Source organism: Podarcis muralis, chromosome 16, assembly GCF_964188315.1.
Source record: "Podarcis muralis chromosome 16, rPodMur119.hap1.1, whole genome shotgun sequence".
Taxonomy (NCBI): Eukaryota; Metazoa; Chordata; class Lepidosauria; order Squamata; family Lacertidae; genus Podarcis; species Podarcis muralis.
The window spans coordinates 8,329,840-8,471,461 of NC_135670.1; the positions used below are offsets into that span (position 1 = coordinate 8,329,840).

Sequence of the window (141,622 nt, forward strand, 5' to 3'; positions counted from 1 at the left end):
AAATTCTGGGTGGAACTGAACCTGCGGCCTTCTTGCATGCAAATCAAATGCTCTCCCACAAGGTGGGAGCCTCTACCGCTGGGTGGTCTGCACTGTTAATAAGCAATGTTTGCTTCTTGCAATGGATTGGAGTTCTCAGCTGATTTAAAAGCAGACTTATAGGCAGTAGCAATTATTAGCTTCCGCTGGATGTTTTTAAAAATAAAATAAAAATAAAGTTGGAATACTATACAGTGGTACCTTGGGTTACATACGCTTCAGGTTACATACGCTTCAGGTTACACACTCCGCTAACCTAGAAACAGTGCTTCAGGTTAAGAACTTTGCTTCAGGATAAGAACAGAAATCGTGCTCCGGCGGCGTGGAGGCAGCAGCAGGAGGCCCCATTAGCTAAAGTGGTGCTTCAGGTTAAGAACAGTTTCAGGTTAAGTACGGACCTCCGGAACAAATTAAGTACTTAACCTGAGGTACCACTGTACTCACTTCATGTGGGAGCAAACCCCGTTGTGCTCACGGGACATCATTTTGAGTGAGTATCTATAGGATTGCTGGATCCATCATTTCTCATTCTCATCTTGGCTAACGAGCCACGGCAGAAATATAGCCAATGAATAAAACGGAAATAAAGAAGTAAATCTTGCACCCAAACAACCACTTGGGAGCAGGCGAAGGCCACATCTCTCACTGGTGGTTCTAAGGCCTGCAATTTGCGGTGGGACACAGATTTAAGGCAGCAGCCCATTTTGTAATGGGCTATGTAACATCAGAGAGAGTTACGGCGCTGGCATCATCATCACCCTTGCCATGACATCATCTGCCTCCATAGCCCAGAGTGCCTATGGAAGAGCTGGTTCACACCAGGATGATGTCATACCAGGATGATGTCACTCCATTCCCCACGTGGGGTTTTTCATTCATTCATTTATCAAGTTATTTTGATCCCTGCCTTTTAGGGATCACAAGGCAGTTTACAAAACAGGAACCAGGCTTAAAACATGACAATATTTATTTTTTTAAAAAAACCCTAACGGAGCCCTATCAAAATTAGACAAGTTGACAATAAGATCAATGAAATGCTTGGTGGTGGTTTGAAAACCACAAGAAACAGGAGGGCAGTTCCAGAGAGGATGGGCCATCACTAAAAAAAATATTCTGTCCCTGGTACTCACCAGCTTTTGAGGTGGATATGGGAACCCACTGGGACGCGGGTGGCACTGTGGGTTAAACCACAGAGCCTAGGACTTGCTGATCAGAAAGTCGGTGGTTCGAATCCCCGCGATGGGGTGAGCCCCCGTTGCTCAGTCCCTGCTCCTGCCAACCTAGCAGTTCGAAAGCACGTCAAAGTGCAAGTAGATAAATAGGTACCACTCCGGCGGGAAGGTAAACGGCGTTTCCATGCGCTGCTCTGGTTCGCCAGAAGCGGCTTAGTCACGCTGGCCACATGACCCGGAAGCTGTATGCCGGCTCCCTCGGCCAATAAAGGAAGATGAGCGCCGCAACCCCAGAGTCGGTCACGACTGGACCTAATGGTCAGGGGTCCCTTTACCTTTATGGGAACCCAGACATGTTCCTAGATGTGCAGGTGGTCCTTCAAATAGCTGAGACCCAAACTGTTTTTATTTTACTTGAATGGGAGCCCAGAAATCAGGAGTTAACCTGAGTCAGTGAAGCAAGAGGCGAAATATGTAAGTCGGGTTTTGGCAGCAGTCTCAAAGGGGAGCCACGTGTAGAAAGCATTACAGTAGTGCAACCCAGACATGACCAACATGTGTGCAATTTGAGGAGAGGCCTCTTTTTTTCTAGACAAGGCTGGAGCTGGTGAAGCAGCCTAAGGTGACTGATGCTCTTTGTGGCCACCTCAACATCTCCGTGTATAGAGGTGGGTCAGGAAAACCAACAGTGACGGCTGAATGCTTCATGGGAGTGAAACTTCAGCCCAAAGCAGCATAATTTACTGTTTTATTACAAATACTACAGCTGCTGCTGCTGCTGCTGCTACTACAATGGTACTTCAGGTTACATACGCTTCAGGTTACATATGCTTCAGGTTACAGACTCCGCTAACCCAGAAATAGTGCTTCAGGTTAAGAACTTTGCTTCAGGATGAGAACAGAATTCGTGCTCCGGTGGTGCGGCGGCAGCAGGAGGCCCCATTAGCTAAAGTGGTGCTTCAGGTTAAGAACAGTTTCAGGTTAAGTACAGACCTCCGGAACGAACTAAGTACTTAACCTGAGGTACCACTGTACTAGTCAAATCTTACTTCAAGGAACTCAGAGCAGTCTCTGTGGTTCTCTTCCTATTTTATACTTCTAACAACCCTGTAAGGTAGATCAGGCTGACAAGGGCCTAATAATAATTTTAATATTTTTATTATTTATACCCAGCCCATCTGGCCGGGTTTTCCCAGCCACTCTGGGCAGCTCCCAACAGAGGACTAAAAACAGAATAAAGCTTCAAACATTAAAAACTTCCCTAAACAGGGCTGCCTTCAGATGTCTTCTAAAAGTCAAATGTTTATTTCCTTGACATCTGATGGGAGGGCGTTCCACAGGGCAGGTGCCACTACCAAGAAGGCCCTCTGCCTGGTTCCCTGTAACCAGTGGCGTAGCGTGGGGGGTGCCAGGGAGGCCGGCCGCACCGGGCGCAACATGGGCGGGGGGCGCGCTCGCACTAGCAGCTCTCTGCCCCTACTAAAATCCACGGGTTAGGGAGCCCGCGCTCGCTCGGCTTGGCGAGGAGGTCGCAGAAGGGGGAGAGCGAAGCCTTCTGCCACGGGCAAAAAAAGGAGAGGAAGCCGGGCGGGCTGGCTGGCTGGCGGGGGTCTGCCGCTGCTGCCGGGCTTTGACAGTTTGGCGAAGCGGAGGGAGAGGAGCTTTATGGTAATTGCGGCTCTCTCTCCACTGGCCGCCTGGGTAGTGAGCCAAGCCGAGCAGGGAGTCTGGCGAGGGCGCAGGAAGAGACATTCCCCCCTTTTTTCCACCTCGCCTGGTCAAAAAGGAGAGCGGAGTCTCGGCCAAGGTCCGAAAGAGACCCAATATGGAGGCCGGCTGGCCTAAATATTGGGAAATAATAGAAAAAATTGGAGACAACTGGAGGCTGCAGAGCTTTGAAAAACTAAAGAATAAGGTGCAAGATTGGCTCCACTATGCTCAAATTCAAGAGGTTTTTAAGTCAGATAGAAAAATAGGATTCCAGGTGGAAAAATCGAAATTAGAGACAGAACTGTTGGAACCTAAAACTAAGGTACTTTCGAGAATGTATAACTTGTTGCTTAAATGGAACACTCAGGATGAGACAGTGAAATCAGCCATGATAAAATGGGCTCAGGATATTGGGTACAACATTATGTTTGAAGACTGGGAAAGGTTATGGACCACTGGAATAAAATTCACGGCATGTAGTGCCCTGAAAGAAAACATTATGAAAATGATATATAGGTGGTACATGACCCCAGTCAAACTTGCTAAGATATATCATCTGTCTGATAACAAATGTTGGAAATGTAAGGAGGCTGAAGGGACATTCTTTCACCTCTGGTGGACCTGTCCAAAAGTGAAGGCCTTCTGGGAAATGATATATAATGAGTTAAAAAAGGTATTTAGGTATACCTTTCCCAAGAAACCAGAGGCCTTCCTACTGGGCATTGTCGGCCAGAAGGTGTTAAAGAAGGATAGAACATTTTTTATGTATGCAACTACAGCAGCAAGAATACTTATTGCAAAACACTGGAAGACACAAGATCTACCTACACTGGAAGAGTGGCAGATGCAACTGATGGACTACATGGAACTGGCTGAAATGACTGGCAGAATCCGAGACTTGGGAGAAGAGGCGATGGAGGAGGACTGGAAAAAATTTAAGGACTATTTACAAAAATACTATAAGTTGTACGAATGTTAAAAACTGCACGATTTGGAAGCTTTAGCTTCAGCGATTAGATCTTTGAAACAGAAAATTACGGTAAGTCAAAAGTAAGAAAAGGATGAGATTTAAAGTATTACTAAAGGTGATTAAAGGTACAAGTAACTGACAAAGAGTATTTTAAATTTAAAACATTTGAAAGGTATAAATTAAGATGTGAAAAAAGGTAATAATTTGCTGACATTTTTATGGTAAAGAATGCATGGTATGGGAGATGTGAGGAAGTCCGATTGGCTATGTAAAAATACTTCTGAAAGTGGAATTTTCTTTTTTCTTTATTTGTTTATCTTATGCTTTCTATGTGAACTTTATACTCTTGTTTGTGTATTTGAAAATGTAATAAAAAATATTTAAAAACAAAAACAAAAAGGAGAGCGGAGTCTCCTCAGGGTGCCCTCAGGCAGGGCAGGGCAAGGCAAGCAGAGCGAGGAGGAGAGAGAGGGGAAGGGGGGGGGGGAAGCAGCCAGGAAACGCCGTGGTGTGGAGGAGGAATCAATTAAGGAGAGAAAGCGAAAAGCCTTGGAGAAAGGGAAAAAAGGAAAGAAAAGAGGCAGCTCCAGGAGAGCGCGGGGGAAAGAGAAGCCTCGCTGCTGCTGCTTGGGAGAGTAAATTACTGTACTTGCCTTGCCCCGTGTTAGGGGGCGCAAATTACTTGCCTTGCCCTGGGTGCTGATAACCCACGCTACGCCGCTGCCTGTAACTTCACTTCTTGCAGGGAAGGAACTGCCAAAAGGCCCTCGGAGCTGGATCTCAGTGTCCAGGCTGAACAATGGGGGTGGAGACACTTATTCAGGTATCCTGGGGATTTGAACCCTGGGTTCCCTTGTCCTAGTCCAAGAGCCAGTGGTGGGGCTGCCATGTCAGACTAGGATCTGGGAGACCCAGGTTCAAATGCCGCCTCAGCCATGATGCTCACCCGGTGACCTTGGGCCAGTCACTGCCCCTTAGCCAAACCGACCTCACAGAGTTGTTGTGGGGAGGAGATGAGGAGAGAACCATGCATGTCACCTTGAGCTCTTTAGAGAAAAAGAAATAACAAATAAACTCCTTAACCACACCACAGATGGGGCTGGCAGGATGCAATGTCTAATGTGGAGAACCACTCTGGTGTATTTGAAGGTGCGGGGTGAGTTTAGACCTGGGTTCAAACCCCCACCCAGCCATGAAGCTCACTGGGTGAATTTGAGCCAGCCTAGCTTACCTCATAGGGACGCGGGTGGGTGGCGCTGTGGGTTAAACCACAGAGCCTAGGGCTTGCCGATCAGAAGGCTGGCAGTTCGAATCCCCGCGACAGGGTGAGCTCCCGTTGCTCGGTCCCTGCTCCTGCCAACCTAGCAGTTCGAAAGCACGTCAAAGTGCAAGTAGATAAATAGGTACCGCTCTGGCGGGAAGGTAAACGGTGTTTCTGTGTGCTGCTCTGGTTCGCCAGAAGCGGCTTAGTCATGCTGGCCACATGACCCGGAAGCTGTACGCCGGCTCCCTCGGCCAATAAAGCAAGATGAGCGCTGCAACCCCAGAGTCGGCCACGACTGGACCTAATGGTCAGGGGTCCCTTTACCTTTTTTTAGCTTACCTCACAGGGTTGTTGTGAAGCTAAAATGAGGCGTGTCTACACTACTCTGAGCACCTTGGGAGGAAAAGCGAGGCATGATTAAATGCAATTGTGAATGGTTTTAAGCTGTAGATTGTAAGTTGCTTAAAACTGAGTCAAAGTTGTTTTCCAAGTATTTTCAATGTGTGTTTTCATGTTGTAACCCGCCCTGAGGCCTGAGGGTGAACGGCAGGTCATTTAAATAAATAAATAAATAAATAAATAAATAAATAAATAAAATAATAATATGCCGGGAAAAGAGAAAAAGACCTTTATATCCCTCTATTACTTGGCTCATTTATCTTGTTTTCATGAAACCCTCTCAAAATGGCGGCCTGGCGACACGGCTGCCCTTCTCAAGAAGGCCGCCTCGCCAGTCCCTCTCTTCGTCTCACCGCGACCTTCCCATCATGGCGGCCCTCCCTCCGTCCCGCAATCCGCTTCCAACCAGGGGCACTTCCGTTCCCGCCCCGCCAAATCCCCTTTCCAAAATGGCGGCTGAGAGGCGCACCCCCCCCCCCTCCTCCAGAGCGTGGCGTCGTCGAAGAAAGAGCGCGCAGGCTGGGTGAAAGGTCGAGGAGGCCACGCCCCCTTTAGCTCGGCTTCCGCCCGTGCGGGGAAACCCCGGAGCGGATATAGCGCCCTCTCTTTCCGGTCTGGCTCCTTTTCGGCCGTAGCTGCCTCCACGCGAACATGCCTGTGAGTCCTTTGCTGGGTCTGGGCGCCAGCGGAGCGGCGAGGCCTTGGTGCCCCGTCCCTCCCCGGCTCCCTCCCTTCGGGCCCCGATGGGTTGGGGAAAGGGGGTCGCTCGTGGTCGTCGCCTTGGGCTTCCACCCCGCTCCAGGGGCCCCTTCGCCCTCCCTTCCCTTCCCTCACACCTCCCTGGTCGGGGATGGGAGGCTCAAAATGGCGGCCTGGGGAGGGAGGGGAGATATTTACTTCTCTGACTCCTCCCCTCCCTCCGCTTTTTAAAAATGTTCTCCGTTAATAAGAGATTTATATGAATAGTAACCTGGTTTTGAAGGGAAAGGAGGAGCAGAGCAGCTTGGGAGGCGGGTGCCAGCGAAACCACTTTTCCCAGCAGAGGGTCATCTGGTCTCGCTGCGTTATTTTGTTTAAAAGTGACCCTATTTGAGTCGGGGTGTGTGTGTGTGTGTGTGTGTGTGTGTGTGTGTGTGTGTGTGTGTTTTCCATTCAATCTCTTGATTCATCATTTTCATAAATTGCACTTGATGTAGCTTTATTTCTCTCAAGATCTCTTGCGACTTGGGTTTTGCTCTCAATTTCTTTTCACTTTCCTTTATTTTCTCCAAAATTTTATCCTCCTTCTCATTCTGGATTCTCTTTTTTAATGCATTCTGTTGTATCAAGAACTCTCTCATAACAGCTTTGCTGGCGTCCCAGATTACTCTTTTTTTACATATGTAGCATTTGTACCCTGCCTTATTCACCAATGAGCTCAAGGTGGCGTACATGATTCTCCCCCCCCCAAAAAAAATTTTTTTTAATGCCCCACAACAACCCTACGAGGTAGGTTAGGCTGAGAAGCAGTGTGTGAGCTTCAGGGATTTGAACTCTGGTCTCTCCCAGGTCCTATCCTGACACTCTGACCATACACCACAATAGCTCTCTACCTTGCAAAGTTTTCTCTTAATCCATGTCTATCTAGATAACATATTTATGGCTTTGGCGATTTCAAAAAGAAAGCAAGTTTGTGGAGACTATACTTCCGTGAAATCTTGCAACAGTCCTGGTTGGCTAATAGTCAGGCAGAGGGCAACGTTGGCCAGTGCCCTCAGTTGCAGGGGTTCTCTGAGGCCGCTTGATCATATTTGAACTGGGGTTTGAGCAACAACTGCTGCTAAACTGGCCCTCTAGAGGTGGTTGTCCTCCATGCCACCAAAGCACTGCTCATGGTTTGGGGTTATGGGAGTTCCAATAGATGGAGGGTCACTGGTTCCTCACCCACATAGTTGTTGTTGTTTGTATGCTATAAGCGTTCATGGCACTTGAAAACTACCAGAGGACCTTAAAATATAGTATTTGGGCCTTTGGAGTTCTTTCCCCTTTAATTGAATTATGAGTGCCTCCTGAAAACTTTCCTTTCAGCAGACCTTTTAAGCTGAGATCTTCCCCAGTCTGCATCTGTACTAGAATTGTTTTTAAAGATGTTTTTCTCACTTGTGTTCAGCCCTGAACTACTTTGGAAGGGTGGGGTATGAAATGAATAAATCCACCAATAATAAAATACTGTGCTTCAAGGAAAAGGGGGGGTTGAGGAAGGGGGTTAAGGGGGCAGTGCTACTTTTTTTTAGGTCTGGTAGGCATGGACCCCCTCAGCCAGGTTTTCCTAACCAAATCGCTAACATGAATATGTACACAGGTACTTTGTTAGGGGTTTGGGAGTTAAATGTGTTGTGGGGATTGAGAGGTTTGTTCTTCGTTCTAAAGTCCTTTGTTTATGGGCATTCCCTGCAGCTCGCAAAGGATCTCTTGCATCCCTCCCCTGAGGAGGAGAAGAGGAAACATAAGAAGAAGCGCCTGGTCCAGAGTCCCAACTCTTACTTCATGGATGTGAAATGTCCAGGTAGGGAGGAGTAGTGTGTTAAAACGAGGCTGGTCGTGTTTTTACGCCCTGCAACTTGTATATACAGTGGTACCTCTGTTTTTGAACGTAATCCATTCCGGAAGTCCATTTGAGTTCCGAAGTGTTCGAAAACTGAAAGCGGAAGCCTCAAAACGGAAATCTCACAACTGAAGGTGCGTTTCCTGTTTGACTTCTGAGGTGCGTTTCCAGGTTTTTGGCGTTTGAGTTCCAAAACATTCAACTACGGAGGCGTTTGAAAACCGAGGTACCGCTGTACTTGCTTTGGGCAAGGGGCTAGATCACGTATGCTGTCAGTCACATAGTTCTACATTTTTTCTCACACTCCATTGTAATTCGCTGCTTTGCATTGCTGGGAGTTCATATGGGGAGGGGGGGGAAAACCTTTGCCATTTGCTCAGGCATGTGAACTGGCAGAAGGTGTCTGTGTAGGAAATGAGGCCTCTTGTCTTGGGGTTACAAAAGAAGAAATGTCAGAGCACTAACAGTTACCTCAGAAATCGTTGCTCCTATGGTAGAATACCTGGCCTTGGAAAGGCTATACCCACATGTGTGATTCGGCAAGCAAGTAAAGAAAGTCATGGCCTTCATGCTGGTGGCACTGAGATGGGGCTTTCCCCTTTCCATCTTCAGGAAGATCTGCCTTACATCGAGTCAGATTATTGGTCCATCTAGCTTCGTGTTGTCAACACTGACTGGCAGCAGCTCTCCAGGGTTGCAGGCAGGGGACATTCCCAGCCTTTTCTGGAGATGCCAGGAATTGAACCTGGTACATGCTGTACATGAAGCAGATGCTCTGTCCAGTGAGCTACGGCCTTCCCAAATAGTTGGTAAAGACCTTACTTAAGCTAAGGTGTTTTGGTTATGTACAAATAGAAAAATTGGCATATGGAGCAACCAAATCACAGGTTTACCTGCATCTTGCAGTTTTAGCCCACTTAAAGGATTTGAGGCAATACAGGTGATTGAAAGGAGATGGGGTGGTGTAGGTTTGTCTCCAAGGTTGAAACAGTATTCTAGCATTTATCACATTTAGCACTTTTTCTGGTTAAATTTCCCAAATTTCTAGGCATTAAACATTTTGGAGAGGCTCCCTCTTCCATTTCTTTGAAGTGGATCCAAAGCGATTTTTTCTTTCCCCTTTCTCAGGTTGCTACAAAATCACCACCGTGTTCAGTCACGCTCAAACAGTGGTTCTGTGTGTCGGCTGTTCAACTGTGCTGTGCCAGCCCACTGGGGGAAAGGCAAGGTTGACAGAAGGTAAGCAGGGAGCTTAATTGGCTGTTTTTAAAGACCTGCTCTTAGAGCAAATCACTTCTGCCTTATCTCCTCTGTTCCTTTGCCATTTTCTATTGCGGCATTTAAGCAGTGTGTGTTTAATTGCACCCCTTCCCTGTTATTATGTAACCTTTCCCCCCTCTCTTCTGTAGAAGTGGATGGTTAAAGCTGCTTAGAGCAGGCGGAATCTGGAAATGGGTGGTTGGTTTTTTAACCTGCCCTAAGGCACTCTGCCGGTTTTCTTTTGCTTTTAAAATTCACAAGTTAGGTAACTATTATGTCAGGCTTTGTAACAAAACACACTGGGATTCAGATAACAAAAGGGAAGGTCTGGAGCTATCACTTTTTGCAGCAACCACTTTGGGTGTGGGGACATGCCTCCAGTAATTAAGATTTTGGGTATTATGGATAGAGTCTTAGGGGAGTGAAGGGTGGCTCTGTTTTTTGCTTTTAATCATGTGACATAATTGGAGTAGCCTTCTGTAAGACTTTCTTTAAACTAGCCATGATGAATTTTAAACTCTCCCGGATGGTGTGCTCAGGAGGTCGAGAAGTCACGTGTAATAAGAGCTGCTGTGTTTTCTTTTCTTTTTGTTCACTGTGTGGCCTTCCACCCCACCCTGTTTGCAGGATGCTCCTTCAGGCGAAAGCAGCACTAAATTAAGCAGATGTTTGTCCAGGATGGGTGGGGCTATGTGCACAGTCGTCGGCTCCGGTGCGGAGGATCTCAAGAGCATGGACGGTGGGAGTCCCGACACAAGTGAGATGTGAGCTGCAACTGTGTGGCTCTTGAGGATTTCAGCTGTTGCTGCTGCCTCTGGAATAAGGAGAGCAAAAGATGGCTTTCGCACTGTCCTTGTAGCCTCACCCATCTGACTCAATAAATTTTGGATATAAAGACAGAATCGTGTTTTCTCTAGTGTGTGTGTGTGTGTTGGGTGCTGGGAGTTGGTTGCCGAGTCCAAATGAGCTCAGCCAGTGTGGCTGCCTGAGATTCTCTGGATCTAGCTACAGGGTTAAAATAGATCAGATTCTACAGATTAATAGCTTTACCTTGTTGTAAAATGTGGAAATGGGCAGCACATAGCAGATGTGCAACAAAGCAGCTTCTGTGCATTCCACTGCCTGAAAGGGGCTTCTGTCCCAAGTAAAAAGGCCAAAGGGTCTTTAGAACAGATTGCCATGTTCTTTTCCAAGTTCTCCCAACCATGCCTGCCCTTCCTATTTAATGAAGACAGCTGCCACAAGTTTCCACCAGTTTACTTTTTAACACATGGCTTATAGGTGCCTCCGCGTCCAGCGATGGTCATCTTCGAACGCTCCAAAGCCAGGCCTGAGTCCTGTTCCTGACACTGGAATAGTGATTTTGCATGCTGGGTGGAGAGGAGAGGTATCCTGGAAATAAAAGGGGGGGAGAGAGAGAAAGAGCTGTTTGAAGCTACCTATAGATATGCTCAGAAATGGTTTGCCAGTTGGAAGACTACCCAGCTGCTGTGTGTGGCTGTTTGAATACCAAGCTGTGAAATGTCATGTTGACTGCTGCAAGAGAACCCTCTGGGTAACCAAGAAACCCAAAGATGACAAATCAGAGGTCTGATAAACCAGGCAATGCAAGGGCGGGCTCTGGAAATGTTTCGTCCAGAGTCCACATTCTGGTGACCTAACCACCCAAAGATAATTCCAAAGGTCACCCCACCACACCCTAAACATACTTTAGAATAAACAACATTTGATAGGAATGCAGGAAGTATTGGGGGGAAACTTCTTTTCAACTCACCTGTCTGTACCATGCCTGATGTGGGAACGTACACTACAGGGACTGCCTGTACTCTGTTCAGAAAGGCATTGTAGGCTGTGGGGGTCGAAGCATCACGTCAAGGTTAGTTCCACCTGTGCAAGGCACTCTGAGGGTCATCCAGCCCAATCCCCGGCCGTGCAAGAATCTCAACTAAAGTATCTGTGACCAATGGCCACCCAACCTCTGCTTAAAAACCTCCCAAGGAAGAGAGCCCACAACCACCTTAGCATGTCTTTGCTTCCCCCTGTGTGTGTATCTATGCAATCCTTCCCATCAAGCTGTGAGGCAGGCCAGTATTCCTGCAAGGGCAGGGTGGGGGGAGAAGAGCTGGGGCTGGAGGGCACAGCATGTGGGCTTGCCGGTTTCCCACTTGCTCTTTCAGAAAGGCCTGGGTTCCTCCAGGGTATATTGTGCCTGCCTTTGCAAATCCACTTACTGAGAAAGATGACCATGGTGGATGCTAAAACAGCGGAGATGGTGAAGAGGAGGACCTGGTAGGAGCCCACAAGCTGCTTGACAAGGCCTGCTTCAGCACACTGATCTAGGAGGAGAGACAAGACCTGTCTGCTCTGGGCTGGTGCAGGATATTATCCCCTGTGACCGTCCAGATGGAAGCACAGGCCTCCATTCATGGTTTGACTGCTCTGGTCCTTACCAAACAGATGCCTGTCTGGCAGTGCCCGCATTAACACAGCGGCCTTCTGGCCTGTAAGGGTGCAGGAGAGGTTGACGAAGACGGGTGCTGCCATCTGCTGGAGGGATGTGAGGTTGACCACGCTGACTGGGAAGACGACAAGCCCGGGCATGTCCACCAGATGGAAGGGGCGTCCCACTTGGATCACTGGGGAGCTGGGCTGGGCCTTGGCAGGAAGGACAGAGGGAAAGTTGAGTCGTTAGGAAAACAACAGAGCTGCAATCCAAAGGGGTCTGTTGCTCTGTCGCAGCAACAACAGTGGCTTGTAGCACCTTAAAAGACAGACCAGGATCTATGCAGGATTAGCTTTTGTGGGCTAGATCTGCCTTAAGTAGCCGCAAGGACCCTTATTCTCACTTGGCAAGGTGTCTCTCCATATTTTGCATTCTCCCTCAGAGGAGGAGGTTATTATAATACTGCTTGTCTACTGGAAAAAATCAAAGCTGGGATGGATCTGCTTGTCTCTAAGGTGCCCTGAGACTTAAGTCTTGCAAGCTCTGCACAATTTCCACCACTGAGCAACAGGTCTGTTTCCTTAATAGTCCAGGAATGACCAGCCTCCTGTTGTTTCAAATAAGGTGTACATGCTCCCAAACCAATGGCTTGTCTACAATGTCAGAGTTAGAGCCATAGAAACTGATCAGTGTGACTAACTTAAGCCCATTCATTTAAATATGCTTGCTCCGAGTAGAACTTAGCTGGATACCAGCCCATATATCACTGCTACAGGTTGAATCCACCTTCCCAATTTCTATCCTGCCGCTTCCTCCCCAAGGAGCTCATGGTGGCAAACAGAATTAAATATAAAACACCCTTTAAACAGAATTAAGAACATCTAGAAATGTTTTTGAAAGGGTCACATAAACTCCCGACTATTGATTTCAAGGTTGCTGGGAACAGTATATTTCAGCTACCAGATGCCTAGGTAATCAGGAGTGTTTTTAACTTCCTCCTGAACATTAAAAAGTGAGGTAGATTGACATGCCTCACCAGGGAGGGCCTTCTGTAAAGGGGGAGCCACCAGTAAGAAGGCCCTGCAATGGGTCAGGGCTAACTGGGCAGTTTCCTGCTGGCTTGTAGGGCCTGAGATGATTGAAATGATGCATGCAACTCCTTGCTCTTCATAACCATACACGTAGACCAGGCATGGGGAACCTTATCCCGAAATGGACCCCGTATTCAAAGGCTGGTTGTAATGTGGACCAATGCTATAAGCATCCCTTATACACCCAGCAGATGGCTGCAGTCTATGGGAGAGCCTCTCCTGCACGTCCCAGAGATCTCAGAAGCCAGTGCTGCAGTCATGTGGAGCAGGGCTTTTATGTGGCTGCCGCATCCTGAGCTTTTGACTTGCCTCTGTTTCTTCAGTCACTCGCCTCGCCCCCAGCACCACGATTTCCCTGCTCAGCTCTGTGCTGCTGAAGACCACTTCGGACTGGTTCATGTAAAAGGCAGGCAGAAAGGGCACCGAGAGCCTCTGTGTCCCCTCTGGGCTCTGATCGCTGAGGAGGGAGGCCGTCACGTGCACCGAGCCCCCAGCGGTGCTCAGCGCCAGCAGGTCTGCTTCCGGCTGGTCTTTCACGGTGATGATGCAGGCGTAGAGACCTTGAGTTTGGGAAGAGGGAAACCAGATTGGGAGCTGCCCTGTATTGACTCAGGATGCTGGTCCACCTTGCTCAACACCAGGCATGGGGAACCTTGGTCTGAACTACGATTCCCATCAGCCCCTGCAAGATTGGCTCAGTGGCCAGGGGTGATGGGAGTTGTAGTTCAGCAACATTTGGAGCACTACAGGGGTGTCCCCCGTCCCCCCCAGTCTACACTGAATAGCCGCAGTTCTCCAAGGTTTCAGACGGGGAACACTCACAGCCCTTCTTGGAGAAGCCGGGGATTGAATTTGGGACTTTCTGCAGATGTTCTACTCCTGGGCTGTGGCCCTTCCTTCTAAGGTTCCAGTCCTCAATGTTCTAAATACAGGGCTGATTGAAGTAGGAAATTAGGAAGCTGTCATACTGAATCTGTGACCATCTACATGCAAAGCACATGCAGAGCACTGAGCTATAGCATGCCTGGGAATGTTTTTAGCATACGATACATTCCTATGGGCAAAACAGAGTTAGAGGCGATGGCAGTGAGCTAGGATTGGGAAGTCCCTGGTGCAAATCTGGGGCATAAATTCTCACTACAGGGCCCTGGGTACGGTATTTTTCGCTCTGTAAGACGCACTAGACCATAAGACGCACCTAGTTTTTAGAGGAGGAAAACAAGAAAAGCCAGCAAGAGCCGCAGACACGCTCGCTCGGCGCGGCTCTTTAAAGATAGAGCGGCTCTTGCTGGCTTTTCTGGGAGGTGGGAGAAGGGACTGATGGGCTGCCCTCTGTCCCTTCTCCCACCTCCCTGAAAAGCCAGAGCAAGCTGCGTGGCCAGCAGAGCAAGAGCGATAGCTGCGCAGCGGCTTTTGCTCTGCTGGCTTCCCAGCAAAGCAGGATGAGGGACGGAAGGGCTCCCTTCCGTCCCTCATCCTGCTTCACTGGGAAAGCAGCGCAACGAGAGGCGCTGCGCAGCTCTCCCTCTTGCTGTGCTCGCTGCGCTGCCTGCATTCGCTCCATAAGACGCACACACATTTCCCCTTACTTTTTAGGAGGAAAAAAGTGCGTCTTATGGAGCGAAAACTACGGTAAGTAACTCTCAGTCTCCCATGACATCTGAAATATGGGGGGGGGGGATAATACTGATTGACTTTACAGTGGGGTGGGGAATCTTTGGTCCACCAGATGCTGCAGGACTCCAGCTGCCATCACTGTAACCCCTGATCACTGGCCATGCTTGCTGGCGATGATGGGAGCATCTGTAGGGCCGCAGCTTCCTCACCTCGCTGTTAGAGCTTATGGGACAGGGGTGGATGTGTGCAAGGCTGTTAAAGCTGAAAAGGATTTAAATGGCGAGATAAAAACATTGGCTGGGTTACTGTCAGAGGAGATGCCGTGCCTCTGACGCTTCCTCCGCTACCTTTATCAGTGTAGAACGCAGACCGGGCATGAAAGATCCTCTGCGCTGGGATGTCTGGGAAAATCATGCTGAACTCCACCTGACAGGTCAGGTGAGATTCTGGGGAAAGCAGGTCTGTGATGGTACGAAGCTGGACAGAACTGCAAGGACCTGAAGGGATAAAAGGAGACAAGGGTGTGATGATGGAATAAAGGGACATGATGCCCTGTGAATTGTCCTCAGGCTGCTGCTGGTGGTCAGGAAACAGAAGCTAGAACCATGCACAATTTGGCATGAAACCAGACATGGGGAGGATGAGCCCAATGGAAGGCAGCAAAAACCTAAAAATTGGAAAGGGGAGATCTGTTCTTTCTTTTTTTGCCTAAGCAGTACAGTGGTACCTCTGGTTACATACGCTTCAGGTTACAGACTCCGCTAACCCAGAAATAGTAAAAGGTAAAGGTAAAGGTACCCCTGCCCGTACAGGCCAGTCTTGACAGACTCTAGGGTTGTGCGCTCATCTCACTCTATAGGCCGGGGGCCAGCGCTGTCCGCAGACACTTCCGGGTCACGTGGCCAGCGTGACGAAGCTGCATCTGGCGAGCCAGTGCAGCACATGGAAACGCCGTTTACCTTCCCGCTATAAAGTGGTGCCTATTTATTTACTTGCACCCGGGGTGCTTTCGAACTGCTAGGTTGGCAGGTGTTGGGACCGAACGACGGGAGCGCACCCCGCCGTGGGGATTCGAACCGCCGACCATGCGATCGGCAAGTCCTAGGCGCTGAGGTTTTACCCACAGCGCCACCCGCGTCCCTAGTACTGTGGGTTAAAAACTTTGCTTCAGGATGAGAACAGAAATCGTGCTCCGGCAGCAGCGGGAGGCCCCATTAGCTAAAGTGGTGCTTCAGGTTAAGAACAGTTTCAGGTTAAGAACGGACCTCCGGAACGAATTAAGTACTTAACCCGAGGTACCACTGTACTGGAAAAGGAGGACAAGCCATGCCTTTGCTACGTTTCTGAAGTGGGAGGGGGAGCCCCAAGAGAGGAAGAGGCGTACAAAATTGTAACTAGCTAGAAAAGCTTTTCTCCCTCACCATACTAGAATTCGGGGGCCGTCCAATGAAGCTGAATGCTGGAAGATCAGGAAAGACAAAAGCAAGATCCTTTCCACACAGCGCACAGTTAAAACTATGGGAGTTGCTTCCACAAGGAGAAATGGCTGGACAGCTTCAACACAGGATGAGACAACGCCATGGAGGTTAATGGTGCCAACTGCTGCTGGCCGCGATGGTCGTGTTCCCCCTCCGCTGTCGGAGGAATTTGCTTATCCTGTAACAGGACATTTCTCTGGGCACCCAGCAAACCACCCCTTAAAGAGGGAAGAAACTGGCACCTTCAAAAGTGAGAATGAGTGGTGGCTGAGGGGACACGCGGCTTCCCCTCGCAACGTCACCTCTAATCCAGCCAGGGTGGACAGATTTATTTTTCTACTTAGACTGGGCATTTGCCCTTCCCAGTGTGCGCCCCATTAACAGTGGGTGGGGGCGAAGCGGCTGCGCTTTCCACCCTACCTCGGAGGGTTGTTTTAGTGCCGCTTGTGCTGACGAAAACCCGGAACTCGGAGGAGTTTGGAGTGTTGGTCAGGTACTGTTTGGGACCGAGGTGAAGGCTGAGTCTGGAGGAGCCGCCGATGACAACCTGGAAAGAGGAAAATGGTGACTGCAGGAGGGTTTTGGAAGCGGCTGTTTGCTAGCGGGAATTCACTGCCCAAGCAGGATGGGGTGGCTTGGGCCTAACTTTTGAGTTTTAAAAAGCAGCAGTTGGGCAGTGCATGTTGTCAACTCGAGTGGCAAATCAATGGTTTCTCAGTTTTTAAGTCCATGCTCCGAGAAGGTATTTTATTCCCTGAAATGACTCCGTTCCCTCTTCCCACGCTTACTCTCCTGGCTAGAAATTACTTCCATGATGCCTGCGTGCTGGTGCTGCCTTGTTTTTCTGGTCCTTAAGGTAAAGGTAAAGGGACCCCTGACCATTAGGTCCAGTCGTGGCCGACTCTGGGGTTGCAGCGCTCATCTCGCTTTATTGACCGAGGGAGCCGGCGTACAGCTTCCTGGTCATGTGGCCAGCATGACTAAGCCGCTTCTGGTGAACCAGAGCAGCGCATGGAAACGCTGTTTACCTTCCCGCTGGAGCGGTACCTCTTTATCTACTTGCACCTTGATATGCTTTTGAACAGCTAGGTTGGCAGGAGCAGGGACCGAGCAATGGGAGCTCACCCCGGTGTGGGGATTCGAACCGCCGACCTTCTGATCAGCAAGTCCTAGGCTCTGTGGTTTAACCCACAGCGCCACCCACGTCCTTACCTCTCGGTAAGTTTTCACTATCCCTGGGATATCGTGGAAGACGGTGGCTTTCCCAGCGTGCTTTGCGAAGGCCGCTCCGCTCAGCGTGTCCATCTCAAGGAGGTCGCTTGGAGTGATTTGCCATGTCCCGGGTTCCCCTAAAGAAAGGGAAAAAATGCTGTTGCATCTGTGTTCAAGGATACCGTGAGAAGAATAAGGCATGTTGGCCCAGTTGGTCAAGGCTCCAAGCTAATGCTTTATTTTTATTTTTTTAAAATAATTTTATATTAATTTTTGAACATATTAATTATCATAGATACCACAAAACTTCACGTCTTATACAATCTTTTTGGACTTCCATCAGCACCTCTGATGATCCACCATTTTTATCACTTCTTCTGCATTTCTTAAATTCATATTGTCTTTAATTATCTTAACTAACAATCCTCCTCATTATCCAGTTTTGCAATAATTCAAATTTTTCACCTCACAAAACTTCTTGTAAACCTACAAACCTGCTTTATTTTTTTATTCATCCATCCTAGAAAGAAATAAAAACACGAGGCAGAATATGAAGCAGCGAGCGGAGGCAGTGGAAGATGGATACGAGAAATTAAATAACTTTTACTCTCTCAAGGAAAACACTTCTTTGTATGCCTGGGGAAAGCAAACTAAAAGCCATGACACCAAAGGAAAAAAGGACTGGGAGGGAAGAGGAAAAGAAACTTGGACACTGTTTCTTAGGGAACAGTTCTATGCTGAGCACTGTATTTAATTTACTCTGGGATCGTCGAGTCTTCATTTTGTTTCAAAAGCAAATGGTGTTAATGGCCTGGAGTTGGAAGGGACCACAAGCGTCTAGTCCAAACCCTGCAATGCAGGAATCTTTCTCTCAACATGGGGCTTGAACCCGTGACCCTGAGATTAAGAGTCTCATGCTTTACCAACTAAAATGCAAGTAAGCGGTCCTCTAATATTTTAAATATGGGAAGCGGGTGGTGCTGTGGGTTAAACCACAGAGCCTAGGGCTTGCCAATGAGAAGGTGGGCGGTTCGAATCCCCAAGATGGGGTGAGCTCCCGTTGCTCAGTCCCTGCACCTGCCAACCTAGCAGTTCAAAAGCACACCAGCGCAAGTAGATAAATAGGTAGGAAGGTAAACGGCAGGAAGGTAAACGGCGTTTCCATGCTCTGCTCTGGTTCTCCAGAAGCGGCTTCATCATGCTGACCACATGACCCGGAAGCTGTACACCGGCTTCCTCGGCCAATAAAGCGAGATGAGCGCCGCAACCCCAGAGTCGGTCACGACTGGACCTAATGGTCAGGGGTCCCTTTACCTTTACCTTAATATTTTATACAGCGGATAAAAGCGAAAACAGTTGTCATCAAATGAGCTACAATAGCTTTAATTTCCCAATCCATGGGATGTAAAAAAATGTGTTCTATTATAGGAAAGATGGATGAAACCACCATGCGTTAATTTATAGGGCAATGTTTCTCACCACCACCAAATAAAAGGAAGATGCAAACTGACAAGTTACTCTGTGCTGGAAGCTAGGATCCCTGGATCACTTGCTACTGACAAGGATCCCTGATAGATTAGTCCTGGGCATCACAATTATTCTTTTGGCTTCCTCATGTGGGATCCCCTCACACATGGCTTTTCATGGTTGAAGCCACCACTGGAAGGACTGTCTTGACACTGTGTTAAGTGCTGCGTTGACTGAGATGGGTGCAGGCAGATTTCTCCTTCTTCAGATTGCGGACAAACCCACGGGACTGAAGGGTGCTTTATATTTAAGCCATTTTACGCACAAAGTCGCAAAGAATGCAGCTTGTATTTCTTCACTGAGAGCAGCCCCTTCCAAAATTCACACAGGGCCGTTTTGAGGGTCACCCAGGAGAGAGGGAGGGAGGGAGGGAGGGAGAGAGAGAGAGAGAGAGAGAGAGAGAGAGAGAGAGAGTGTCCAGGCTGGGTGTGTGTTTTTATAGGAGGGCCACAAGGGATGCTTGGCATTCCAGCCGATGCTCTCTGGGTTACTCTTTTGTCCTGAAGACGTGACCGAGGCTTAATTTGCGGTGCTTTGCTGAAGGCACAGCGGCCATAAAACAGCAGCCGATGAACCAGAGGCTGCCTCCATTATGCATCAAGGCCTTTTAAGAGCAGCAGTAAGAAAAGGAACACCCCCCCCCCCGCCTGGCTGCCCTGGCCCCATTGCGAAGCATAGATGGGAAAGCAGTAAAGAACTGTGGTGGGAATCATCAGTGGGGGAGCGGGACTGGGGGTGATGGGATGAGGCTTCTTTTGAGACGCAGCCAAGGGGACCCCTGCTAGGTTCCAGGCAGGGATGGGCTAATCCATCCATTTCAGTTCCTCTTTATTTTTCCAGTCTTGAAGTTCAGTTCCCCACAATTGGGAAAAAAGTCCTCATGCAAATCCACTATCATTTTAGTGCTAATTTCTCCTACTGATACACATTCTGTATGCAATTTTGCTGAAGGTACTCGTTTCTTTTGCAAAGCAACTTTCCCTGAAACAATGCAATTTAATAATAATAATAATAATAATAATTTATTATTTATACCCGGCCCATCTGGCTGGGTTTCCCCAGCCACTCTGGGTGGCTTCCAACCAAATATTAAAAACAATACAGCATCAGACATTAAAAACTTCCCTAAACAGGGCCACCTGCAGTTGTCTTTTAAAAGTAAAATAGTTGTTTATTGCCTTGACATCTGGTGGGGGGGGGGCTTTCCACAGGGCAGGTGCCACCACCAAGAAGGCCCTCTGCCTGGTTCCCTGCAACTTTGCTTCTCACAGCGAGGGAACTGCCAGAAGGCCCTCGGCGCTGGACCTCAGTGTCCGGGCTGGATGATGGGGGTGGAGACGCTCCTTTTGTTATTTTCACTAATATTATTTTCACTAATATACGCTACTAATTGCCTTTTTTGGACACCTCACCACACTGCAAGGTTTGGAAAAGTCAGATCCTGAAGGACGGCTGCTTTCTTTTCGGATCCCTGCGTTGTTTCAGAAAGGCTAGTGGACAAGCTGCAGTTTGTTAAGGCAGAGGTACAATCCCTGCACCCTGAAGAAACTACAGCGTCCCGGATTCTCCAGGACCGTTAAAGTGAGAGAAGAGTTCTGTGGGTGTGATTACAATGAAGCCCCACGCATGGGGATGGGGTCAGAAGCAGTTGTTCCAGGTCAAAGGGCAGACCTTTCAGCTAAGCGGAGCTCTGGCAGTTGGGAGAAGGCTGGTCCGTTTGACTGAGTGATGGGTTGTTATTTCTAAGGCGCTTTTCATTCAGATGAATCTCAATGTGGCTTACAAACAATAAACAACTATAACCACCTAACACCACAAAGACTGCATGAATCCTGTAAAATAATTAACAAACCATCAATGAAACGATCTATAAAAACCTACGAACGGCAACTAAAAATGAGCTAAAACTTCACCATTTCGGCCAAAGGCATATTATATGGTTAACAAATTAATCAAATTCCTGCTGAATTTCAGTTCCTTTTTCTTAAGAATGCAGGAAGAGCCCTTCTGGGTCAGGCCAGTGGCCCTTCTAGTCTAAGGTTACCAGATATTTTTTTTCCAATGAATCTGGGGACACTTTTCAACTTCAATGGATTTTGTATGGGGACTGATGTGTAAATCCGGGGACTGTCCCTGGGAAACGGGGACGTCTGGTAACCTTAATCTAGTCCAGCATCCCGTTCTCTCAGTGGCCAATCGGATGATCCAAAAGGAACCCCACAAGTAGGACCTGAACACAAGAGCAATGATCCATTCCTGGGGTTTCCAGTAACTGCTAGTTAAAAGCATTACTGACCGTCCTCATCCTCCCTGCATCATCCTCTGAGGCCCTTCTTCGTGTGCCTCCTCCGCAAGAGGTCAGGAGGGTGGCAACACTAGAACAGGGCCTTCTCTGCAGTGGCTCCCCGTCTGTGGAATGCTCTCCCCAGGGAAGTTCGCCCGGCGCCTTCATTATACACCTTTAGGCACCAGGCAAAAACGTTTCTTTTCAACCAGGCCTGACTTGATCTACATCCTATACCCTTTTTAAAAAATGCTGGCTGTTTTTAATTATTATTATTGGGTTGCTGGGTTTGTTTTGATTTTATGTATTTGATATTTTATGTGAACCGCCCTGAGACCTTCGGGTATAGGGCGGTATAGAAATTAAATACAGTGGTACCTCGGGTTAAGTACTTAATTCGTTCCAGAGGTCTGTTATTAACCTGAAACTGTTCTTAACCTGAAGCACCACTTTAGCTAATGGGGCCTCCTGCTGCTGCCGCGCCGCCGGAGCACGATTTCTGTTCTCATCCTGAGGCAAAGTTCTTAACCCGAGGTACTATTTCTGGGTTAGTGGAGACTGTAACCTGAAGCGTATGTAACCTGAAGCATATGTAACCTGAGGTACCACTGTACAGTGGAAGCTCAGGTTGCGAACGTGATCCATGCGGGAGGCACGTTCGCAACCCGCAGTGCTGGATCTGCGCACGCGTGGGTTGCGATTCGGCGCTTCTGTGCATGCGTGAGTGCTGAAACTCAGAAGTAACCTGTTTCGGTACTTCCGGCTTTGGCGTGTTGCACAACCCGAAAATGCACAACCTGAAGCATCTGTAACCTGAGGTACGACTGTAAATAATAATAATAAATACATTTGTGTAATCCTCTTTTAAAGCAACCCGTGTTGGCGGCCATCGCTGCACCCTGTGGGGAGGACCTTCCCTAGTTCAGCTATGCCAGGGGTCTGCAACCTTTAAGACAAAAACAGCCACTTGGACCCGTTTCCGAAGAAAAAAACAACTGGGAGCCGCAAAACCATTGCGACATTTAAAACAAATATATCTCCGGAGCTGCGATCTGACAGCGGGCAGGAAGTTGACGTCGGGACGGTGCGTGACTAACACACGCACTGCCCCCATGCGACGTCACAGCCAGTACAGCGCCCGCCACAGTGGGGAGTGTTGGGGTGCACAATGCGCCTCCTCCCCTCGCTAGTATCTGCCCCGGAGCCACAACAAAGGTGTAAAAGAGCCACATGCGGCTCCGGAGCCGCAGGTTGCTGACCCCTGAGCTATGCACTTGCGTGAAGAAGGGCTTTCTTATCATCTGCCCTCAACTTCTCTTTAACTTCCAGGAAGAAGAAGAAGAGAAGAGTTTGGATTTGATATCCCGCCTTTCACTCCCTTTAAGGAGTCTCAAAGCGGCTAACATTCTCCTTTCCCTTCCTTCCCCACAACAAACACTCTGTGAGGTGAGTGGGGCTGAGAGACTTCAAAGAAGTGTGACTGGCCCAAGGTCACCCAGCAGCTGCATGTGGAGGAGCGGAGACGCGAACCCGGTTCCCCAGATTACGAGACTACCACTCTTAACCACTACACCACACAGGAGGCAGCAACGGCAGCTGGAGACCAGCCCACTGACCTTCTTGGTTGACGAGAGGCGTGCTGAAGCACACCACGTCTCCCATGGCAAGCGGCTCGGAAAGGTTCGGCTCGATGGCGTGCTCCACTGGGACAGGGATATAATCCGCCATGCCGGGGTGCTTCTCGTCCCAAACACCCACCAGGGTCACCCCCCTGTTCACAGCCTGGGCGACGTAAGTGTAGTTCTTGTTGCTGGGTCGGATGAGCAGCAGGTCATCTCTGGGGGAACAAAGCAAAGAAATTGACCCCGTGAGGAGTGTGTCAAGCAGGGTAGGGTTCCCCAAACTTGGCCAACATGGTCAATGGTGCCTTCTGCTCTGTGGATCACCAAGAGATCGGCTAGGAATTTGATGGAGTCTGTGTGGGCTGGGACTCTGAATGAATACGCTAGAGTAGTACCTTAAAAATAAATAAATGAGTATGTTCTAAAGCAGGGTGGGGACAGATCAGGGCCTACTGGTGTACAGTGGTGCCTTGCAAGACGGAATTAATTCGTTCCGCGAGTTTCTTCGCCTTGCGATTTTTTTCGTCTTGCGAAGCACGGTTTCGGAAAAGTTTTGGAAAAGCTTCAAAAATCACCAAAGTCTTCAAAAACCTCAAAAAAGGCTACCACACCGCGTGCTATGAGTTGCTCCTCGAAGTCAAGTCGCAACTGTATTAACGGTTTTAAGAAAAAGGAAACAAACTTGCAAGACGTTTCCGTCTTGCAAAGCAAGCCCATAGGGAAAATTGTCTTGTGAAGCAACTCAAAAAACCAAAAACCCTTTCGTCTTGCGAGTTTTCCGTCTTGCGAGGCATTCGTCTTGCGAGGTACCACTGTATATCCAGGAGATCTGAAGTATTCTGACAAGGATTTATCATTCCCAGTAGGAACAGGTGGGCTCAGTGGCGCAAAGGACTTTATCACACCTCCGGCTAGTTCATAAGCTGCAGGTGTTCCTGGGTCGTCTAGCCACAAGTTGTTAAGTTGCAACACTAAAATTTACTTTATATAAGGCTGCCTACAGAATACAGTTCCCTGGGAAGAGGGAATGACTTTTAAACCACCGTGGGAACTGGAGCTCTGCGGGGCAAATAGGGGGAAACTCCTAACACATCTCGGCACCCTTAGCTACAGTCCCCAGGATTCTTTGGGGGAAAGCCGTGGGTATTTAAAGTTGCATCATTGCGCTTTAAATGTATGGTGTGAGCGGCAAGAATTTACTTCTACACCGCTTGTTCATTACCTGGGTGAGGGAAAGTGTTTGAAATAAAACACGGAACCAAGAGAAATAACAAGCCCAAGAGATCCAGTAAGAACGCGGTTTATTAAACGACTGCACAGTAGGACGGCTCAACTTAAAAGTGGTCGTATCCTGTACTTAAAAGTCGCCTCAATTGGGCCACATTCATGCCATACATTTAAAGCACTATGGTGCCACTTTAAACAGTCATGGCTTCTCCCAAAGGATTTTGAGACATCTGAAGGCAGCCCTGTTTAGGGAAGCTTTTAATGTTTGATGCATTACGGTATTTTAATATTTTGTTGGAAGCTGCCCAGAGTGGCTGGGGAAGCCCAGCCAGATGGGCGTGGTATAAATTACAAAATTATTAAATTATTGTTTGGGAACTGTAGGGCACTGATTCTGCTAGGAGACCCCTATTCCCCTCACAGAGCTACAGTTTGCAAAGTTCCCTGATAAGAGGGACCGACTGTTAAACCACTCTGGGAGGGGAATGTGTGTGTGTATGCAGGGTCTCCTAACATCTCTCAGCAACCTAAACAAACTACATCTCCCAGGATTCTTTGGGGGAAGTCATGACTGTTTCCTTTAAATGTACCGAGCAGATGAAGCCCTGGTCATATAGAGTGGATATGACTTAAGATGTGATCCCGACATTTATCCAGACCATTGTGATGACTGCGCCTGTGTACTTTGTTGCATGAACACACCCCGGACCACAGAAGTGGCCAATGTTCAAGTTCCCAAAAGGACTTTCCACAAGATGGAGAGTGGCAATTTCCCAAGCAAGCCATGCTCCCGATGCGGCACGCGGCCCTTTCCCAAGCGTGCCTTCCTGAGCCGCACCTGTTCAAGGCCAGGTGAAGCTGGGTGCTCTGGGCGTGGAACTTCTCCCCGGTACTGTCGTAGAACTCAACGGCGAGGGCGAGGGACATGCCCAGGGGAAACGCATGCAGGGGCACCCGGCTGGCTGTGTAGAGCTTGGGGGCGCTGCTCAAGCGGAGGTAGGACACTGGGGCCACCTGGGGGGGGGGGAAGGAAAGGATGTATCCATTTTTTCCTTTTCAATCACCACACCTGGAGACTTCAAATTGATTCATCTCAACTACGCTTGTAAGGCAAGCAAATGCCAGTTGTAGCCGAACCGATACACGTGGACATAAAAATATACATAAGAACTGCTCATAAAAACAGAGGTTCGACCGATACAATGAAAAAGCAGAATCTTAGATCTCAAGGGAGGCCAGACTGCCTTGTCTAAGCTGAGCAGCCTTCACTGCGAATTTAGCTACATTAAGCACTGCAGACCGATCCGAACCAGAGAAAAGATCTTCTCCATATCACTGAGGATTGAACTGGAGACAAACAGCACTCTTTACTATTCCATCTGTTGTCTTACCTACCAACATCGGGAGGTTGCAAGCTCCCTGTCCCTAATGTAAGCGGTCCTCTTTAAGCAAGCTGGCAGATGCTCCAGCGCTTTAGTGCAACATTCTGAACTTTTCACAAAACGTGTAACTTGTCTTGCCATCTGCTTCACTCCCTGGCAACTTTATACCATATTTTTTGCTCTATAAGACTCACTTTTTCCCTCCTAAAAAGTAAGGGGAAATGTGTGTGCATCTTATGGAGCGAATGCAGGCTGTGCAGCTATCCCAGAAGCCAGAACAGCAAGAGGGATTGCTGCTTTCACTGCGCAGCGATCCCTCTTGCTGTTCTGGCTTCTGAGATTCAGAATATTTTTTTTCTTGTTTTCCTCCTCCAAAAACTAGGTGCGTCTTGTGGTCTGGTGCGGCTTATAGAGTGAAAAATATGGTAGTATAAGAAGAGCCTGCTGGATTGGGCCAATGGCCCATCTATAGTCCAGCCCCGTTCTCACAAGGGGAAACCTTAAAGCAGAACCCGAACACACGAGCAACTCTCTCTTCCTGCAGTTTCCAACAACTGGCCTTCAGAAATTTTGCCTCCTAATGTGGAGGTAGAGCATAGTATAGCCATTGTGGCTGGCAGCCCTCAACTTAGCAACCGCCCTTATCCAGCACTGCATTCTCCCTTTCAGTCTTCCAGCCCCTGACCACGGCGTTCAGGGACCTCCTACCTTGGAGCATTCGCGGAATCCACAGCAGCCACTACCACCTCTTCCCAGAGCCTCCCTTACCCGCACTCCTGTGATGACAGTCTGGTTGACGCCGAAGAGCTCCAGGGCTGTCACCTCCAGCACCGCAGTGCCTGTGACAGCTCCTGCCTTGAGGAGGCCATGCCTGTTCTCCTCAATGACAGAGGAGTTGGGGAAGCACTGCAGGATCTGAGCGTTCACAAAGGCCGCCCCGTCCCTAAGAGAGAAAAGAAGAGTCACCATCCCTTCTGTCTGGGCTGGCAGGTGGAGGGGGGTTGGACCAGTTACGTTTTATAGCCCAAGGTGGGCGCACAGGCTAGAAGGCAACTGCCACAAAGGATGGAGGGGCTGCCAAATTTAGGGTGGACTATGCAATTTCGGCAGGCATCCCATTGGCTGCACTTTCCAGAAGCGACTGGGAGACATTTTGTTCTGACAAGCTTTGCCAACTGGATTGGCATGGGGTGTCTACTTTGTACTGCTTTTAAATCTATCTGCTGCTGTCCAGTTTTTCAGCTGTGCTTATTGTATTTTGCGCACCACCTTCAGATATACATGTGAAAGGCAATCAACCAATCAACCAACCAACCAACCAACCAACCATCAATCAAAATCACCTCACTCAATCCTAGCTGGAAGTTGGGATTATTTACCCAGCAGAGAGAGAGAGAGACAGTGTATGCCAGGATCACTGAGAGGGGTGGATAACATCATGCTGGGACTATATCTGGCCTGCAGGTGGAGGAGGGAGGTGTCCCGCACCCCCTGCCTTAAGTCAAGCAAAAAAATGATGGAGTACAGACTGACCGACCCCCCATACTGGAGACATTTTGAAAGCAGAAGACTTAGGGAAGCTTTTAATGTTTGATGCTTTACTGTATTTCAATATTTTGTTGGAAGCTGCCCAGAGTGGCTGGGGAAGCCCAGCCAGATGGGCGGGGTATAAATTATTATTTATTATTATTATTATTAGCTGCAAATTAGCATCTCTGTAGTGCTTCTACTTCTTCAAGTTAATAGTGGAGTCTTTGCCTTTGCTCCCCATCATCATCGCTACCTCCACCCACCTCCACTTCCCCCCTTTCCCTGCCCTACCTGTTTGTGAGTAACTTGAGCTGCGAGTTCATGGACATCAGAATTTGCTCTGCGGAGCACTCCGGGGAGAAGAGCTGCAGCTTATCAAAGACCTGTAAGGGACAGAGCAAGGATCCTGCAGGCAGAAGGAAGGGCTGGGACGCGCCCCGGCTTTTAACGTTAACGGCTGGCATGGCCAGACGCAGCAGAGGACTGGCAGCAGTGAAAGAGGACGAGGCTGCCTGAAGGGGGCGCTTACTAGTATCTGCACTTCATCCGAGAGCTCGGAGAGGTGTCCTTCAAACTGCCCAGCATCCGGGTCCGAAGCCTGCACCGTGACTTGGATGCTCGTCCGCCCAGCTGCCTTCGTGTGCAGGACCATGGCAAAGTTACTTTCCGGAATAAGCTGCAGGGAAACCTGGGAGAGAAGGGAAGGAGCTGCAGGCTTCCTGGAGAGAAGGGATGGGTGGATCCAGCAGTGCCCAGTGTCTATTGAGAATGGTGGGGTGGAAGGCAAGGAGCTGACCAGTAGGTGGCGCTGGAGGCAATGAGAGGCAACACCAACTCATTCTAGTTTTGTCCTCCGCCCTCCTCTCTGTTGAATTCTACAAGGGCAACAGTGAGACTAAGGAGGAGGAGGAGGAAGCTGCCAGGGAGAGCACCCGCCCCTGTATTCGCTGTATGTATGAAATCAAGTGGGGACTGGCTGAGGTTCAGTAGGACCAATGTTGGATGCAACCCACAGTGGCTGAGAGTTGACGTGTGCCCCGAGGGACAGATCCATACCTCTGAATGTCTAGGAAGGAGGTCCAGGACATCCCGCTTGCTCATGGCCCAGTGGAACGTCAGCGCTGGGTCGGCATTCCCAAAGGAGAATGGAGTCAAAGTGCTGGTCAGGCCAATAACATAAACAGGCATCTACAAAGGAAAGCGTCACTTGTTACTTTTGGTCCTCTCAGAGCAAGGGATGTGTCCTACCACGGAGACCAACACATGTATGCTGCCTCAAGGATGCCTGGTCCCTTATATCCCTGCCCAATCACAGAGCTCTTTGGGCAAAGTCACTGTTATGGTCCCCACATGGCTCAGATGCACAAGCTCATATCCACCAGCAGCCTTGCATCCAGTATTGTGGAACCCGATTCTCTGGAATTCCCTCTCAGCTGAGAGGCAGCTCAGACAGGCCTCCTCCTCTGTTGAGCTTCCAGCACCTACCAAAATCTTTTTTTTCTTTTTAACAACCAGCAAGCATTTTAATGAAACTTCTTTTTTTTTTTTAAAGTTATTGTGTTGTTGTTTTACCTGTACGACACCTAAAGACGGTTGCAATTAAGTGGCAGGTAGTTGAAATAAATGAAATAAACATTAGGAGGACTGTTCTAACACACAAGAGACGTATGACGTGGAACAGGATGACTCTGGAAGTGGTGAGCTCTCGTTCCAGGAGATCAGCCTTTCCGCTCCCCCTTGTTTAACTTAATTCCAGCAAGCTTTTTAACTGGATTCTGATTTTACAGTTTAAACTCTTTTTTAAAAATGTATTGGGTCCCCTGTACACCGCTTAGAGACAACTACAATTTGCAATATGCAAATTGTTGAAGTGAAACAAAACAAATTGGGGCAGGATCCTTAACATGGGCTCAGTTCAGGAGGGAGAAGTCAGCCCCGCCTGTCTCTCGGTTGCATGCAATGCGAGTCCTACGCCGGGGAGGGCCACTGACATTAAGAGACGTGACTCTGAGTAGAACCTAGTTGGCTACAACCTTATATATCCACAGAGATGTCCATTGATGATTATAGGGCAGACCTACCTTGGTCCCTGTAATGAGCCTGGTGGCAGGAGCGTGGATTCTTATCGCTCGCAGCTGAACAACTTCCAGGTCGACTTGGTCCTGTGGGGGAAAGGCAGAAGAGAGACCAGAAGAAAAGGCACAGTTTGCACAAGATTACCCAGCGGGGGGGCGGGGGGGGGGCGGGCTCCTCTACAGCAGGCTGCCAAGTGGACTGGCAGCTGCTGGGGGGGGGGCATGTGCGCCCCACACTTGGGACCTGTGAAGTTCCAGGAGCAACAAACAAAAAACGTTATGGAGCGTCTGGTCAAATGAGATGCTCCTTCTGGGGACCTTGTGGCAGCGGTGGGCAGAGCCAGAAGCAACACTGAATGGAGCAACCAATAGGAAGGGGGGTGTATGTGTGTGTGTAAAAACTAGCCTACTGTACAAAAAGATGTACAGTGGTACCTTGGGTTACAAACACTTTGGGTTACAAGCACAGTGGTGCCCCGCAAGACGAATGCCTCGCAAGACGAAAAACTTGCTAGACGAAAGGGTTTTCCGTTTTTTGAGTCGTTCCGCAAGACGAATTTCCCTATGGGCTTGCTTCGCAAGACGAAACATCTTGCGAGTTCTTGCGAGTTTGTTTCCTTTTTCTTAAAGCTGCTAAGCCGCTAAGCCGTTAATAGCCGCTAAGCCGCTAATAGCCGTGCTTCGCAACACGAAAATACCGCAAGACGAAGAGACTCGCGGAACGGATTAATTTCGTCTTGCGAGGCACCACTGCACTTTGGGTTACAAACTCCACTAACCCGGAAGTAGTACCTCGGGTTGAGAACTTTACCCCGGGATGAGAACGGAAATCGTGTGCTGCCTCAGGTTAAGAACGATTTCGGGTTAAGAACAGACCTCCGGAACGAATTAAGTTTGTAACGTGAGGTACCACTGTAATTTGTGTTCGTTGTTCTTCCCGCTTTTGCTTCTGGGCGCTCCTCCTTCTGAAATACAGTCCCCGGGAAGTTACCAATAAAGAAAAGGTTTCACATCCCTTTCTTTTTGTGTGGGAGAGATGTTTTAATGAAGTAAATGGGGGAAAAAAGAGAACTGCCTTTTGGATTTTTTAATGCTGGTTTTATGCACACGTTTTGCTTCTTTGCTTAAAATATTGTAAGTCGCTTGAGTTGCTAAGGCAAAAGAAGCAGCTATTTTTTTAAATTTTTTATAAATATTTATTAAGGTTTTTACAATATTACAAAATGAAAAGAAAAAAGAAAAAATACAAAATAAAAATAGTTAAAAACAATTCAATCTTTTCGTCACTTATCTTTCTTTTACTTGTTTCCCGGACCTCCTCATACCTCCCTTTTTTGTATTTCAGTTCAATTTATTCGTTCAGCAATTCCTTTCCCTCCTTATTTAATCCTGATCTTTAATCTTAAATTATTATAACATTAAATTTTTACCTATTTAAAAAACCATTTTTTGATATTCTTTTATACCATTACAGCTAGAAACCACTTAATTTCAAGCCAACACCATTCTAACATTCATTAATTTTACAATATTTCTGTAAATAGTCTTTAAATTTCTTTCAGTCTTCTTCCACCGGAAGCAGCTAATACATTTAATAAATAATAATAATGATAATAATTCAAGCACCAAGCTGCTGTTTCTCATACACACACCTCAGCACAGCAATAACCTCAGACCCCACACCATTCGGCAAATGAACAGCTCACTCAGGAGACCACCCACAGTCATGAAATGTTCACATTTCCTTAAGGCACTGACTGCTCATTCCCAACAATCAAGGCAGCCAGACTCAGGCCAGCGTCATGCTCTAGTGTGGTCAAGGAACAGGGCACAGGGTAGGACCCAGTGCTGGATTTATGTATAAGCTAAACAAGCTATAGCTTAGGGCCCCACTATATCCAACACAAAAAACAGCGACAATTTGTTGTTGACAAAGGACACCTGGGCATATAAAGGGCCCCATTACCTTCAGTAGCTTAGGGCCTCACCTAAATCTGGCACTGGTGGGACCTATGGAGACTGGAGGAGGTGCTAGCCCTCATGGTTTCAAGGGGAGGGGAAAGAACTTAAATGGAAGACAAACTAGAAGACACCCAAATGCCCTGGTTAACACAACACCAACTACATGCCCTCTTAAACAACCCAACAGTAAAATCAGCAGCAACTAGGCCCCTGACAACCTTCGAAAACCTCCTCCTAACAACAAAGGGAAACGGTAAAAGGACGGTATCCGCAATATACAAAATACTGCTCCAAAATCCCGCAAATCCGCTAGACGCAATCAAAAAACAATGGGAGAATGACATAGGCTATGAGATTAACCCCACTCAATGGACCAGAATGTGGTCTAAACACCCCTTTAAATCCATATCAACGAAAAGAAAAGAACTCACACTGAAACTCACCTACAGGTGGTACCTAACACCAAGGAAACTAGCGCTAATACACCCAGGAACCTCACCAAAATGCTGGAGAGGGTGCACCTCCACAGGCACATACCTCCACATGTGGTGGGAGTGTCCCAAAATCCAACTATTCTGGACAACAGCCGTACAAGAAATATGTACAATAACTAAGCAAGTAATAGACATCACCCCAGAATCGGCCCTACTAAACATCTTCCAAGACAACAATGCCCATTTACACCACAAAGAACTCATAACCCACCCGCTTTCAGCAGCCAGAAATACCATAACCAGACACTGGAGAGACCTGTCATGAGTAACCATGGACCAATGGTACCAAATAGTATGGGAAACAGCCCTACTAGAAAAATTAACTAATAAATTGAAACTGACACGGGGACAAACAGAAGAAGACACCTTCACCCCGGTATGGCTCCCCTTTATCACATACACAGCCCAACAGGACAATGACAATAATCCACCAACAGCATACAAATCAATATGGCTAACCTGATCCAAAACACCCACCCACCTCACTCACACACGAAAACAAAGATCACCACAGCCAACCACAAGCAAACAATCACACCCTAGGCCAACCCCAACCTCTCTCACCACCAAAGGAACACAAGTGAACAACACAAGCAACGCTGACACCAAACTCTACATACATTAAACATAATAGAAACACCGCCACCCGACCCCACCCCCATCCATCTTCCCTCTCTCCACCCCCCTTTTCTTCTCTCTTTCTTTTTTCTTCTCCCCCTAATGCCTCAACAAATGAAATGGATTTGTAAAAATGTTACATGAAAAAAAAAAAAAAAGATACGAGGCACTACACTTCTGTAAAACAAGAAAATCCTTAATAAAATATTATTAAAAAATAATAATGGTGAAAGCAGCCGAAGGTTTCAGATTACAGAGCAGCAAGTGAGCATTTGACTTTGACAAGGAGGAGGGAAGTACCTGTGAAAAGACAATGACTTTTCCTGTGTCTTCGTTGACAGCCCGAATGGTCCCAAGGATTGTGGCTGTGCCCACAGCCTTGGCCAGGACCTGCCCCACTCCGTTAACTGTGGCCACAGACTGGTTGCTGATGGAGAAGTGAATGAGGGACTGGGGCTGTGGGCCGCCCTCTGACATCACCTGCAGCAGATCGGAAGAAGAAGGCAGAGGCATCCTGGATCCTGACATCACCCTGCCACCACCTGGGAACAACGCCTCCCTCCCCCTCCAGTCTATCACAGAGAGCATCCTGGCCTACATCAGGAGTGGGGAAACCTGTGGTGGGATTGTAAGGCAATTAAAAAAATTTGGGAAATGATATACAACGAATTGAAGAAAATGTTCCATTTAACATTTGTTTAAAAACCTGAAGCATTTTTGTTAGGGATTGTAGGGAATGATCTGCCAAAAATGCTGAGAAACATCTTCATGTATGCGACAACAGCCGCGAGAGTTTTAATAGCACAAGGATGGAAGACTGAAGAAACCCCAACTAAAGAATCACGGCAAGAAAAATTGATGGGCTAGGCAGAACTGGCAAAACTGACATACAAACTACGGGACAAGGATAACTGTGACTTTAAAGATGAACGGGAACCCTTTACAAAGTATTTGAAGACACAACAAAGCGAACTGGACTCCTTGGCTTGTTTTGAATAAACATTTACAAACTTTTTTTTATAACAATCAGCTAAATGGTTCGAGGATCTATACAACTCTGTAACATGCAGAAAACAGCATTCTTAGAGAAACCAAAGACTGGAACTGAGGGAAGTCGGGGGGGGGGGGGTTGTGTGGGAGGGTGCGGGGAGGGAGGAAAAATGGGGGGAGGGAATAAGGATGATATGTTTCTGGATAATATGTTTTGTTTTACTTTTGAATAAAAAAGTTGTTTTTTTAAAAAAAAAAAGGTGTGGGGAAACCTCAGATTTGAGGGGTCTGCTTTACTTAGGATCCCACAACTTACCAATCAAAGCCAGGCGTAAAAGACAATTAGACCACACACCCCACACCATATGTTTAAGAAACATGGCTTCCCCAAAAGTGTCCTGGAAATGGTAGTTTAGCCCTCCTAGTCATACAATTTCCAGCACCCTAAAGAAGCTACTGCCCCAAACTTTCTTTGTGGGAGGTAATGTGCTCTTAATGTATGTCGTGTACCAGAATCCCTACTGTTTGCTGCAGTTATGGCAGGAGGCTAGGAAGGGGTGATAAAAGTGGTCAATTTTTAAACAGAGAAACTGATTAATCATGCAAAATCAATTCTAGGCTAATGAATTTATAACTGAATTAACTGACAGAACAAGCTGGCCTGCCCTCCCTGTGACGTTATCTAAATCTGTGATGAAAGGGCAGAAAAAACTCTGCTTTACAAGCAGAAAGAAGGTGTGAAAGTTCTAGGTAAGGCAGGGACAGGGAGTATGTGGCCCTCCATAAATGATGCTGGACTCCAGCCCCCAATGGCTGGGGCTGTTAGGAGTTGGAGTCCAACAGCATTTGGAGGGTCACTGTTCTCCCCATCCCTGTTTGTGGGTAGCAGGGCTGTATAGGAGACATTTCAGGACCTGGGAGAGCTCCCAAGGAAGGGAGGTGGCACTGGATCAAGGTCATTACCTAGTAGCAAGGATTAGGGGAAAGAAGGAGGCTCTCCAGGACCTTGGATAGCTCCCCAAGGTAAAACCTTTGGTACTGGGAAAAAGACAGGTCTGAAAATGTAGTCTAGTCTACACTATACATTTATAGTTGTACCATAGTACTTTAAGCAGCCATGGCTTAATCAAAAAAATCCTGGGAACTGTCATTTGTTAAGGGTGCTGAAAGTTGTTAGGAGATTCCCCTTTTCCCCTCCCAGAACTACGATTTCCAGAATGACTTACCAAACAATCCCTTTACTCGGGGAACTCTGGGGATTGCAGCTCTGTGAGGGAGAACAGGGGGTCTCCTAACAACTCTCAGCACTCTTAACGAACCACAGTATCCAAAATGCTGTTTGGAGCTGTTTTAAGGAGTATAATACTTCTTTAAATGTATAGTACAGACGGGGCCTGGATCTGCTCTCCTCCAGTGGAAACATGGACTGCATCGACTGGGCATGCTTAGCCTGGAGAAGAGGAGGTTAAGGGGTGATAGGATAGCCATGTTCAAATATATAAAAGGATGTCACATAGAGGAGGGAGAAAGGTTGTTTTCTGCTGCTCCAGAGAAGCGGACACGGAGCAATGGATCCAAACTACAAGAAAGAAGATTCCACCTAAACATTAGGAAGAACTTCCTGACAGTAAGAGCTGTTCGACAGTGGAATTTGCTGCCAAGGAGTGTGGTGGAGTCTCCGTCTTTGGAGGTCTTTAAGCAGAGGCTTGACAACCATATGTCAGGAGTGCTCTGATGGTGTTTCCTGATGGTGACTCATCTCAGGGTAACCTATGCCATGGAAAGAGTGAAGGAAGGAAGGAAGGAAGGAAGGAAGGAAGGAAGGAAGGAAGGAAGATGGGCATAGCCAATAGGATGGTTTCATCCAACTGATACTCTGAACTTACCTGCATCATGTTGTGTGGAATGAGGGTTATTTTCTCTGGGATGAGCTTGAATGGTGGGAAGACCTGGCAAAACACAACAGCAGTCAAATTTGGCCATGTGGTAATTGAGGCTGTCTTTAAACACACACACACACACACACACACACACACTGTACCAGCCTTCCCCAGTCTGGCGCTGCTGAACTTTAATTGCCATCAGCCTCAGCCAGCACGGCCAGTGGTCAGGGATACTGGGAGTTGTGGTCCAGAACAACTATAATGGACCAGGTTGGGAGAAGGTCATGCTATAGAGTCCATTATCTTTTCATTCAAATCTGCAGCCAGGGCCAAAGGAACATTTCACAGAACTTGCGCATGAAGTTCTTAACACCTCTGGTTCTAAAACCACAGGAGACGTTTTTTGCAAACCTTTTTTCCCCGTGTGCCTAGGTTTTTTGACAGCCCAGTGGCTGCAATTCCTTACCTCCACTTTCCGAGGGGCCGAGGTGAATTTGATTCCCATTTTGTCCCAGGCCACGGCCACTAAACTTGTCTGCCCCACAGCCATGGCTCGGAGGACGTAGACTTCGGAATAGTCACCCACTTCCTCCATTAGCCTGCAAGGAGAGGTTTGGTATGGTTGCATTTTGTCCATTTTCAGGCTGGTTTCTGGCACCCATCTTCACATCTTCTACTGTCCTGGGCATAACACTAGACAAATGACGGAGCTCACAAAGAAGAAAGATCAGCTGCACGACGGCAAGACTTTCCCTGCCTGGGATCAGCTCTGCCATTTTCAGTCTGGCTGCCATGGGAAGAGCTTGTCAAACGTGCAACAGCCATCCCAGAGACACCAGCGGCCGAACCTGGGACCTTCTGCACTGCATCTGAGCTATGCTCCTTCTCTTAAAGAATAATGCAAGACTCCAGACCTCATGGCTTTGAATAATGACCTGATTTTAAAAGGAGCATTGGATTCTATCTTAGACCCCTGTTCCGTCTAGTGCAGTATTTTCTACACTGGCCAGCAGCAGTTCTCAGGAGTTTGGGATGGAAGACATGCCTAGCCTGACTTCCTAAAAATCAAGTAAGATCCCTCACAGTTCTGAATAAAGAACTGGATTAAAAAGGAACATTGGAATATGCCGCATATGGAATCAGTTTGTCTCACTTACTACAGTGGCACCTCTGGTTAAGAACTTAATTCGTTGTAACCTGAAACTGTTCTTAACCTGAAGCACCACTTTAGCTAATGGGGCCTCCCGCTGCTGCTGCACCGCCAGAGCACGATTTCTGTTCTCATCCTGAAGCAAAGTTCTTAACCCGAGGTACTATTTCTGGGCTAGCGGAGTCTGAAACCTGAAGTGTCTGTAACCTGAAGCATCTGTAACCCGAGGTACCACTGTATTGCCTACAATGATTGGCAGGGGCTCTCTAAGGTTTCAGGCAGGGGACGTTCCCAGCCCGGCCGGGAGATGCCATTGGGGATTTAACTTTTTAAAAAGGCAGATTGAGCTACGGCCCTTGCAGTTTCGACCACAAGTTTTGACACTGTGGACTTGGTCAGTTTTGTGGGTTTCAACAGTTTGGGTGGAGTGTGAGAGCAGGGAAGGAGAACGCCTTGCGATCCCAAAGATGACCTCTTGAAGAAGCGGAAGTCAAAGCATAGGAGCCGCGGGGCACTTACGTCAGTGTGACAATTGGGGAGGCTGCCCTCAGCTGGAGCTGCATGTAGACAAAGTATTTACTCCGGAAAGGGTACCGGTGATGTCCCAGGACGCGCACGGAGACCAGCACGGATTTTCCAACCTCAATCTGGGGAAGAAGGCAGAGGGTTCCAGGGTGTCCTCAACTTGGATGGCTTCGAGAGAGGATTAGATAAATTCACGGAGGAGAAGGCTGTCGAGGGTTACTAGCCATGATGGCGATGCTCTGCCTCCAATGGTTGGAGGCAGCGATGCTTCTGAATACCAGCTGCTGGAAACTGCAGGAGAGGGCTCTTGCGCTTGGATTCTTGCGCTTGGCAGAGGGCCTTCTCGGTAGTGGCACCCGCCCTGTGGAACGCGCTCCCACCAGATGTCAAAGAGAACAACAACTACCAGACGTTTAGAAGACATCTGAAGCCAGCCCTCTTTAAAAAAAGGTAAAGGTACCCCTGCCCGTACGGGCCAGTCTTGACAGACTCTGGGGTTGTGCGCCCATCTCACTTAAGAGGCCGGGGGCCAGCGCTGTCCGGAGACACTTCCGGGTCACGTGGCCAGCGTGACAAGCTGCATCTGGCGAGCCAGCACAGCACACGGAAACGCCGTTTACCTTCCTGCCAGTAAGCGGTCCCTATTTATCTACTTGCACCCGGGGGTGCTTTCGAACTGCTAGGTTGGCAGGCGCTGGGACCGAACAACGGGAGCACACCCCGCCGCGGGGATTCGAACCGCCGACCTTTTGATCGGCAAGCCCTAGGTGCTGAGGCTTTTACCCACAGCGCCACCCGCGTCCCTCTTTAGGGAAGCTTTTAATGTTTAACATACTGTATTTTAATACTTTGTTGGAAGCAGCCCAGATTGGCTGGGGAAACTCAGCCAGATGGGCGGGATAGAAATATTATTATTATTATTATTATTATTATTATTATTATTATTATTATTATTATTATTATTCTGCCTGGGGGCTTCCCAGAGGAATCTGGTTGGTCGTTGTGAGCCCAAGACAGTCTGATTCAGCAGGGCCCTTCTTACCTTCTTCATACAGCAGGCATATCGGAAGCTGCCTTACTTCACATCAGACCCATTGGTCCACCTAGCTCAGTAGACTGACTGGCAGTAGCTCTCTAGGGGTTTCAGGCAGAGCTGCCACCTGGCCCTACCTGGAGCTGCCACTGGGGATGGGACCAGGGGCCTTCTGCGTGCAAAGCCGATGCTCAACCACTGAGCCGTGTTTCTTCTCACACATACCCCAGTGCCCCCTCCAGATTTTGTTGGGACTCCAGCCCCCTCTGGCGGAAAAGCAAGAGGACTGAGATGCGGAGTCAGACAAAGTAACATTCAGTGCGTGTGGCACAGGGACCACGCTCCCCAAGGCTACAAGGTTTCTACCCGTCCCACTGCCAGGTGATGAGCAGATGACAGCAAAGGTGGCTAGGTTCATAGCTGGGGCAATCAGAATAAGGGCCACTAACTGACTGCTGATTCAGGACTTTAAATTGTGCTCTTATATCAAATTTCCTTTTCTGCGTATACTGTGATGTTTTACTGTTGCTATGGCCACTGGCTAATGCGAATAAAGTTTTATCTTATCTATCTGCCAGGTGATGTATGTGTTCCCTTTGTAGCGGCCCTGTGCAAAGGGAAACCCACTCCCACAAATCTCTGCAAATCCAGGCTACATAGCCAGCGGCCGCTCATGCCCTCTGACACCCCTCCGGCCAGCTTACCAATACTCATCATACCTTATCAACAAGGTCCACTTCCAACTCGTACATATTGGAGATGCGAAGGTAGGCTGTAGCAGGTCCCAGGAAGGCCAGGCACAGGTCGTAGATCTCCAAGGTCAAAGAGCCAGGAAGGACAGGAACCACCTGCAAGGAAAGTGACAGGAGCAGTCGCTCGCAGGGTAAAGGAGACATCACTTATCAGGCTGTATGAGACGGCAGGGCCCCGATCCTTTGGCTTTTGAAATAAATCTGGTTACCACAGGAACTCTGTAAAGTAAGAAATTGTGCCAGAGCTGATTTTTTTTTCTTTTTGTCTCCTCCCTCCGAGTCCCTTTTCCTTTTGTGTCGTGTCTCTTAGATCAGAAGCCTGAGGCTGTCTTACCACTGATGCTTGCAAGTCCCCCTGAGAGCTATTTTTCGGCTGGCGAGTAAGGTTATTACTTTGCTTTACAAAATATATAGACTGCTTAAACCCCCCCCCCCCAAAAAAAAAAGGAAAGGAAAGGAAGGAAGGAAGGAAGGAAGGAAGCTGTCTAAGTAGATTACACAAAACAGTGTAAAATATTTATTGTTCAAAAGCAACAACTGATATGATGGGTAAGATGTAAATACAAGTATACACAATGAAAGCATATGCCCGGGTAGGCTTGCCTAATAATATTTACTATTTTTGGTTTGTTTATTAAATCTGTATACCGCCCTTCCTCCATAGATGTCAGGGCAGTTCACAACATAATAATAATAATAATAATAATAATAATAATAATAATAATAATAATAATAATAATTAACAATAGCAATAATATGGAAGATGAACCTATGTATTATCAAATTAAGAGAAGGGGAAGAATAGGTGGCAGACCCTGAAGCCCTAGCTTTCTCTCTTCATAAAGGCTCACAGAGCTACACACTTTGACACTCACCTGAATGGCGCTCTCTGTTTCCAGGTAAGTGATGTTCACCATCTCCTGCGCGCTGCTGTTGACAAGGAAGTAACCGGACCCTTCCACCAGTGCAAACACTTCCTAGGCAAAGCAGAAGGGGGGGGGGATATCCACACCAGGACCCCAAGTCCGCTCTTTCAATGTTGCCACACAGAGCACTGGCTTACCTGGGGCTGCTCTGTTTTACTCCAAGGCCAGAGTTGCCACCGTTGCCCCATTTTGCCTCTGCCAAAGTTCTCCACGAAGAGCCCCTGGTCTGAGCAGGGTTCCTCACCACCTGACCCACACCCAGCTCCTCGGGCCCTACCTTGACATCGGGATGGTTGTACACAGTGATGTTATCCGGAACCACAGTCACGTCCTCGACCAGCATGAGTTCCACGGCGGCAGAGGCAGGGGAGTTGGAGACTTCCTGTGTGGAGAAAGGGCAAGAAATGCTGCCTCGGGGTGTTTCCGCAGAAGGCAGGCCAACGCCAAGGAAACCTGTGCCCTTTTTTCTTTTCCTGAAGGAAACAGATCTGTGCATACCCAAGAAGAACCAAGGAAAAGCCCTGCTGGGCCAGACCCAATGGCCTATTGAGTCCAGCACGCTGCCCCCCCCCCCCCGTGGCCCAGCCAGATGTGGATGGGAAGCCCGTGAGCAAGATCTTGAGAGGCCTCTGATACTGGAGGTAATGCAGCCATACTGATTAGGAGCCACTGATACGTCTTATCCTCCGTGGATCTGTCTAAGCCCCTTCTAAAGCCGCTTTAAGCTGACCGCCTCGCAGCGTCCCTTTTTGTCTCTCCTAAATATCCCAACGTATGGAAGTGAGAGCTGGACCATCAAGAAGGCTGATCGCCGAAGAATTGATGCTTTTGAATTCTGGTGCTGGAGGAGACTCTTGAGAGTCCCATGGACTGCAAGAAGATCAGACCTATCCATTCTGAAGGAAATCAGCCCTGAGTGCTCACTGGAAGGACAGATCGTGAAGCTGAGGCTCCAATACTTTGGCCACCTCATGAGAAGACTCCCTGGAAAAGACCCTGATGTTGGGAAAGATGGAGGGCAGAAGGAGAAGGGGACGACAGAGGACGAGATGGTTGGATAGTTTCTTCGAAGCTACCAGCATGAGTTTGACCAAACTGCGGGAGGCAGCGGAAGACAGGAGGGCCTGGCGTGCTCTGGTCCAGGGGGTCACAAAGAGTCGGACACGACTAAACAACAACAACAAATATCCCTACGGTCGGCTTCGTTGGATGATCCCAGGTTTTCAGGTACAACGAGGGAGAAAAAAACACCTCTCTGCCCACTTTCTCGACACCATTTTACCTTTATTTATTTAATAAAATTCACATGCTGCTCGACGGTAGGGAAAAAGCTCAAGAGGGATTTACAAAAAAGAACAGAACGACGATATTATTGGTGGAGGGTTAAAAACCATTTAAAACCTTCAAAAACAATGAAAATCAACGATAAGCTTAAAAACCGCATTAAAACACATGCCAGCGTTCTGGGTAGGCTTGCCTAAACAAAAGTGCTTTGAGCAGCCGCTGGGGAAGAGCACAGTGAAGGTGCCTGCTGGATGTCAAGAGGCAAGGAGTTCCAAAGTTTGGGTGCATTTCTTACAAATGTGGGACGGGTATTACAAGTATTTATGAAATCTAGCAGCAGGTAACTAACTGCATGTGATACTGGATGAGTTCTGGTGCCTACCTCCCCTACACATACTTGCAACCCAGGGGGACTCAGATAGCGCAGCTAATCTGGCATGTTAGGTATCCCTTCTCACGTCGCCAAAGCTGACATGATAGAGAGCCCAGCTGTAGTTTTCTCCCTTTTCCATTGCAAAATGTCTTGAGAAGCTTAGGCAGTAAGTTGTTCTCTCCTTTCTCAAGGAAACGGGGTGTTTTTTTTGAGGGGAGGAGGGTTCTGACGAGACAATCACATTGCGAGATGTGGGAGACGGCAATTGTTTCTTTTCTGGTCTTGACTGGGGCGTTGGCACTATACGGCCCCTGATCCCCTGCTTCCATGGTTTTTTGCTCTTTTCAAGACCAGACCAGGCAATTTTTTTCTATAAGCTGCCTTGAGTTCTTGTCAGGGAAAACAGCAGGGAATAATAATAATAATAATAATAATAATAATAATAATAATACACGGCATCTGTAACAGTGCCTGTTTGCAAATTAGAGCAGTTAAGTGGGCCTATATGGGGAAAGGTGATCTCATAGGTAAATTGTTAAGGGCTTTATATACTGCAGTGGATCCTCAGTTGTTGAACACCTCCATTGTCATACATTTCTGCTCCCAAACGCTGAAAACCCAGAAGTAGCTCCGGTTTTCGAACGATTTTCGGAAGCCGAACGTGATAGGCGACTTCCGTTTTGAGTTTCCCTATTGTATTGAAGCTTCTGGTTTCAGTTTTCGGAAGTCGAACGGTCTTCCGGAATGGATTACGTTCAAAAACCGAGGTTCCACTGTAACAGTAACACCCTGAACTTGGCCCGGTAGGAACCAGGCAGCCAGTGCAGTTCTTACATACGTCTACCATGCATATAGAATTGTAGAGTTGGAAGGGACCCTGAGGGTCATCTAGTCCAACCCCCCTGCAGTGCAGGAATCTCTGCTAAAGCATCCAGGACAGATGGTCACCCAACCTCTGCTTCGAAACCTCCAAGCAAGGACCCGAGGACAACAACACCCTCTTCATGGAGCAACCTTCCATCCACTCACTCTTGGGCTCCCTCTCTCGGAATATTTCACAAAGTTGACGGAGATCAACACCGTCCCTTTGATCTGCCGCACCTCAAGGAGCTGGTGTCCTGGGACCAAAACAGATACAGACATAGGGAGGGAGGGAGAGAAAAGGAAGCAGGAATTGAAACAAATGTATTTTAAAATTGCCATTCTTACATAGGAAGGGAGGTGTGAGGGAGACTGCATTCTTACACGTGAGATACAGTAAGTTTTATTTTTTTAACAATTACAGGGATGAGCAAAAGGGGTCTTGCCAGGTGGGGCGGAGCCACAAGAAGAAGAAGAGTTTGGATTTGATATCCCGCTTTATCACTACCCGAAGGAGTCTCAAAGCGGCTAACAATCTCCTTTCCCTTCCTCCCCCACAACAAACACTCTGTGAGGTGAGTGAGGCTGAGAGACTTCAAAGAAGTGTGACTGGCCCAAGGTCACCCAGCAGCTGCATGTGGAGAGGCGGGGAAGCGAGCCCGGTTCACCAGATGACGAGTCCACCACTCTTAAACACTACAGCACACTGGCTCATAACAACACTAACATCCTAGCAGTTGGGACGCTGTTGCTTACTGTGAGGGAAAGGAGAGAAGTGGCAGGGAAGCCAGCATGGTGCAAACACACCCATGGAGCCAATCCAGCACACCTGCCAATGTGTTTGCACCATGCCAACCTCCCCACTTCAGTCCAGTAAGCTGCAGCAGGACAGATGCTTCTGCAGCTGAGATAGTGCTATTGTATTGTAGAGGTTAGAGTGCTGGCTTGGGACATGAGAGTCCAGGGTTCAAATCCCCAATTGGCCATGAAGCTCACTGCCCCTCAGCCAAACCTACCCTGCACGATTGTTGTTTTGGGGAGTAACTACTACTTCGCGGTGAGCACCTTTTTTCTAGAAGAAAAGCAATGGGGGGAAACCATGCAAAGCCACCTTGAGCTCCTTGGAGAAAAAGCTTGGGACGCTAAGTGTGATAAATAAAATAATTAATAACCCATTTAAAGGTGTAAGCAAAGCCCTCCTAGCTCAGGCCAGTGGCTCATCTAGCCTGGTGTCAGGGGACTGCCATTGGAACAGGGGAGGGAGGCAGGGGGATACAGAGAGCCTCTGAAGCTTCCAAGGAGCAGCTCCTTGTCCAGCGGTGGAGAAAGCCACACCTCCAGTGGAGCAGAGGGGGAAGGGGGCAGCCAAGCGAGGGGAGGGCTTGAAGATGCTACTGAGAGCCTAAGCGCCTCACCTAGCCCGGCTGGCCAGGAAACAGACACACCGTTTCCGTCACCTAGCTTACGCAGAGGGGTGAAACGTAAGGAGGGGAGGCGGAGATTTTGGGTGTCTAAGTTCTTATGTTGGGGGAGAAACCGGAAGGGGTCACTCCCGGAATCTGCAAGTGACTAAGACGGACATGAACTTTGTGGTTCTGCACTGTAAATAGTTTGCACCAATAACACCTGTAAAAGACAGGTTGGAGTCCTGCCTGGTTACTCGCGAGCAACCACCACCAGCACCTGACACCTGGCATCCTGTTCTCACAGCAGCCAACCAGATGTCCAGGTGGGAAACCCGGAAGCAGGGTGTGAGAACAACAGAAATTCTCCTTTCCTGTGGTTTCCAAATTGCGCAGCGGAAGCAGGACTGAGATAATAAAAAAGCACTGGTTGTGGCAGTTCTAGCTACAGGGGCTTGGATGGTCTCTTCATGAGGCTACATTTTAATATTCCATTATTTTAATGTTGTATTTTATTTTTGTTTTTAAGTTGTAATCATTCATCTTGTTTTTATTATTGCTTGTAAGGAGCTCTGAGCCCGGCCTTGGCTGGGGAGGGCGGGGTATAAATAAAAAAATATTATTATTATTATTATTATTATTATTATTATTATTATTATTATTATTATTATTATTAAAGGGCCTGGGAACATAAGAAGAGCCTGGTGGATCAAAGCAGTGGCCCCTCTAACCCAGCATCAGTTCTCACAGTCGCTAACCAGACGCCCCAATGAGAAACCCGCAGGCAGGACTTCAAGCACACCACCCCCCTCCCCATGCGCAATTCCCAGCAACAGGTATTATTTCGGAGGCGTATTACTGCCTCCGGGAGCAGAGGAAGAACATAGGCATCCTGATTAGTAGCCACTGGTTTCTCTGCTGAAGCGCAACGCTGGGCCGTACCATGGAGCCTGGTCTGTCCAGTCCCATCATCCTTTGGTACCATCTGCATGGACCTCGGTAGAGCGAAGTGAGCCAGGCTTTGATTGGCCGATATCCACTCCAGGATTAGGGAGGTGAAGTTATCAAACTTCCGCCGGTGCTGGTCGAAGAGAGCTAGCTCCAAAACGGTGTTCCTCAAACTGGACACGGGGACCTGCAAGGCATCCCAAAAGACACCGGAGGCAGCCTGCATTTAATAGCGCGCGAGACGCACCTGGGAAAAGACCACATCTTTGTGATCTACAGAAGCCCTGCAAAGCAAGGGCAGCAGAACTTGAAAGGTACCAATGATGACACCTTGGAAGATTACATACAGTGGTGCCTCGCAAGACGAAATTAATTCATTCCGCAAGTTTTTTCTTCTTGCGAGTTTTTCGTCTTGCGAAGCACGGTTTCCCATAGGAATGCATTGAAAATCAATAAATGTGTTCCTATGGAGACCGTCCGGGGACAGAGGGGAAGCGCCGCGCGCCTTCCCCTCTGTCCCCGGACCTGTTTTAAAGCAAGGGAAGGGGCAGCGGGGAGAATCGCTTCTCCCCGTTGCCGCCCCTTGGTTCAAAAGGGGTCCGGGGAGAGAGGGGAAGGCGCACTGCGCTTCCCCGCTATCCCCGGAGCTTGCGGGGCAAGCTTCGTTTTGCGAAGCAAGCCCATAGGGAAATGCGTCTTGCGAAGCGGCTAAGAAAACGAAAAACTCCTTCGTCTAGCGAGTTTTTCGTCTTCCGAGGCGTTCGTCTTGCGGGGTACCACTGTACCATGCTTAACTGATCGGTCCGTTAGACTGATTCTGTTTAAAAAGCTTTGGTCTACTAAAGAAAGATAAAACCCTGATAACAATGGCTGGCAACAAATATAATAATAATGATGATGATAATGATAATAATAACAATAATAACAATAATAATAATAATAATAATAATAATAATAATAATAATAATAATAATTATTATTATAATTCTATGTCGCCATCTGACTGGGTTGCCCCAGCCGCTCTGAGCGGCTCCCAACAAAATATTAATATACAGTCGTACCTTGGTTCTCAAACGGAAACCGTTCCGAAAGTCCGTTTGACTTCCGAAAACGTTCAAAAACCAAGGCGCGGCTTCTGATTGGCTGCAGAAGCTTCCTGCACTCAAATCAGAAGCCGCGGAAGCTGTGTTAGACGTCTGGCTTCCAAGAAACATTTGCAAACCAGAACACTCACTTCTGGGTTTATAGCATTCAGGAGCCAAAACACTCGAGTCACAAGGTGTTCAAGATCCAAGGTGCAACTGTATTTAAAAGATATATATTAAAATCCAGTGCTTTTCTTCTAGGAAAAGTGGTGCTGGTACTGCATACCCTTGAGTGCTCCCAGAAAAAGCACTGTTTATCTATCTATCTATCTATCTATCTATCTATCTATCTATCTATCTATCTATCTATCTATCTATTTTCCCTACAAGGACTTTCCTTGCAGTTATACAAACTTTCTGAGCCCAATTTCTGGCTAAAAACCAAAAAAAGACTGTCCAACATCTCCCCAAGATTCCCAAACAAACGGAGCGCATTGAGGCACTTCTAGCTTTTCCCGGAAGACTTACCAGCTGCTTGTGGTGCTGAGGCAAAGGGCAAGGCGGAGTGCCAGCTGCCAGCTTATACACAGGTGTCACGGCCATGCTGGCAGGGTGGGCACAAATGAACCTCACCTGCACCATCTCCACAGCAGGACTGGGGTTTAGCACGCCCGGATGATTGCCCACCTGGAACGTAAACACCTTTGGGGAAGCAGCAAAGGAAGAGTGGTTGTCAGCCAGCAGGCTTTGCAAATGTAGCCAGGCATAAAGTTTAGATGTAACCAGAGCCTTTGGACGGGGTCAGTTTAAAGCATTAGACTAAGAAAGCCAAACGCTTAACTACTGAATCTGGAAAGGGGTCATCACTATGGACCGTGCACACAGCTAGAAGGGTGAATAAGCCAAGCACAGATGAAGCCATCATAGCACCCTTTTCTGTAAGATGCACCAGCGCTATGGAGGCTGTGCCTTTCCTTATCGGCCATTACGTTTCATAACAACAACAACAACAACAACAACAACAACAACAACAACAACAACAACAACAACAACAACAACAACAACAACAATTTATTTATACCCCGCCCATCTGGCTGGGCTCCCCCAGCCACTCTGGGCAGCTTCCAAAAAAATATTAAAATACTGTTATACATCAAACAATAAAAGCTTCCCTAAACAGGGCTGCCTTCAGATGTCTTCTAAAAGTCTGGTAGTTGTTTTTCTCTTTGACACCTGGTGGGAGGGCATTCCATAGGGCGGGTGCCACTACCAAGAAGGCCCTCTGCCTGGTTCCCTGCAACTTGGCTTCTTGCAGTGAGGGAACCGCCAGAAGGCGCTCGGTGCTGGACCTCAGTGTCCGGGCAGAATGATGGGGGTGGAGACGCTCCTTCAGATATACTGGGCCGAGGCCGTTTAGGGATTTAAAGGTCAGCACCAACACTTTGGGTGTTGGTGGGACGCGGGTGGTGCTGTGGGTAAAAGCCTCAGCGCCTAGGGCTTGCCGATCGAAAGGTCGGCGGTTCGAATCCCCGCGGCGGGGTGCGCTCCCGTTGCTCGGTCCCAGCGCCTGCCAACCTAGCAGTTCGAAAGCACTGCTGGGTGCAAGTAGATAAATAGGGACCGCTTACTAGCGGGAAGGTAAACGGCGTTTCCGTGTGTTGCGATGGCTCGCCAGATGCAGCTTGTCACGCTGGCCACGTGACCCGGAAGTGTCTCCGGACAGCGCTGGCTCCCGGCCTCTTAAGTGAGATGGGCGCACAACCCCAGAGTCTGTCAAGACTGGCCCGTACGGGCAGGGGTACCTTTACCTTTACCTTACCAACACTTTGAATTGTGCTCGGAAATGTACTGGGAGCCAATGCAGGTCTTTCAAGACCAGTGTTATGTGGTCTTGGTGGCCGCACCCAATCACCAATCTAGCTGCCTGTTAACGTCGGGGGGGGGGGAGAATACGCACACACCTTCCTCCTACCTGTTCCCCCAGCTCCAGGCATGTGATCCGATAAATGTACTGGTTTTGCTTCCTCTTGGCCGGCAAACGAACCTCCACCACGTGGACTTTGTCCTTATGCTCCACTCTGAGCTCCAAGAAGAAGCGGGATGGCTCCAATACCCATGGACTGGGCCCTCCCTCGAACACCATTTCCTTCACGGAATGCCAGGTCACCAAAGCCACCTCCACGGGGTTTACAGCCTAGTCATTATATAAATGGGGTTAACACTGCCTTGGCCTGCAAAGAATTGACCCAAGGACCCGCCCACCCCCGGTTCCCCACCTGTAATTCTTCCAATAAGGAGGTCTGTGCTTTCTAACCACCATTCACATCCCTAGTTCCCGGGAAACTAGTTAGATGATAGATCAAGGTTGCAGACGCAGAATATCAAAATGTAGGACTCCGTTTTATTATTATAATTATAATTATTATTTGTTTCCCCAGCCACTCTGGGCGGCTTCCACAGAGACCAAAAATACACTAAAATGTCACACATTAAAAACTTCCCTGAACAGGGCTGCCTTAAGATGTCTTCTGAATGTCTGGTAGTTGTTTATCTCTTTGACATCTGATGGGAGGGCGTTCCACAGGGCGGGCGCCACTACCGAGAAGGCCCTCTGCCTGGTTCCCTGTAGCTTTACTTCTCGCAATGAGGGAACCGCCAGAAGGCCCTCGGCGCTGGACCTCAGCATCCGGGCAGAACGATGGGGGTGGAGACGCTCCTTCAGGTATACTGGGCCGAAGCCGTTTAGGGCTTTAAAGGTCAGCACCAACACTTTGAATTGTGCTCGGAAACGTACTGGGAGCCAATGCAGATCTTTCAGGACCGGTGTTATGTGGTCCTGGCGGCCGCTCCCAGTCACCAGTCTAGCTGCTGCATTCTGGATTAGTTGTAGTTTCTGGGTCACCTTCAAAGGTAGCCCCACGTAGCCCCACGTCTTTATACCGAACTAAACCATTTAGCTCAGTATTGTCTACACACTGACTGGCGGTGGCTCTGCATGGTTTCAGGCAGGGGAGAGACCCTGCCCAACCTGGAGATGCTGCTGCTGGGGATCGTAATCTAGGACCTTCTGCAAGCAAAGCAAATGCTCTACCACTGAGCTGTGGCCCTTCCCTCAACAACGCAAAAGGAATTCAAGAGAGAGAACAGAAATGAACTGTAGCACCACCCTCCGCCCACGACTGCCACAGAGCTGGCGCCTCCTCACCTTGAGCGGTTCATAAGCAGCAAAGGTGGCACTCGTGTCAAAATACTCCTCGTAGATGGTGGCGCTGGCTGTCACCAGTGTGTGGCCGAGAGACTTGGCTGCGAGATGGATGGTGGAGCAGAACTGTGGCCCAGCTTTCTGCTTACCTAACAAACAAGAGCACAACTGCTCTTTCTACAAGCACAGGAAGAGCGATTGATCTGTCAACCATCTCCAGAACTGCAACGAAGGAGCAATAGCTCGGCAACCCACCCAAGGGGCAATCGCAGTGCCCCAGGATTGTGGAGTACGGTGGAGAGCACAATGGGGCATTGGTCAAGAGCGGGTGTCCTTCTAAAGCCCGTGCAGAGGCCACCCTAGCAAACAGCCGTCCCCTGAATCTGCTCCTCAGTCCGCCCATGCAAACATTGGGTTATGTGAGAAGGGGAGGGCATGCTATTTTTCATTTATTATTAGGTGTTATGAACTGAGTTGAATAGGATCCAAAATGCAGCAGTCTGATTGGTCCTAGAACAATAGGACCCAGAATGCAGTAGTCTGATTGGTCCACAGGAGCCATCCAATCCAGCTCCAGGTGGAAGTGAATCCGCAACCTGATTGGCCTACAGGAGACTCCTGGAATTAGCCAATCACGTGGGGCCCATTGTGTAAATAATGTATATAAAGCAGACATTCTGAGGGAACTTCCATTTCCTCATTACCACTATGAGCTGAAGAAAGAGCATGAAATCCACTCTCGACTCCGAGTATATTTCAGTGAAATATACTCAGAGTCGAGAGTGGATTTCATTACTACTTTATTTTTCTTTTGAAATTTTGCACCCTTAAGAATTTTGCACCCAGGGCAACTGCCCCTGTGGCCCCACCCACACGATGGCACAGGCTCCCAGGATTCTTTGGGGGAAGCCATGACCGTTTAACGTGGCGCAGTACTGCTTTAAACGCCTAGTGAAGATGAGGCCTAAAACAGGAGGCCAGGAGAGGACCAGCTACCCATTTATGTTAGGGAGCAAGTGAAGAGAGCTGCCCTCTTACCCGCTTCATCCAGGGCGAAGACTCCTTGCTTATCCATGCCAACGTCCAGGGGTAAGAGTGAGCAGTCCGTGAAAGCGATGGTCTCCCCCGTCTCTTTCTCCACGTGGTACATCCTGAGTGGGACTTCCAAGGTCTGCCCAATCTCAGTGTCTGCATGGAACGGCAAGAACTCCATCTTTGAGAGCTTGAGCACATACACCTGAGTGAGGGCAGGGGGGAAAGAGTCAAAGAGCACATGAAAACATCTTCATGTATGCGACAACGGCCGCCAGAGTTTTAACAGCACAAGGATGGAAGACTGAAGAAACCCCAACTAAAGAATCATGGCAAGAAAAATTGATGGACTACGCAGAACTGGCAAAACTGACATACAAGCTACGGGACAAGGATAATTGTGACTTTAAAGATGAACGGGAACCCTTTACAAAGTATTTGAAGACACAACAAAGCGAACTGGACTCCTTGGCTTGTTTTGAATAAACATTCGCAAACTTTTTTTTAATAATAATCAGCTAAATGGTTCGAGGATCTATACAATTCTGTAACATGCAGAAAACAGCATTCTTAGAGAAACCAAAGACTGGAACTGAGGGAAGTCGGGGGGTGGGGGTGGGGTTTTTGTGTGGGAGGGTGTGGGGAGGGAGGAAAAATGGGGGGGGGGGGATAAGGATGATATGTTTCTGGATAATATGTTTTGTTTTACTTTTGAATAAAAAAGTTATTAAACTATTAAACAACAACAACAACAACGAGTACCTAGGAGGGAAGAATCAGCTCTCTAGGGATTCAGAACGCCCCAAGCCCTCTCTTCAGACTGAGTTTGAAGCCTGTAGGGGGGGGGGGTTTGACCCAGCAAGCAATTCGACTTGCGCCAATGCCGCAGAAAGACTTACCTGTATTTCCCCAAAGTGGAAAGGGTTCTGCACATCTCTGGCCTGCACGGCGGTCTGGCCCTCAACCAGCCCGGCTGTGACCACCCCTTTCACCGTGACGGTGGCCACGGTCTGATTGGAAGAGGTCCATGTGAAGTTGCCACTGCCTCCCTCCACCTGTGAATAGTTGGGAGAGCAGAAGGGGGGGAATACAAAACGCGCAGTTAAGCCTGTGCCCCCAGAATAAGATGATGATGTTCTCCACCTGGGTGTTGGAGAGAGCACGTGTCACTGGATCAGAAACAGTGGCCTCCGTGGGTGGAAATGCAAGCATGGACTCACGTGGCCAATGGAAGGGGACTGCAGGAATGGAAAACTCAATGTAGCAGTGGCCTGAACTAGTGAGGAGGCCCAACCTCAGGTCCCTTCTGCTAGGGAGGTCAGGTGGTCATCTATGTTTTCTGCAGTAGGTCTTCCTCAGCGGGTTGTCAGGGTGTCTTTTTCACCAGCCTCCTCTTGTAGACAGAGAGGCTAACACTTTTATTCCATTTGGTATTAGCAGAGATTCTCATGGGTTGCTTCCGGGTGGCCTGTTTAATTTTTAATTTTTTGGTTAGACTATTTTATAATAAAAGGACATTGCTGAAAAGGACCTCTCCAAACGAAGCGAATGGGTGGTAAAGTGGCAAATGCAATTCAATGTAAGTAAACAAGCGTAAAGTGATGCGCGTTGGGGTAAAAATACGTGAATTTCACATATACGCTCATGGGGTCTGAACTGGAAGTGAGCGACCAGGAATGAGACCTTGGGGTTGTAATGGATAGCTCAATGAAGACGTCGACCCGGTGTGCAGCTGCCTTGAAACAGGCAAATTCCATGCTATGGATCATTAGGAAAAGAAAGGAAAACTCTCTGGGTGGGATCTCCCAGGGTAGGAAACTGGGGGAAGAGGGGAAGTTCCCAGGTGAGAGCTGGGAAGGTTCACTCTCCTTTGTGCGAAATAAAGGTTAAGATATAATTTTGATAGAGGGTTCTTCTTATGTTCTTTTAAAAATCCTGTAGTGTACTCAGCCACATATAAGAAGGAAACAGTGACACTGTCAGATAACCAAATCATTAAGTGCATCACCAAGGCTTCAAACTATCCATGACACAGACTCTCCATAAGTAAGCGTGAGCGGCTGGAACTCTGACAGTGACTTCACTTCTGTCTATGCAGCTGATATGAGGGAACCAGACGTTGTCAAAATGATCATGTTTCATTTGGCTCTTAACAACCCTTCTGTGTTGTGTTAGATGCTCGGGAGGAGAGCAAAGGGAAGCTCTGTTGTCATACACAACCCATTGCTTTAGGGTTTTGTCGCTGGAAGCTCTGAAGGCATAAGTAGGTCAAAATGGTGGAGGGGATGGGTGCCATATTTTCTGTGGCAGATGGTTGCAAACATTTGTACCGCACTGAGAAATGAATAAAGGGCATTCTAGGGGATTTATCTCCCCAGGTCTTGGTCAACTTCACCTGAACTCTGTACCGGTACAAGACGTCCAGTGGGTGGTGTGGGAATGCCAAGAAGGAGGGCGTCAGCGTGATGGGAAGGTAAATCTTCACTTCCTGCTTGTGGCTGATGGGCGGCTTTAATAAATCTTCTGAACCACTCTGAAGGAAAGGGAGGAATGATTGACCTGAATTTTCAGTCTTAAAAGAAAAACAAAAAAGATGTACATAACAAGGAATAAACATTCAAGCCTGCAGGGCTAGCAAAATATCTCAAATTCCTAGCCAGCATCCAATGTTGAGACCTACTATTATTATATTATTGCAAACCCATAAATCCAGGCCAGAGAATATCCATATGCTACTACAACAAAGGAGCTTTTCTTTTACCTGGAGGAGAACAGACACCAGCGCGGCTTCAATGACGGTGACGCCATCCTTCAAAACCCGAACTACGTGGTAGGAGCCGTTCACTGAAGATACAAACTCTTGAAAGTATTCTTGGGGGAACTGGTGAGTTATTCGAAGATTCTGGAAGTCAAGGGGTGGGGGGAAATGTTGTCAGAAGGAGGAACAGTGTGATATCAAACACTTTATCAGAAGCACAGCGAAAAGGTCACAGATCGACAGAATCATTGTGTCCTTGGAGTTGACTCCAAGGAAACCTACAAGGCTGGAAAGGTGTTTTCAAATTCTTCAGTGCCTGCATCCAATTTTTAAAGACTCTTGTTGTTTTTAGTAGACCTAACACAGACAGGCCAGTGGCCCATCTAATCCAACATCCTGTTCTCACAGTGGCCAACCAGATCATAGAATCCTAGAGTTGGAATAGACCACAAGGGCCATCGAGTCCAACCCCCTGCCAAGCAGGAAACACCATCAGAGCACTCCTGACATATGGTTGTCAAGCCTCTGCTTAAAGACCTCCAAAGAAGGAGACTCCACCACACTCCTTCGCAGCAAATTCCACTGTCAAACAGCTCTTACTGTCAGGAAGTTCTTCCTAATGTTTAGGTGGAATCTTCTTTCTTGTAGTTTGGATCCATTGCTCCGTGTCCGCTTCTCTGGAGCAGCAGAAAACAACCTTTCTCCCTCCTCTATGTGACATCCTTTTATATATTTGAACATGGCTATCATATCACCCCTTAACCTCCTCTTCTCCAGGCTAAACATGCCCAGCTCCCTTAGCCCTTCCTCATAAGGCATCGTTTCCAGGCCTTTGACCATTTTGGTTGCCCTCCTCTGGACATGTTCCAGATGCCTCAGTGTGAACTCCACAAGCAGGACTGGACACAAAAGCATTCTCTCCCCTCTTGCAGTTTCTAGCAACCGGGATTCAGAAGCATTAATCTCCCTGACTGCAAAGGCAAAGCACAGCCATCATGCCAAGCAGTCTTGTCCTCCATGAATTTCTCTAATCCTCTTTTAAAGTCATCTCTCTTGGTAGAAATAATAATAATACTAATACTAATAATACTAATACTAATACTAATCAATTATTTATACCCCACCCATCTGGCTGGGTTTCCCCAGTCACTCTGGGCAGATTCCAACCAAATATTAAAAACAATACAGCATCAAACATTAAAAACTTCCCTAAAAAGGGCTGCCTTCAGTTGTCTTTTAAAAGTAAAATAGTTGCTTATTGCCTTGACATCTGAAGGGAGGGTGTTCCACAGGGCAGGCGCCACTACCGAGAAGGCCCTCTGCCTGGTTCCCTATAACCTCACTTCTCACAGTGAGGGAACTGCCAGAAGGCCCTCAGCACTGGACCTCAGAGTCCGGTCGGTACAATGGGGGTGGAGATGCTCCTTCAGGTATACAGGACCGAGGCCATTTAGGGCTTTAAAGGTCAGCACCAAGACTTTGAATTGTGCTCGGAAATGGACTGGGAGCCAATGAACTCCAATGGGAGTGAGTTCCATAGTTTCACTATGTGCCACGAAACCCCTCAGTCCTATGCGTGTTCCTCAGAATTAAGTCCCACTGAATTTCATGGGGCTTATATATGGGACGTGGGTGGCGTTGTGGTCTAAACCACAGAGCCTAGGGCTTGCTGATCAGAAGGTCGGCTGTTCGAATCCCCGCAACGGGGTGAGCTCCCGTTGCCCAGTCCCTGCTCCTGCCAACCTAGCAGTTCAAAAGCACGTCAAAGTGCAAGTAGATAAATAGGTGCCGCTCAGGCGGGAAGGTAAACGGCGTTTCTGTGTGCTGCTTTGCTTCTCCAGAAGCGGCTTAGTCATGCTGGCCACATGACCCGGAAGCTGTACGCTGGCTCCCTCGGCCAATAAAGTGAGATGAGCGCTGCAACCCCAGAGTCGGCCACGGCTGGACCTAATGGTCAGGGGTCCCTTTACCTTTACCCCAAATATGTCTATACTGGATGACACTTTAAGGCTGCAATCCTATGAACATTTACTCTGGAATTCAAGGGGTGTGGGTGTGATTTCAGACATAACATGCACAGGATCTCATTGCAAGTTAAGGCTGGCATTTGGGAGAGATCTTTGAGCTTCTTTCCCAAGCTGACACCTACTCACATCGGACGGGTAGATCTTGGTGCTCGATTTGTCATACACTTCGACCGTGATGGTATACTCTCGCTTCACTTCTAGGATCCACCTGTTGCCGGGCTGGACAGTGAAACCTGCAATCGGTTGCACAACGGAAGCCAAACGAAAAGCATTTCTGTAAGATGAGGCAAAGGAAACATACTGCATGGTGCTAAGCTTCACATTTAGCAGCTGGGGCAGCCGGCATCGTGTTCACTGGACGTTGCCCATACAGTGGTGCCTCGCAAGACGAAATTAATTCGTTCTGCGAGTTTCTCCGTCTTGCGGATTTTTTTGTCTTGCGAAGCACGGCTATTAACGGTACTTAGCGGCTTAGCGGGAGCTTGCGGGGCAGGCAGCGGGGAGAAGCGCTCTTCTCCCCGCCGCCCGCCTTCAGACCAGGTCCGGGGACAGCGGGAAGACGCGCTGCGCCTCCCAGCTGTCCCCGGAGCTTGCGGGGCAGGCAGCGGGGAGAAGCGCTACTGAAGAAAAGTAAAAGGAAACAAACTCGTCTTGTGAAGCAAGCCCATAGGGAAATTCGTCTTGCGGAACAACTCAAAAAATGGAAAACTCTTTTGTCTTGCGAGGCATTCGTCTTGCGAGGCATTCGTCTTGCGAGGTACCACTGTACTTGGCTCCCTTGATGGCCTTCTCTTCCTGAGAACCTCAACCTTAGACAACTCAGTCGTCTTTCTTACGACTAGCCCAGGGGATTGTTGGCTTCCCCTTCCCCCTTAGCCTCAGCTTTGCCCTTCCCTTTTCAGCAGGGAAGAGGATAATGGGGGCAAAACGAGAAGCTAGCTGGCTTCACCTATCATTTGCTCTGCCTCCACCTATTATAGGTCTCTGCCTCGAGTCCTACCAGTGGCAACGGGCACCAGCCTTCACTGCTGCTGAGGCAGGGCCTCTTCTAAGTTCCCTCCCTTCCCAGAGTGATAGAATCCAGCTCTGTGCTGACCAGAAAGGGTACAAGAGATACCGTATTTTTCATTTTTTTTATATCATATTTATTGAAATTTCCAAAAAACCCAAAAAAGAAAAAAAAGAAGAAAAAAGAAAACAGAAAACATTTACACTTAAACCTTACTTTCAATAACATCTTTCCAAGACTTCCCCACACCTCCCCTTCTTGTATTCCATTTCCATTTATTTAGTTCAACAAGTTCTTATCCCAAGTTTTTAACCTTATTGTATTTGACCCATTATTCAATTTAGTTCATTTTATATAGCCACTTTCCCTTTATAATCTACAGCCTTTAAACATTAAGATATTTTTCTAAGGTTGACCCCAATTCCCTTCCACGAATTCCCCTTTTTTATACTCATAACAAAACAAAATAACAAAAGAAGAAAATTTCAAAATATAACTGTACACCCTTTGGATTCCCAAACTCCCACCCCCCTTTCCCGGTTTCGATCCCCAATGTCCATCAGTCTATCTGCTATCAGCCTGGAGACCTCACATCCGAGGCCCTTAATTCTCTCTCAGTTCCTCTTTGCCGGTTTTTTTGGTAGTCCTTTATATCAAGCACCAAATCTCGGAGAAGCTCTATCTCGGAAATGTCCAGATACCGTATTTTTCACTCTGTAACACGCACTTTCCCCCTCCTAAAAAGGGGAAATGTGTGTGTGTCTTATGGAGCGAACGCAGGCTCCATGGCTTCAGCGAAAGCAACACAAAGCCTCCAGAGCCCAGCGGAAGCTCTGTGTTGCTTTCGCTGAAGCCAGGAGAGCAAGAGGGGTCGGTGCGCCCCAATCCCTCTTGCTCTCCTGGCTTCGCTTCGCTGGAGAGGCGCTGCACAGCTTTCCCTCTCTGTGCAGCACCTCTTCAGCCAAGCGGGAGGAAAAACGGAAGGGGCTCCGTTTCTCCTGCCGCTTCGCTGAAGGGGCGCTGCGCAGATAGGGAGAGAATATTTTTTTTTAGGTGTATCTTATGGTCAGGTGTGACTTATAGAGCGAAAAATATGGTAAATTCCCCAACAGGATGGCTGCAAAGGGAGTTACAGGCTGCACAGCAACCATACCTTTCAAGCACATCCTGGGAATTGTGGTTCGTTCAGGGTGCTGGGAATTGTAGCTCTGTGAAGGTTAAACCACAGCTCCCAGGATTCTCTGGGGGAATTAATGTGTTTTAAAGGAACAGTGTGCGCACAGCCCAAGCTGTGTGCCCCACCTCTTCCATCCCCAGCTTTGGAGGTGAGGCCAGATGCACATTGCCACTGTCACCCACATCACCCTCTTCGTTAGGAAAAAGCCCAAGTGCCTATATAGTCAAAACTCTGCACGGAGATGCAGGAGGGACCGTTTACCTAAATATCCAGGCTCCACAACGTATATGCTGCAGTTGGGAAGTCCAGAGGAGGCTCGCATGTGGATGTCTTAAGCTTTTCGGTAAGGAATTCAGCCTCGTCGTAAATTGAGAGGAGAAGGATGAAAGGGGCAGAGGATGTTTCACATTAAACACGGGGTTGGATCCGGTATGGCGCTAAACTGAAACCACTTAGCGGTATGCTTGTTCTGCTGGTGAAAAGTTTTGCCCCAGTAGAATATTGTTGCGCAAGAGAATGTATTAGCAGGTTGCCAACAACTCTGGTCACATTCACACCGTGCATTTAAAGCCCCATGATACTAGTTTTGACAGTCATGGCGGCTTCTCCCAAAGATTCTGGGAGTTGTCATTTATTAGGACAGCTGAGAGTTGTTAGGGGGCCCCTATTCCCCTCACAGGGATGCGGGTGGTGCTGTGGGTTAAACCACAGAGTGTAGGACTTGCCGATCAGAAGGTCGGCGGTTCAAATCCCCGCGACGGGGTGAGCTCCCGTTGCTCGGTCCCTGCTCCTGCCAACCTAGCAGTTCGAAAGCACGCCAGTGCAAGTAGATAAATAGGTACCACTCCAGCGGGAAGGTAAACGGCGTTTCCGTGCCCTGCTCTGGTTTGCCAGAAGCGGCTTAGTCATGCTGGCCACATGACCCGGAAGCTGTACGCCGGCTCCCTCAGGCAATAAAGCAAGATGAGCCCCACAACCCCAGTCGGCCACAACTGGATCTAATGGTCGGGAGTCCCTTTACCTTTATTCCCCTCACAGAGCTACAATTCCCCAAGTGGTTTAACACTCAGTCCCTCTTTCACAGGGAACTTGGAGAATTATAGCTCTGTGGGGGGACTAAGGGGAGGGTGGTATCTCCTAACAACTCTTAGCACACTCAACAAACTTTAGCTCCCATAATTCTTGAACGATGAGTTTCTGCTGATGCAGCTGTTGTGCTGGGAGTCCTCTGTTGCACAACATTTAACACACACACACCGCTAGTGCATGAGCCCTTGTGCAACAATGAAAAGTGGGTGTGCTTAGCCTCTTGGAAGCTATTCAGGCATGCCTCAGGATTTCCAGGGGTCATGCGTCAGGGAAGACCGAAACAGCTAGTTGCTTAGGAATAATAGGTCAGGAGGTACCCAAAGACTGGTGCGGGGGGGGGGGAATATTTGTGTTTGCAACCCTAACCCAATGATTTATGCACAGAAATGGAAAGCAGCAGCAGCTCCAACCAAGGAGGACTGGCAGATAAAACTGATGGGAGTAGTCTGAGATCAGTAAACTTACAGAAGAATAAGGAACCAGGAAGAAAGAATCTTTAACAAAGACTGGGGAAAGTTTGTTGAACATTTGAAAAATTATTGTAAGCAACTTAAAACGTTAGCGGGGTTTATATAGAACGAGAAATAAAGGCAAATAAAGGATTTTTAAAAAGAGGAATAAACAATTAAGGAATTAATTTAGATATGTAGTAGTAAAGATAAGATGAAAGGAACCACAGATGGGGGTAGGGGGGGAGTGAAATTGATGTGCATTTTTTGTTTCGTTAAATAATTTGATTGTTGCAAAATTGGAAAATGATAAATAAATTAAAAGAAAAGAAACAGCTAGTTGCAGCCCGCTCTAAGTTCTTTAAGGATACTTTTATGGACTAAGACCAGGTTAACCTGTCCCAGCTGAATGGCGGTGATGGTAGCTGTCTTTGCATCCAGTTTGGCCACGGGGAGGCCAGAAGCGTTAGGCGCCTTCACTGCATCTTGTAGCTCCAGTTCATAATGCTCAAGAGGCAATTGCACCTCTGCGGAGATAAAGGGCCAGCCAAGCTCAGTCAGTTATTCCCAGCCATAGCTGCTGCGCTCAGGTGTGTTCTTTACACAGCCTCCCTCTCCCACCCCAACCCAGCAGGGATGTCAGGGCAGTGACCATGTATTGCCTTTGGCTTCAGTGCTATTCATAGTAAGTATGATTCAATTTTCCAACTCAATAAAAGCACTGAAGCTGGGAAAGGCATTATAGGCCAAAACTAATAGTTAGGAGCTGTAGTTCAATAAAGTCTGGAGGATGGCATATCTGCCATCACTGGTACATATCCTTCAACCAACCCACCCTTACTAGTGAATGAGTTTCATTGAACACTGTGGGGCTCACTTCTGAGTAAGCATCAGTGTTAGAAACTGAGGTGTAAAAGCTAGGAGCTAAATGGCACCTTAAACCTAGGTTATGTCTCGCCAGAGTGGCGCATGCTCTAGTTATCTCCTACTCGGACTACTGCAATGCGCTCTACGTGGGGCTACCTTTGAAGGTGACCCGGAAACTGCAATTAATCCAGAATGCGGCAGCTAGACTGGTGACTGGGAGTGGCCGCCGGGACCACATAACACCGGTCCTGAGAGACCTGCATTGGCTCCCAGTACGTTTCCGAGCACAATTCAAAGTGCTGGTGCTGACCTTTAAAGCCCTAAACGGCCTTGGTCCAGTATACCTGAAGGAGCGTCTCCACCCCCATTGTTCAGCCCAGACACTGAGATCCAGCGCCAAGGGCCTTCTGGCGGTTCCCTCATTGCGAGAGGTGAGGTTACAGGGAACCAGGCAGAGGGCCTTCTCGGTAGTGGCACCCGCCCTGTGGAACACCCTCCCATCAGATGTGAAGGAAATAAGCAGCTATCCTATCTTTAAAAGACATCTGAAGGCAGCCCTGTTCAGGGAAGTTTTTTATATTTAATGCTGTACTGTTTTTAACACTTGATTGGGAGCCGCCCAGAGTGGCTGGGGATACTCAGCCAGATGGGCGGGGTATAAATAAATTATTATTATTATTATTATTATTATTATTATTATTATTATTATTATGTCTAGGCGTGCTATTTTTATAACAAGAATGCAAAGCTGAAAATGAATGAACTACAGCTAAAATATTATGTTCATTTGTCACATGGTCTAGTCCTTCCCCTGCTCACCCCCCTAATATTCTTCTCCAGTCTTCAGAGAATAGCTGGAAGTGAGGAGGCAGAAAAAGGTCCTTCTTTCCTTCCACTGTGCAGTTTTAATCTGAAATCTTAGGCTCAGTACTGCACTCAGAGCTCAGAAACTGCTCACGCTAATGACATTCCCTGTCGCAAAACGTGCCCAGAATAGTGAGAGTTTCTGACACTGGTGTAGAATTTCGCAGCCAGGAGACTAAATTATGCATAGAGATACCCATAAGATTAGGAATGTACCTGTGATCTTTCCCTGAACTATTTTGCCAACTTTGTACTTAATGTAGGCTCCGACCAGCAGGTAGACATCATAGGAAGGGATTAAGAATATGTTCTCCAAGACCAGCAGGCGCACCAGGGCAGCAGCAACTTTCTGGAAGATTGAGAAACCACCACCAGAGGCACGCAGAGAGGAATGTACACATAAAGAAATAGATATTATGCTTTGCAGTCGTTTTACTTTAAGACTCTTTCAAAACTGAAAAAGGACTGAGCGATTCCATCGCAATATATGCCCCCTCCTAGTTGGCATTCAAGACAGTTGCTTTGGTTTCATCTCCACAGGGTGCAGGGGCAAGGATGGCTCCACCAGACCACTTTCTGCTCGTTTAAAACTGCCGCCTGTCACCTCCACTCCATACATCTAAAGCACTCTTAGAATCACAGAATGAGTTGGAAAGGACGCCAAAGGTCATCTAATCCAACCCCCTGCAATTCCCCTGGGAATTGGTTTGAAAAGGATGCTGACAGTTGTTAGCAGGACCTCTGCTCCTCTTACAGAGCTCCTATTTCCAGAGTTCCCATATTGTTAAACCACTCTGGGAACCGTAGCTCAGCGAATGATCTCCTAATTGTCACGGCTAAAAATTGGCCGCTGTTTCTTTAATGCTAAAAGAACTAAGTCAGCATGAGTCAGAGGCCTACAGTGACTCATGCAACCTTTCACCAAAGTGTACCCGCATATATAGAGTGGTCAATGTTAGCATTGGGTGTGGGTTGGTTGGATGGTAGAAAGCTGGTTGCGTTTGGTGTGTGTAAAAGCTGTTGCTTGTGGTTGGAGAAGAAGACTTTTTTAAGAATAAAAGCAGCAGTACTCTGCAAGAATACTATTTCTCAAAGACTCTTTTGTGCCAACTAAGGTCTGAGGACAAGGCAAAGGAGTAAAAAGGAGGTCAGAACCTTTTCTTTTTCAAACACTGACACTAATAACTCTATTTAACAAATGACAGCTTCCCAGATTCTTTGGGGGAAGCCGTGACTGCTAAAGCGGCAAAGAGCACTCTGAATGTATGGTGTGGATGTCACCTCTATAGCTTTGGTAGGCCCTGACCTTGCCTTGCACTGCTGGGACCCCTCTGGGAGGGCACAGTGAGTACTCACCTTGTAAACAGGCTCCTGTATTCGGACCTTTACGACGGCTGCGCCTGTTTTGATCCCTGACACCAGAATCCTATCTCCTTGTTTCTCCTCTCTTTCCATCTCAACTACGTAGTCGGGCGGAGAATATTCTGCCTCAGAGTATTTTAAAATCCTAAAGAAACCAAACTGGGCTTTTACTGGGAGAACAAAGGTCTGTCACTGCATTAAGAGTAAATAAACAACCAGGGTGAAATGTATAGGGTGGGTGAAAAACCTGCAGCCACTGTTAAGACCCCCAAACCCATCAGCCCCAGTCAGCATGGCCAGTGGACGGGTGGCGGCGGCGGCCACTGGAATCTAGCAACAGGTTAGATGCCCCTCTTACAGGAGATAGGGAAGGGGACGTGAGCTATATGGGACTCCCGCTTACATTTATGCATCTGAGGACTTAACAACCGTGAGCAACTTTCCTTAGATGGAAGTAATGAGTTCAAAGCAAGAATGCAAGGGAATGAAATCTCTCAACTTCAGCAGTCTACCCAGTGGAGCACACACGCAGCCTCCCGTGTCATTCAGGATTTTATTCATCACACTTGGCCATTTGGGGTTTCGTCTTACCTAATTTTGCTCGAGAGCTCCACGTTTTCCAACTCATCGTCCTTGGCGATGCTCCACTCAAATTCCAACCCCTCCAAGCTGCTGAATGTGTTTCCTGCAGGCAGGATCCAAAAACGAGCCCAGGCTCAGGGCCAAAGGAGATGCGGTGTGATGATGTCTGTCATGTGCCTTAGCTTTGTATGACTGGTTTTTTCTTTTTAAGTCACACGGGGGTGGGGAGGGAGGATCAGGACCACAGCATGAGGGGCGAGGGCTCGAACCCTCTGACCATGCTATAGTCCTGATCTGGCTATTGCTCCAAAGCTATCTCACCTTGAGATCCTTGCTGGCAACAGAGAGGAAGATGCTAACAGGTCTTGTTCCAAAACTATGTGAGTGTGAAGATGAGCAGAAGCATCAGGTGAAATACAGAGAAGAATGCAAATTATGTTGTTGTGGATAAAACAGGCCACCTCCTTGCTAACTTTAGGCGTACAACATAAATAAAAAGTTAACAAGAGCACTGTGACCTATCTTGTCATGTCAAAAGCGAAAGAAGAGTCCCACTAGCAGGCCAAAAGGGTTATCAACTCCAGAGAGAAAAGTAATTAAGAATAATAACAATAATGTAGACAGAGTGCTATGCGCTATAAATGACTGGCTGTCTCACACCCAGCATTGCTTGTGAATTCTAAAAAACAAACAAACAAATCAGTGCAGTTTTGAAAGGTGCAGTTTGCAGCCTTGATTCAAAATGGTGTCCAAAATTTGGTTACAATATTTTAAGAGGTTTCCAAATGCAGAGCATACAGATATCTTTCCAAAATATATAGTAGGCGTTCCAAGTGTCACAGGCTGCCCCTGGTAAGATTACCTTCAGCATCCAGAGCTCTCACACTCAGCTCGAGTGGGGAGTCTTCCACATAGATCTCTCGAGTTCGGGAGATGATCTCGACATGGTCTATCAGATCCACAATGACATCGCAACGCAGCAGATGACCTGTCACTGGGAGGAGGAACAAAAGTGGGTGTCGCCCACCCACCACATGTAATCCTGTATCTGTGTTTTATAACAGGGGAAGAATAAGGGTGGATGTGGACAATCCCTGTGGTTTGGGAAACTTTTCTGAGCCCCCAAATTGCTCATTCAGTGATAAAGGGAAGGCACACTCTGTACATGCTCAGCGTTTGGGGTTCTTCATTCCCCAGGTTTGCATGGCACCCTAGACCCCTATCCCTATAGAAACAAATCTGTTTCAGAATTCCCCTTCTTTAGATCACCTACCTGTCTCCTCTGCTAAAATAACGCTGGCCAGCTTTGTGGCCTGTGTAGAGCAGGTGGTCAACAAAGCTTTCTGAGAGCAAGCCGTCCCATTCTCGTACATTGGATCAATGGTGACTGTGTCATGGCGTGTGGAGTACCTGCAGAGCAGATGAGACAAGGCTTGCACGCTCCTGTGCCCCTCTCTCAAGGAAGAGCAAAGGTAAAGGTAAAGGTAAAGGTACCCCTGCCCATTCGGGCCAGTCTTGCCGGACTCTAGGGTTGTGCGCTCATCTCACTCTATAGGCCGGGAGCCAGCGCTGTCCGCAGACACTTCCGGGTCACGTGGCCAGCATGACAAGCTGCATCTGGCCAGCCAACGCAGCACACGGAACACCGTTTACCTTCCCGCTGGTAAGCGGTCCCTATTTATCTACTTGCACCCAGAGGTGCTTTCGAACTGCTAGGTTGGCAGGCGCTGGGACCGAACGACGGGAGAGCACCCCGCCGCGGGGATTCGAACCGCCGACCATGCGATCGGCAAGTCCTAGGCGCTGAGGTTTTACCCACAGCGCCACCCGCGTCCCTACAAGGAAGAGCAGAGAGATGCAAATGTGGAACTGAGGCAGCAAGGAATCCTCCATTTTCTTGGTGGCAAGGCCCACCTGCCACTTGGCTCCTCCCCTTTGTCTCCATCAGCAGAAATTCCACCGGGTCCTTTGAGCAGTTATGTAAGAACTAGTACCCAAATTTGCTCAGCTCCCTCTCCCTCCTCTCATTTTTTGGATGGTGTCTTTTGTAAGCATTTGTTTTTTTAAATGATACATTGATTTGAGTGCTTTTGAGGGAAGGCAAATATATCAATCTCACTATTTATCACTTGCTCATCAGTTCTCTGTTTTCATGTCACTGCCACTTGCTACAGCATGAGGTGAATGGGAAGGAGAGCCATTGGTGGTGCAGTAGTTAGTGTGTTGGACTAGGAGCTAAGAGACCTGGGTTCAAATCACCCCACTCAGCCATGAAGCTGACTAGGTGTTGATACCTCTTTCGGCTTAACCTACCTCGCAGGGTTGTTGGGAGGATAAAATGGAGAGTTTTCAATGCGCAATAATCGAGGCTTAGATTAGCATGGACACGGGTGGCGCTGTGGGTTAAACCACAGAGCCTAGGACTTGCCGATCAGAAGGACGGCGGTTCGAATCCCTGCAACGGGTTGAGCTCCCGTTGCTCGGTCCCTGCTCCTGCCAACCTAGCAGTTCGAAAACACGTCAAAGTGCAAGTAGATAAATAGGTACCACTCCAGCGGGAAGGTAAACGGCGTTTCCGTGCGTTGCTCTGGTTCGCCAGAAGTGGCTTAGTCATGCTGGCCACATGACCCGGAAGCTGTACGCCGGATCCCTCGGCCAGTAAAGTGAGATGAGCGCCGCAACCCCAGAGTTGGTCACGACTGGACATAATGGCCAGGGGTCCCTTTACCTTTTACCTAGATTAACCTCATAGAACTCCTTGTGGAGAAAAAGGCAGGATGTAAATAAATAAAACACTGCGAGTACATTCCTATTTTTCTGGATCTTGAAGCGGCTTAGCCTGGTTCCCCTTCTCCCCTGCCTACCCCAACACGGAGCATTTTATCTTCAAAGCAACTGCGAGGAGGTCAGGCTATTAGACTGCATACGGCCAACAAGCACTTCTGGTATTAATGAAAATGTTGAAATGCTGTTCCCTTGGCCACGCCCACCATGACGTCACTGCCACACCCTCGTTTTCTCCGCCTAGGCTCCGCCCCTCACCAGGAGTAGCAACCGCCCTCAGCGCCCAGCACGAAGGGGACGCGCTTGTCCCGGCTGAAGGGCAGCAGCACCTTCGGCGTGTTCAGCTTATAGGCGCCGGCCAGCCTCGCCAAAAGCGCCAAGCCAAGCAGGAAAAGGGCCGGCCTTCCTGGAGGGGCCCAGCCCAGCCCCATCGTCGGAAGAAAAGCCCCAAGCCGCCGCGGCGCAAAATGGCCGCGGGATCCCTTCGGCCTCGCACGAGCCCTAGTTCTGCGCATGCGTCGGCTCTTAGGAACCTTGTTAGCACGCTGGGCGTTCTGTCCTTGCGCATGCGCGCTCACTTCCCCCACTCCTTCGAGTACGCGCGCTTGGTCTCTTTCCCCTTTCCCGCCTCTCCGCCGGACTCGGTTTGCGCATGCGCCTTCTCACCTCGTGGCCCGTTTTGCGGTTTAAGCTAAGGGCCTGCCTGCGCGCATGCGCAGCCCGAGGTCGGAAGTCTACGGGTTCGACTCGAAGCCTGTGCTAGGATTTTTGCATTGTTCCTAATTCAGGTGCTTCTGACGGCTGCAGCCTTAATAGAGGCAAGGCATTACGCATTGCGTGCGGAGAGGTCATCTCTTAATCCAGGCATGGCCAAACTCGGCCCTCCAGCTGTGTTGGGACTATAATTCCCATCATCCCTGACCATTGGTCCTGCTAGCTAGGGATGATGGGAGTTGTAGTCCCAAAACAGCTGGAGGGCCAAGTTTGGCCATGCCTGTTTAATCAATGGAGGAAGGCAGGAGGGCTTGCACTAACCCAGTGTTTCCCACGCTTGGGTCTCCAGCTGTTTTTGGACTACAACTCCCATCATCCCTAGCTAGCAGGACCAGTGCTCAGGGATGATGGAAGCTGTAGTCCAACAACATATGGGGACTTCAAGCTGGCCGGCTGGCCTGTTTTTCACAGGACAGGGCTGCTGCAAAGATTATTTTTTTAAAAAAAATGGGTGGAATAGAGTTTAGGCCTGTCACTCCGTTCTTAACTTACCATGCATGGTCCCTGGAGGGATAAGATGGTTGCAGACTTCTGTCAATCACTTTCTCCCTTAGGCTAACCTCCACAAGGGGGCTGTGAGGATTAAAGGCATATATGGGAGTGGCTTTCAACCAGTGTGCCGTGGCACCCTGGGGTGCCTTGAATGATGGTCAGGGGTGCTGTGGGCAACACGGACCTCTGTCCCTCTTTCCTTCCCTCCCTCCTCTGATGCCCTCTTGCGTCTCTGCCTCCCAAAGGCTTGCACAGCTCTTTGTTGCAGCGGCCCTGGCTACAAGCTCCGCAGGCGAATGGTGCCTCTGGGGCTGACGGAGGGGGTGCTTCCGAGGCCCCTCTAGGGCACTGTGAGGAGGCACCTCTCTTTGGGGTGTGTGGGGGCAACTCAGAGACCAGGGGTGGTGGCAGCGGCTGTCCAGAGAACTCCCAAGGAGAGGGGAGTGGAAATGAGGCTGGGGAAAGACTCCACAAGGGAGGGTGTTCTAAAAAAGGGTGAGAGGCTGCCGGCTCTGCAGGCATAACTGGGCTCTTGAGCCCCACTGGGGTGCTGCAGAAAGAATGTCAATCAATCTTTATTACGGTCCAGAGACCCAACAAATCGTTACAAAGCAATGCACAATTCAGACAGCCTACCTCCAGGTTAAACAAGCATTTTGTTCAGACTTAAAAGATAGGGATCATTGGTTCTTGCAACCACCGATAAAAACTTTGCCACTGCTAATGTTCTAGCGTTTGCCCAGTCTTCCAATAGGAACCTGACATAGTAAGCCTCTGATTTTCCCGGGAAAGGTATCAGCAAGCGTAATATCAGTTCAGCCCTAGCTTGCTCTTATTTCGCACAATGCAGCAAAATATGTTTTATGGAATTGATGTCTCGAGCATATGAGCAAAGTCTGTCCTGGTAGGGAACTCCTCTCAACCTGCCATCCAACACTGCAGAAGGAAAGACGTTTAGTTTGGCTTTGGTGAATAACCTTCGATAATTTGGTACTGTCAGGTTTTTAATGTAAGGTGTTAACTTAAAAGACATGCCCAGATTGTACTCCTACTGCCAGCGGACTACAGACTGCGTGTGATCGACATCGCAAGTCACTGTGTGTATTATCCCATAGTCTTTGCTTTAACGTCTTCATAACCCAGGTAATAAAGTGGCGGGGGGGGGGGGAGAGAGACCAACCGAGGTGGCTTTTCTAGCCATAATTTGCAGAAAGAATGTAGTTGGTCAAGGGAGCTGTAGACCGAAGGTTGAAAACCTCTAGTGTATGTTATGAGAAGAATGCCACATACTGTCCTGTTCTTTGGAGGCAGCACGAGAGAACTTTGTAAATAATGTATGCCTACCCTCTTAAGTGTCTAAATGCCTTGGCAAAGAGGGGGCACAGTATTTGCACCACACCCTTTAGAAGTGCTGTCAAGACTGGAACAGTACACTGCAGGAATGCCCTTTTTCTCTGGCATATTTTTATCTGCAGGGATTGCCAACATGGCACACCAGTGGCACCCACAAAATGTCTCGGTTAACATCCCTCTAAATTTCATAGTGGGCAAGGAAATTTTTGCTTTTCCTTCTCAGTCCCCGTGTACACCGACTCTGTTCCACTCCTGCATTGAGCACACCGTGTTAAATATGTCTGCATTTCAGTGTGTGCCAGGATTGGACACCCACCTTCCCATACGTTTTGAACAGGGGAGAACAAGCAAAGAGCTATCTCCCTGGAAACATCTGTGGTGGTACCTGATGTAAGTTCCCCATTGATAGGACAGCTGATATTTGGAGGTGGACAGTTTGCCCACACCATCGAGCGACTGAAAGCCCAGTTCCATCAGGCACCTCCTATCCTTGCACTGGGTTAAGGTAAAGGTATCCCTGACCATTAGGTCGGGTCGTGGCCGACTCTGGGGTTGCGGCGCTCATCTCGCTTTATTGGCCGAGGGAGCCGGCGTACAGCTTCCGGGTCATGTGGCCAGCATGACTAAGCCACTTCTGGCGAACCAGAGCAGCGCACGGAAACGCCGTTTACCTTCCTGCCAGAGCGGTACCTATTTATCTACTTGCACTTTGACGTGCTTTTGAACTGCTAGGTTGGCAGGAGCAGGGACTGAGCAATGGGAGCTCACCCCGTCGCGGGGATTCGAACCACCGACCTTATGATCGGCAAGTCCTAGGCTCTGTGGCTGAACCCACAGCGCCACCCGCGTCCCTGAACTGGGTTAACTGGCCATTATAGGAACAATTTGTTTAAGAATTGGTGCGAGAGTATAATTTCCCCCTCTCTTCCTTCTCTGTCCCCTTGCATTTTGTGCTTGTGTGGATTGTTATTTTTTAACTGTAAGCCTGCGGACAGGGACAGTCTCTCTTAATGGAGGGAGCCACTCTGGGAGCCTTTTTAGCTAAACAGTGGGACACAAATGCTCTTAATAATTTCATGATTCCGTCTTTTTCTGCTCTCGCATGTGGCAGTTGTTTTGTGTTATGCCACAGCACCCTCCCCAAATTGCACAGAGGTGCAGGAAACCTTTGGCCATCCAGATGTTGCTGAACTACAACTCCCATAATCCCTGATCACTGGCCATGCTTGCTGGGACTGATGGGAGCTGTATTTCATTGACATCTGGTTCCCCAATGGCTCCCCGCATTTGCATTGAGGAGTTGCATCCATTGAGCCACCCACTTTATACCAATAGCAGGTGGTCTTCAGAAGGTTCACCGCACCTCTGCCTATAGGACTTGGAAGTTAGTATAGTGGTACCTCAGTTTTCGAACAGCCTAGTTCTTGAACTACTTGGAACCCGAACGCTGCAAACCTGGAAATAGGTGTTCCAGTTTTCCAACTTTTTTGGGGAAGCCAAGCATGCTCCGTTTTGAGTCCCTACGCTGTTCCGCTTCCTTTCTGAATGTGTTCTGTTTGTAAATTGAGTCCCCTCCTGCTAATTGGAGACTTCCTCTTCCTTTCTGAGGGTTCCATTCTGTCGGCTGTTGAGTCCTGAGCACCCAGGAAACACGGAGGTGATATTTGGAGCTTATATTTGGTGCTTTTGTTTTCCCCTTTTTTCTTTTGCATATGTGCTTGTGTGGCTTTTTCATTTTCATGGGCTGTGGCTTGTGACTTGTTTTTGTGACTGTGTGGAATCCAGTTCAGCTACTGATTGTGTGATTGCTTAAATGGATAAAAGCAGCAAAGGCAAGAAAACCATTAAGAGAACAACTGTAAGGTAAAGGGACCCCTGACCGTTAGGTCCAGTTGCGGACGACTCTGGGGTTGCAGCGCTCATCTCTCTTCACTGGCCGATGGAGCCAGCGTACATGTGGCCAGCAGGACTAAGCCGCTTCTGGCAAACCAGAGCAGCACACGGAAATGCCATTTACCTTCCCTCCAGAGCGGTACCTATTTATCTACTTGCACGGGCATGCTTTCGAACTGCTAGGTTGGCAGGAGCAGGGACTGAGCAACGGGAGCTCACCCCGTTGTGGGGATTCAAACAGCCGACCTTCTGATTGGCAAGCCCTAGGCTCTGTGGTTTAACCCACAGCGCCCCCCACGTCCCCTAACAACTGTAGAGGTAGTACAATTCATGTTAAATTTCTGTTTTAGGGGTTGGTTTTAAAAGTCTGGAACAGATTAATCCGTTTTCCATTACTTTCTACGGGAAAGCGTGCCATGGTTTTGGAACGGACTTCCGGAACGGATTAAGTTTGAGAAGCAAGGTACCACTGTACCTGTAAAGCCATCTCTTCCCCTGCTGGTAATTTACTCCCCGCATTAATATCAACAAATTAACAAGGCCCTTGTGAAATACAAGAAGAAAGTTGCAACAGTGGAGGGAATGCTTCTGTTTATTATTTCCCAAAAAAATCAGACAATAAAAGACAAGTTTTTTTAGTATCAAAATACTTGATATGGTTCCTCATTTTTTCCACACTGGCCGCTTAAAAAAAAAAAAAAAAAAGGACCGCCACACCATGAACACTTGTTCCTCTCTCTGCTTCAAGGCAACACCCTCCTTTTTTTTTTTTTTTTACACAAAGGCAAAAATAAACCCCACACACCTTGATAAATCAAGTCTCCAAACAGCAAAGGGCCTTGTGGCGGCTGGTATCCAGTTTTGTTTTGTTTTGTTTTAAGACAGTACAGTAAGATCCCGCGGCTCGAGAAGGGGAGGGAACCAACCCCTTGCGTCCGGAAGAGCGCTAGGACAAAAAGAGAGCTCCTCTCCTCATGCTCACACACCCATACACAGAAGCTACAAAAGCTTTTTTACTCAAAAAAGCACAGAGCAAGCTAAGCCTAGCTGGGGAAGAGAGATTTCTTGGTTACAGGAGGCTGGGGAGCAGCCGGTCCTTAGTAACCAGGTGTAAGAAGCTTAAAGGAGGGGAGAAGGCCAAGGTGCTCGAGGAAAAGAGTTAGGTGCGTGTTTAGAGAGCGAAATGGATCATGAAACCTGATATATTTCGATATAGTTGTGTTCCCCAAACTAGAAATAGCTATAAAGCACAAGAGAGTGTGTTAAGACTGCACCATTATGGCAAAACACACACACACACACACACACACACACACACACACACACACACACACGGACACCTCTGCCAGAAGCCAAGAAGTTCTAGGTATTCCCCCACCCCCATAAAAAAAAAAAATTAAGAGGGATTTCTTTGTACAGAGGACACGTTTCCGTCGCCCTCAATAAATTTCATGAGGCTTTTTCATTTATCTGGCTCAGGCAGGACATTTGCAACCTTTCCACAGGCTGCAGACCTGTCGCATTCCAACCAAACCCCGCCCCCCCCCCAAAAAAATAACCCAGCAAGGAAAAAAAAAAGGAGGCAGGTCAAGGAGGTGAAAGCGCAAAACCTCTAAAAGCCCACAAGCTTGTGAGCCCTAGGAATTACACTCGATGTTCCTCGCAAGGGGCGTTTTACTTCCCCGTTCCAAAAGAATTACCCTCTCCCCCCACGACTGCAAAGGAATGTACATCTCACACACTGAATATCGTGTTGCGTGCTGGGTTTTCGTTTCGTGATGCTGCAAGGCAACTGCCCAGTCTGATGGCCCCATAATAATTTGAAGGACTGGAGAGAAGATAGAGGGGAGGTGGACTGGCAGAGGCTTTTGGTTAAGTTGGCAACGAGAGCTAGAAGGTTCACCTTTGACCCTTCAAGGGTTAGAGGTCAACTTTTCTTTTCGTTCTTTTTTTAAGACAAGAGCCGGCCCCAGCAGGAAGCTGCCCGCTGGATTGGCTAAAAAAAGGCAGTGGGGTGGGTGGGTGGGGGAGCCAGGGTGAGGCCGGTGGGTGGGCGGGCGGGCAGGGTCTTTTACATGTCGTTCAGGTCAAGCAGAGTCTGGTCCAACATCCGTTGCGTGCAAAGGTGCTCTTCTTTGGTACATTTCAGCTTATCTGGAAAGGAAAAGCAGAGACCGTGAATGGCTGGGTCAGGAGGGTGTGCCAAGAGGGAGCTCGCGCCCTCCCAGAAAGGTGCGTCGTCCCCCCCAGCAACGCAGTGCCCTTCACAGCAAACACAGCCGCGCAAAAGCTTTTGATTCTGTCCCCCCCCAAAAAGCCAGAACGCTAGGTCTCCCCACTCCATCCACGCCCATGCTTCCATTTTACGGTTTCGCCATCCACATGCAGAGGTGCTTGGTTGTCATCAGGCCGGGCCTGCGGGTTTTCAGAGCTGTTGTGTGCCCCGTGCCAGAAAGAAATGCAGCCAGTTTGACACACCCACCCCACCCAAACTTTGGCGTAAAGGTAAAGGGACCCCTGACCATTATGTCCAGTCGTGACCGACTCTGGGGTTGCAGCGCTCATCTCGCTTTACTAGCTGAGGGAGCCGGTGTACAGCTTCCGGGTCATGTGGCCAGCATGACTAAGCTGCTTCTGGCAAACCAGAGCAGCGCACGGAAACGCCATTTACCTTCCCGCCAGAGCGGTACCTATTTATCTACTTGTACTTTGACGTGCTTTTGAAATGCTAGGTTGGCAGGAGCTGGGACCGAGCAACGGGAGCTCACCCCGCCACAGGGATCTGAACCGCCGACCTTCTGATTGGCAAGTCCTACGCTCTGTGTTTTAACCCTTAGCGCCACCTGCGGCTTAGCTGCTCGTTTTTGTCATCCCCTTTGATCCGGACTGAGCTAACAGCAGAGAAGGGAGAACAGGGTATGCTGAAGCCTTGCTCCTTAAATGCTAGGAATGCAAGGAGTCCAACACCTTGCTCTCACAATCAGATTCCTCCAGGAAGCCTGCAGAGGCTGGGCATGAAGGCAAGGGACCCCCCTCCCTCCCCATGGCTGCTACTTGTAAGAACAGCTCCGCTGGATCAGGCCAAAGGCATTTCTAGCCCAGCACCCTCTTCTCACAGTGGCCAACCAGATGCATCTTCCGGGAAGACCGCAAGCAGGACGCTAGTTCAACAGCATTTCCGTCACCTGCAGTTCCAAGTAAACAGCATTTGGGGGCTTCCTGCCTCTGGCTGTGGGGGAACAGCACAGGAATTGGAGGTGTAAACTGAACCTCGCTCACCCAGGGTGTAAGTACCACGGTGGGGCTATCTCCCAAATGAACATGCAGAGTGTCGTCCTGCGTGCCAGCCCCTCTCTTCGGCTCCTGAGATTTGCAGCACCAAACTTTCAAATGCATCTTGGTAGTGCTGAGCTACGGATGAGCAGCTTGGGGGTTTATTTATTTATTTATGTTATTATTAAAGCCAAGACGCTCCCAAAATCGGACGGTGAACCCAGTGCTCCACCCTGTGGCTTTTTCCGTACCTGTGCAACTTTAGAATCCTGATCATAACGTGGGCTTTTTTTTTTACTTGACGGGAAAATGAGTATTCACTCACACACGGAGACATACATATGAAATTCCAACCAAGCTCAAGCAATTGCCTTGTTTGTCATGCCTTGGGCTGCAAAGCTAAAAAAGACCTTTTGGGGGGAAACCAACAGACGCAGCCATGGACGACATGCAGAGGCGACACTGTGGAGCCTCGTGACTTTTTAAAAGCTCCCTTGCGCCCATTTCTAGGAGGAACGTGAACGCTTCCCTAGATACCGCCCCGTCTTGCAAGGAAGCCATGACCCCTTTTGGGGGAGTGGTGGTAGCAGGATCGAGACGCCGGCAAGCGGAGCGGCGATGGCGGGTACGGCATCTCAAAAAATTGAACGACAGAAGGCAGACCTATCGCCACAGTGCAACCCATACATGGAAGCGTGCGATTCTGAGATGAGTCGGGCGTAGTTCTGCCCTTCTGGCAGTTTTGGAAGGAGAGTGGGCAGCTGCCATGCATTCCCAAGCTTCAGAATAGTGCGTTGGAAAGAGCCAAAAGAATAAATGAAGTAGGCGATTGCCTTTTGAGGCTAGCTGGTTGAGTCCCGAGATGGCAGAGGCAGATGTTCCGTTTGACCAAGCATCAAAGAGGGTTCTCCCTGAACGGTGGAACAGCGTCCCAATCGCTTCCGGCGCGGTTACACCATTCTGGTCACTGTTCCCGTAGCGACAGGGTGCCCCCTTCTGTCCAGGCGTCGCTCCAGAGGTTGATACCTACCCAATCTCCTCCGTGGAACAAAACGTACGTACACACACACACACACACACACACACACACACACCTCTTTTAAAAAAATACCTGCCAGACAGCAACATTTATCCAACAAAAGAAACAGCACAGACAGGGAAAGTACACGCCAGGCACGAAACCAAGTGGGCCAGTGGTTTTATTGGTACAAGAAAATGATAACTTTTTGGAAATAACCAAGTCAGCCAATCCATGCAAGAGGGGTCTAAAAGGGAGCAGGAAGAGAGGAAAGAATGAACGTCGAGCTACAGAAGACCCGCGTCATAGAAAGGGGTGTCAACAGAAGTAGCTACAGGAGTTTCGCCTGGTGGGGAGAGAAATCTAGAGCCCCCCCACGCCACGTCAAGAACGTTAAGCAGCCACTGCTATGCTAGTCTTCTACAGCAGGACTGGGGAATCTGTGGGCCTCCGGGTGATGTGGAGCACCCCCAATTCACACCAGTTTCAATCAACAATCTGGGGTGTCTTGGGAGCGAGAAGAATGGAGTCCAAGCGGGCTGCAGATTCCCCAACCTGCATCTACAGGAAGAAGCTACTACTGCCAACCTTGGGTTCCCGCATGTGGCTGGACTACAAGGCCCATCATCCTCCGCCATTGGCTAAGCTGGCTGTGGACGATGGGTTTTGTAGTCCAAAAGAAGCTTTGGGGACACCCAAGGCTGACGAACGCTCTACCAGGCCTGTGCTAGCAACCTACTGCGCCAAGAAAGCAGGCAGTGAGTAATACCCTGCTTTTGTAGAAAAACAAAAGCTTAGAAAAATAAGTACATTAAGAAGGCTAAGCGTCAAGTGCTCCAATTAAACTGCAATAAGTGTCCTAAGTCTGTCAGTCTTTAAAAAGAAAAAAAGGAGGGGGGGAGAGTGTGTGCGCTCCGGTTTCAAGTCTGCGTCCGGCAGGCTCCCCCCCCCAGTGCCTCGCCAAATAAAGCTGGCTTTAAACAGGATCGGAGGAGAGACCCCCTTCTCAGTCACACAGATCATGCAGGGTTAACTTCAGCTCATTAGCCAGCAGCCGGTTTTTCTCAAGCTGGCTGTATAGACGCTCTGTGCAGAGGCAAGAGGAAGGAGGAGGAAGAGGAGGAGATTAGGAGAAGGAAAAACAAAATGAGAGAGAGAGAGAGGAGAAAGAGAAGAGAGAGGACAAAAAAAAAAGAAAAAGGAAGGTTAGTTGAGTACCAAAAGATGGGGCACGTCCCCCGCCTCAGTTAATGCCATGCCAACCCAGCTGGTTTCAAGCAAAATTTAGAAAAGGGGGTCAGGGAGAGGTTTGCCAGAACAACGCTGGCTGAGGGTAGGAGGAGAGAATAAGAGAAATAAATCAAGAGGCGGCTTCATGTTTTAGAACAGCCTAAGAAATGAGAGTGGGATCGGCTCCCAGGATCATAATTTAGTCACTGCATGCTGCAAAGGAGCAGGAACGGCTCCCCATCTCACACTACTTTAAGGGGAAAAAATGGAAGTTTCCTGCTTCTGTTTTAAAGAGAGATGCCTATGGTGCGTTGTCCCATCTCGGAGCAATGTTGGTGCACGTGGGGGTATCGGGCTCAGCAGAAGGGCGGTGAGAGAGGAAGGCTGCTGGCAAAGCACTCACAGGCCAAGGGGGAATGAGCGCAAGACATACCGCAGCATGGCAGATACGGCGCTGCCTTTCAGAGCCGGACCAGAACTCCACCTAGCTCAGTATTGCGTACACAGAAAGGGGGGGGGGATTGGTGGCCACCTAGAAGTTGCTGGACTCCCACCAGCCCCCAGCCAGCGTAGCCAATGGTCAGGGATGATGGGAGTTGTAGTTCAACCGTGTTCTTGCTCTCCCAGTGTGGCCAATGGTCAGGGATGACGGCAAACAACATCCGACGGGCTGCACACATGTCCTTGTCTGCAAGCAGTAGTGACAGGTCTCCACAAAGGCATCTCTCAGCTCCGCTACCTCTTTTACTTTGGGATTAAACCCATTACCTTCTGCATGCAAGCTGCGTCACTCAGCTACGGCCCTGCTGCCAAAGGACAGGCAAAAATGGGCTCACGGCTGCAGCCACGACCTCCTCCCTTGCACTGCCTTACGAGGACCACACTGCAACCTAATCTGTGCCAGCGGCTGGGGGAAGCCACATGGAAGGATGCTTTTTCTACCCGTAGCGGGCAGAATGCCCTCCAAACAGGTAAACAGACCAGCTGAGCACAGCTCCAGATCCCGGCTGTGCACGGAAAGGGGCTTTTGTGTGGGTTGAAGCCCCAACACCTGCAGCAAGAGCACAGAAACCCTAGAAGCTGGAGATCCCACAATGGTACCCTGCCCCTCACTACTTATCTATTTTTTAAAAAATAAATGTTGTGTGTGTGTGTGTGTGTCTTTGTTTACCAGTTTTATTTGTTTTGGGTCTGTAGTGCTTTGCCTGCTCAGAGGGGTCGGCATTCTGAGCCCTGCCCGTTTTTCGTTCTGTGAAATGGGTTGTTTTTGTTGTTCCTACATTTCCGCATGTGCCCTCTGGTCCAAAAAGGTCGTGGACCACCTGCCCTAGAGAGTCACTGGTAGTTTTTGGAGGCAGGGATGCTTGTGGATTCCAGCTGCTGCAAACAGCGGGTCGGGGAAGAGGGTTCTTGTGCTCGAATCTTGCTTGCGGACACCTGGTCGGTCCCTATCAGTATAGGATGCTGGACTGGATGAGTCTCTGGCCTGGTCCAGCGGGGCACTTATGTTCCTTGCAGGCTGCCTCACACTGGGTGGGTCCACCACCTGCCCATCTAGCCCAGAACTCTGGCTGGCAGCAGCTCCCCCGTGTTCTCAGGCACAGAGATCGTTAACAAGGACGTGCCAGGGAATTAAACCTGCAATGCTTCCTGTGCAAGAAGCCAGAGCCGCTGAGACTCAGCCAGAGCCGCTGCCCTGAGCTCCAGCCATTTGGGGGCCACCCACTCCCTTTCCATATGCAAGCACTGTGGCCAGGAAGAGGGGGAAATAGCTGGGCGGCCTGAGATAACATGTCTGAAGATGAGATCTGGCAAGCTGAGCGGCATCATGACCAAGCAGCTTTTGGGTATGCTAAACAGCCCCACGCAAATGAAACCCTTTTTAAAAAAGCACCCACAGGAGGAAGGAGAAAAAAAGAGCAGCATTGAAGGGCTGGATCCCCTATGCGAGAGAAGTGGCGCCTGGGAAGCTGTGGCAAAAGTAGAGCTGGTTCTAATCATAGAGCAAGAGTGTTTCAAAGCAGCCCCCGCACTTCCTGTTCCCATGTGGGTGACAGGCCTGATTGTCCCCATCTCATAGCTGTCAACTTTCAGATGTGAAAATAAGGAACCAGCAGCCTCAAAAATAAGGGATCAGCAGGGACAGTCTACGGGATATCTAACAATCCGGGATAGCAGCGGGAAACGGCGCTGGAATAAGGAAATTTCCCGCAAAAAAAGGGAAGGTTGACAGCTATGCCCCATCTTCCCCTTGGGCCAGATCCCTTGATGCTGCCCGCCTTGTTCAAAATGCACCAGAATCCCAATCCCTTGGCTGCTCCTAGATGCAGTGGGGCAGGTGGGGTTGGGGTTCAGAAAGGACAGGATGGCGGTTGTCCAATCCTGGCATCCAATAAAACATGGGCTTGTCTTAAGGTGGGCAGGGGTTGTGGAAGAGGTGGAGCGAGTGAAACTGAGCCAGAAGAGCAGTGTGCTTCTGACGAGCAGCCAGCGCTTTCCAGAGACACCGGGGATCGAACCTGGGACCTTCAGCATGCAAAGCAGGGGCTCTGGCACCGAGCTGCATCCTTTCCCCAGAGGCACACCTGCTGCAGCACAAACATGGGTTTGTTTCAGCATTTAGCAGCTGCGGTCCTGATGAGAATGTCATGTCAACATTACTCGGAGATAGTTGCGTCCTGTTGGATCGGACCAGAGGTGCATCTTATATAGCAGTCCCATTAGGAGGGGGGGGGAACAGCAGCTTGTCGGCCCTGGGTCTCCAGCAAGCCTGCAAGTCAGGCACTGGGTGTCGCCTGGCAACTGGGAGTCAGAGGTATGCAGCCTCTGAACACGCAGACCCAATACAGACAAAATGAAAGGACTTCTCTGCGCAATAGTTACAACTCTGGAATTTGCTCCCACAAGAAGGGGTGATGGCCAGCATCTCGGATGCATTGAAAAGGGGATTAGGCAAATTCATGGGGGATGAGGCTACTTGTGGGCTTCCCAGAGCAATACTGAGAGAACAGGATGCTGGACTACATGGGCCCTTGGCCTGATCCAGCAGAGCTATACTTATGTTCATGTACTGGTTGCACTGCCTGGAAGTTTTTACTTTTTTAAATGGTTTTAAAAGTATCTGGCCACCGCAAGAACAGGATCCTGGACTATGTGGGCCTTTAGAGTGACCCAGAGAGGTTTCCCCAATGTCCATTTAAGAAAAGGTGAATTGTGCAGTAAGACGCCACCAACATCACATTCTCGCAGCGGCGAATTACCAGTTTCGTTATGCACCGCATGAAGCGTTTTGGGGACCCACGCCAACTGCTCAGCTTATGAAGCGGGGAGAGAGAAAAGGGCTCAAGCCATTTGGCTTGCAGTTTTACGATCCTTTCATCCCCGCCCAATATCGTTTCCTCCCCAAATATAAAATGGCGTCGAGGGTGTCGCTGTGTGGACAATGCCAAGCCTCATGCAGCGGTTCTCGTGTGAGTGTGTGTCACACCCTTTGCAAATTGTGTTTAGCGAACCCAGAGTAACCATTCACAGCGCAACAGCCACAGGACTTTTTTTGTTTCGTGGAAAGGTGGTGCAGAAATCAGACCTGGCCCAGTGTCTAGTGCATCATGTCTATATTACATTCCGCCGACGGTTACACAAATCTGTTTCGTAAAAGCCAACAGTGTGACAGTCGCTACAGCAGCACGGTCTCCAGGAGCACACCCCCCCCCCAGAAGTGTCACCCCGCTTGCAAGCCAGCCAGGCTCCGATTAGCTCTGCGGCCAAGAATCCCGGACCCCGCCCCCGGCTCCCCACGCCCGGGCAGAGTCCGGCACGTCGGGTGTCACAAAGGCCGCTTTGTTTTCCAGACCAAGGGTGCAGCGGAGTGGCCCAGCCGGGGAGGGGGAGAGGCAGCAGTCCGACAGCTCGTGAGGTCACGCACATCCCAGCGTAGGGAAGAGGCTTGTTCCCACGGATGCCCCAAGGTGCCAGTGTAGGATGAGGCGACGTCGCAGGGGGGGAAAGATCAGCCGACAGGAGCAAACGGAGGGAGAGGAGGCGAGACCAAAAAAGAAATCCGGAAGGGAAAAAAGAGAAGAAGCTGCGGGAAGAAGCCACTAAGTGGAGCTTTGGAATCACAGATTTTATCTGCAGGCGAGAGAGAAAGGAAGGAAAGAAGGCCGTTGCAACATGGTGCATGGAAAGAGAGTAAGAGAGAGGGCACGGCACACTTGAGGAACGCATTCCGTGGTTAGGGGGAAGGAAAGGACGGGGAGCGTCCCGTCAAATCTGCAAACCAAGCCCACGCACACACACAAGAGGCCCAAAAGCAGCCGGTTATATCAAACCAAACTTTTGTTTTTGAAAAAGGGAAGTAAGATGCAAGCGGTTCGCCCTGCAAACACACGCCCAGCCGTTGCCAAGCAACTTCTGGTTAATACGCGCCGCGCCTCTGACCTGATACAGCCCCCTGAACACACACCCACACACCCAGGATGCAAAGAGGTATCAGGAAGGTGGAAGTGGGAAGGGCAAAGGTTCATGCTGTCAGTGAAGCAAGGCAGCCACACAGAAATGCTCCTTGCAACGCCTCCCCAACCCAATGCAAAAAATGCGGGGCGTGCGGGGATTTTTTTTTTGGGGGGGGAAGGTATTAATTCATCCACTAAAGTCTCAATATTTTTTATTTATTAAAGCAAGCTCTGTCCCTCCTTTCCTCCCAAAGGGGACCAGGGTGTGGAACCCTTCTTCCGGGGCAGCCAGCTGTAGTTACCTGGAAAGAGGAATTGAAAGGCCTTGCCCTTCACGGGGGCAGGAAACTGGGTCCACCCTGATTCAACCAAAAGGCAGATCGAGGAAGGGGGAGGGAGAGGGGTGGAGTGGTTCACTTTGGTAGGGCTTAATGTTCTCTAGTCCAATTTATTGGAAGGCAGATACAAAAAAACCCTAATGAGAAGGGAGGCTGCCTTTGTGGAGTCTATCCTTGCATGTGCTTTTTCACTGTGGTTTCTATCAAGGGGCTGGAAAGACCTAATACATATCCTATTACACAGTCCATCCCTGGCCACTTTTCTGAGCTTTCCCCTTTGCTCCAGGGCTCCAATGTTAGCTGCAGAGAAAGTGGCGAAGTTTGTAAATATGGATATCTGTTTCAGATCACTTCAATATATATATTGATGAAAACCTCTAGCATTAAAACCTGTGTTTTTCCGTCACATCAACATGCATTTTTAAAGGCTATTGTCCATTGTTATAAAATTGCTATTAATCGTTTAAAGGGTCTGTCGACTGCAAATAAAAGTGAGGGTTCGAACGAGCAGCTCAGTAGCAGCTGGTGAACTTGTGGCCTTCCAGATTTGGTGGATTCCTAACTCCTCACTGACCCTGACGATGGGAGCTGGATTCCAAAATTATCTGAGTCACCATGCTGGCTAGACACACTGTGCCAAACACAAACAGGAGGGATTGCTTTCACCATGGGAGGCGAGTTATCCTTGCTGTAGTTAACCAAATTTGCAAATCACGCACACTGCCTTAAACGAAGTCAGCCTGCTGGACTGTCTAGCTTGGCATCGCCTGTTGCAACTCTAGGGCCAGGCGTGGGGAAGCTTGTGGCGCTAGATGCCGGCTGCTCCCCCAACTCCACATCAGCCCCAAAAAGCATGGCCAGTGGCGAGGGATGATGGGAGCTGTCATTCAGCAACTCCTGGAGAGCCAGGGTCTCCTGTCTTGCACACATGTCCCAGCCCATCAGGGACCACATAATAATAAATGCACTTACAGAGGCGTGAAGCGAGGAGTGGGGAAGCTGTAGGGCCACGTCAGATGTTGGCCGGACTCGCAACAGCCCCGGCCAGCATGCACAGTGGTCAGCAGTGGCAGGAGTCGCGAGTCCAGCGACATCTGATCAGCCTAACCCAACCGCTGGAGCAGCATTAGTACCGCGCTTGCCACAGCACACAAGGCACGCTGAAGCGGAGGCGAACGCACAAGCCCCCACCCCGCGCACCCGACAGGCCCAAGCGCCGGTATTTACATGGAAGTCATGTCATTGAGGGCGTGGTCCAGTTCCTCGCTAATGGCTTTGTACTTCAGTTTCTGGGCATACAGCTCGTCTATTTAAAGAAAAGGGGGGTGAGGAGAAGTGAGGGAAGGCAGGTCGTCCAGGCCGTCAGGAGGAGGAAGAGGAAGAGGAGCCAGTGATGGATTTACAGAGGGGAGGAGGAAAGAGTGAGGTCAGATATACACATAGCAGAGAATGGATCCCCAATGGTGGCAAAGGCAATGGATGAACCGATCACAGAGAAACCTTTGACAGCTATGGACCTGTTCCTGCACTAGGAAAACCTAGCCAGAGTAGCTCATGCACTGGTTACTACAAGACTGGATTACTGTGACGTGCTACACAGTCGTACCTTGAAAGCTGAACGGAATCCGTTCGGGAAGTCCGTTTGACTTCCAAAACGTTCGGAAACCAAAGTGTGGCTTCTGATTGGCTGCAGGAAGCTCCTGCAGCCAATCGGAAGCCCCGTTGGACGTTCGGCTTCCAAAAGAACGTTCGAAAAACGGAATAGTCACTTCCGGGTTTCAATTTGTTCGAGAGCCAAGGCGTTTGAGATCCAAGGTACGAGTGTGTGTGTGTGTGTGTGTGTGTGTGTGGATGGTGCTTGATCCAGAAGCTGCAGTTAGTGCAGAATCTTTCATCAAGACTGCGGATGGGAGGCCTTGCCAGCCTATAATACCTGCTTTGCTCAGAGATCCGCACTGGGTGCCAATTTGCTACTGGGCCAAGTTCAAGGTGTTACTATTTAACAGCTTGGGATCTGTGAAAACACCTTTGCCCCCCACACCCAATGCATGTCCACCACTTTGATCTGCGGAATTAGCACTGTTACAGGTGCCACCTAATACCTGTTCTGCATCTGTAAGAAATTGGTATTTTAACATGGCAGCCCCTGCACTTTGGAACTCCCTGCCAATTGATATCAGGCAGGCGCCTACAATGTACTCTTTTCGGTGCTTGCTAAAAACAATGGTAAGACCTAGATGGTAAGAAGCAATAAATATATATTTTAAATAAAACAAAAGAACACAATAGTAGGAGAGGCATCTTTTGAAGATGATGAATGCCTATTAGAGGTTTTCTTTGAGGGGGAGAAAACACCCATTAAGGGTTGTTAATATGAGCTGCTTCTTTATTTAGAAGTGTCACTGGACTGAAAGTGAAAACACTAGCGGCATTAAAGTAAATGCAACGGTATAATATAAAATAAAGGAAGAATAAGGAGAGAAAGTGATCTAAATGGATGCATAATAATATGCAGGAATGGTGGGAATATTAAAGGAACCAGGGAAGGGGGGAAAGGGAAGTCGCTGAATGTTTTTATTAAAAGAAAGATATTAATGGTGGAAATGTATATTTGAAAGTGAATGTGATTTTGGAAATGGTAATAACGAAAATTATAAATAAATTTTTGAAAAAGCCTTTATGTCAGGAATGGGGAAAGCTGTGGGTAAGGTCCTGTTTTGACAAACTTCCTCAGATGGTAACCCTGCAAAAGCGTTTCAAGGCCCTGACTGCTGTTTTCAGGGCTGTTTGCAGCCTGCAGCTCTGTTGCAGGGCTGTTTTTCTCTCCAGAGAAGTTACTCTATTCCAAGAGCATAACAGGGTCCAGAGTTACGGGCAGCCTGTCATCAGCTGCTTAGACTGAGCATCCTTCAGCACAACAGTAACAATTTTGTGCTGTGTGGGTTTGTTGTTGTTGTAAATAATAATAATAATAATAATAATAATAATAATAATAATAATAATACAGTGGTACCTCGCAAGACGAATGCCTCGCAAGACAGAAAACTCGCTAGACAAAAGGGTTTTTTGTTTTTTGAGCTGCTTCGCAAGACGATTTTCCCTTGCAAGTTTGTTTCCTTCTTCTTAACACCGTTAATACAGTTGCGACTTGACTTCGAGGAGCAACTCATAGCACGCGGTGTGGTAGCCTTTTTTGAGGTTTTTGAAGACTTTGGTGATTTTTGAAGCTTTTCCAAAACTTTCCCGACACCGTGCTTCGCAAGACGAAAAAAATCGCAAGACGACAAAACTCGTGGAACGAATTAATTTCGTCTTGCGAGGCACCACTGTAATTATTATTATTATTATTATTAATGCCCCACCCATCCAGGTTTCCCCAGCCACTCATATTTTGCAAGGGGAGAAGTGATGCCACGGAAGAGGGGCCACAGCAGAATGCCCCCTGGTTGCCCCATTTTGGGGTCACTGCCCTATGGCATTACGTAGGGCTTAGTGCCAGGAGTTCAGATTCCCCAGAAATTGAGCTCTGCCAGAGACGGCTTGCTAATCTTAAGTGAGCAGTCGACAAATACTGGGAAAGTATCACTTATTGAGTTTTTAAGAAAGAACCGACACTGAAACATCCAGTCAACTGCTAAGAGTTTCCCGAGTCGCTATTTGGCCTTTCTCGAAAGTTGACTCTTATGACCTATGGGTCACGCCACAAACTACTGCAATTGTGTCTTGACTTGGGCTTAGAGTGCCAGCTGCATTTCAGTTTCTTTGCATCGGGGCCATGAGTTCACAAACAGCTCGACGAACAAAGAAGTGAAAGCATTTAAAAAAAAAAAATATAGTAAGAGGGGGAAAACACTCTATGATACCAGTATTGGATTTAGGGTGGAGCTGCTTCACTGCACAGCATGCCTAGTTGAGAGGGTGCAAAATAATAATTTTTTTAAAATGGAAAATTTGAAAATAATGTATGGGGCAAGGTGCCAAGTTCTGTCCTCACTCGGGGTACCATATTACCAAAGTCCGCCCCTCTGACGATAGACAAGAACGACAAGGCAAAGCAATATACCTGAGCCACATCTTGCAATTCGGATTTCAAATCTGGGCAGAGGAGTGATTTTACAGACTTTTTGTGAAATGGAACGGGAGAAGAAATGGATACTCTTGGAATTTCGCTGGAGATACAGGCTTGGCTTGCTAAATTATCCCGAGTTAATGGAAGGAACACTTTCTGTCAAATACACACACCCTGGGGACCCCCCCCCCATATCCTTCAGGAGACCCCTCACGTCTTCCATAGAGACTTGAGGGAAGTCGCAGAGGGGACATGGGCTAGTCAAGTCCCCTTCCAATTAACATCCTCAGCTTTTATTTTGTTTTTAAGTTGTGCTTGGGTTGTTTATACAGTGCGGGGGGAAAGTATTTGATTCCCTGCTAAATTTGCCCGTTTGTCCTAATGACCAGTCCATAATTTTAATGGTAGGTTTATTGTAGCTGTGAGAGACAGAACAACAGGAAAAACCCCAGAAACCCAGAAGACAAAAGTTAACTTAAAAGTTAACCAGATAACCCCTAAATTAACTTTCGTCTTCTGGGGGTTTTCCTGTTGTTAATCTGTCTCTCACAGCTACAATAAACCTACCATTAAAATTAGGGACTGGTCATTTCTTCGTCGGAGGGCAAACGGGCAAATTTAGCAGGGGATCAAATACTCCCCCCCCCCCTCACTGTATATACTTACAAGCTGCCCAGAAAACTTTGTTTCAGGACAGCACATGAAACATCATTGTAAAATTAAAAAAAACCTAAACACACTCATTTGCATTCGAACCATAAATTCCACATTTGGGAGCTTAAAACACATAAGAACCTATTCTTTTTTTTTTATTAAAAAAAAAAAAAGATGTTTCAAATGTTAAGAAAGAGTTGGAAAAGTGGACCACCCTCTGCCAGCCAGATCCAGAACTGGCCTACTCTCCGTGGGCCATGTTTGGCAGGGAGGTGGAGTCACCCAACCGGTCAATCGCCTTCAGTCATGTCTTAGAATCAGGAGTGCACAAAAGCACGTCCTGGACTCCCTTCGTTTCTAGCAAAGCAAGGGCTACAAAGGAAGAATCTGGCATCCCTTTCCCTGCCGAAAGCGGGGCTTGCAGCAGGATTTGGAAGCAACCTGGGAAAAAAGCTTGCATTTGCCACTGCTTTTGAAAGATCCTGTTTCCACAGGAACAACTGCAAATGCATTTGACATCTGGTGTGCAGGACTGGGGGGGCGGGGGGGAGAAATGGCCTCAAAGGTCAAAATAGGGCCCCTGGCAGGTTTAATTTCACCCATGGGGGTTTTTCACCTGCATGCTTTTCCCTGACCAACACCCACTGGGTTTTTTGAGAGCATAATTGAAATAAAGGAGGGCTCTTTGTTTCTCCCCAAGGTCTAAAGGATGACGCCCTATGGCAGGAAAGAGCTCTTGGAAACACGGCCGCACCTGTTCACTCCTAGCAGATTAAACAGTGAGAGTGGGCAGGTGAACACCTTCTGGATCTCCAGTATTGCAAAGGTACTCTTAGATGGGGCCGGGCCTGTGGTGAACAAACATATTTCCACTTCCCTTATCAGCAGCCGCCGGCACAGAGCCGAGTTAACTTTCGCCTGATCTTTTAAAAGTGATTCAGCTACAGGTAATTCCAGGAGACATTTCAGACACAGCTGGTTTTCTGTGAGGGCTTCCAAGGAGTGGAATGGGGGGGGGGCAAACCCTCACCCCACCCCCAATAAATGCTGTCCAAAGTGCATTGCTTCTGGGTTGGCGGTAGTCGACAAATCACCAGGGAGGGGAAGGCTAGACAAGGCCCCAGGGGCTTCTAGTTGCTAACCTCTACTGCAGGCATAGGCAAACTCCGGCCCTCCAGATGTTTGGGACTACAATTCCCATCATCCCTAGCCAACAGGACCAGTGGTCAGGGATGATGGGAATTGTAGTCCCAAACATCTGGAGGGCCGGAGTTTGCCTACGCCTGCTCTACTGCAAGGAGGGACGCCTAGGTGTTACTTAGCTCAGCCGCGATCCCTCAAATTGTAAAATCAAGACAATTCAGAAAGGACTGCTTTTCAAGCTAGGAAGTGAGCGATACATAACTGCCTGACATCCTGGGAGCTTTGCCTTAGGAGACACAGACCTGTTGCGGAGGAAACCTTTAAATCTCAGCTGGCTTTGGCCCTTTCAGCACAGAGGGTTCGGTCATCTGGTTTGTGAAATGACCCCTGTATTTATTTAATTTTTTTGAAAGGTGGTGGTCAATATATAGCATCGCCTCTCTTTAAAATCAGAGGGTTTCCTATGGCATTTGCACAAACTGGAGCACAGAAACGCAGGAAAGTTGCCTTACGCTGTTGTCAGACCCTTGGGTCCATCTTGCTCAGAGCTGTCTACACGGGCTGGCAGCAGCAGCAGCAGCAGCAGCAGCTCTCCAGGATTTCAGACAGGAGTCTCCCCCAGCCCTACCTTCTGCATGCAATGCAGATGCTCTACCACTGAGCTACGGCCTAGAATTAGGACGACTTGCACAGAAAGTGGCTATGAGGGTTTGCATTTGCTTGCTGAAATATGGGCCTTTGGTGTTAACCATGAGAAGGGACCTAGGATGTGATCAGCACAACTCTCGCACACAAAACCCGATTTTTAAACAGCCATTCCCTTTCTGAGCGACAAGCTCAAGGGCAGAGGAGGTGGGAGAGAGAGGAAAGGGTGCCAGGAATGTGATTAGGATTCCCAAGGTTAATCTCAGGAGGAAGTCGTGATTCTTTTTTATTCACAATGCTATTTATCTATCACCTTTCCTCCAAGGAGCTCAAGATGATGTGAAAGCTTCTCCATCTCCTGCCCCCTTTTATCATCACAACAACCTTGCAGGGTAGGTCAGGCCAAAAGAGGCAGCGGCTAGCCCAAGGTTGCTGCAGGGAACTTTGCTGCTGAGTGGCAATCTGAACCCAGGTCTCCCATGCCCTGGTCCCAACCTCTAACTGGCTTTAACACATTCTAAAGCATCTTACCAAACTGGTAAGATATTGACCCACGTCAATGGTTGATGGGACTGTGCAGGAGGTGAGTAGAGCCCTGGGGGGCCAAAAGGGGCCCAAGGTGGAAAAGGGAATTAAAAGCTATAGTGCAAAAAAATTAATTAGGGACCAAGGGCCTCAGCAATAAAGAGCCCGGGGGCATGTACAGAGTGCAACTCCCTTTGCCAATGAAGAACCTCTGCACTAAGATTCTTACTTTTTTAATATATATTTTATGATTCCTTATAATGGCGATGGATGATTAATAAGTGATGATTATATACTGATGTTCCTTGACTTCCTTTCATTTACATTCCTAAGGATTTGGAGTCACAGTCGATGGCAATTTTAGAAGCTGGCAAAGGGGGTCAACGAGTCCGTAAGTTTGGAAAAGCCTCGTCTCAAGCTAGGTGCAAAATGTACCAGGAAAGATGCAATTTCATGCATCTACCTTGGAGTGGGGAACAAGGCTTTAAAAACAGTGAAGTTGCCAGAATGGAAAAATGGGGGAGCAGAGGGGGAAAGGTAAATGATGGCTTAAGATTGCTTGGACTACATCTCCCATCACCCAACCACTGGGACAATGCCAGCTGGGGCTGATGGGAGTTGTAATCCAACATCATATTGGGGGCCCAAGGTTGGAGAATGCTGGGCTTAGGCTCCCTCCAGCCTTCAAGAAGCAGAGACCACTGGAGGGCAAACAAAACAAAAAGCAGGGGCGCAGGGGGTCTGAACACCCCCTAGCCCTCACCCCAAGCAGTTTTCAAAGTCCACACTGCACTGCAGACAGACAGACAGGCCACATATTTTACAGACACACAAACATATTGTTTCTAGGGCTCCTAGACACAGGACCAGAATAATCAAGAGCTGCGTGTACAATGGCTACAGGCACAAAACACCAGACCTGACGTCAAGGTAAAAGAGAGAAAAATAAAGGCAGAGGGTTGCTAACCCTGCTGCTGATAAGACGTCACTGGCCTACGACTCCCAACATCCCCTTGACCGGCACCAGCAGGGGCTGATGGGAGTTAAGAATCTGCAACAACCAGACACCAGGGTGGCAAAATAAAATCACGGCATGCTATGTGCCGGTATCGAGGAAGAAGCTCCCGCTTTTACCAGCCGTTTAGCTGGATTCCCCCTATCCAACTCCACCACCGTCTTGCCCACACCTACCTTCCAAGTCATCAATGGTCTTCTCCAGCTTGGCTACTGACCGCTCAGCAAACTCGGCACGGGTCTCAGCCTGGGAAAGGGAGAAAGAGTTGCGGTCAGTCAAGAAAGGGGAGGTCTGATCTATTCGATCTCCCGCCTCCGTTGGTCTGTCCCCTGGCAGGGGGGGAGCGGGGTTTACATTACAAGCAGGGCTGCATATTGATTATGTCCAAACTCTTCCCAATGTGCCATGCCTCCGGGGAAACTAGTCAAGTCTATTACAAAGGCAGACAGCGTGGTGTTGTTGGGACTACAATTCCCATCAGCCCCGGCCAGCAAGGCTGGTGGCCAGGGATGATGGGAGTTGTAGTTCAGCAACATCTTGCCCCATGTTGGCAAGGAGCGGCCCAAGGAAGGACAGCCACCCACCTTGACCCTTCACACAAGGCATAGCTCACCTCCTTGAGTTTGTCGGTCAAGATCTTGATCTCCTCTTCATATTTATCCTCTTTTTGAGAGTACTGCGGGGAGAGAAGACACAACTCAGGGTCCAGACATAGCAAGGCGACTCACTACCAGCACCCCACTGCAAAGGCCAGATCCCACTCTCAACAGCTTTCTTTAAGTTTAATGGAAAACTTAAAGAAACAGACCTTCCCCTGCCATAGAGAGGGCGAAGGCAGAATGGAAACGACAGCCAACGTGGTGAAATTGTTAAGAGTGTTGCGTTCATCCTGGGAGAGAAACCAGGCCTTCAATCCCAGCTTGGCCACTAAGCTTACTGGGAGAGCTTGGGTCAGCCTCTGGCTCTCAGCCTGCCCTACCCCACAAGGTTGTTGTGAGGATAAGTAGGGGTAAGGATAGGAAGATGCCTCCAGCTCTTAGACGGAGGGGAGGAGAGCAGTCCTGAGACAGGGTTTTTATTCTACTTCCACTCCCAAGGGCTTCCAGGGACCCACATCTTGCACTTATCGTTAGCCAAGACATGCCTAGATATAATACTAATGCCCAACGGGGCGTGTTCTTTAAAGCAGAGGTTTTTAACCAAGTCTATTTCTCTTTACGCATGAAACTGCTTTGTTAAATATTAACAAGTAATATTTGTGTCCAGTTCTGGGCACCACAGTTCAAGGACACTGACAAACTGGAACGTGTCCAGAGGAGGGCAACCAAAATGGTCAAAGGCCTGGAAACGATGCCTTATGAGGAACGGCTAAGGGAGCTGGGCATGTTTAGCCTGGAGAAGAGGAGGTTAAGGGGTGATATGATAGCCATGTTCAAATATATAAAAGGATGTCATATAGAGGAGGGAGAAAGGTTGTTTTCTGCTGCTCCAGAGAAGCGGACACGGAGCAATGGATCCAAACTACAAGAAAGAAGATTCCACCTAAACATTAGGAAGAACTTCCTGACAGTAAGAGCTGTTTGACAGTGGAATTTGCTGCCAAGGAGTGTGGTGGAGTCTCCTTCTTTGGAGGTCTTTAAGCAGAGGCTTGACAACCATATGTCAGGAGTGCTCTGATGGTGTTTCCTGCTTGGCAGGGGGTTGGACTCGATGGCCCTTGTGGTCTATTCCAACTCTATGATTCTAAGTATATTTTACAGGAAGCGATTCGTTCGTTCCATTTATAAGAAGTGAGGCTAGAAAAAGCAAGTTGTGCCAGGGCTAAGTGAAAAATTTGTGTGCCCTTCCAGACACTGCTACCCTACAACTCCCATCAGGCAGAGGTCCTTCTCGGTAGTGGCACCCACACTGTGGAACGCCCTCCCATCAGATGTGAAGGAAATAAGCAGCTAGCTTATCTTTAAAAGAGATCTGAAGTCAGCCCTGCTTAGGGAAGTTTTTAATATTTAATGCTGTACTGTTTTTAACATTTGATTGGGAGCCACCCAGAGTGGCTGGGGAAACTTGGCCAGATGGGCGGGGTATAAATAAATTTTATTATTATTATTATTATTATTATTATTATTATTATTATTATTATTTTGATTGATTGAATTTATACACACCGCTCTATACCCGGAGGTCTAAGGGCAGTTCACATAAAAAGATCACAGTATATAAAATAATAATACACCCCCCTCCCCAAAAGAAGAGCCACATGCCTCGATTCCAGAACACAGGGAGCTGCCTTATAGCCAGAACTCTTGCCCCCACCAACCCAGTATCACCTCTACTGAACTGGCGGCAGCTCCCTAGGGTCACCACCCCACCGCCGCCACCTGATCCTTTAACTGGAGGAGCCAAGGATCGAACCCAAGAGCCTTCGGCAAGCAACGCCTTCCACTGATCTGACCCTTCTTTGCCTCCTGGCCCCCGAAGGAGCTGCTCTGCACATCCTGCCCTAGGCTTGGGCAGACAGGTTACTCGGACAAGGCTTTCTCAGGAGGAGCCCCCAGAGACATTTTAATGGGGTGCCTGCTTGCCTTTCGTTTCAGCAGCAAGCATGCAACAGGAATATTGCCAAGGGCTTCATTCACCCTTCCTGCCGCCGCTTGTGAGTGTTTCTGTTTTAGTTTTGTTTTTCTCAGGGCTTCAAGCCATTTTAATTTTAAAGTTGGTCTTTGTACAAAGTTATTTTAAACACCACCATGGAAAAGTGACCATTGCAGGGACCTTATCCCTGTAGGAGAGATCTTGAGACACTTGATGCAGCTTTGTTTATCTAATATTATTCCAGCAGGAGAGCTGATCGCTGCTCTTGAGTCAGAAAAGGAGAGACTCTGCCCTGCTGGGTACCCACGTGGGTACAGATGACCATCTGGGTACCCCACAGATCGCTGCCCAGTTTGAACCACCAGCTCTCCCTACAAAGTAAATACAGTGGTACCTCAGGTTACATCCGCTTCAGGTTACAGACTCCGCTAACCCAGAAATAGCGCTTCAGGTTAAGAACTTTGCTTCAGGATGAGAACAGAAATCGTGCTCCGGCGGCACGGCGGCAGCAGGAGGCCCCATTAGCTAAAGTGGTGCTTCAGGTTAAGAACGGCTTCAGGTTAAGAACGGACCTCCGGAACGAATTAAGTACTTAACCCGAGGTACCACTGTATATTACTCCTCACAAGAGATAGCTGGTGTTACTAGTGAATTCAGGAGACTTTGAACTGTAAATGGGCTTATCTTTAAAAGTAAAGAATTGCCATAAAGTGAGTGTTTTAGTTTTTAACTGGCCCCTGCTGGATCAGGCCAAGGGCTCATGTACAAGCCCAGATGGTCATCTGTCATGGATGCTTCAGGTGTGATTGCAGGGGGTTTGACTAGATGACCCTTGGGGTCCCCCCTTTCAATTCTACGATTCTATACAGGGCCTCTTGACGTCTTCATTGTATACTTCCCAGGTTTCAACTGAGTAAACACAGAAGGATTATCAGGGGGTGGGTGGGAGGGAAAGGCTATTCCTCCGGCCACAGTGGGGAGGAGAACAGCCAGCCCTACCTTCTCAGCCTGAGCCTCAAGGGACTTGAGGTTGTTGGTGACATTCTTCAGCTCCTCTTCCAGCTCCGAACATTTGCTGCAGTGTGTTTGCCGAGGAGGGCGGGGAAGGGAGTAAGAGAGGAAGCCAGAGAGAGAGAGAGAGAGAAATAATGGATGGGAAAGGGAGAGGAAGAAGGACAGGAGAGAAAGAGAAAAGAGTGAATCCATGGGTCGAAGAGACTTCAGGAAAGGGGCCTAACAAGGCCAACAGTGGCTCCCCGTCCACGGGAGACAAAAGGTTTTGAGGACCCAGGCACCGGCCAAACACAACACCTTGCAGGCTCTGTAAATCGGGTCATGTAGGAATTCTGTGTGTGTACATATTATAGGCTTGAAGTCTGGCGACTGCCCTTTGTACTGTCTGAACTGCTCTAGAGTTTTGTTTGCTACATCCGTGCCAGTTTCCAGTTCATATTTGGGCACATTTTAATGGGTTGTCTCTGACCAATACAGTCATACCTCAGGTTCAAGACACTTCAAGTTGCGCATTTTCGGGTTATGGACACGCCGAAACCCGGAAGTACCGGAACGGGTTACTTCCGGGGCGCTCACGCTGCGGGTTGCGAACGTGCCTCCCGCATGGATCATGTTCGCAACCTGAGCGTCCACTGTAAAGCCTTTTCTTAAAAAAGGAGTGGCCAGTCATTGGGACTACAATACTTATCATCCATGATGTCCAGAAGTCATTGACTGATGATTTGTTAATTATTCTACAACTGTGACATTCTATTGTTGTTATTTTTTATTTGTGAGCCGCTTTGTGACTCGTGTGAGTGAAAATTGGCATAGAAACATAACAAATTATTGAATGGGATGAACTGGCACTATAACACCCATTGTCCACAACCCCCCGGGGCCACCTGAGGCCCTTTTCCATGATCTCGCCCCCCCACCAGGAGGTCCAGAGGGCGGCAACACAAGAACAGGGACTTTTCAGTGGTGGCTCCCTGTTTGCCGAATGCTCGACTGGCACCATCAACTGAACAGCTTTGGGCACCTTCCAAAATGTTTGTTTTCTAACAGGCCTTTGGCTTTTAACTATCCTTGGATTCCATGAGCATGTGGGGTACAGTGGTACCTCAGGTTACAGACGCTTCAGGTTACAAACTCCGCTAACTCAGAAATAGTACCTCAGGTTAAGAACTTTGCTTCCGGATGAGAACAGAAATCGTGTGACGGCGGTGCGGCGGCACCGGGAGGCCCCATTAGCTAAAGTGGTACCTCAGGTTAAGAACATTTTCAGGTTAAGAACGGACCTCCAGAATGAATTAAGTTCTTAACCCGAAGTACCACTGGATTTTAAATCTTGCCTTTAAAAAAGACCCACCATGAATATGTTTTAGATTTTTCTACAGATTGTTTTATGCTGGTTTTCATGTATGCGTTCATTCTAAGATACTTTGAGTTACTTTTTCTTTTTTTAAGCAACTAATAAGTTCAGTAAAATATTATTACTGACTAATAAGTTCAGTAAATAAAACGTCAGGAGCATTAGCACAACAGGGATCTTTGCATACACACACAAGCACAACTACACAGCCTGCAAGCTGCAACAAAAAGCTGCCTGGTATAGGCTCTGGGTCCAGGGTGGAAAACCTTGACCTGGAATCCATTAGGCCTCACTGCCATCCTGAAGGAAGCCGCTGTGCCACGGAGCAGGGCCCCAGCAGCCGCAACCTGCTCGGCCGGAAAAGTAAAATGAAGCCAGTTGACGTCGGAGACAGAGAGAGAAAATACAGAGAGAGCAAGCAAAGCGTACTGAGGAAGCGAGAGGAGAAATGCGCTTGAAGGAGCTTTCTTCTTTTCTTTTTAGGGGGAAAGAAATGGGGAGCAGCACGGGCGTTCGATGGAGCCGGAGGTTGGGAGGGGGGCGGGCAGGAAGGGTTAGTACCTTTTCTTCAGCCTGAGCAAGGAACTTCAAGTTTTGGTCCATCAACCGGATCTGCTCATCCAAGTCCCGGCAACGGCTGTTTAGAAAGGCAGGACCGCGTTGGCAGGCACAAGTTCGGACGGGGTGTTGGGTTGGGGGCAAAAGGAGCAGCAACGGAAAGGACACACACACACACACACACACACAAAGCAGAGCCATAAAAAGGGTGGGGGGAGAAGAAAAAAAAAAGTCTGTCACAACATGCATGCTTAGCGGGGTAAGGAAAGAGGTTTTACAAAGGGGGAGAGAGAGATGGCACAATTCTACAGGCCTCATGCCAGGCAGGGGATGTTTCCTGAGAAGACCTGTTAGACCAGGCCCAGAAGTGTGACGGTGAAGAGAAAAAGCTGCAGCCTGGCCGCCTCCGAAGACAGCCCTCCGCGTGTCCGTTGAGGTTCCTGCATATAGCTGTCAACTTTCAGATTTGAAAATAAGGGATCAGCAGCCTCGAAAATAAGGGACCAGCAGCCTCACCTGTCCCGGGGACAGTCTACGGGATATCTAACAATCCGGGATAGCAGCAGAAAGCAGCGCCGGAATAAGGGAATTTCCTACAAAACAGCACTGGAATAAGGGAATTTCCCACAAAAAAGGGAAGGTTGACAGCTATGCTCCTGTGCAAGGAGTGGTTCTGTATGAGGGGACTGCGAGCAAGATAGCTGCCAGCTGCTTAAAGGGAGGAGGGCAACTGGCTCAAACACGGCCAGATGGGTGGGTATAAATATAAATATAAGGCAGGCCCCATAGAAGGGCCCCAAATGGCCCTCTCTTCCCTTCCCACGACAGGGACTGTGCATGCCAAGGGAGTCTGTGAGAGCGCAGGCCGGTTCTTACCAGGCCACAATAGGGGCGAAAACAACTTAAATATTAAAACCTATTGCCCTTAAGGCTGCAGAGAAACTCAGGTGTAAGAGGGGGAACTGATGACACTTGGAGTGTCACAAGAGAACCCAAAATAATATTCCCTTGTGTTTCAGACAAGGCTGTATAGGGCCTGCACAGCTGGCAAAATGCAGACATTTGGCACAAGAAAAAAAAACCACACTACCTTGGTGTATGTGGTTTTTTTTGGGGGGGGGGTTTGCATGTGATTTCGAATTCAGATAGTTTCGCATTTTGCAATTTTAGGTGGTTGGTTTTGTTTTTTTAGGGTGGAATACATGCAGTCCCAACTGAGAGGGGATAATTTCCAGCCAGGAACCGCACGGGAGGTAATGAAAAGCTCACAATGTAGAGCAGGGGGTTTTTTGCGAGGGGGGGGGATAGAATTGTAGTCCTCCGGGTGTTGTTGGACTACAACTCCCATCAGCACCCAGCCGGCATGGCCCAATGGTTTGGGATGATGGTAGACGGAGGAGCCTGATAACATCTGGGCCCCAGGGCCGCCCACCTTGATGCAGAAGCCCATTTTAGCACCATGGGGAGGCTGTTTCCATGCGTCTCCAGCCCATCTGCTTCTCATGCTCCACAGCTGGAGAAGGGCGATGGTGATGGGCTCAACCATAAAGATGAGACACTCTCCCAGAGGACAGCCTCCCCACCCCTGCTTCCAGGAACCACATGGGGAAGCTGTGTAAGACCTTTGCATAATTATAGTCGGCGAAGGAGAGAAAGGCAGAGCGGCTGGCCCGCGGCAACGAAGATGTGAGCACCGCAGTGAAAGGGTGGGCCGGGGGTGGCGGTGAGGAAAAGGAGGGGAGGGCTGGTGCGCAGGCCCTGTGCAAGAGATCTACACACAACAAGCACAAGCGTGCAACTCTTAGTGAGTGTAGCCCTGAGTGCACGTCTATATGGCAAACTAGCGTCAGTTTTTACAGCAATGTCACTGGTAAAACAGTTCAGCCCAAAGGATGCTGGGAATTCTGGTTCAGCAAAAGGTGCCAGGAATTGGGAGAGGATTCTGGGAGCTGTAGTTTTGTTAAGGGTGCGGAGAGCTGTTAAGAGACACCCCTCCCCAGTTCCCCGAGTTACAATTCCCAGAGAGGTTTAGCGTTCAATCCCTCTTCTTCCCAGGGAATTCTGGGAATTGCGAGGGGCAGCGACGCTCGGCACCCTTAACCAACTAGAGTTCCCAGAATTCTTTGAGGGAAGTCAGGGCTGCTTCAAGAGCTTTAAATGCGCGGTGCAAATGGGGACGTAGAAACACACAGCTTTCCGTGAGAAGAAACAACGGAAATGAGTCGCAGATACCGTCTTACGGCATTAGATGTGCACCCAGTGTGTTTATATTTTAGAGGGGGAAACCTACTGGTGGGAACTTCACCTCACAGACCGGCAGAGCACAAGTTCTGAAGTAAATGGTTTCCAGTTACCCCAACAACATTCTCTCCGAAGCGAACTTGTGAAGTGGGATCTCAGACTCCCAATGAATATTTTTTAAGGGACCGTGGGACAAAGGAAAGCAACATATGGCATTAATAGCGCTTGCAGGGAACATATTTCAGCCGCCTTGCAAAAACGACAGGCCTGTCCTTATCAGGCAGCCGCGGAAGATTCGCTCGTTTTTGGCAAGGGGCAAAACTCTTGTTGGGGGCAGGGAGTATCACAATGTGTGTTTTTTGCCCAAATGTGGCCTTGCCAGGACCTAGAAGCATGCCCGGCATTTTTTGCAGACTGTCTCGTTTTCTCCTCTTAGCCCCCCCCCCCCCGCCACTCCATCCATCACATCAGCACCCCAGATGTGAAGCAGATGAGATGGAGCCCCAGACACACATCTGGAAGACTGCAACAGGGTGGCCCAGCCGTGTTCGAATACAATGAATGAACCCCAAATGATCTTAAACAAGTCGACCAGGGGGTGGGCTCATCACAAATCTCGCCTGTTTCAGAGATATGTGCGGCGGGGGGGGGGGGAGGAACAAGGCCCGTTATTGTGACCCAACACTGGAATGTCCTGCTGCGGGAAATCTGTCTGGCGTTCTGTATTTGCCGCTGGATTTTTTGGTGCTTCTGTGCTGACCTTGGGTATGGCGCCTGACATGACTGGCACCAAAGTGCTTTTAAATTATTGTTATTTCCTTTTTTTAATCTCACTGTGAGCCAGAGTGTGTATCTCACACCAATATGATGAAATCACCTTTGTTCCACTTTTTCCTAACATAGGCCACAATCGCGCTACACACTGAAAGTGCTACGATACCACTTTGAACACTCAGGGCTTCCCCCAAAGGATCCTGGGAGCTGTCATTTGCTAAGGTATACCTGAAGGAGCGTCTCTAACCCCATTGTCCTACCCGGACACTGAGATCCAGCGCCGACGGCCTTCTGGCGGTTCCCTCGCTTCGAGAAGCCAAGTTACAGTGAACTAGGCAGAGGGCCTTCTCGGTAGTGGCACCCACACTGTGGAATGCCCTCCCATCAGATGTCAAAGCGAAAAACAACTAACTGATGTTTAGAAGACATCTGAAGGCAGCCCTGTTTAGGGAAGTTTTTGATGAGTGGTGTTTTAATGTATTTTTAATCTCTGGTGGAAGCCGCCCAGAGTGGCTGGGAAACTCAGCCAGATGGGCGGGGTGCAAATAATAAATTATTATTATTATAAGGGTGCTGAGAATTCTTAGGGGATCCCTATGGCCCACCCAGAGCTATTATTTCCCAGAGTTCCCTGGGAAGAGGGATTGACTGCTAAACCACTTTGGGAATTGTAGCTCGGGGGGGGGGGGGGGAGACTCTCCTAACAACCCTTCGTACACTTAACATACGATAGTTTCCAGGGTTTTGCAGAGGAAAGCCATGACTGTTAAGGGTCCTGGGAGTTGTTAGGAGAATAACCCCCCTCTCCATTCCCCTCACAGAGCTACAATTTCCAGAGTGGTTTAACAATCAATCCTTCTTCTCAGGGAACTCTGGGAACTGTAAAGGTAAAGGTAAAGGGACCCCTGAGAATTAGGTCCAGTCGTGGCAGACTCTGGGGTTGTGACGCTCATCTCTCTTTATTGGCCGAGGGAGCCGGCGTACAGCTTCCAGGTAATGTGGCCAGCATGACTAAGCCGCTTCTGGCGAACCAGAGCAGCACACGGAAATGCTGTTTACCTTCCCGCCAGAGTGGTACCTATTTATCTACTTGCACTTTGACGTGCTTTTGAACTGCTAGGTTGGCAGGAGCAGCGACTGAGCAACGGGAGCTCACCCCGTCACGGGGATTCGAACCGCCAACCTTCTGATCGGCAAGTCCTAGGCTCTGTGGTTTAACCCACAGCGCCACCCGCGTCCCATCTGGGAACTGTAGCTCTCCACAAAGAATACAGGGGTCTCCTAACAACTCTCAGCTCCTGGAATTCTTTTGGAGGAAGCCATGACTGCTTAAAGTGGTATAGGACTGCTTTTAATGTATGGTGTGAATGTGGCCACAATGAAGGCCTAACTCCATCAACCTAAGTACCGCCCTGCAGAGGGACTAACAGATGCTCACCTCTCTACACAGGAAAGAATCCACAGGTGTTTTTTAAAAAAAGCCACTGGTTTGTACACCATATGCCCCTGCCCAAAACCCAGTTAAGGTTTCCCACTAAAAAGAGAGAAAATGGGAAAGTGGAGACCCACAATTCCTTCTAGCCAGCAGAGGCTGCCTCCAACCTTCGCCCCACACTCTGGGCCTTGCCTAACAGGGAGTTTTAAGGTGAGCTCGCTCGTGTTAAAAGCTTCCATGCAGCAGGGTGCCTCATGCAAAGAGAGAGAAAGAGAGAAAGAGAGAGAGAGAGAGGAAAAAAACACTCACGACTCTGCCAGTTCAGCTCTCTCCTCTGTACGCTCTAGATCCCCTTCGATGATTACCAATTTTCGGGCAACCTGGGAGAAGGAGGAGGAAGAAGAAATTATTGTCAATTGGCTTTGCTACCTGCCCTTCGCCATGAATTGTGGATTTCCTCTACCCAAAGAGGTGTGCCTGGTACCTTCACTGCACAGCTTATCATCGTACACTGAAGATATGCCTCTGTAAACTGGCCCTCTGGCCTATGGACTCACTCTAGCTGTTTTAAACTGTTCTTAATGCTGTATTTCATATTACTGCAACCTGCCCTGGGACCTTCTGATGGAGGGCAGCTGATGAACCTAATAGCATTAACCGTCATCCCAGGGCAGGTTTCCAACCATTTAAAAGCACAAGATTAAAATCATTTATACGTCTCAGGACACCAATACCTCAATGGCCGCCTCTTCCCATATAAACCGACCCACACCCTGTGATTGTTCCTTTTGTGCCAGGCCTTTGGTTCTGAATCATCGGTGGCCTCCTTGAGTGAGTGAGATGTCTTAAACATGACTTTTTAAAAGCAGGGTTGTCATATATCTTTTATGCCAGTTTTACTGGGTGTGTCTGTTTATATAGTGTTTTTTATATAGTGTTAGTTACTTCAAGTTACCTTGCTTTAAAAAAAAAAAGCAAGCAATGAATTTAATAAATAATAGCAGTAATTTGAAATCAATAAGAAGAAGGTGGGGAACCCTCCAGCCTGGTCAGACCACCAGGCATCCACATTTGGCCCACAAAGCAGTCCCCCCCCCCTAAACCACCTGCCCCACACATGACATCATACAGGCAACTCCTCAATTTAGGTGGGGGTTATGTTTTGAGGCATCACATGTTTAGGTGGAACTGCGTACACAGTGGTACCTCTGGTTACAAACTTAATTCGTTCTGGAGGTCCGTTCTTAAGCTGAAACCATTCTTAACCTGAGGTACCACTTTAGCTAATGGGGGCCTCCCGCTGCCGCTGACGCACAATTTGTTCTCATCCTGAGGTAAAGTTCTTAAACCGATGTACTACTTCGGGGTTAGCGGAGTCAGTAACCCGAAGTGTTTGTAACCCGAGGTACCACTGTGTTTAAAACACCATTGAAAACGCCTGCGCGTATACTGCACGCACGTAAATATAATAATAATTATTATTTATTTATACCCCGCCCATCTGGCTGGGCTTCCCCAGCCACTCTGGGCGGCTTCCAACAAAATATTAAAATGGCGGGGTTGCCTGCATATGACATCCAATGTGGATCAGGGAATGGCGCAGCCGTAGAAAGCAGGACTGAACTCCCTGTGTGTCACGAGGGAGGAGTTCAACCCTGCTTGGTCAAGGCGCATCCGCTGTGGCTTCTCACCTCCTCGTACTTCCTGTCGGCCTCCTCAGCGATGTGCTTGGCCTCCTTCAGCTGGATCTCCTGCAGCTCCATCTTCTCTTCATCTTTCAGGGCTCTGTTCTCAATTACCTTCATGCCTCTGAGGGAGAACGGGGGGGAGAAGGGATCGTCAGCATCCAAGACGTGACATTCCTCTGCTCTCCCAGTCCGCAGAAAGGCCTTGGGGACAGGTGTGGCCTCTCCAAAACAAGAACCTCTCTGGCACACAGAAGGATCGCAATGCCAGAGAAAGGCCTAACCTTCTCCCTGGTTACACACACCAGGGGGTGTGATTCAGTTACCGTATTTTTCGCTCCATAAGGCGCACCCGACCATAAGGCGCACCTAGTTTTTAGAGGGGGGAATCTTATCCCCCCCCCAGCCCCAAAGAGCAAAGAAGCCAAGACTGCGAGCAGGATGGATCCCGCTCACTGTCTTGGCTTCCTCTTTAGCCGCGCACAACCTCTCCAGCCGGGAGAGGCTGCAGCAGCTATGGCAAAAGCCAAGACAGCGAACGGGATGGATCCTGCTCGCTGTCTCAGCTTCCTCTTTAGCCGCGCGTGGCTATGGCAATACCCCCACCTCCCACAAAAGCCCACAGGAGCCATGCACCCTTTAAGGAGCGCGCGGCTCCTGCCGGCTTTTCTACGAGGAGGGAGAAGGGACTGACTGGTCACGTCAGTCCCTTCTCCCTCCTGGGGAAAAGCCCGCAAGAGCCGCGCGAAGCTTGTGTGCAGCTCTTGGGGGCTTTTCCTGCCTGCCTCCCCCCTGCATTCGCTCCATAAGATGCACACACATTTCCCCTTACTTTTTAGGAAGGGAAAGTGCGTCTTACGCAGCGAAAAATACGGTATATGACACCCACCCACCTGAACACCCACCCACACAGAGTTTATACACAGCTTTGCTCAGTGCGAACAAGCTCTAAGGCACGCACCCCCAAACTCAGCCCTCAAGATGTTTTGGGACTACAATTCCCATCATCCCTGACCACTGGTCCTATTAGCTAGGGATGATGGGTGTTGTAGTCCCAAAACGTCTGGAGGGCCAGGTTTAGGAATGCCTGCTCTAAGCAGCCCCTTCCTCCTGCAAATGCACCCACCCACCTTTCACTCTCATCAGCAGCTTTCTCAGCTTCCTCCAACTTCTGCAAGGCTGTCGCAAGGCGCTCCTGGGCTCGATCCAGCTCCTCTTCCACGAGCTGAATGCGGCGGTTCAAGGATGCTACTTCTGCCTCGGCCTGGAGAGGAAGGGGGAAAACACCGATGTGGGCATTGCAATACATTGGAAAGGACTTGTTTGTTCCCCACCCCATTTAAGCAAACACAAGTTTCTAGCCCTCAAGAATGCTGTGCCGGCTGGAACCTCATTCAAACCATCTCTGGCTTTCTTGAGATGCAGTGTTTAGCGATAGGGCTTAAGACAAGGGTTGGAAGAACCAATTTCAGCCTGAAGGCAATCTTCCAATAGCGACGGGCAGGGCCATGTGCGAAAGTGGGCACGGTAAGGATGGAGACAGCTACCTTTTGCACTGTCGTAGTCAGAACTGTCTACATCGAACTAGCAGCATCTCTCCAGGCAGAGAAACATCTCTCCCCACCCCCATTTCACTTACAATCCTTTTTTAAAATATAATTTTTAATAGAACAAAATAACACCAAAAATATATATATAAAAGGATCTCCAGAAGTGAACATAGAAATGAACACAGCAGGACAAATTTCCATACCAAGACCGAGTACAACAGATAGATATTACACGCTTCCAAGCAGCACAAATGGGCTTACGTGTTCCTGTACCACTTTATAAAAAAGACTCCCATTTCTCCATGAATACATTCTCTTGCTGTCAACCCTCTCCAGTTCTAACCAAATGTGTGCGAGCTTAAAACTTGCATTTTATGTCCCAGGTCTTAGTTACCCATTCCCTCATGCATAGTGTTCTAATCTCCCCCCCCTCCCAAACACACACCCAGACAGAGAGAGATGTGGTGATATTAATTCCCTGTCCTCTGTTAGGTACAGCTTCTTTAACATATCCAGAAAGTAAAGAAGCACTATAGACAAAGTTTAGCCTGTTACTAATGTAATTTCCCTTGCTGCATCTTCCCAAAATTTTCTGATTTTTTGCATGCGCACAGATTGCAACAGGCATATTGCAACCTGTTTGGGCTTTTTATGACAGGTGTGGGGAACTGCTGGCCACCCAGATGCTGCCGGACTACGACTCCCATTGTCCTTGTCCAAAAATCCAGTAGGCTCTTATTTTTGCTGTGAAACAGCTTGCTATTGCTTAAGGTTGTCACTGCCCTTGCGAACTGAGAGGCTCAGCGCCGCTGACAGTCCCAAGACAGGCAAGCTTTCCAGCAGGAAGTGACTTGCAGCAGAACTTTTCCTTAATAGGATATTTTCTGCTGCTCCTTAAAAAGCAAAGACATGATCGTTACCTATTTTTATTAAATCAACAACGAAGCCAGCCCAAGTGGCCATTCCACAAAGTTGTTGCTTATACCTTTTTTTAAAAATTGTTTTCAATACCAAACTGCATTACAAAAATAATACTTATTAGGGGATACATTTAAGCATAAACAGATTTCTCCCCAAAAAAAGAGTATTTCAGGATTCAGATTACATTTCTTTTAAAACACAAGACATTCCACAAGTAGGATTAATAATCTCCTATTTAACAAGACACTGGATCTACTATAATATTTAACATTAGTTTTTCCTGTACATTGTTTTCTATAACCTATGAGTAGGCAAACTAAGGCCCGGGGGCCGGATCCGGCCCAATCACCTTCTAAATCTGGCCCGCAGGAGGTCCGGGAATCAGCGTGTTTTTACATGAGTAGAATGTGTCCTTTTATATAAAATGCATCTCTGGGTTATTTGTGGGGCATAGGAATTTGTTCATATTTTTTTTCTTCAAAATATAGTTCAGCCCCCCACAAGGTCTGAGTGACAGTGGACCGGCCCCCTGCTGAAAAAGTTTGCTGACCCCTGCTATAACCTATAATAATAATAAATGACTCCATTAATTAGATCCAAATTTTCATTTTTCTCAATTCATCTAATCCTTCTTCGGTTCACCTAGCACTTCAAGTTGCAGTTAGCTTTCTTTAGTGTCTGACGCAAGCAAGCATTAATGTGTACGAGATACACAGTTAGATATACTGGTAGTTTTCCTCAAGGATCACAGACAGACTCAGATGACTTCCAAAAGCGGCGAAATTCTGAGTAAGCGTTATAAAATGACCCACATTTCCTGCCTTGGTATAATACCTTGCCAAATTCAATCACTTACTACTCGGCCAAAACAAATAAAAGGAAGGATACAAATGCGCGTATCTGTATTCACGCCTATATCCCCACCTATGACTCATCAAGCTGCGACCTGGGGGACCACAGTTCAGCAGCAAAACTCACACTGGGTGTGAACCTGGAAGCCAGTCAATGCCTTTGCAGCCTAGCCTACCTCACAGGGTTGTTGTGGGATTACATAAGGGAGAACAGTGCATGCCACCATGAGCTTCCTTGGAGAGAAAAAGGTGGGATAAAAATGCAGTAAGGGAGCCAGTGTGGTGTAGTGGTTAAGAGCAGTGGACTCGTAATCTGGTGAACTGGGTTCGATTCCCTGCTCCTCCACATGCAGCTGCTGGGTGACCTTGGGCCAGTCACACTTCTCTGAAGTCTCTCAGCCTCACTCACCTCACAGTGTGTCTGTTGTGGGGGAGGAAGGGAAAGGAGAATGGTAGCCGCTTTGAGACTCCTTCGGGTAGTGATAAAGCGGGATATCAAACCCAAACTCTTCAATAAGTAAATAGACAGGACATCCCAAGAAAAAAGTTTACTGCTGCCTCTCCATGTCCCCCGTAAAAAAAAGCCGTGTACGGAAGGGTGTTTTTATTTAACGAAATCTGTATACCGCTCGGCTGTGAAACAAACCTCCAAGTACTTTACAAAAAACCCAAAGCAAACGTTTAAATTGCTATTGAGCTGTCCTGCCTTCTTACCGAAGAGCAGACCTGTTGAATTTAATGGGACGAAGCCGACTAAAAGTCTTGTTAATTTACATGGGTGTACTCTTGAGTACAACTTAGTACTTTAAACCTAAGCCCATAATTTCCTCTGAATGAATGCGATGTTTAAACCACACTTTCAGGTTCCCGCCTCTCCCCCAAAACGCCATGCTTCAATCAAACTGCTTTTAGCTCCTGGAAAAAGCAAGTCAATTTGATGCACAGATGTCAACCCAATTTAGAGAGGGGGTTTCCATGGAGGAAAAAAAAAATCTCTGTTGAGAGGTCATTTTCAAGCAGGGAGATGTAGCTAGGCAAGGTAACGCTGAGTCCATTTCTGCCTGCCAGGCAGCAGTTAAGGAAGCCACAGCCTTTCTCCATGAAAGAGGCAGCAACCGCAAAACACTGGAAAGCCCCCAAGACACTGGGAAACACGGTTTAGCCACCACCCAGATCTCTTTCGTATTTTGGATCCTGTCTCTGCAAGGAGTGTCCGGGTTTAGTCCAGGATGCTGAACTCAATGGGCCGTTGCCCTGAACCAACCAGCTCTTATGCTCCTGACCCGGTTCAGTCTGTTGCCCCCACGGTTGCGGTCCCTCCTTCTCTGTGTAGCCTGTCCCGCCACCCAGTGGCATAGCGTGGGGGGTGCCAGGGGTGCCGGCCGCACCGGGCGCAACATCTGGGGGGGCGCGAGTCCAGAGGGAAGGGACAAGTTCCTTCCTCCGCCGGGCTCCCCGCCGCCACCGCCAGCCTTGCGCCCTAGCGCGCGCGCCCCCCACCGCCGCGGCTGCGCTCCACTCACTGCTCGCAGGAGGAGCAGCCACTGCAGCAACGCCGACGCCGCCACCGACGCCTGGCCGGGCACAGGCAGCCTCCGCACCCCGACGCCGCTGCCATCCCCTCGGCCCAGCCACAGGCGGCGGCTGCTTCTGCCGACTGGGAGGGAGGAGAGCTCCGTGGGGCCTCGCCGCGCCCTGCCCTCCCCAAAACCCTTCGAGAGGAAGCCGGCGGGCGGGCGAGGGTCTCCCGGCGGAAGGGGGTGCCGCTGGCTCCGGCTCTCAGCGCAAGTCTAAGCCGCGGGGGGGGGGGGGCGAGGACGGAGCGCGGCTGGAAGCCCCCGGACCCGGCTGGGAGGAGGAGAGGCGCTCGCCAAGCCCGGATCTGGAGCGCCTCGGAGCGCCGGCTCCACCTACAGCCCAAGGAGAGGAGGGGGTGGGGACGCGCCCGAGGGGAGGGGGCTTCGGCTGCCTCGGCCCGCGGGGGCTCCGCAAATAAGAAATTTAATAAATTCCTGCTGAGCCTTGGGGGGGGGGGTCCTTGGCTCCTTCGCTCGCCCCCAGCCCCAGTGGCGTAGCGTGGGGGGGTCAGGGGGGGCCGGTCGCAACATCTGGGGGGGGGGCGCTCGCACTCGAGTGCTAAAATCCACGGGTTAGGGGGCACAAATTACTTGCCTTGCCCCGGGTGCTGACAACCCACGCTACGCTACTGCCGCCACCCACCACAGCCCACCAGAACAGAGCAGCAGTTCCTTGACCAGCCACTGCAAAAGGCAGGGCCGGCAAGCAGTGGGACGAAAGGAGGAAGCAGGACCCAAAATTATAAGGTAGGAAAAGCTTGGAAAGCACGGAGCTTGCCAGGGTTTAAGAGGACCGGAGAGGAAAGCAGCACGCTCCACCCTGGTCAGAAGTCAGCCTCCAGAGAGAGACGGGGAGAGCCACTGACTCACCCTGCCTTGGACACAGCTGCATCAGAGGGAGTGTCACAGCAAAAACCAAAAGCTTCTGGAATATAGTATATGATGAGCTTAAAAAAATGTTTAAGTATAACTTTATGAAAAATACAGAAGCTTTTCTACTAGGGATAACGGACACAGGTATAGCAAGAGAAGATCAGAAAATATTCCTCTATGCCACAGGAGCGGCAAGGATCCTAACTGCTAAAAACTGGGGAAAAGAAACTGTGCCAACGAAAAGGGAATGGCAAGACAAACCGTTAAGAGTATATTGAACTGGCTGGATTAACAGAGGCAATTAGAGATCACACTAGACAAGAGTTTCAAAAAGCATGGGGGAAATGCAGAGAATACGTCACAAAACAGTGCCCTAAAATACATACTGCAGGAGACTTTGTGGATATTTAAGTTATAATTAGAAAAATCCTATTATTCATAAAGGAAACAGCTTATAAGAAGTAAATAAGGAGGCCAGAAGTCTTTTATTTGGTTGTTTGTATCGTTGTATGTTATGCTTCTTGTATGTTATGTTCACGTTTAACGAGGGTGAATTTCTGTATTGGGGGGGTTTATGTTATGTTGTAAATAAAACTTCCAACGAGAAGAAGAATAAAACCAGAGGGAGTGTCACAGCAAGGGCAATGAGAGGCAAGAAGCCTGGAGGAGCCAGGGCTGGCCAGCACAGACCAGAGGGAGCCAGTGTGTGAGAGAGAGCCTCCAAAGGCTGTGGACTATGACTCCAAGCATCCCTGACCGCTGGCTATCTGTTGGGGCTGACGGGAGTTGGGAGTCCGACAGTCGGGTGCCACACTGGCTGTCCCTGGCATTGCACTAGATGGGCTCTCTATCAACCAGCTCCCTCTTCCCGTGCTTTTGCTATTTGTCCCTGGAGCCTAGAACTCTGGGGCAGACTGCTTCCAGACATGGAAGTTCGAGTCTCAGGAGAGAGAGGTCAAATCAGCCTCTTTCGTGAACTGGCTTAATCCCTCTTTAGAGGAGTCTGCGACAATACAAGATTAACGTCTCGTCACCGCGGTAGGGAGCCCCACAGGGAATGCTGACCCGAGGAACGCACACTGCTGGCTCTCTCCAATCCTTGCCCAGAATAGATCCCAAGGAGTCGTGCAGAGGTGAGAAGAAGCAGAGGGGAAATGGAAAAAGATTGCCGCCCCGTCCTCTTCTGTGAGCATAGGGGTTCTCCAACCAATTTAGGACCATAGGTGAAGTTGGAGGCTTGTGCAAGTGCCACTGACGTCCAACACTCACTTTCTTCCCCATTACCTGGATTAGCATCACCCCATACCCCAAAGGAGGGGCGCGGGTGGCGCTGTGGGTTAAACCACAGAGCCTAGGGCTTGCCGATCAGAAGGTCGGTGGTTCGAATCCCGCGATGGGGTGAGCTCCCGTTGCTCGGTCCCTGCTCCTGCCAACCTAGCAGTTCGAAAGCACACCAGTGCAAGTAGATAAATAGATACCGCTCTGGTGGGAAGGTAAACGGCGTTTCCGTGCGCAGCTCTGGTTCGCCAGAAGCGGCTTAGTCATGCTGGCCACATGACCCGGAAGCTGTACGCCAGCTCCCTTGGCCCATAAAGCAAGATGAGCGCTGCAAACCCAGAGTCGGTCACGACTGGACCTAATGGTCAGGGGTCCCTTTACCTTTACTATACCCCAAAGACAGAAAGAAAGCCCCCACACACAGACACACGTCACTTATCCAAGGGATCTGGGCAAAGGCTGCTTTTTTCAAGGAACTCAAGTCAAAGTCAGACCTGAGCCTCAAAAAACGACACAGACCTGAGATAGGAAGTGGGGAAATTATGCCGCTCTTTCCAACTTCCTGCTTCAGCTCTACGTCCTTTTTAGAGGCAACCATCCACAGCCCTTCATGGACAAAGGGGTAGTGAATGCGTTGGGGCTTTGTAAGCACCCTGCAAAGACCTCAAAGGACACCGCTGGACTGAAAAAGCCCTTCCATGAATGCAAGGGAACCCAAGGGAACCCTGCCTGTTACTCCTTGCAGCTCCATCTCAGCAAAAAGAAGAGCGTCACCTCTCTTCCAAGCTGCAGAATGACACATCCTGCCATGCCATATGGAGCTTTAAAAAGAACCTGCCGTCGCAGCTTACATGACAATCTGTCGCCACAGGTGTGACATTAATCCAAGAAAGGCTTGGAATCACCTTTCCAATGGGGTGTAACTTAGGGTTACCAGATGTCCCCGTTTTCCGGGGACAGTCCCCGGATTTGCAAATAAGTCCCCGGACAAATACCATCCCTGGAATGTCCCCGGATTTCATCTAATGTCCCAGGGAAACGCAGCAGCGGCAATCTCAGCAGCCCGGAGCAGTTGGCTCTGGCTGGCTTCAGGAGCTGCTCGGAAGTCCCCATATGATGGTAGTGCAGGGGCTCTAAGATGCAGCTTCTGGGCTGCCTCCACCTTCCCTTACCCCAGCAACTCAGCTGTGAAGGGAGGCTTCATGCTGCCTGTCAGAGCAGCCTCCCAACTCCTACTTGCGTGCAAGCAGAATCAGGGCAGGGATCTCTCAGCTGTGAAGGGAGGCTTCACCCTGTCTATCAGAGCTTGCGTGCAAGCAGGAGGGGGCAGGGATCTCTCAGTTAGGCAATGGGAAGCCTCCCTTCCCAGCTGAGGGATCCCTGCCCCCTCCTGCTTGAACGCAAGTAGGAACGGGATTGGGGCTGCTCCGGTGGAAAGGGAGGCATCGCGCTGCCTGAGCCTTGCCACAGCCACAGCTCTTGGTTCTCCTTCTCAGCCTTCCATGCCTGACCCACCGCGCACCGCTTCCCCACCACCACCGAAGAACCAACAACTCAGGGGCTACCCAGGCTCATGGAGAAAGGAGATAGAAGCCTCAGAGGAAGGGGAAACGTGGCGGTTGAGGTCAAGGCGGCGGCCGCCCCTCTACCACCACCATCGCTGCAGCATCAACATCCCAAACGTGTAGTATGTATGTATGTACAGTGGTACCTCTGGATGCAAACGGGATCCGTTCCGGAGCCCCGTTCGCATCCTGAAGTGAATGCAACCCGCGTATGTGCGGGTCGCGATTCGCTGCTTCCGCGCATGCACGTGATGTCATTTTGAGAGTCTGCGCGAGCGGCGAAACCCGGAAGTAATGCGCTCTGTTACTTCCGGGTCACCACGGAGCATAACCTGAAAACGCTCAACCTGAAGCACAGGTATGACTGTATGTATATATTTTAAGTCTCCCCGGATTCAATTGGTAACCTTAGTGTAAGTGTGTGTGTCAGTGGCAAGGGTTAAAGCAGAGCTTTCCAAACCGTGTGTCACGACACACTAGTGTTTCAGCTACAGTGTGTAGGTGTGTTGTGTGAATACTCCTCCCGGGGCTGGAAAGGGGTAGCTTAACCTCCGGTTTTCTAGTAAAACTGAATGACTGTGTCACAAAATGATGCATGTCTAAATAGTGGGTCACCAACATGAAAAGTTTGGAAATCTCCGGGTTAAGGCCACCAGGATGGCAGGAGCTGATCTGGGCAGCCGCTGACTTTCCTGGCTGCTCTGGGGAAAGGGCACAGAACGCCCTGGTTCGATTCCCAACATCTCCAGGACAGGTAGAGCTGGGAATGTCCTGGAGTGTAGTAATAGTGAGCTAATATAGTCTGACTCAAAACAAGGCAGTTTCCCAAGTTCTTATACGTCTCATCCGAGGGGCAGTGGCGGAACAGGCAAGATGGCCAGGGAGATCCAGCGATGTCGCTGTGGGCTGCAAATTAAGACCGTATCTGCAAGCAAAGGATATCTGGCATTCTTGTTATCTCGGTCAAAATTATCAAAGTTTGCATCGTTGACCACTTATTCCAGAACAGAAGAATTCTAGGCATCTGGCAGCAAGAACGCACATGCCTGACTTTGCAAAAATAGATAAATAAATAAAGAGACTGTTTGCTTTTTCTCACTTGCCAGTTCGTCGGGATTTGGGATGGGGGGGCACAACAGCGAAAGGGGGTCCACGCACCAGCTCAGCCAAGGAAGGTACAGTCTGAAATAGTGGTCCTCAGAACTAAACAGGCTGCCACTTATTCAAGTATCACATTTACAGTGGTGCCCCGCAAGACGAATGCCTCGCAAGACAAAAAACCCGCTAGACGAAAGGGTTTTCCGTTTTTGAGTTGCTTCGCAAGACGATTTTCCCTATGGGCTTGCTTCGCAAGACGAAAACATCTTGCGAGTCTTGCGATTTTTTTTCGCTCCCCCCCCTTTTCTAAGCCGCTAAGAGCCTTTTAGCCGCTAAGCCTTTAATAGCCGCTAAGCTGCTAAACCGCTAATCGTGCTAATCCGCTAAGCCGCTAATAGGGTTGCTTCGCAAGACGAAAAAACCGCTAGACGAAGAGAATCGCGGAATGGATTATTTTCGTCTTGCGAGGCACCACTGTATATGGCGTCTTTTCTCCAAGAAGATCAAGGTTGCATGACCATCTGTTATGAACGCTTTATAGTCGAGATTCCTGAATGGTGGGGGGCAGGGAGGGTTGGACCAGACGGCCCTCAGGGTCTCTTCCAGCCCTACAATTCCATGAAGAATATAAGTAAGAATGTATGTAAGAAGAAATCTATGTATCCTCATTTTATCCTTGTAACAACAGTGTTGAGGTAGGTCAGGCTGGAAGTGAGGGACTGGCCCAAGGTCACCCAGAAAGTTTCATGGCCAGGCTGGGATTTGAACCCTGGTCTCTCCCAGCTCCTAACCCATGGGTAGGCAGACTAAGGCCCGGGGGCCGGATCCAGCCCAATCGCCTTCTAAATCCGGCCCACGGACAATCTAGGAATCAGCGTGTTTTACATGAATAGAATGTGTGCCTCTGTTCAAAATGCACCTCTGGGTTATTTGTGGGGCATAGGAATTCGTTCATTTCCCCCCAAAAAATATAGTCTGGCCCCCCACAAGGTCTGAGGGACAGTGGACCAGCCCCCTGCTGAAAAAGTTTGCTGACCCCTGTCCTAACCCCTGCACCACCGCTGGTCCCCCACTGGACCTGAGCCTATGCACAAAGTCACAAGTGCCGTTCTACTGATGCCACAAGCACATAAGAGGAGCCCTGCTGGTTCAGACCATAGAATCATAGAATTGTAGAGTTGGAAGGTGCCCCCAAAGGTCATCTAGCCCAGCCCCCTTGCCAGGATCCTGTTCTCACCGTGGCCAACCAGCTGTCTGTAGGAAGCCTCCCCAAAACCAGACCTGAGCACAGCAGCGACTTCCCTGCTTGTGATTCCCAGCTACTGGTATTCAGAGGCTTACTGCTTTCAACAATGGAAGGAGAACGCAGCCATCGTGGCAGCCATGAATTTCATCTAAGCCTCTTCCAAAAGCCGTCCAAGTTGGCAGCGATTGCTACCTCTTGCGCGAGGGAATCCCGTAGCACACACTGAAAAGAAATGCTTCCTTTTTGTCCGTTCCCAAATCTCCCAGTGTTCGGCTTCTTTGAATGACCTCAAGTTCTAGCGCAGGCAAAGGACAATTTACGCACGTTCCCCCTGAAACGCGACCACACGCCAAACCCTAAGTGACTTTAAAAAGAGCAAAAAGAGCACAGGGAGGGCAAAAAGGCAATCCTGCGAGCCTTTGCAAGCGCAATCCCAGAAGCCCTTACGCCAACCATTGAGGCCTGTGGAAAGCTGGAGTCTGAGGAAGGGGGCTGAGAGGGGAAGCCTCTGTTGGGGTTTGGTGTCTGGTTAGTGCTGCTGGTTTCTTAATAAGGGTTTTCAAGGATTTCCAGAGGTTTAAAACGGTTATTTGCAGCCTTCTTCAACAGCGTTTCATAAACAGTCATACCTCACGCTACGTTTGCTTCAGGTTGCTTGTTTTCAGGTTGCCTCCCACAGCGACCCAGAAGTACCGGAAAGGGTTACTTCTGGGTATCTCCGCTCGCACATGCGGGGACGCACAAAATGACGTCATGCACATGCGCAGAAGTGGCGAATCGCGACCCGTGCGTGCGCAGACGCGGCTTGCGTTCCTTTCAGGTTGCGGACGGGGCTCCGGAACGGATCCCCTTCGCAACCAGAGGTACCACTGTATATGCAATTTTGCTTAAATGCACGAAGCCTCAGTACATAACCCCCATATAAATTGGGTGTTGCCTGCATTACTATTTATCTTATTATTTATTAAATTTATTGGGAGAGAGGGAGGAAAGCTTCTCTTTTGCATATCCCTACCATGCTCTCCCAGCGCTTCTTCACAAAACTAAAGAGCCCCAAATCCTGCAACCCTCTCTCTGGCGTCAAGCCCAATGCACCAGGCATCGGGCAGCCACAATCAATGCTGTGCTGGCAGCGTTTAGGACCACTCCTTGCGGGCTGGACGGGAAACCTAGGAATTCTCCACGGAGCTCCCCCACTGCCAGCAACTGCGATGTCACTTCCTGCAGACCCGTCCAGGCCCCCTTTCTCAAGTGCCCCCCCCCCCCCCGGACCCCGGGGACAAGAGCCAGACAGAAGATTAAGAAGCTGATGGGAAAAGAAGTGTCCTGGGCAGCCAGGCAGGCGTGGGAACAGGGCCAGGGCTGCCCTGGAGCCGAACAAGAAAGGGGGAGGAGAGCTTAAGGCACTCAAGGAGGCCCAGCGCCAAGAGATCAGGAAAAGCTAACTCCTTCTGCCAAACAAGCCCTTGTCAGCACAAAGGAAAGCAGGCTCATGCCCTGGGGCCTTCTGTTTGCGGAGCCAGGGAGGGGGATGCTTGACTCCACGCCTTGCTCTTCTCCACCCTCCCTCCCACTGCATTGCCATGCAATCCTCATTCCCCCAGGTTTTGAACCAACAAGGTGGTCTTGTCCAGTGCCTGAGGACAAGAGGACCCTTCCCCAATTATCCTCTCCAACCTCCTTTGCAGTGTGGAGCATTTTTTTTAAAAGTGTCAAACCCAAAGGTAAAGGGACCCCTGACCATTAGGTCCAGTCGTGGCCTACTCTGGGGTTGCGGCGCTCATCTCGCTTTATTGGCCGACGGAGCCAGCGTACAGCTTCCGGGTCATGTGGCCAGCATGACTAAGCCGCTTCTGGCAAACCAGAGCAGCGCACGGAAACGCCGTTTTACCTTCTTGCCGGAGTGGTACCTATTTATCTACTTGCACTTTGATGTGCTTTCGAACTGCTAGGTTGGCAGGAGCAGGGACCGAGCAACGGGAGCTCACCCTGTTGCGCGGATACAAACCGCCGACCTTCTGATCGGCAAGTCCTAGGCTCTGTGGTTTAACCCACAGCGCCACCAGCGTCCCGTGTCAAACCTAGGAGGGATTAAAATCCAAACTCTACTACAAACCTCTCGCTGGGGGAGCTTATCTCTCTCAGCCTGGCTTACACCACAGGGCTGCTGTGAAGATGAAATGGCAGGGGAAGACCATGTACACCGCCCCAAGTAACTCACAAAAGTAGGGTTATCACTGGAAGACATACAGCGAGAGGGAGACAGCTCTCCGAACACTGCTTGAGGGTCACTCCAGGTCAGCCTTCCCCCAACCTGGTGTTCTCCAAATGATGTTGGAAAAGGCCCATCAGATCCGGCTGAGGGTGAGAGGCGATGGGGAGTTGGGAGTCAAGAAATACCTGGAAGGGATCAAGTTGGGGGATCCATTTACAGCGCAGTGACAGCTAACCTGTATTGCGCCATGTGTTAGTGGAGGCATTAGGATGGGTGGGGAACCATTTTTGAGACTGAGGGCCACATTCTGTCCTAGGCCACCTTCCAGGGGCCATGTGAACCAGGCCAGAGGCAAACGTGGGCAGTGGAACCAAGGCTTTACCTTTCTACAGCTGGCAGGCTTCTATGCACGCCCCTTTCTAATTCTCCATCCAGGAAAGGAAGAGGCATTATCAGCACTAAGAGACACATTCCAGGCAGGTAAAAATACTCAAGGACTGTGCATAGTGGAGCTAGCAAGGGGTGTGGCCTGAGGGAGAGTCCTACGGGACAGAGATCTGGAGTAGGGCTGGGCGATATATCCATATATTGTCCAAAACTGCTTTGAAGTCCATATCATGATATTGGTCACATAGTTTTTGACCTGGCAACATTGCGTGAATCAGGATGTGAGCTATGCAAAAATCACAATGTGGGAAAATCTGTAAAGCCAGCCAACGCCTCTACATAGATCCATCCTTATTTCAGAAATCGTTACATATCAGTGTACCGCAATGTTTAGCTGGTGATGCTGAAAACCAGATATTGCCCAGTCCTAGTCTGGAGGGGAAGATTTGGCCTCCAGGCCCCGAAATTCCCCACCGCCTGCATTCCCTAATAGTTTGGGGGATGATTGCGAAGAAACACACACAAGTACTAAGCGTCTGTAGACTTGAAAGAGAAGCGTCCCCAATTTCAGGAATGGGGGGGGGGGGCTCCCTTAGGTAGTTGCCTAGAGATTTTGCAGGAGTGCCCCAAGCGACCATCCAAACAGCCCTTGCCAAGCTTGGATTAGAATGCCTGCTTTGTTTCGGAGCGTTAATTTGCCATCAATCGGATCGCTCCCTATTTTGGAACGGCAGATGGCGTTCTATTTATACGCGCCTGGACTCTCGGTACCAAAGTTAAAACTTCTCTCCCCCCCCCCGCCCCCCCCAAATGCAACCCAAACAGCAAAGTCAACGAAAGAAATTTTCCCCCCACAATCCACACAGCAAATTTGCTATATGTTCACTCAGCATATCTGTGCATAGGATTGCTCCTCTCCCCAAGCTTCACCCAAAGGCTTTCATCTTCAGAGTGTCCTTAGATGGAGTAGCCTGGAGGAGTTTTGAGAGATTTAACATGGCCAGGCTGTGTCCACAAAACCCACAAGCGTCACAAACCAAAGCGAGAGAGAGAGGGAGAGCAGTGGGAGAGAGGGTGTGCAAACCACATCTCAATCCTAGACGAGGAGACTCCATTTTGGTGCACATAGCTTTGAGCTGAGGTCATGGAGGAACTTAAAGTGGCACAGATGTTCGAACAGGGCCCCACAGTCCGCCCGAGCGCTTCTGTACAGTGGTACCCCGCAAGACGAACGCCTCGCAAGACGGAAAACCCGCTAGACGAAAGGGTTTTCCGTTTTGGAGGCGCTTCGCAAAACGAATTTCCCTATGGGCTTGCTTCGCAAGACGAAAGCCCATAGGGAAATCTCCGGGACAGCGGGGAAGCGCAGCGCGTCTTCCCCGCTGTCCTCGGACCTCCTCCGAAGCCTGGCAGCGGGGCGGGGACACCTCTTCCTGCCGCCAGGCTTCGGAAGGATGCTCCGAAGCTAAAGAAGCTAAAGCAGCCTGCCGCGACCCTCTCCCGGCTGGAGAAGTGACGCGCGCCTATGGCAGGAGCCTCCATAGGTGCGCGTCACCTCTCCAGCCGGGAGAGCGCGCGCGGGGCTAAAGAAACCCCCCGCGACCCTCTCCCAGGTGACGCGCGCCTATGGCAGGAGCCTCCATAGGCGCCTGTCACCTCTCCAGCCGGGAGAGGGTCGCGGGGGGCTGGTTTAGCGCGCCCGGCTGGAGAGGTGACGGGCGCCTATGGAGGTTCCTGCCATAGGCGCCCGTCACCTCTCCAGCCGGGAGAGGGTCGCGGGGGGCTTCTTTAGCCCCGCGCGCGCTCTCCCGGCTGGAGAGGTGACGGGCGCCTATGGCAGGAGCCTCCATAGGCGCCCGTCACCTCTCCAGCCGGGAGAGCGCGCGCGGGGCTAAAGAAACCCCCCGCGACCCTCTCCCGGCTGGAGAAGTGACGCGCGCCTATGGCAGGAACCTCCATAGGCGCCCGTCACCTCTCCAGCCGGGAGAGCGCGCGCGGGGCTAAACCAGCCCCCCGCGACCCTCTCCCGGCTGGAGAGGTGACGGGCGGCTATGGAGGCTCCTGCCATAGGCGCGCGTCACCTGGGAGAGGGTCGCAGGGGGCTTCTTTAGCCCCGCGCGCGCTCTCCCGGCTGGAGAGGTGACGGGCGCCTATGGAGGCTCCTGCCATAGGCGCCCGTCACCTCTCCAGCCGGGAGAGCGCGCGCGGGGCTAAAGAAGCCCCCCGCAACCCTCTCCCAGGTGACGCGCGCCTATGGCAGGAGCCTCCATAGGCGCCCGTCACCTCTCCAGCCGGGAGAGGGTCGCGGGGGGCTGGTTTAGCCCCGCGCGCGCTCTCCCGGCTGGAGAGGTGACGGGCGCCTATGGAGGTTCCTGCCATAGGCGCGCGTCACTTCTCCAGCCGGGAGAGGGTCGCGGGGGGTTTCTTTAGCCCCGCGCGCGCTCTCCCGGCTGGAGAGGTGACGGGCGCCTATGGCAGGAGCCTCCATAGGCGCCCGTCACCTCTCCAGCCGGGATAGCGTGCAGGGCTAAAGAAGCCATAGCCCCGCGACCCTCTCCCAGCTGGAGAAGTGACGTGTGACTATGGCAGCAGCCTCTGAAGGATGCACCGAAGCCTGGCGTGGGGGGGGGGGCGGAGAGACCTTCTCCCCGCGCCAGCCTTCGGATGGCTGTCCTGAAGACTTGGGGTGGGAGAAGGGTTTTCTTTCCCACCGCCAACATTCAGAATGCTGTTCTGAATGTTGGCGGTGGGGAGGAAAAACCCTCCTCCCACGCAAGCCCCGGGAACAGAGGGAAAGCGCTGCGCGCCTTCCCCTCTGTTCCCGTACCTGTGCTGAAGGCTTGCGGTGGGGAGAAAAGCCCTTCTCCGCACCGCCAGCCTGGCAAGCGGTTTCCCTAGGAACGCATTAATTGATTTTCAATGCATTCCTATGGGAAACCGTGCTTCGCAAGACGAAAAACTCGCAAGAAGAAAAAACTTGCGGAACGAATTAATTTCGTCTTGCGAGGCACCACTGTACCAGGGTGCCAGTCACAGACACAGGGCTGTGTCACTCGGGGGCTCTCTTTCGATGCCGCCCTCCTCCCTGGGATCTGCTTTGACTTTCTCACCCTCCACCGCTCAGGCCCTCTTCCACCACATGTCTGCACTGCGCTCAGTTTCGCTCACCACATAAGGCAGAAAGCGAGCTCAGCCTGCCTGTGGGTGCTCAATAGCAGTGTGGTTATCAAACCAAGAAAAAGACTCCCCCTTCCCCACTATCCCCAGCCCCAAAAGGCAAGTGACCAGGACAAGATCCCGAGGTATAAAGAAAGACTTGCTGATTGCCTCTTTGTTGGTGGTCAATTAAAAGGGCCCTCCAGTCACCAAGGATCGCAGGGCACAACATTATTTGGGAAAAGTTTCTTTGAGGTCTTCCTTTATGGACTCTGGAGGATTAGGGTACCCCAGGCTTCACACTCCAAGGGAACCTTCAACTCACCTCAGCCAGAATGGCCAATTGTCAGGGATGCTGAGGTTCCGCAATCCCATCCTAGACATATGTGGCTGCCTTATCATCAGTGTTAGAACTTAAGTTAGCGGCGGCTGTTTTCAGCAATTGAGCTTCTAGCCCTCAGCACCACAGATACATTCTGCGGGAGAAATATTCAAGGAGCAAGTGCTCAGTTCAAGAGGGAGGTTTAATAAAAGCAACTAACGCAGCAGTCTCAACCTGTGGGTCCCCAGATGTTGTTGGACTACAACTCCCATCATCCCCGAGCTCTGGCCTTGCCAGCTAGGGGTGATGGGAGTTGTAGTTCAACAACATCTGGGGACCCACAGGTTATGAAAGGCTGAGCTGACGGGTTATGGGAGAGGCCTTGCAAAAACTTGATCGTTCATGAAAGGCAGCTTAGGTTTAATCAGGGCTGCATACACATCAAATGTTTAGGGCACAGGGTGTTTCTGAAGAATCTTGGGAAGTGTAGTTTACTCTTCACAGAGCTGCAATTCCCAGAATCCTCCAAGAACTACAGTTCCCAGAATTCTATGGGAGAAGGTAAGTGTATGGAGTATATGCAGCCTAAGTTGTGGAATTTAGATTTTTTTAAAAAAAAAAAGTTCAGCATTTGGGCAACAGCCCCAGCTATTGAGTTTCCAGCACACAACATCTGTGCAACACTCTGCGCTTGCTTCAAGTGGCCAGAACGGAGACGCAGGAAAATACTGCCTTGGGGCTCTTCAGATTATTATCGCAACAAGCCTGCATGCAGCCACAGGTCAGTGCAATGCCCACGAGCCTCAGCGACGCAGGAGGGGGCGAGAAGGCAGAAACCGGGACCTGATTGCTTGAGAACAGGACTGCCTGCGATCAGATTCAGCAGAGCTTTCAAGTGCCGCAAGACCAGATGCCTCTCTGACACCCAGCTGCGTCTGAAGGCCAGAAACTCCAAGGAACGACAACGTGGGTGATCTGGGTGGGTCAAAGAAAATTCTTGAGAGTTTCCCACCCACATCGATGTGCTGTCCCCCTCTACTCCACGGTTCCCCCCCCAAAAAAAAATCCATCAGCTTCCATCTGGGATCCACCACAAAGCCGGGTCACCTAGCAGCCTCCTCTGCTCACTCGCCCACCTCAAAAGATTCCCCTTCGTTGGCGGTCAATTAAAAGGGTGTGCACAGCATTATTTGGCAAGCGTTTCTTTGAGATCTTTATCGACACTCTGGAGGATTAGGGAACCCCGTACATCTTACTCAGAGAAAATATAAAGCAGTATAGAAATGAAAAATAATATTAAATTCCATTTAAAAATAAAATGGCGCCTGGACATTCCGTTGTGGTGCCTGTAACCCAAGTTTAAGGTGCCATTTGGAGATTATCTTATATATCTGAGTTTCTGTTTCCAAGCGATTTCTGCTCTGCATAAAATTCAAGGGAAATACATCTGGCTATAAGCACATTTGCAGACCTAAGTTACTGGTTTGCTGTTGCAAGATATGGAGAGAGATGCTGCCTCTCCAAAGAGGGAATCAGACCAGCTCATGAATGCTTGACAACTTGCCTGCCACGACAGCAAAACAAAACCTCCACAGAAGAAGGAAGTGTACCACTGAATGCTAGGAAGCTATTGGGTCTGTTTGTGGCCTTTCTAAAAGCATGAATGGAAGGCCTGCAACTCAGATATATAAGCTAGGTGCCAAATGGCTCCTTAAACCAGGGTTACAATCGCCAAAAACGGAGTGTCTAGTTGCCATTTTGGGGGTAAGACGGCTCTAAAGTCTTGTTTTTCAAATGATGGACTGACTGGGATTGATTCTCAGTTAAACATCTGGCTAGTTCAGATGACAACCATAATCTAGGTTAAGAGCTTAGAGAACTTGAAGAAGAAAAGCCCCTTGACCCAGGGACAGTCCACATACATATAGGCCTATTCCGACCTCTTTTTCTTAATGGAGACATGGACCATTCATAATGTAGGGATATTCTTCACAACTGTGAGCAGGGCAGAGGGGTGAAGACAAGCGACAACCATTAGCTATAAGGTTGTTCACTTCTCCTGCTTAGGCTGCACAGAAAAAGCATTTTGGTTCCTGAAATTCATTCTGATTGTGCAAATAAAATATAACTGATAGAATCCTCAGGATGTGTTACTAGCATGCAAAAACAGTCAAGATCCAGTGATTCCCAGGGATGCACCTCCAGATGGGGGAGATGTCAGGTGCCATTCTGGTGCCCAGGCATCTTCACTTGGTCACAAGTTGCCGATAGCTAGGTGCAAAATGCGCCTGACTAATTTCGAACATTGATGGCCTAGGAACAGAGGATGTGAGACTAGAAGGACCTGTGGCTTTGATTCATCAGGGTTCTTGCCATGTTCTGTCAGGGATTCCCCACTCATTCTGCTATCATCATCAAAGTTATTACCTGCCCTTCACCAGGATGTCCCAGGGCATATTACAACAACTAAAAATCGCATTTTTAAAAGTTAAAAAACTGAATTAGAAGAAGGCCCTGAAAACACATCTCAGACATGAGGATAAAGAGGCACGTCTTCAGCATTCACCAAAAGTTGGTTCCACAGTGAAGAGGGAATTCCACAACTTGGGGGCCGCCACAGTGAAGGCCCTCTGCTGTACCACCACCACCCAAACCTCTGAGGTTCACGGAACCACCAAGAGGGTTCCCTTAACATGTGGGAGGGTCTGTAGGTAAAAAGGCAGTCTTTCAGATATTTGGGGCCCCAAACACTAACATTGGGCACCTTGAATTGGGCCTGCAAACAGAACTGGCAGCCACAAACAAGGGGAGACTCATAAACCATGTCTTATCGTACCCCGTAGGAGATTTATGTGGTCTTCTGCCAAACCTTGGCTCTCCCCTGCGGTCATTTCACCAAAGTTAGGCATCTCCCAGTGACTGCTCTCAGCTAGCTTGAAAGGAAGGCTAGTGGGGGTGTGTGCAAATGGCCAGATAGCTGCCTCCTTCCCCAGACTAGCTGTCTCCCTTGTTCAGATGCTATAAATCTTCACTCTTGGCTACAGACCTGCTGACAAGTTACTTTTCCAGCAAGGCGACTCATCCCAGACCAGGAAGCCAGTGGGAGGTGGGGGGAAAGAGAAAAAGAGATGGATTATATGCATTTACTACCTGTTTTTTTTGGAGGGTGCCAAGTGGTTTAAAAGCTACCTTTTTGGGGGGGGGATTTCACACTTTTATCCGCTAAGAGGGAAGTCAACTTGAGAACAGAAAGGCCTCTGTGCCAGCTTCAGCAAGTTAAGAACTTGGAGGTAAAAAAACTTATAGGGAGGATTTTTTCTTAAGGGTATTAAAGCCTCGGATGTTAATCCAAACCAGTTAGCTCAGCAATCCTTGCAATGAATTAGCCAGCGAGCCAGGGATCAAGAGTCGATTAACGAGGCATCGCATGGACACAAGCAGATGGTGAGATGGAGATTTTAGGGCGGAAGCTCAGCCTTGGCCAGCCAGGTGCCACCCCCACCCAAAAAATAAGATGTTATGGACTGCAAGTCCTATAAGCCCCAGCCGACACAAGCTGCAGTTACAGCAACTGAAGCAGGAGCTTGAAACTTGAGAGTCCTGTTCCAAACTGGAACGGGGACTTGCAATTCCAAAACAACAACAGCCCCACCACAGCAGTTTGTAAGGTAGCCCCGGGTGAAAAGCCAAGCACCAGCATCCATTTGCCAGGTATTTGGTTTCTAGCTGCCACCTACCCCACACTCAGAAACACTAAAAATATACAGAAGGGCAGAATATGCCAAATGAGCTCAGCCTCTATTTAAACATTTTTTTTAGGTTTCTAGTCCCTATGGGCACTTGGAAGAGTTTTCACGAGAGGCTCAGAAAGGCGACTGGAGAAGCGAAGGGCTTCTCAAAGTCAATGGGAGCCTCCACCTAACAGCCGTGTTTTTATTTCAGAAGTGGCTACTCGTCCACCTCCCAGGATTTTGTCCAAGGCGCCAACGCAAGACTCAAGATGTTTGCTGAGCCTGCTGACGTAGGCTCCATCTGCCCCGGTAAAGTGGCGCAATACTGCTTTAAAATGGCCGTCACAGAACTACACTTCCCATAGTCCCTGGGAAGAGGGTTTGGCTGTTAAACCACTCTGGGAATTGCAGCTCTGAGATGGGAATAAGGAGCCTTTCCTATCAACTCTCAGCATCCTTAAACTACAAAACTCCCTGCATTCTTTGGGGAAAGCAATGACTGCTCAAAGTGGTATCATCCTGCTTTAAATGTATAGCTTTAAGGGTGTTTTTGTTTTTTTGTTTTACAATCAAGTGGTATATAGATTTTACAAAATAAATTAAATGTACAGTGCAGATGGGACCATATTCTATTACCTTAAAAAATGGACCAAGCCTGAGAACCTCTTTCTGTTCCAAGGGGCATAAGAATGTGAAGTACATAGGAAGGGGCCCTTTGGAATGAGGCAGGAAGGCCATCTATTCCAGCATCCTGGCTCCCCCAGAGCGGCCTGATTTATTCAGGAAGTCCACAAAGCAGGATATAAAGGCAATAACCCCCCTCCTGCCTTCGTTTCCCAGCAACTGGTATTTGGAGTCATGCTGCCTTTAATCCTGGAAGCAGCAAACCTTCATCGTGACTAGTAGCTATTGATAGCCTTTTAAAAAACACCAAAAAAAAAACCCTGATTTTTATTTGCATGTCAATATACACTAGACAGTTATCTATGAAAAGGGGCTGAGATGTTAATATCACAAATCGGAAATGGGTTTTTTATCAATTCTAATCTGAAAAGCATTTGTGTCACCCAATTTAGGGATATTAAAATATTTAAAATACAACCCAAGCATGCGATAAAGGAGCCACTTCCTGGCAACAGAAATACAGTCGATTCCTTTTGGAGATCCTAAACTCTTTCTTGGCGTCTTGAGTTACTAAGATCCAGCTGTTTATAAACATCTGCATATCCTTCTGTAGCTACAGTCAGTAGAGTTGGTTTTATTATAGACATGGTTGCATGTCCAGCATTACACTCCAAGCAGATCCATTGAAATTGATTGACGTGACTAACCTGGGTCTGTTCATTACAATGGCAGCACTTATCAGATCGCCTTATCTCCCATGCCAACAAATGTCTGACCTTGCCAGACTTTCGACATTTTCAAAACGGAGGACATCCTCTTGTCACAAGTGTCAGCTAGAGAGAGATTTCTTCACACTAAGCATACACTGACGGAATTCCATCAGCTACCAAGATTTGAGAAGTAGAGACGTCACCTTGCCAACAAAGATCCGTATAGCTAAAGCTATGGTTTTCCCAGTAGTGATGTATGGAAGTGAGAGCTGGACCATAAAGAAGGCTGATCGCCGAAGAATGGATGCTTTTGAATTATGGTGCTGGAGGAGACTCTTGAGAGTCCCATGGACTGCAAGAAGATCAAACGCATCCATTCTTAAGGAAATCAGCCCTGAGTGCTCACTGGAAGGACAGATCCTGAAGCTGAGGCTCCAGTACTTTGGCCACCTCATGAGGAGAGAAGACTCCCTGGAGAAGACACTGATGCTGGGAAAGATGGAGGGCACAAGGAGAAGGGGGCGACAGAGATGGTTGGATAGTGTTTTCGAGGTTACCAGCATGAGTTTGACCAAACTGCAGGAGGTAGTGGAGGACAGAGGTGCCTGGCGTGCTCTGGTCCAGGGGGTCACGAAGAGTCGGACACGACTAAACGACTAAACAACAACAACAACAACAACACCAAGATTTGTACTTTTTAAACTCAAGGCTCCTTGCCTTCAGTGTTTTGAAGCCAGACCAGCGATGCCTCAGAAGGAGGTTTTGTTTTTTTTACAGTAGAGGGATAAAGATTCAGTTCCCTATCTGTTTCCCTTATTGCTCCCAGGCAGGCGGAAACTGGGTTCTGCAAAATACATTTGCACTTATCTGAGCTTATAAAAAAAAGGGAAGTGAGCATGCAAGCAAGAACGAATAAATTCAACAGGGAAGCGGCCAGCATGAAGAAAAATTATTGCCTGTGATAAAGGGGATGGGCAGGCAATTAAGGAGAGCCTCATGCCTCAAGACAGATGCACTTTAGATCCCATACCTAAGCACCCTTGAAGATAATCTGGTGTTAGAAACCAGCTGTGAGCAGTATCTAGTTTCCTGAACAGCAGCCCTGACAAAGAGACAAGGCAGGCCTTGGTACCAGCCTGCACAGCCATTTGCTGCCCTATCAGCCAACAAAAGCAGCCAGCTGTGGCCCAGAGCAAAACCAAGGCTCCCAGGCCTGTGGTGCAAAACTACACAGATCACCCAATGATTTATATCTCCTTCATCCCGACAAGCCAATATCTGCGTCTTTGGGTGATCTACATTCTCAAGGAAAAGGGGGAGAGGGAAGGAAAGCTCACCAGAAGCTCCCACAGAGCCTTCTTTCGTCCCTCAAGAGAGGTCAAGTTAGAGTAAGTTAGTTTGCAGCCCCTCTGCTCCAAATGAAATATCCAGGGGCCTTTCAATCCTCTTTTGCATGCGCAAAAATTCAGGGGCAGACACACCGCTTCATTTCCAATCGGGACACGTCCCACGGCTTCCTGCTGAAAACCCTGTAACTTTTCATGCCACAGCTGAGACTGGGATAGCTCTGTTGGTATGGCTCATGGGTTCGAGCCTACATTGCGCTAAAGATTCCTGCATTGCAAAGAATTGGATGATCGTCATGATCCGTTCAACTCTAAATTCTAACTGCTCCAGGGATTGTGGGGCGTTGGACTAGACACCCCTTCCAACTCTAAAATTCTATTATTATTTTTTTGGGGGGGATTCCCACTTTTCTTGCACCCCTCCAGATGACAAGAACACGGCAACATTGGGGAAACATTTGCAGGACTACCAATACAGCAGAATGACTTCCGGGGAGGTTCAGTGTAAATCCACCACTACTGCACTACTGCAGCATCATCGACAAGTTGCACAATACACACACACCCAAGTCTGGAAGGACCCCCTAGAGCAGCCTTTCTCTGTTGGACTACAACTCCCATCACCCCTAGCTAGTAAGGCCAGAGCTCAGGGATGATGGGCATTGTAGTCCAACAACATCTGGGGATCCACAGGTTGAGAACCGCTGCCCTAGAGGATACTCACCCATTGCAGCCTCCACCCATCACCATGGAGGTAGAGCAGAGATTGCCAGGGGAAGATGACCCCTTGCTTTTGGATTCAAGGGACACAAAGCTGGTGAGCCTTGATATTGTGTTCTAAAAGAGCTCCACTCCAGAAAAGCAACCAGATTCTTCAGCCACCTATCATGGCAGCTTTCACCAACCTGACGCTCCTTGACATGTTTTGGACTACAAGTCCCATCAGCCCCTGCGAGCACAGCCATGCTGGCCAGGGCCAAGTCCAAAACATCTAGAGGGGCAGCAGGCTGCACCCACTGAAGCTAGCAGGGTTTGCATCCAAGCCAGGGGTCAGCAAACTTTTCCAGCAGGGGGCCGGTCCACTGTCCCTCCGACCTTGTGGGGGCCGGGCTATATTTTGAAAAAAATAATAACGAACAAATTCCTATACCCCACAAATAACCCAGAGATGCATTTTAAATAAAAGGACACATTCTACTCATGTAAAGACACGCTGATTCCCGGATTGTCCGCAGGCCAGATTTAGAAGGCCATTGGGCCAGATCCAGCCCCCAGGCCTTAGTTTGCCTACCCATGGTCCAAGCAAACTGCTGAAAAGAATCAGCCACGGCTCTGGCCATCGCTGCCCATAATGGCTGCTGCTGGGAGTCCACAATGTCTGGAGGGGTGCCAGGCCGGGTGAAGGGCTGAACTACACACCACGGGGGAGTTCTGCGACTGGATCAAACCATGTCAGAGCGGGGGGGGGGGGGGCGGCGCAGGTCTGGAAAAGCTATCTCTGCGAGATCCAGTGCACTGCCCAGCTTTTACCAGCGATCACAATTCCCTCCAGCAGGGCGGGCAGTGGGCGAAGCCTGCCTCTCCCCCCACCAGCCTAAACTGCCTCATTTCCTGAGCAGGAAGCAGAAGGGCCACCCCACTGCGTCCAGGAGATCCCTCTCGGAGGCGGCTTTCCGGGAAACGCCTTTCAAAGGAGATCTATGGTGGAGAGACCCCTTGGCCTCACTCTCAGAGGCCCTTTATCCAAGACTCACGAAGCTGAAGCACAAAAGGGGAGCAGCCCACCCTCCCACATCATGCCATCAGGAAGCCTTGCCCTAGGCCAGCCCTGATATTTCCCCCTGCCTCCCCGCCCCCAAACTGGCTACTGATGTTCTGCCCTGCAGGCAAACTCAGGAATGGGGAAGGAAAGCAAATATTGATACAGAACTTAACAAAGACTATCCCTCGGCATTGCTGTGTAAGCTCTAAGCAACGGCTTGTCTCTTTCCATTCTGTATTTTCATATCCATTTATGGGTAGTGTGGGTTGCTTGATTAAAAAAAACAACCCCGACTTAAAATCAAATGTCTGCATAAACAGGAAGAGGTGTTTAAAGAAGGAAAAAAGACGGGAGGCCTTTTATCTGCCCCACGTGTCCATGGATTGTATTCCATGCCAACCCTACTAAACGTAGACCCATTCAAGTGAATGAACATGACTACCTAGGGCTCATTCTTTCCAATAGGTCTACAGCCCTCTGATAATAATTGGTGGATTTTTTTGGGGGGTGTACTTTCTTGTATTCTATTATTGATAGCTACCTCGAGTAATGCATTTAGGCACTCAAAAAGAAAGATCACACACTATGGAAAGAAACACAGACACACCCCAGCAGCTACCCAGAATTCCTCACTGCTTTGCACCACACATTATTCCCCACCAAACATATGTTCCACTAAGGATAGGACTTGCGGTCTCTTCTGGTTCCTATTTGCGGGGCGGGGGGTGCATTTCTGAGCCCAAGGGCCACATTCCCACATGAGCAATCTTCCAGGGACCACACCCCAGTAGTGGCCAGGGCAACGGGTCAAAATGGGCAGCTTTGCACACAAAATTCAGAGGTTTCTAAACACGCACCTATACATCTCTCTCCAGCCAAGCCAATAAGAACGATCACCATTTAAGGACACATTTTCAGCAGGGTAAAGCAGCCAGGGACGGTCAACAGATGAGAGTGGACAGGGACGTGGCAATGGAGCATCAGGAGGAGGCCAGAGGTTCCTCATCCATAATCTACTGCCTATTCAAGGCTCCCAGAATAAGGAAGGAAGGGTGACTTTATGCTCTTGTTTCAAAGTCTCTGCCCTATATAGAACCGGGTGCCTTGCAAGAGCGCTCTGGGGCTTCCCCGCACTCAAAGTCTTCCCCAGCCTCTGCTACCTAGTGCTTTTCAACTGGAAATGCCAGGATTCCAACCTCATAAGTGCCTGCTGGATCAGGGCCAAAGCCCCATTTAGTCCAGCATCCTTGCAGACGCTGCCTAGATGTCTGTGGGGAACTCTGCAGCCAAGACCAGAGCACAAGGGCCCTCCCAGCTCCTGTGGTTTCCAGAAACTGGCATTCAGGTACCATGGAGGAAGAGCTCTGCTGCCAAGTTGTGGGCCCACCCTTACGCTCAGAAAAGGTTGACGCTGGGCAACATTGGCCTCGATTCACCCACAATTCTCTCCTGGAGCTGCTCTGTCCATCTGGCCGAGAGCACCCAACTCCTCCCCTGCAAACCTAGGCATTTTGCAGCCTCTGATCTTCACGCACGATATAATTAAAAGGCACGGGGTTCACAACAAGATGTAATATCGCAAGCTTTTTAATAAAAGAGCGCTCATTGTTCCTTGCTTGGGAGAATGAGAGGGGGCTGTTGTTGCCGCGCCCTGCTTCGGGGCTTCCTAGTATACCTTTGCACTATACATCAGAGTGACAGGGAGGAAGAGAAGAGCTGCCCTACAGCAAAACAGAACCTCCAGATGCAGAGGCAGTCTACCCCTGAATATCAAGGCACCAGGAACAAAACAAAAGGAAGGCAGTGGCCTTCTCTGGATTGCCTGGCGGGATCTACCCAGCGTCCGATGGAGCCTCGGCCTAACCCAGTACAGTTCTTCTGGAAGAAAGAGGCCGGAGAGCTCCATACAGAACCTCCAAGCTCAAAAGCAGTTTATTTCCGAACACCAAAAGGCTGAAAATGAGCCATGTGGGGGGGGGCGGTTGCCATCACCTTCACCATTCATTTGTGACCTTTCCAGTTGGACTGTGCTCTGATCAGACACAACAGTCCTTATGTTCTTGAGAAAGACGATGACCAAGAATGTAACCACCATGGCAGTGCACAGTTAAAACTATGGAGCGCGCTTCCACAGGAGGCAGTGCCGGCCACCAACCTAGACTGCTTTAAAGGAGGATTAGGCCCATTCGCAGCGGACAGGGCTGTTGATGGCTACTAAACACAACGGCTATGCTGTGCCCGCACACTTGGAAGGCAATAATGCTTCTGGAAACCACTTGGTGGAAACCACAGGAGGGGAGAGTGGCTGTTGTGCTCAGGGGCTGTTTGCGGGCGTCCCACAGGCATCTGGTTGACCACTGAGAAGACAAGATACCGGGGTAGATGGGCCCCTGGCCGGATCCAGCAGGATGTATGTTCTGATAGTCACAGGCTGCCTAGTGTTCAGGGAGCAGTAAACATGTATCACCTTCCTCCTTGGTAAGGGGCTTCTAGAAGCAGCTAATTAGAGACCAAGAGGGAAGAAGACAGGGGACCATACCACTGTTTGGATGCTAGACTTTCTGCCCAATCCAGTGGGAATCTTATGCTGCACAGCTCACAGCCGCAATGGTTAAATAGGAGCCTCCTACGTTTCAAGGCAGAATACCACCAAGATTTTTTTTAAAACACCAGTCGCTAGGGGATTAAAAAAACAACAACAGGAAAGGAACTCTTGCCTTTATCAACCCCTCACTTAAGGACTCCCCAGAGGCAACCTGCAAGGGCCACAGCTGGATGATGAGAGCTCTCTGAAGTGGCCCAACAAAAGCTCTTCTCAGGCTTTCGTACGTGTGATGGCTCCATTTTAGTTTCCTGGCAAGACCACTGAGCTACTTCCCTATGTGAGGAAAGACTAAAACATCTGGGGCTTTTAAAGGAGGGGTGTATGGCAGAGGTGCACAAGACTACATACATGGTGTGGAGAAAATGGATAGGGAAGAAAACCAATCCTAGAATCTGGGGAAGGGAGTATCAGTCAGTGAAGCTGCAGAGATTCAGGACAGCCCAAACGAAGGAGTTCCTTCGCTCAGTAGGAAATCTGCTGCCACAAGATGCAGCGACGCCCACCAACTTGGAAACAAAAATAGATGAGTTCTGGGAGAATAAGGCTAGCAATAGCCACTAGCCATATTGACTAAGTGCCAGCTCCAGGATCAGACGCAGTAGGCTTGTTCATAAGGCTTTTTGGGCTTCACATGTTAGGAGAAGGCCTCATAGTTTCCTGCAAAGCATCTGATGAGGAGCTGCAGAGGCAAGATGGGCGGGCGGGAAGGATGCAGAGTTAAATGGACCCTTGGCCCAATCCAGAACAGATCTTCTTACAAGCAGAGCCGTGGATCAGTGGCAGAGCGTCCGCCTTGCGTGCAGAAGGTCCCAGGTTCAATCCCCAACAGGCACCTCCAGGTAAGGTCACAAAAGACTCCCTGCCTGAAATCTGCCGCCCTTCGGTGTAGACAACACTGAGCTAGATGGACCAATGGCTCAGTAGGAGGCAGCTTCCAATGTTCCCCATGCAGAGCACCCATGTGTAGGAGCAGCCTACCCCCAGAGGATGAGGCCCGGCAGACAGACAACTGGTACTCAAGCCCAACCCTTACAGGGTCTCCAGCCGCTCCACCATGGGAAACCTGTAACCCAAGCCTGATGCCTTAAAGGTAAAGGTACCCCTGACCATTAGGTCCAGTCGTGTCCGACTCTGGGGTTGTGGCGCTCATCTCGCTCTATAGGCTGAGGGAGCCGGTGTACAGCTTCTGGGTCATGTGGCCAGCATGACTAAGCCGCTTCTGGCGAACCAGAGCAGCTCACGGAAACGCCATTTACCTTCCCGCCGGAGTGGTACCTATTTATCTACTTGCGCTTTGACGTGCTTTCGAACTGCTAGGTTGGCAGGAGCAGGGACTGAGCAACGGGGGCTCATCGCGGGGATTCGCACCGCAGACCTTCTGATCGGCAAGTCCTAGGCTCTGTGGTTTAGACCACAACGCCACCCGCGTCCCTTACTCGAAGAAGAACCATTGATGGAGAAGGACCACGGCTAAATTTCAGTGGGGTCCTCTCTGAGGAGAACTCAGTTGGGCCTCCGAATTAATCCTGCTGGTGGCCTAAAGGGCAGGGCAAGGCTTGAGAGCCACTTTGGCCAAGCGCAGAGGCTTCTGGGAGAGTGGCCAAGCGCAGAGGGTTCTGGGTAGCAGCTGCTGCCCTCCCTGGCCCCGGCCCGCCCGTCCCCCCGGGCCGCTCCCCTCGTCCTACCTGCTCCCGGGCGCGGCGCTCGGCCTCCGCCTCCCTCTGCAGCCTCTCGGCTCGCTCGTCGGCCTCGTCGGCGTGCTGCTGCAGCACCTGGATCTTGCGCTTCACCGCCTCGATGGTGGTCGCCCCGGCCATGGCCACAGACTTGCCTGCTTCTCCTGCCCCGGCCCGCCCCTGCTCTCCACTCCGTCCGCGCCGCCGCCGCCGCCGCTCCCGACAGCCCCCGCGCCCCGCCCTGAAATACCCGGGAGGCGGCGCCCCCTCCCGCCTTCTCGGTGACGTCACGCGCCCGCCGAGGGCCCCGGATGAAGGCGGGGCCGCCGCCGCCGCCTCCCTCTAGCTCCAGCTGCAGGGTTGCCATGGCAACGGGAGCAGGCCGCCAAGCCAGAGTCGGTTAAAAAAAAAAAGAGAATAACCTCAGCATCCTCCTCCATTCGCTCCGCCACACCCACCGCCAGCCCCACCAACAAAGGGGGAAAGCAGTGGGGGCTCCTCCAGTGGGGCTGGCCCCTTTGCAAGGGAGGATGGGAGGCAAGAGGACCCTCCCAGCCCCCTTTGTAGGCCTGTTTAAAAACAGTGGGGGTCGCCTGCCCATCCCAGTGAACCCTGCATGCTGCAGATGCACCTCAGAAGTGTCTAGCTGCCGGATCAGGCCGGCGGTCCATCCTGTCCTCACACTGGCCAGCCCTGATGCTGCTTGCCGCTGAAATCCGTGGGGTTTTGCTTTCAAGGAGAAATAGGGGCCGGAGCAAGTTGGAAGCCCATCTTGGCGTAGACCTCAAAGCATTCCTACGATTACCATTCACGAGCTCCACCAGCCTGGAAAGCCTAAGAACATAAGAAGGGCCTGCTGGATCCAGCCAAGAGTCCTGCATCCTGCTCTCAGATTGGCTGAAGAGTTGCTGTGGCAAACCAGAAGCACAAAAGCATTCTCCCCTGCGGCAGTTTGCAGCGGCCATGGAGGCAGAGCTGAGCCATTGTGGCTGGTAGCCACTGGCATGGATTTGTCCAATCCCCTTTTAAAACCGTCCAAGTTGGTAGCCGTCACTGCCTCCTGCGAAAGCAAATCCCAGTGCCATTTGAAGAAGCCCCTTCCTTTTATCTGTCCCAAATCTCCCAGCATTTAGCTTCATTCACCCACGAGTTATAGTGTTTAAACGCAAACTGAATTGCATTTCTTCTGCATCCCAAACAGGCTTCAGCCCAAACACTCTCCCAAAGCATGATGTGCTAACCATCACACACACACAGTTTTAAAAAAAAGCTTTTTGGCCTTACTAATTCCTCTAACCTTTCCCATCCACTCCTGCATGTTGGCAGATCTGCTACCATAAAAGAGGGCGGGGAGGGGGTAGTTAGGAGCCTAGGCCTGAAGACTGCAAGGACAACTAGGTACATATATGGGCACGAGAGATCCAAACTCAACCTTTGCAAAACAGCATCTGGGGTTTTTACTGGGAGATGAAGCAAGGCTGGGAAACATTCCATTCCAGTGAGGTCTTTCTTCTCGCTCACTCACGCACGCATGCACACACATACATCGCCCTCTTACAAGCCTGCTCCCCCTTTCCCTGATCAATGGAAGATCTGAGACTCTAGTTTCCAGATGGCTTTGCTGCCAGTTATGGCTGTGGGTTACACATATTTGACCAAGTGGCATTTGCCTGGTGCGTCAAGGCACCGCGGGAACATCCAGCTCTAATTTCGGTGCCGTTTCCCTTGGAACAAGGCGACGCAGCCGGTTTTAGAGCACGCTGTCCACCCTGCTAGTCAGAAATAGTTGTGTAGAAGCACCCTTATCAAACTCCGCAGGCCTTTCCTGGCTGAGAACTAATAAGGAGAGTTTTCGTTTCAGCAGACAAGAACGGCGCAGGCTTGATCCCGCTGCTCTCTCCGTCCGCAAGACTGAAATGAAACACGAAATAAACAGCCGGGTGACACTCCCGTTTCAAAATCCAGATTCAGTATCTTGAGGATGGGAACGGAATTGTGAATAAGAACCTGAGAAGGTAAACAGTTCTATTGGGTCAGACTAAACGTCTGTCTAGGCCTCCACCCTTGGAACCATAAGAATAACCTACTGGATTGGGCCAATGTTCCACATTGTCCATCATCCATCACAATGGCCATCCGGATGGTCTCAATGGATAACCTACAAGCAAGACCCACACACAGGAGCCAGTCCCCCTCTGACTGGCAGTCAGAAGCCTTACTGCCTCTGAGTGCAGAAGAATGGCACGGCCATCAGAGCTAGCAGCCATTGAAGCAACGTAGGAAGCTATGTTACATTCATTGTAATGCCTAGCAGCAGTTTTCGGGGGTTCCACACAGGAGTCTTCCCCACCCCTATCATGAGATGCTAGAGACTCAACCTGGGGGTTTTGACATGCCACTGAACTATGGTCTTTCCCTCTGTAAATAAAGCAAGATTCTAGTCCTTATCGTTCCAAGAAAAAGGCTGGTTTAAATAGGAGCACACAAAGTGCTAGATGGACTAGTCAAGCCACTGGTTCCATCTAACAGATTGAGGTTGAATCCCGACAAGACAGAAACACTGTTTCCAGGGGTTGGGGGAGAGACAAGCGGCAGGGGGGATTCCCTGGTCCTGAATGGGTTAACACTACCCCTAAATGACCATATGTGCAGCCCTGGAGTAATTTTGGAGGTGCAGGTCATTTCTGAGTCCAAGGCAGCTGTCTACCCACTCCTTCTGGTACACCGGCTGAGACCGTGTTGGCTGCGCATTGTCTCATCAGAGGTACATGCTCTGGTTATGTCCCACTTGGACTACAGCAATGTGCTTTACATAGGGCTACCTTTGAAGGTGACTTGGAAATTACAAATAATACCCTCCTTCTGTTTCCAACACCTGATATCCAGAAGCACATTGCCTCTGACAATGAAGGAGCAAGATTCACCTTCCTTGGAACTTTTTTTTTTAAGTTTTAAAAAGTTACTAGTCCTTATTGTTCTGTGAAGATCTGCTTGGGGAAATGGTGGGTTTGAACCTGAAGAGTCCCAGATGTCAGAGGGCCGCACTTCATATAGCTCCTTGCAACTTCTCCACTATACTGTACCAGAAAAGGGGGGGAGGGTAATTATGCAATAGTAGCTTTGGGAAAAAAATCAGAATAAGTTATGCAGAATAGATTAAATTGTGCAAATCACATTTGCATAACGTACCCAGCGTGCAGAATTCAACTATTGTTGCTGAGCATGCATTGGTGATGCAGAATTTTGATTTTATTTCATTTTCTAAAAGGTCGGCCCATAGCTAACAAAGGCTTCGGGGGGGTAAGTGTGGGGGGCACATAGCATTCCTTCCTTGAGGTACCTGCCTCTCTCCACCTCCCCCCCCCCCCCAGCGTCTCAATTTAGCCCTTCAGCCGTAAATCGGCCTGGGGGATGAGCAGCCATCTGGAGTGAGTCGGAGGAAGTCTCGGGAATCTCTCCCGCAAAGCCTTTTTGGCACCCGTCACTCCTTCCTCCTTCCAGCGGGGTCAGCATACCGATCCTGACTTTGCAATTAGCACCCAAGGAGTGCTGAGCATTCCTTGGCACCTAGGCCCGGCTTCTGAGGTTACTCTCACCCTCCTGGAGCCCCCCTATGGGGCGTCTAAGTGGTTAGGCCGCTCAAGAAACTCGCAGCTAATGTTTCTTCTTGGGCCTTCCTCCCATGTGTTGGCAGCCAGCCAGTACTGCGCAGCAGATCTCAGAGAATGAAACCCCACCAGCCCAAGCACTCCATATTTAAATTCCTGGACTGCTTAATGGGATTGAAGGACCTTTTCCTCAATAACTGTGGAGAAAGGGATGGGTTCTTTGGCCCCCTCTGCTGGGCACGTGTGGGGAGGCAGGAAATAGCTGAATCAAGGTGGAGCGGGGAATCAATGATCTGAGACCCTTCCATGTACTGTTCATTGTGCATTCATAAGTATTTGTGCTCATGATGCTATCGCAGCAGTCATGCGCGATCCCGCTTTCAAAACTATTCGTCCCCTGCAAGAGTTTTGGTGTGGACACACTGCTTTGTTTTCAATGGGTCCCATACCATTGTGCTGAAATCCTCTAAATTTTTATACTGTACCACAAATATTCTAGCTACAGCAAAAGAACCCCCAACCACAAGATAATGTGGAAGCATCTCAGAACAACTGATAAAGCAGAACAATGTGGAGATGATCCCATGGCCTCCAACATTTCTCTGATGAAAATAGAGACGTCCTATTCCACAATGAGAATAATAATAATACTTCCATTATTTATACTCAACTGGGTTGCCCCAGCCACTCTGGGCAGCTTCCAACATATATAAAAATATTTTTAAAATTAAAAAAAAAACCCTATACAGGTACATGTTTTCTAAAGGCTCAGGAGTTGCATAACTCCATACCCTCCAACTTTTCTCCGATGAAAATAGGGCCATCCTAAGGAAAGGCGGGACATTCTGGAATCAAATTAAAAACTGGGACAGCTTCTGTAAATCCGGGACTGTCCTTGGAAAATGGAGGCACTTGGAGGATCTGTGATCCAGAATAAATTGGCTACAGATGCACTGCTGTTGCGTCGTCAGTGATGAGCCAGTGGGCAGTAGTAGTTTGAGTGTTGGACTAGGCCATGGGTAGGCAAACTAAGGTCCGGGGGTCAGATGTGGCCCAATTGCCTTCTGAATCCAGCCCGCAGACTGTCCGGGAATCAGCGTGTTTTTACATGAGTAGAATGTGTCCTTTTATTTAAAATGCATCTCTGGGTTGTTTGGGGGCACAGGAATTCGTTCATCCCCCCCCCCAATATAGTCTGGCCCCCCACAAGGTCTGAGGGACAGTGGACCAGCCCCCTGCTGAAAACGTTTGCTGATCCCTGGACTAGGCCCTGGGAGAGACCAGGGTTTAAATCCCTGCTCAGTCATGAAACTCACTGGGTGACCTTGGGCCAGTAGAAGGTCACCCATGCAGAGATGCAGCCCCGAGGCACAAACTACCCCCTAAAATTTGCCCAGTGCTGCAGCATACACTTTCTCATGCCCCCATCCACTGGTGGCCACCAACTTGGATGGCTTCCAGCGAGGATTAGACAAATCCATTGAGAATAGTGAGGCTATCAATGGCCACAAAGCCTGATGGCTATGTTCTGCCTCCAAAGTCAGAGGCAAAATACCGGAAGGGAGAGTTGCTCTTGTGCTCAAGTCCTGCTTTTGGGCTTCTCATTTGGGCATCTGGCTCACTGCTGTGAGAACAGGATTCAAGACTAGATGGGCCATTGGCCTGTTTCACCAGCCAGGCTCTTCTTATGTTAAGGTAAAGGGACCCCTGACCATCAGGTCCAGTCGTGACCGACTCTGGGGTTGCGGCGCTCATCTCGCTTTATTGGCCAAGGTGGCCAGCATGACGAAGCCGCTTCTGGCGAACCAGAGCAGCGCACGGAAATGCCGTTTACCCTCCCGCCGGAGCGGTACCTATTGATCTGCTTGCACTTTGACATGCTTTCGAACTGCTAGGTTGGCAGGAGCAGGGACTGAGCAACGGGAGCTCACCCCGTCGTGGGGATTCGAACCGCCGACCTTCTGATCAGCAAGCCCTAGGCTCTGTGGTTTAACCCACAGCGCCACCCGCGTCCCCTTCTTATGTTAGATGTGTCCAAATTTAATTTGGAGAAAGGGCCATCCCTCCACTCTCTAACTCCCTAACTTCTTATGGAGAACATAAAAAGTCACCCTAGTCAAACCATTGGTTCATCTAGCTTAGTACTGTCTCCACTGACTGGCAGTGGCTTTCTGGGGTGTCAGGGCAGGGTCCAATCCTTAATTTTGTATGTTTATAGGAAGATAGGTTCCCATGAGGGAGTGTTCTTGCCTTCATGCTACCTTTGAAGGTGACTCGGAAACTAAAACTAATCCAGAATGTGGCTGTCAGACTGGTGGCTGGGAGCAGCCACCAGGACTTTATAACACCGGTCCTAAAGGATCTACATGGGCTCCCAGTATGTTTCTGAGCCCAACTCAAGGTGTTGGTGCTGACCTTTAAAGCCCTGAACGGCCTCAGCCCAGTATACCTGAAGGAGCATCTCCACCCCCATTGTTCTGTCCGGACACTGAGGTCCAGCGCCAAGAGCCTTCTGACGGTTCCCTCCCTACGAGAAGTGAGGGTACTGGGAACCAGGTAGAGGGCCTTCTCGGTAGTGGCGCCCGCCCTGTGGAACGCCCTCCCATCAGATGTCAAGGAGATAAGCAACTATCTGACTTTTAGAAGGCATCTGAAGGCAGCCCTGTTTAGGGAAGTTTTTAGTGCTAGATTTTTTTGTGTGTTTTAATATTTTGTTGGAAGCCGCCGAGAGTGGCAACCCAGTCAGATGAGCAGCATATATTAGTAGTGCCGTGGGCTTCCTGAAAGAATCTGGCCGCAGGATGCTGACCAGTGTCACGCTCTAGCAGGGATCCTCTTACGTTCTTCCCAGCGCTATTTTTCTAGAAAAAGAGGTGCCTGTCGGAGCTCACCACAAACTTCTCCCTTGTTCTCTTAGAATGACAATGGCACCCACCTCAGAGATACCATACCTGAGCTCCGGCTGGGGGGGGGGGGAGCCCTGGTTCTTACTCTGCTCCACCAAGCAGGATCCAGAAAAGGAAGCGATAGATGGCAGGAGGTGGCAAAAGCTCAAATGTCCGTCAATTCCCCCCCACCCATAGGCGATAAATCTGTACAGATAATCCCCTCCGAATGCCAAGTGGCAGCTGCTCCGGGCGCTGACAGCCCTTAGCCGCTTGACGGATGGGGCCAACCTTCGCTCGGGGAGAAACTCGATGCCATTGTTTTCCTAGAGACTGCCACCAACAATGCAAGGAATAGGGAGTGTGGCGTGGAACTGCATAACTTTCCCAGCTCTCCCCCAGCCATTAGCGGGAGAGAGCCGGTTGGGTTTCCACTTATCTCAAAGTCCCGCCTGTCAATCCTGGGGCAGATTTGAGGCAAAACCCTTTCCTAAGGCGCAAGTGACTCAGAGTTTCCAGCTGTATCCCGTGCACGAGATAATCCACTTTTAAGGAGAATTTCTCGATGACCTGGGCAGGCAACGTTCTCTGTCCATCTCCCCATTTACAGGAACTGCCTGATGCTAACCGGGGCCATCAGTTCACCCAGCTCAATATTGTCAACAGCAGGCATGCTGGTTTCCAAGGGCCACATGCCGGCAGAGGGCAGGGCCAGAGGCAGAAGTAGGCTGGTTTGTACACATAGTCACACACCCCTCTCTGTCCTCTGTGTGGAAAAGCAGGATCGGAGTTCAAGGACAGGTGGGTGAAACAGGGCCATTGAAGGGCCAGATAGAGAGGCCTGGAGGGCCGTGTTTGCCCCCCCCAGCTTGTGGTTCCCCACCCCTGGTCTACAAACTGGCACTGGCTGTCCCAGTCTTCAAATTGAGAGTCCCTGGAGATGACAGGGATTGATCCTGCGACCTTTTGCATGCAAGGCAAATGCTCTACTGCTGTGCTACATCCCTTCCCGTTAGTTTAGGACAGAGATCATGAGAAAATGGGAAAGGAGCATCCCCAACCTGGTGCCCTCCAGACGTTGCTGGACTCCTCAAAGATCGATGGATACGACTTTGTACAACAGACTCCGTATGTTTCAACCATGCAAAACTCAGAGGTTCATATACACCTGCATGCCTCTGTCCAACCGGGCAATCGGGAGCACTACCAGAGTTCAAGGACACGCTCCACCCAAGCCAAAACACTCAGGGAGGCTGCAGAGCTAGGCTCATGAGGGCGCTATGGCTTGGGGAGTTTCCCGAGGGCCAGATGGAGTAGCCTGAAGGGCCACAGATGAGATTCCCCGCCCCCTGCTCTAAAAGAAAGCGAAGGAGACTCTCTTTGGCAAACACCTCCCTGCTTGTTCACCTGAATTCTCTCGTTGGTCGCCACAGGCGAGCAGCTGTTGATGATACTAATAGCGTTCACGGTGTTAGATGGTAAATTAAGCACTGTGGGCAACCGTGGAGCTGTGTTTGAGTTTTTAAGCATAGCCATTGCTGGGGAAAGACCCAGCCGGGGACAGTTGGTTCTCCGGGTAGCTCCTGGCGTTGTGCAAAAGTCAGCAGCGGTTTGGTGAGCCTAACCGCAACGTTTGCTGGAAAAGATAAGGTTATTTTCAGAACCCGAGTGTTTCCTTTTCCTCGCTTTCCGCTCCCCACACTTTCTGCCTTTCCTGTCAAGAGGCCGGGAAATTAGGGGGGGAGCAGTCAATCTCCTTGCCAGCTCATTTCACACCCTGGCACCGTGTGGCTTCCGGGTCGATTTGTCCTCAGGGTGGAGATGGGCAAACCTATCTATTTTGGTTCTTCTCCATTTCTCATTTTGCATATCTTATGTCTGTTTCTCCACATTTCCACGTCAGTTAGCAATTTTTTAAAAAGAAAAACCAGCATTTTAATGCGCATTTCTCTTAAAATATACATTTTTGTGAGCAATTTCCTATAATACACACATTTTCCCCCAAAGCAATTTACCCCTAACATAATGGACATAAGAAGGGTCTCCCCTGCCCTCCTTTCTTAAGGTCCTTTAGCGTTCGTCCCGATTTGGGGCCAGGCAGCTCTTCAAAATCAAGAACAGGGAAAGTTGGTGCCCACTGGAGCTGGTAGGGCAGGAGTCGGGGAGCCTGACAGTAGGTGGCGCCACAGCCAATGAAAGGCAGAGCCCACTAATTCTAACTTTGCCCCATCCTTCTCCTTCCCTGGAGCTCTGGAAGGAGCAACCCTGAGACTAAGAAAGAGGAGGGAAATGTCAGACAGGACCACCTCCCTCTCACCCTTGCAAGTAAGAAAGGGGCAGGTGGAGAGGGGCAGGCCAGGGGCAGAGCGAGGTTTATGGGGCAGTGCCCCATTTGCCCCAGCAGCTCAGCCTCTGTTGAAACTATAGCTATCAGCTTACAGATTTGAAAATAAGGGACCAACAGCCTCGAAAATAAGGGATCAGCTGCCAAAATAAGGGACTTTCAGAGCACAGGTATGTTCAACTTCTGAGCCCCTCCGAGCCAAAGGCAGAAAGCCCAGCCAGCAGCCAAACGAAGCCTCAAGCGGTGGTTCCCACAGCGCAGCAACCCGGCAAAGGGGATGCAGCAAGGAAAACCACCGTCCCCTCTCCGCTGGGAAGCGCTGAGCAAAGGCCAGTCCCCAGGCAACGTGGCCGGTTTGATCGGCACAAGGCATGCAAGCTCCACCCCCCAGTTGTTCTTAGACTCCTTATTGGGTGAGCAACGCAGCCAAGCAACACAGTTGGAGCCTCCCTCCTCCCTGGCCAGCAGGGAGGGAGAGGAGCTGCTTCCTTTGACACCCGGGAAATTTAAGAGACAACATCAATAAGGGACAGCAGCGAGACATGGCGCTGGGATAAGGGAGTTTCCCGCCAAATAAGAGACGGTTGACAGCTATGGTCGAAACAGGGGACTGCCCTTTGCACAGCAGGGCCCACAGCCATTCCAGTCACGTGGTTTGGCCCTGCGAAAGTGCTGGGTGAAAAAACAGTCCTGCTTAGGGAACACAAATTCAGAGAGGGGCATCCCTCCACCCCAGACCCATACATACGTCAGCCGCCTTCTTCTCCGCCAGCTCCAGTTTCTCCTGCGCATCTTTGAGAGCCTCTGAATATTTGTCCAGCTCGTCCTCCGTCCCCTTCAGCTTCTTCTGCATGGCGGCTAATTCATCTTCCAGCTGCAAAAGGAAAGGGGAGGGAGCGTTTACCAGGCGTCCGCAGTCCTTCTTGAGGCCTAGAACCTTGAACGCTGAGGAAGAAGGACCAAATCTGTCCCGTTTGGTTTCTCGTTTCTCCCCAGAATTATGTTTATCCGCATTTCCGTGTCGGCCACAGCAGCAGAAGCTTCGCTAACTGATTTAGCTGTGATTATTGCATTGCAAGGGGTTGGACTAGATGTCCCTTGGGGGTCCCTTCCAGCCCTACAGTTCTATGATTTCTGCAGATCAGGCCGCCTCTGGAGGCGCAGCAGCCGGCCAGGCCAATTCTTTCTGATCAGCTGGCAACCTTCGGAAGACATCTAAGCTAGATTCAAAGAAAGTGGATGTAGGATGTGTTTTTATTGTGTTTTTAATATTCTGTTGGGAGCCGCCCAGAGTGGCTGAGAAAAGCTAGCCAGATGGGTGGGATATAAATAATAAATAAAATTATTATTATTATTATTATTATTATTATTATTATTATTATTATTACTCCCATTTACTCTTACAGCCAGCACACTCCCTCCCATGGTTTGGGAAGTGGTGTGTACATATTATTTTAGTCACAGAATCCACACCTATCCCATATCTATCCTGTCGCTTCTTAGAAAAAGCTGTATTTGGATGCTTTCCCTGCTAAATCAGCTCCGATCCAAATTGACCGGGAAGGGTGAGGGATGACCTAAGCTGAGTTTTTAAATGGCCATGTGTACATATCCCCAATGCAAGGGTCCTGGGTTCAGTCGGCACTTCTTGAGAAGGCTTCTTGCCTGAAGCCCTTGCTCCTTCAACTTTGTGGCAGGTGATTTGCATTCCAGAGTTTGACACATTTATAGTCTTTGATCTTTTAACCACCAGCCTGCATCCCTGTTTGGATGTTTTGTTTTTTAAGAAACAACAGGTGAAGTGATCAGCTCTTCTTAGGAACAACAAGGAAAACCTAGGTCAGGGGTCTGCAACCCGCGGCTCCGGAGCCGCATGTGGCTCTTTTACACCTTTGCCGCGGCTCCGGGACGGATACTAGCGAGGCGAGGAGGCGCATTGTGCGCCCCGACACTCCCCACTGTGGCGGGCACTGTACTGGCTGTGACGTCGCATGGGGGCGGTGCGTGCGTTAGTCACGCACCGTCCCGACGTCACCTTCCCGTCCGCTGTCAGATCGCGGCTCCGGAGGTATATTTGTTTTAAATGTCGCAATGGTTTTGCGGCACCCAGTTGTTCTTTTCTTCGGAAACGGGTCCAAGTGGCTCTTTTTGTCTTAAAGGTTGCAGACCCCTGACCTAGGTCAACCTTCCATATCCAGATCCATATTTACCTGGAAATGTCATTCTTTGCTTAATTATGTGAAGAGGATAGTAAGCTTTATAGTACAACTGTATACTTGTATGTCTCCGTATGTTAATGTTGCTTACTCCCAGGTAATAAGGCTGCAAGCTTAAGGTAAAGGTAAAGGTACCCCTGCCCGTATGGGCCAGTCTTGACAGACTCTGGGGTTGTGCGCCCATCTCACTCAAGAGGCCAGGGGCCAGCGCTGTCCGCAGACACTTCCAGGTCACGTGGCCAGCGTGACATCGCTGCTCTGGCGAGCCAGAGCCGCACACGGAAACGCCGTTTACCTTCCCGCTAGTAAGCGGTCCCTATTTATCTACTTGCACCCGAAGGTGCTTTCGAACTGCTAGGTTGGCAGGCGCTGGGACCGAGCAGCGGGAGCGCACCCCGCCGCGGGGATTCGAACCGCCGACCTTTCGATCGGCAAGCCCTAGGCGCTGAGGCTTTTACCCACAGCACCACCCGCGTCCCCTGGCTGCAAGCTTACTGTACTGCAATACTGCTTTGCTTACCAGTTATTTACCTACCTGTTGATTCACCTCATTTCTGCCCCACCTTCCCCTACAAGGAGCTTGAGGTGGCACACGTCTTGCTGCTCCTCATCGGCCAACCCCCACAACAACCCTGCAAAGTGGGTCAGGCTGCAAGCGAGCGACTAGGCCCGAGCTCACACCCAGGGTGCTCCACGGCCAAGCGGGTTATTCGAACCCTGGTCTCTCCCACTAACCACTACACCACACTGTCTCTTTAAATGTCCAGCGCTGTGTTCCTTTCAGAGGGTTCTGCGGCCCAACAGAGTGGAAGGGACTTTATACAATAATTTCCAGTTTCTGCAACTGGTTCGGGTGTTCCTCTCTCCCTCTCTACCCCCGCCTCCCCGCCATAGTTCCTCATCGCCTTACAAGGATACCATGAGAGGCTTCTCAAAGCACAGATAGAGAGAATCCCCCCATCTCTAAATTCCCTTTGCTCTTCCAGCCTGAACAGACATGAAACATAACTTGATCTCTTCTGCCCTGCCTCCAGGCAAGGTCAAAACAACACGCAATCTCTGGCGTCCTAGACATTCCTCCTGCCGACAAAACCCTTTTCTTCCCCCCCATTTCGTCTTCAGTCTAACCTGGGCATGTAGGAACACAAGTCCGTATTTTAACAGACCTTTGCTCCGGATGGGACTGCCCGATAGCAGAGCCGGCTGCATCGCAAACCGGTTTGAGCAACCTAGTCGCATACGCAGCACACATTGAAAGAGCTCGTATTCTGCTTTAAAAGTCAATGGCTTCCATCAAAGAATCCTGGGAACCGTAGATTGTTAAGGGTCTCCTAACCCCTCTCCGCTCCCTTAACAAACTACAGTTCCCAGGATTCTTGGGGGGGGGGGGAGCCACAGCTCGTCAAGTACATAGCTGTCAACTTTCAGATTTGAAAATACAGTGGTACCTCGGGTTACATACGCTTCAGGTTACATACACTTCAGGTTACAGACTCCGCTAACCCAGAAATAGTGCTTCAGGTTAAGAACTTTGCTTCAGGATGAGAACAGAAATTGTGCTCCGGTGGCGTGGCAGCAACAGGAGGCCCCATTAGCTAAAGTGGTGCTTCAGGTTAAGAACAGTTTCAGGTTAAGAACGGACCTCCGGAACGAATTAAGTACTTAACCCGAGGTACCACTGTATTTGTCTTTCTGTATTTTCTAAGCTCAACACCACGTTATTCCCTTCCCTTCCAAGGGGTTAGCTTGCACACCTTAGAGAATGAAGCCTGGATGAAAACAAAATGACTCAGGGAGATGCAGGTATCTTTTGCCCAATGCGGCGCTTGAACCCACACAACTCCTGAGATCAAGAGCCTCGCGCTCTACCGACTGAGCTATGAGCTGTGAGAGAGAGATGGTTTCTCAGAGAGAGAGAGAGAGGGCAGTGGCAGAGTGGAAGGAGAGAACCATTAACTTCAATGGTTCCACTCTGATCTCGAGTAGTCTGGGATGCCACGCAGAACCTCCACCTACGGTGGCAGTCTACCTTTGCATCCTCGATTCTGAGAACAAGCCGCCTGGAGGCGCTGTTGCTCTCATGCCCCACTTGTGGGCTTCCTGGAGACATCTGATTGGCGGATGTGTAGGAGAGGGGGTGCGCAGGATGCTTTGGTTTGAGACACACACACC

General features: G+C 49.4%; 3 protein-coding genes across 20 annotated transcripts in view; 1 reads left to right on the top strand and 2 right to left on the bottom strand.

Moving 5' to 3' along the window:
- Positions 1–6,062: 6,062 nt before the first annotated feature.
- RPS27 (ribosomal protein S27) lies at positions 6,063–10,300 on the top strand. The gene is made up of 4 exons (XM_028710317.2): positions 6,063–6,211; positions 7,991–8,099; positions 9,267–9,377; positions 10,026–10,300. The coding sequence occupies exons 1-4, from the start codon at positions 6,206–6,208 to the stop codon at positions 10,052–10,054; spliced, it is 255 nt and encodes an 84-aa protein (XP_028566150.1). The 5' UTR covers positions 6,063–6,205; the 3' UTR covers positions 10,055–10,300.
- Positions 10,301–10,639: 339 nt separating this feature from the next.
- On the bottom strand, positions 10,640–64,892 carry NUP210L (nucleoporin 210 like). Of its 5 annotated transcripts, none has more exons than XM_028710399.2 (40): positions 64,634–64,890; positions 62,865–63,001; positions 62,454–62,585; positions 61,601–61,694; positions 61,004–61,154; positions 59,864–59,996; positions 58,288–58,443; positions 56,640–56,708; positions 54,319–54,425; positions 52,169–52,309; positions 51,803–51,979; positions 50,307–50,462; positions 49,414–49,612; positions 48,379–48,524; positions 47,146–47,367; positions 45,702–45,875; positions 44,083–44,275; positions 41,906–41,994; positions 39,497–39,601; positions 39,169–39,270; positions 38,261–38,389; positions 36,503–36,630; positions 35,300–35,432; positions 34,837–34,899; positions 32,261–32,440; positions 28,893–28,973; positions 27,868–27,999; positions 27,341–27,499; positions 27,103–27,194; positions 26,050–26,224; positions 24,738–24,913; positions 22,667–22,887; positions 17,240–17,376; positions 16,448–16,574; positions 14,897–15,046; positions 13,242–13,492; positions 11,849–12,053; positions 11,630–11,734; positions 11,173–11,247; positions 10,640–10,790 (listed from the first exon to the last, which is right to left on the bottom strand). In XM_028710399.2, the coding sequence occupies exons 1-40, from the start codon at positions 64,888–64,890 to the stop codon at positions 10,702–10,704; spliced, it is 5,748 nt and encodes a 1,915-aa protein (XP_028566232.2). In that variant the 3' UTR covers positions 10,640–10,701. The 5 variants fall into 5 exon arrangements, 4 of the variants coding, with proteins under 4 accessions (XP_028566232.2, XP_028566233.2, XP_028566234.2 ...); XM_028710400.2 differs by having other exon boundaries at positions 51,803–51,940; positions 64,634–64,888; XM_028710401.2 differs by lacking the exon at positions 39,169–39,270 and having other exon boundaries at positions 64,634–64,891.
- Positions 64,893–69,461: 4,569 nt separating this feature from the next.
- Positions 69,462–141,622, bottom strand: part of TPM3 (tropomyosin 3) — a 74,195-nt gene continuing 2,034 nt past the window's right edge. The window contains exons 2-10 of one of the 14 annotated variants that reach the window (XM_028710527.2): positions 137,983–138,108; positions 100,035–100,168; positions 98,911–99,028; positions 97,529–97,599; positions 92,773–92,848; positions 87,865–87,927; positions 87,428–87,497; positions 80,428–80,506; positions 69,462–71,041 (exon numbers count right to left, since the gene is read on the bottom strand). In XM_028710527.2, the coding sequence (XP_028566360.1) occupies positions 71,038–71,041; positions 80,428–80,506; positions 87,428–87,497; positions 87,865–87,927; positions 92,773–92,848; positions 97,529–97,599; positions 98,911–99,028; positions 100,035–100,168; positions 137,983–138,108 (741 nt within the window). In that variant the 3' untranslated portion in view covers positions 69,462–71,037. Of the gene's footprint in view, positions 71,042–73,341; positions 74,265–78,005; positions 78,540–80,427; positions 80,507–87,427; positions 87,498–87,864; positions 87,928–90,842; positions 90,919–92,772; positions 92,849–97,528; positions 97,600–98,910; positions 99,029–100,034; positions 100,169–128,406; positions 128,626–137,982; positions 138,109–141,622 lie in introns of those variants that run through there. The other 13 variants (XM_077920275.1, XM_077920274.1, XM_077920277.1 and 10 more) reach the window with 13 other exon arrangements.

Excerpts from the sequence above, each read along its gene's own strand:
- RPS27 (XM_028710317.2), top strand. Across the intron at positions 8,100-9,266 it reads CATGGATGTGAAATGTCCAG|GTTGCTACAAAATCACCACC; the intron begins GTAGGGAGGAGT and ends CCCCTTTCTCAG. Across the intron at positions 9,378-10,025 it reads AAAGGCAAGGTTGACAGAAG|GATGCTCCTTCAGGCGAAAG; the intron begins GTAAGCAGGGAG and ends CCCTGTTTGCAG.
- NUP210L (XM_028710399.2), bottom strand. The coding sequence starts at position 64,890 with ATGCGCAGAACTAGGGCTCGTGCGAGGCCGAAGGGATCCCGCGGCCAT. Across the intron at positions 35,433-36,502 it reads TCCCCAATTGTCACACTGAC|GCTAATGGAGGAAGTGGGTG; the intron begins GTAAGTGCCCCG and ends CTCTCCTTGCAG. Across the intron at positions 15,047-16,447 it reads CACTAAAACAACCCTCCGAG|GTCCTTGCAGTTCTGTCCAG; the intron begins GTAGGGTGGAAA and ends TTATCCCTTCAG.